This window comes from Phoxinus phoxinus (assembly GCF_949152265.1).
Source record: "Phoxinus phoxinus genome assembly, chromosome: 5".
NCBI classification, from domain to species: domain Eukaryota; kingdom Metazoa; phylum Chordata; class Actinopteri; order Cypriniformes; family Leuciscidae; genus Phoxinus; species Phoxinus phoxinus.
The window spans coordinates 16,415,269-16,519,351 of NC_136880.1; the positions used below are offsets into that span (position 1 = coordinate 16,415,269).

The window sequence follows — 104,083 nt, forward strand, 5'->3', positions numbered from 1 at the left end:
ACCTTTTGGACACAGGCCATCACACTTCTTACATTTCCGAACTCCACCCTCATCCACCTCATAGGTGCCAGGGCTGCATGTTATCACACATGCCCCATGGTCTGTCACGACATAGTTATCTGAGGAAAACATCAAACCATCAGTCACTCCCGAGTCATTAACCACAACCAACCAGCAACACGATCCTAATGCGTCAAATCATTCTGTCATGGACGGTGATCCTGCTTTCTGAGATGTTATTCAGAAACCAGAGTTTGAGTTGCAGGCTCACGATCCACGCCAGAGTGATTCTCTTTACCGGGAGTGTGTCGTTTATATTTTAACCCTGAACACCTAAAACATTAATCTCCAGAATGCAAGAATTCAAGACCTAACAGCTTTGAATTCGCATGAAAGATATCATTAGAATCTGGTCGTGTGTTCAAGTGAAGGAAAAAAAAAATGTGTGTGTCTCATTCGGACTTCAGCCTGGCCTAACGTGGGCATATCTTGATACACGTTGCCCCAAAGCTGTACTTCCCGTCGGGGTTGGGAGCGAGCTGGTTGGTGTTGGGGTCGTAGAGCATGAGCCGTGGACATGCGTCCTTACATGTCCCTTCATCCTGGAAGTCCTTACAGGCCTGCAGAACACAAACAGCATTTCCCATGAGGCAACTAGTCCCAAATCATCTTCACTGCCCTTGAGGTTACATTTACTGCAGCTGTGCACTTTTGCTTATAAATGTTTCACTGTAAAAAAAATGTACAGCCGCTAAATAACTTGTTTCTTGTATTTTTTTAAAGGCTTATATTTAGTACACTATAGTTCAAAAGTTTTTAACAAAACAAATGAATACTTTTAAATTAAGGATGCTTTAAATTTATCAAAAGTGACAGTAACACGATTTATAAAGTTACAAAAGATTTGGTTACACTATATTTTACAGTACGTGTACTATAGTCAGAGGTGGGGACAAGTCACACATGGTCAAGTCCAAGCAAGTCTCAAGTCTTAACCATCAAGTCTCGAGTCAAGTTGTGTCAAGTCACAGTTCAGATAAATCAAGCAAGTCAAGTCAAGTCAAGGGTTCACCCTAAGCAAGTCAAGTCAAGTCATAGTACTCAAATAAATAGAGATAATTTTTTTCGATACATATTTATTTTTGCACAGAAAAGATGAATGAAAAGATGAAAAGATGATGTCATGTTTGGCGCGGTTTGAATTGTGCAGCGTTAAGGCACAGACGCTGGTGCTGACGTCACAATAATTATTTATTTTTTATTTTATTTTTTTGCTGTTTGTTTATTATAAGTTCAAGTCATTGTCGAGTCTTCCACTTCAAGTCAAGTCAAGTCTCAAGTAACTTGTTCTCAAGTCAAAGTCAAGTCAAGTCATTTTCATGCTTTAATCAAGCAAGTCGCAAGTCCTGAAAATTGTGACTCGAGTCAGACTCGAGTCAAGTCATGTGACTCGAGTCCCTCACCTCTGACTATAGTGTACTTGCCCAAGAGAGTACTGGTAATATAAGGTAACTAGATGGGTTAAGGTTAGGTTTAGGGGTAGGTTCAAGGTTAGTACCTAGTTAAGCCCAGTTATAGTAATTGCTACAATAAGTACATAGTATGTACATGCGAAACAGGACTGTAGCCTACCAAATATTTCTATAGATTTCTGTTTTTTTTTTAAATGCTGCTCCTTTAAATATCTATAAATCAAAAGTATCACGGTTTCTACAAAAATATTAAGCAGCACAACTGTTTTCGACATTGATAATAACAAGAAATGTTTCTTGAGCAGCAAATCATCATATTTGAAAATATTTCTGAAGGATCATGTGACACTGAAGCTGATCATTCGACAAATAATGCCGAAAAGTCAGCTTTGATCACAGGAATAAAATGCATTTTAATATATATTCAAATAGAAAATGTTTTATTAACACATTCAAGTGCCTGTGAATTTCTCACATGTTGAGTCATATTGCTATTATTGTTCAGTTCATAATTACTCTGGATCGGCAGAAGTGACGTGAACAGTCTCTGGATCGGCAGAAGTGACGTGAAGCTCAGCAGTGGCCATGATAGGATCCTATAGTATCCAGCTGCAGACCCGCAGCACCACCAGTTTCAGAACCCCAGCGCCAGAACCGGAAGAAAGGGGGCGGAGCTTACGTTCTAACACCAGCGCCAGAACCGGAAGTGAGGGGCGGAGCTTACGTTCTAAACCGAGTAACGCGTTTTGGAGCGTAATTTGCTTAGACACGAAACGGTATACTTTTATTACACACGAAACGTCATACTTTATACGTATGTTATAATGATACATTAAGGTACAGAAACATTGGGCTTCACCATATTTTTAATATCGTGGTCCGTTGTATGCATTTATATTTACTATGGTTCTTTTTTTATAATAATTTTTACAATGTATTTACCTACATATTGTAAATACAGTTGTTATGATAACACATTTATTTCTATTTGTATATAGGACAGTTAAGCTGTCATTTGTAACTATACAAGAATATAGAAACTATTTAGCTATTTTAGTAAAATGTTCTTATTAAAGTGGTACAAGCAGGAGTATGTTGTTTGTGCACCACAAATTGACACTTACCAATCAGGTATTTCAAATAATTGTAAACTAGCATGAGAGAAAATGCCACAAACTATTGTAAAGTGACACATACCATTGTTAAAGTAATTATGAAAACTGTCACCAATCATTCAGAAGTGTGCTGGACCTTGACACTGGCTTTTCACAATGCAGAGTAGTGTACATCTGTAGATCCTATATTATAATGTGGATACAGCAAGTCAAATATTTGAACAAAACATTCGGGAATCTCCAGAAGGAATATATATTAAATTAATTTGTAGTTATTGTAGACTAATCCCCAATGTTTAGTCAATGGTAGCTTATACAATGTATACACCTTTTTCAGTAAGCAGAGACAGAAAAGAGACTCAACAAATATGTAAGTTAAAGTAATGAATATTTAGAATAAAAAAGGAAAAATGACATAAAAGCAGATCATCATTCATTCAGCGCTGTGTTGTGGTTGCGCTGTGTCACGTGACAAGCAGTGACGCGTCACCATGGAAACCATAAAGTGACAGATTCGAAATAACGGTCGCCTTGAAAAACTCACGCTGGGGGTCAATTAGAATATTTTAAACTTACGTGTGAAAGGGTAAACATTCTTCAAATTAGTGAAAATTCTGTCATCGTTTACATGCTTGTCTCATTGTAAAGTGAGGGGTAAATAACCCCTCACTTCCGGTTCTGGCGCTGGGGTTCTGGCGCTGGGGTTCTGAAACTGGTGGTGCTGCGGGTCTGCAGCTGGATATATCTCATAGGATGAGGCTCTGGCCTGAACGTGCTTGCGAGCGGTGTGAGCACTGGAGTTGCCAAAATTAGAGTGGGCAAAGATGGAAAACGCTGGCCAAGCTCCGGGGCCACTGGATCTTGGAGTGTGATGCCCCTCACCAAAAAACGTTTAGGGAACATGTCCTTCTTAACCTCGCCAACAGTGAAGGAAGATCCACCCAGCCGCAGAGCCAAATCTATATATTGGGCCAGGGTCCAGCCAGTGTAATCCTCCATTAACATTAGGGCGATGTTCTCATCCAGCCCGCTCCAAAAAAGGTCCATAAGCTGAGTGTCATCTAATGGTGCTAGATGACAGCAAGCCAAAAACTTCTCCACATACCTTTCGATGGGCTGGCCATCCTGAAAAATGGAGCAAAGCACTCTCACGAGATCCTGGTTACTTCCTGCTAGATCCATGTTTTGGTAGGGATGGCTGATGCGAAACAGTCGTTCCGAAGCTTTGCGAGATCCCGAAGCGCAGATGTTTCGAAACACTGATCCGAAGCATGATTCAAAACACCCATGTCACGTGACTATGGCCAAACGAAGCCTCGAAGTGTTTCACTAAGTGTTTCATCAGGTGTGATCCGCCGAATCAGCGTTTGATTGACACGGTCGGAAACAGACCACGATCGCACATCTGTATAAAAGTGAAATCAACGCATATTGACACTCGTGGGTTGTTGTGAGAGGAGAGGAGTTTGATTTTGAGATAGCGGATTTTTGGTGATATAGTGACATTTATAGTGCGATTTGTTTAGTTATATTTAGGCTTACATTTAAATTTACACAACACATTGACCTAGAGACACAGAGTATATGACACATTAATAGATACATATATATATATATATATATATATATATATATATATATATATATATATATATATATATATAGACAGCTAGAATAATAGATAGATAGATAGATAGATAGATAGATAGATAGATAGATAGGGATAGAAATGTCAACATCAGACCCATCAACACCAGTAGAAACACAGGACAGTTTATGGGAACTTTTTGATACTCGTCGTATCCATCAAACCCAGATGATACACAATGCTACAGCTGATGCCACAGTGGAAGTGAAAAAATACATCAACAATGCATATTTGCCCAGAACTCATGATCCACTAACTTACTGGAAAGAGAGAGCAGTAATCTTTCCTCATTTGTATGTCATGGCTAAAAAATATCTTTGCATTCCAGCAACAAGTGTCCCTTGAGAGAGGATTTTTTCAAAGGCTGGAGAAATTATCTGTAAAAAAAAGTAGGCTAAGTCCTTCCACAGCAGATAAATTAATATTTTTGAATAAAAATATCTAAAAAAGTGAGACATTATGGCATTGATTTATTTTATTAATATTCATTTTGCAGGACCAAAATAACATTATGCACAGTGAGGAGCCTATAGGTTACAAGATTCACATATTAGAAAAGTACAATAATAAAAAAACAAAAACAATTTGAATGGCTCGTCAAGGTTGTTTCAGATCAACACCTGCAAGTGACCACTAGGTGTCACCGTGGAGACGGGTGTCGGATTGATTCGAAGCCTCGAAACAATATGGACCATTTGGTTCAACTGTTTCATTGCTTCACGAAGCCTCGATCTGCCCATCACTACACATAAAACAGGGAACAAAGGAACAAAACCAGACCGATAAGAGACAACCATTACATGTACACCAACTGACAAGGTAACAAGTGAAACAAGGGCTATAAATACACAGCCAAACAAGATTAACAAGGGGGCGTGGCTAATAAGAAACACCTGGAAACAATGATCAGACAATTAACAAGACACATGGCAAACAGGGAATCACATGACAGACAACAAGGAACAAAACCCACACAGTGACACTTATAGTCATAGACATCATATAGATAGACGCCCTATCGACCGCTACTGCCCATTAGCGCGGTCGAGCCGTGGGGCCGCCATCTTAAACCGGTCACCCGCTCCACTCAGTGTAATCTGTATGGCAGGTGCAATGAGCTGTCAGTGCATTTAATTAATCATACCTCACTGAATACCCAACTGATTTTCACGCGGGGTTTTTTTCTGCAAATGTCATTCATGTAGCTATGATACAGGACACATGGTTCGGCATATTTTAATATTCATAGTAGGCTTAACAGTAATATAATATTCTGATATCAGATATAAAGTGACCAGACATCCAAAATCAAAATATGTGATGTAGGATATAAGGTATTTTATAAATCACACACTATAAATATGATAAAGAAGCAGAAACAGATAGTTTCAGTAAAGTAAGATATTTTAATAAGTTGAAGAAACAATAATGATGTGACACACACACACATATACATACACTTACTCTCTCTCTCACACTCACACACACTCGATTTGCGCATCGCCGTCATGTGTGTATTAAAGTTAACGTTACACAGGTAAGTTAAAGTTATTAACTTACATAGATTGCTTCCTGATATCACGTGCGCAAACACAAATAACCTATATATATGTTTATATTACAGGGCCGTTGAATGCGTGTATCTGATAACCGAGAAGCTCTTGCAATTATTACTTTACCCAACCTCTCCATGCCGAGTGATGCAGTAAACATAGCCTAGCTAACGTTAGCTGGCTACGAGTTCAGTACAGTAATATCAAAGATTCTTGCTCCTTCTCAATTATCTGGTAATATTCTATTCACAAAATACAACCAAAAGTACGGTAATGTTAAAAATGACTTGTGAAAAGTAATCCCGGACCCTATTTGCGCTGGTCCGCCGATTAGAACAGGAAAATACTCCACACTGCTCTGGAATCTGACTGCTGCTAAGCAACGAAACTAGGAGTACGACCGGTTTAAGATGGCGGCCGTATTTCTCGGTGCCCAGCGGCCAATAGGGCATCTAGTCTCTATATAATATCTATGCTTATAGTGACATTAAAATGCATTTTAGACTTAATATTAAGAAATGTGCATTGTGTAATGAAGTATACTCATAATAAAGTTTAAGTCTTAAGCGATATGTCAATAGATATGTTACTGGGTTTGTAATATACTTAGTATGAAATACATTTATTTTTAAGTACATTTTGGTAAAGGTTTTTTTCACTAGGGTGTGCTGTGTACATCATTATTTTTTTTCATTCATGTAATCTTGAATCAAAATAACTTCCCTTCCCTCTTGCGGCTCTTCTCTTCTCTGAAGATGTGTTAACTGGCGTGAGGGCGGGGCAACCTGTCACTCACATGAGATCGACCAATAGCAAACCACAAACATCCAATAATTCACCATGGACAAAATCAAGTCCCGCCCAACATGTTTTATCATTCGAGAAGCTGTTTCACGCGGATATACGGCATGATAGGAATTAAAATAATATCGCAACTTGCGTTTAATGCTGACATTAAGGTATTTGGCTTAAATTATCTATGTGCATTATTGACAGCAGTGAACTGATAACAAGACAAAGAGTCACGGTGAATAAATCATGAATAAGGACAGATATGACATAAACACCTCAATTCACACTCTAATATTCACGTCCAAGATCTCCTTGTTTGCTTTGGGAGACGTGGCTTCTCGTAACACCTTAATGGCGACGGGGATCTTCACACTCTCTCCCTCTGGAACCCACAAACCCTGAAAGCAACGGGTGCATATTTGTCTTAATATTTCATGAGTTACACCCAGTGTTTTGTAACCAAGTTTTCAAAGCTGAAATCATCCTGAGATAAAGTTATAATGTTTATGTCTACAAATCAACAACAAATAGACCTTATGCCGGTTTCACACTACATACTATGTTTGGCTGCTACGATAGTCACTATGTCAGGTTATGTGATTTTTCGCTCCTAAATTCTTGTCGTGGACGGAAAAGCTTCTGTGCTCCTATTGGTCAACATCACAGATGTGACGGACCCCGTGGATGAGGACCGGTAAAAACAATTAAACATGCAAGTATTTCACTCTGGACTTGATGCACCACACACACGATGTCGGTTGTAGTCCATTATGACACAAAACAAAAGATAAAACGATTGATTCTTGCATCCCGACCATAGACTGTATGTTTGAAGCCCAAAGTGGGCGGAGCCGGCCGTCGCCATCTTGGCAGCGCGTCACTCCCGGATAAACCAAAATTGCACTACGAGTTGCGCAATAATTGCACTATTGCCTCAATGACTGATTTCCCTCAGCTTTCGTACTAGACTGTTGACATTACAGCTCCAAACCGGCTTTATTGCATTGATCTCACACTCGTTCAGCTTGTCTGAAGTTACTACATCTGACTCTATTCCGAAGCTATAAATCATTCAGCTCTTTCCCGCAGACATCACACTCTGCCAACTCTCTTGTTTCTGTTGAGTGTTTGGATGTTTAACAGTAGATATTCAGAAGAATATTTATATCCTGGTTGTCTTGCGGTCTGACCTCTCTTTCTTGCAGGAGTCGTCGCAGGGTTCTCTTCCTTCTGATGTGGCGTCTGCGGAAAAGAACAGCCACTCCTAGAGCCAGGATTAAAATCGCCAGCAGACCTCCAACCACACCGGCGGCAATCATGGGCAAACCCGAACTACAGACCAAAGGAACATTGTTGAGTAACAAACCTTTTGCATGTAGTTGAAGATTACAGGTGAAGGTCCCCTCATACCATAAATACTAAATCGTAACACATTTATTGAGTGGTTGCGCTCTTATTAGAACATCAACATGTGTGAGATTTATTCCATTTGAACAGTTTGGTCATTGGATAATAATGATTTACTATGTCTATTTTAAATTCATAGAAATTAATTTAGTAAAAACTGTTTTTATTTGAAATAATGAATGATAAGTTAGACCCTTGCCGTAAAATCACCCCCCTCAGAATTGGGCAGGTTTTCATGGGCATGTTGTTGTTTTTATTGTTTAATTTAATAATTATTATTTCACAATTCCATGAATTATGTGTACGTTTCTGATTTGACGTTATCGCCATCAAGTGGTCGGGAGTGTGCAAACGCTTCAGATTCAAATATTGAGCGGAAGTGTCTGAAAAAATAGTTCCACTATAGCAAAATAAACGTATTGGAATCATATATTGCGACGATATATTGTTTATAATCATCAACGAACACCACTAACCACTCGGTGAGTTTAACAGTTTTGTAAACGAACATTATTGGCTGTTTTAATGACACTTTCGGACATGCCCATTGACTCCAATGTTAAATGGGTCCATGGCCAATTCTATTATAGTCAAAAACTCGAGAGAGGAATGTAGCAAAAATGGTTGGTACATTTACGAATTTAGTTTGAACACGAATTAAAACAACAGGCATTGCCCATGTGACCAGCCTCAAAGACATTCCGAACATTCCAACCCCCTTTTTCGCTTCCTCTCTGCAAGAGAGAAAGCCATGTGACAAACACACACACATGTGGCAAACACACACACACACACACACACACACACAAGTTCTCTAAATTCATCATATTAAATGGCCACACTGTTAATGTACATTAACCTAAGTGTGAAAGCTTCTAATATGCAAATCCTATGTAGTGTGTATTGTTCATTAATGCTTAAGACTTGATGTTCACTTGACACACTCATGTGTTGCATGCTTAGTCTTCGTAAACCCTAATCGTCATCGCCCACTGGTTAATTTACATTACATGATGTAACTAATGTTGTGTTATAAGAATTAGTATTGTATGTTATAAGAATCTTGAATTGTCTTTTCTGAAAAACCCTTCAAATTACTTATTCAAATTCTCTGTCCTGGACACAAAGAGTCATAAAATCTTCCTCCAAAAAGGAGCCCTTCCATTGGCTCACACACCCCCAGAGGGCCGGACAGCTGCACACTCAAATAGCAAGGAGCCTATTCCTCGCTCTCTTGCCCTTGCTCTGTTTCCAACATCTTGACGTGCTGAACGTCCCTTCCGAAGATGAGGCCGCGGGCCTACAAGCCTGCAAGGCCTCTCCATTCCCTGCCACCCAACGGCAGATGAAAACTGCAACGGCTCCATTATTGAATGGGCAACCATTCATTCTTCAACCTCCAGCAACACTCAACTTCAGACACCTTTTGAAAGGAGCGCGCCCAGCCCACGTGCTCCGGGAGACGCATCAAATTCAAGGAATGACATTTACACACGCATACAGAGAGAGCATGGTGCAAGTATTATTTCTTTCCAGATTTAATTGCTTAAAGACTGCTTATCCCTGTTTTAAATGAATTGATTTCCTTGGTGTTCTCAAAGGTTGACTGTATATGAGGTTTGCGATATTTGATATCATTTAGAGAATGATATCCAATCTTCTTTAGCTTTAATTCACTTCCATTTTCCCCTGCGCAACTCCATGTCGTTATCCGTTTGTCTTATGTGTTTATGTAACGTTACCCTGTGTAAATACCTGTATCACGTGTTTAGATGTAGAATTATGTATTCATTAGCTTCGTTTCATTAAAATACAAATATGATTTGATTAAACTGTCTCAAGCTCACATTACATCGTCCCTGAAAATGTCTGATCTTAAGCTACAATGCTTTATTAAATTTTATAAGGATAGGAGTCGTCATTCTTCTGGCCAGAGGATGATCTCTTCTGTGTTTATAAAATCGATGATCCTATTGAGAATTAATACAAACGCCCGTTCGCTGGACGAACGTAACTAACTTAATTCCAATCAGAATTATCTTATAATCGATCTGTAATTGGACTATTGATATATTAATGAAGAACCATAGTGCACTATGATCATTCATATATACAATTGATCCATTATCAGTTTCGATAATTTAACGTAACTGTAAATTATGCAAGATACCTTAATCATATTCCTGATTAAAATATAACTAATTCCCCACATAGTTAAATGACTTTATAGCCGTTTTGAATGCGGTTACAGGAACTATTGTCAAAAAAATGTTGTCCACCACTATTGTTCATCCAAAACAAACTACAATATAGACTCAAGGGGCCCTATCTTGCACCCAGCGCAATTGACTTTGAACACCGACGCATGTATCATTCCTATTTTGCACCCGCGCACAGCGGACTTTTCCCTCTACAGACGCACGTCGGTAAATTAGGGAATGAACTTGCGCTCGCGGGGGAGGTTCAGCGCAAAGAGAAGGCGTGTTCCGGCGCAAAACTTCCATGGTGCTATTTTCCAGTTTTAGAAAGCAATTGCGCCATTGATCAGGAAAAAAACAGTCTAAAGACAGTGGCGCGTTGCGCGTTAGTGATATGGTATTTTAAGGGCGCGTGCTTGGCCATAATGTTAACGCGCATCCACTTTGATTCTCTAATATAAACAGATGCAGCAGTTTTCATTTTTGCAAATCATACATTATTACAAGGAAAAATATTAACACACGAGGGAAATCATTGTTGTGTCCGTGAAGATGTGAAAAAGATCTATCTAGATAAAAAAAAAACAAATCTAGATTAGGCTACACATTTACCCAAATTATACGCCTGTTTAACCGAACCTAATTTGGGTGGGTTTCTCCCATCATCCCCAATGTCACTTCTCTGTGTTTTACAGCCCTGACGAGAACGTCGGTTTCCTCGGCTGTGAACTGCTCCTGGCGTGCGCCGGCAAATCCGCCGTTGTAATAGCAATCCGCCATGGAACAAGCGCGCCTGCTCTTAAAGGGAATGTGAGATGGCGCTCTGATTGGTTTATTTCACGTTACGCCCAAACCACACCTATGAATAATGAAGCTACTTCAGACCAACCCCTTTTACATTTGCGTCGGGCGCAAGAGTCATTTATCCCGCTGGGAAAATAGCAACAGCGCCGGGATCCGCCCACAAAGTTACTTGCGCTTTGCACTTTGACACTTGCGTTTCAGATCGTTAAAATAGGGCCCAAGGTGTTAAATACCGGAATTATCCTTTAAGTCAGTTGACATGTAGTTGCAAAGTTACATATAGTTAGTAGAATGTCTAAAGTGGACCATCGAAATAAAGTGTTACCGGATAAAATGCTGTTGTATACATCACATTTCTGGAATATCCCAAGAAGCACAAAGCATTGTAGCACAGATTTACATCTCACCTTTTGAAATCTTTGCAGTCTTTCAGATCAGGCCCGATACATCTGCGAAGCAAAACATAAAACCCAACATATCACAACTAGTACACGCTGCAGTCCCTGATGAACCTGGTTCAATTGCACAAATGACCGTTTCGTGTCATTACATTTAAATGAAAGCATCGTATATGAAGCCTCTCTCACCCCTGGGTGCAGTTCTCATGACAGGACTGGCACACGCGCATCGCGTCAGCATATTTCCAAATGAGAACGTCTTTCTCTCCCGGTACGCCTTGTGGGCAGCGTGGGACACAGTGCGGCCCATCTTTGTAGTTAGCACAGACTGTACATGTGTCGGGTCCCTGGACAAAAGTTGGAAATTAGATGGCAACAAGCAACTTTTCCACAGTCTTCTAGTGATGTGAATTTAATGATGTGTCTCCAGGACACTACTGGGACAAAAAACATTGGCTTGAGAGACTGGTGTGCTGCCATCAGCTATTTCAAATAGAAGAATAAACACTTGTTTACTGGCATCTAGCAGAACATGCGGTGCTGTAGGTTTGGTTTGATACTTACAGGGCCCGTGCAGGTCAGAGTTTCATTCATGTGCAGACATTCAGGGTCGCATTCAACACATGTTTTGTTGACCTCATATTCACGTGGCTCACTATGTAGACAAAAATGCGTTCAAAAAAATCTTTGAAATAACCAAATAATCACTTAACACCAAAAGTTCAAATACACTAAATAATTTTTCAGATATTCCCCCTCTTACTCTCCCAACATTTCCTGTCCTATTTCTACATTCCTCTCAATAAATATAATATCCTCTCAATAATAGAAAAAGAAAAAAAAGGAAAAAAAGAAAGCTGGCCACAATTGATCATCCATCCATCAATCAATCCTGATTTGAGTTGATACATTTATAGAGATTATTATATTATCTGTCCATCCACACAATTCACAATGCTTTTATGCTGCCTTTTATGAAAGTAAAGTAATGCCAAATGTTTTTTGAATAAAAAAAGCCTGTTGAATTGCACTACTTTAAAATCCTGCAGTTCCTGGATGTCAATGTTGAATTTACTGTCGAATTTGAACCACTGAATTTGTGAAAGCGAATTTGTAAAGCGAAATAAAATGGACCGAAAATTGCCTGTTGAATATTATAGGTTGTATTTTTAAACAGTTTGATTATTTTGGAAGTGAAATATGAAAGGTGAATATGGATTATTTAATTTGTATTAATGAAAATGTGTTGGAAAGGTTTTGAATTTAAATATTCACAGCTTAAATAAACAACCATGTTAAATTTCAGCCCATAAAAATGCAAGCCCTAAAAATACAATGCATTAAAATGCAAGCATGGTTAATGCAGTGCATATTTTTTTCAAGTAGTGCAATTCAACAGGCTTTTTAATTTCAAAAACATTTGCCATTATTTTACTTCCATAGCCATTATGTTTTTTTTGGACCTTCACATTTTCGGTCACTATTCACTTGCATTGTATGGACCACCAGAGTCTAAATATTTCTATTAAAATCTTTCTTTGTGTTCTGCAGAAGGAGGAAAGTAATCAGTAAGAAAGTAAGCATCACAATTTTCATTTTTATGTTTGCATTAAAGTCCCTCTGTGGTGAAAATCAAGCTGTTAATGTTGTTTATATTATATCTCTATGTGGTGTTGTTAATATTCTTTCAGACAAACCATGTGCAAATTCATAAGTCAACACCATTGCTGAGTATTTTCTCCTTAAAACTGCAGTGAACCAAAGAGTCTCAAAAACGCGGTTTGAAATCGCTGGTGTTTCTGACGTCACAAACTACCTTGTAACCAATCAGGTCAACGTGCGATCGTCAACGAGTGGATCTCTGCGCTGCTCTGAGTGAGTGGAGGCGGGGATAATTTAATAATATTCATAGAACCACATATACTAAATGAGGCAAGGGTGTAGATTTACATCCAAGCTATTTTAAGGCATGCAACAAAACATTTTTTGAGGAAAAAACATTTAAATATGTAATTTTGGTGATCAAAGATGAGTTTTAAGGGATAAAATGATTGACTACAGGGGGATTTTAAGAGAATTGGCCACTTGTAGAGTTGTGATTTGAACATGGATCAACTGAAAAGGCATAATAGTCTCACTCACCCAGCCAGTAGGTTACAGGAAGCAACACAGTGTTTTCTACGGCTGTAATGCTTACAGATGAAGCACATAGTGGGACCAGGACCCCAGCAGCCATCAGTCGTGCACATCTCATCGCACGTGCTGCTCTGATTCGCTGTAACACACACATTCAGATAAGTTATCAGGCCAAAGATATACAGAGCACATTGTTTTAAATCAACTCTTAAAGGTCTGAAAAAGCAACAATGTAAAACTCTCCATTATAAATGGATGCTTGAATCTGAAGGAATAGCTCTCACCCAAAAGAGAGAATTCTGGTATTATTTACTCTTTGACTCTCCTGAATGTAGGAGACACTTTGAAGAATCTTCACACAGCTATTTTCCATTCCACTACAAGTGCATATTTAATACAATGAAGGGCACTTCTTTTTCACAAGGGTTTGGCTAATATGAATACAACATTTTCTATTCAGCCATTTCCATGTCCTTTATTTATAGTTGGGCCTTTGAAATTCATGGCAATTTCAATCAATAGCATAATTAATTATTTGATTGTAAGCACATTTTTTGTTAATTCTGTATTATCAAAACAATTAAGTGCACTTGTTTTTCACAAGGGAAGACTTGCAATAAAGTGCAGAAGTCGATCTGACTACTTTTATGTTACGTGTGCTTTTTTGAGCTTGACCAGATGCTGTTGATCAGCATGAACAGCATTTGGGAAAAGGAGTGTGTGAAGATTCTTTAAAAATTCACATTTTGTGCTTCACTGAAAAAGACACTTGGAGTGACACACGGGTGAGTAAACTTTCAACAGAATTGTCATTTTTTGGGGTGAACTAAACTGTTCAAATTCTTTGACATGTGTTATTGTGATAATTAATTTACCGCAGATGGCAGCGTCCGCATTTCCTAACATTTTGTCAGTCTGGTGTGTAGATTTGAAGAGGCGTTTCCACTGGTCAGGGCTGGTGTAGCAGAGATTCTTATTCTTCTGGATAATCACGTCACCGTCACTGATCTCCCTCAGGGACCGCAGGCCGAAATGTGTGATTTTAGTTTGGGTGACAGCCAAGCTGAATGTACCTCTGTGGGAGCAGGAGAGAAAGATGGAGGTTCTGTATATGCAAAACAGACTCAACAAAGTGATTCATTTAGGAGCAGCTGGCTAATTTGTAATTTGTCATAATCCGTCAAAATTATCTGAGACTGCCAACGTATTTAAGGGCTTTCGCACCAGAGGAGCCTTTTAATAGTTCCTAGAACTAATGGCGCAAGTATCCGCTTTTTGCCGTGTTCGCACCACAGGAACTGGGAACGATTTTAGTTTTAGGAACGCCTTTTGGGGGAACTAAACTCCTACTTCAGAGTAGGGTCAAACCCAGCACATTAGGAACTAAGTGATGTTAGGTACACTGAGACGTTAGTGTACACTGATTGGCCGAAGGCAAGTGAATCACCAGCAACCGCCATTTTTTTTTAAAAGCCGTGTAAACAAACAGATTATAGCTTATATATTTACTCCACAAACTAACTCCACGAACATGGAAAACATGGACCTCTCAACCTTTACGCTAAGGAGAAAATCCAATGCAAGTGACCAAGTGAAACATGATTATGTATTTCTGCTCAGCTAGCGACATCAACCACATGGCAAGCGCTAATACCTTTTCATATACTGTCTACTTTCTTTGCGTAATAACGTATTAGACAGGACTGTTCGACAGATCGTAAACTAATGAAGACGGAGAACGTGAGCGCTGTATGCTCAGGCTCAAGCGTTCACAGCGCCGTCAACATAAAAGTCACAACAACGAGCGCAACGAGCGTCGCTTCAGAGTTTCTACCGGCGGTGCGAATGCAACCAGGAAAAAGGCCTTGGCAGAACTTTTACTTCTCAGGGAGGGAACCACATACACTGGTGGCTAGTTCCTACAACTAAGTTCCTAGAACTACCCGGTGCGAAATCCTCGTTTGAGACCGCAGTATTTTTTATTGACTTACTGCTTTTTTGTCCGTCCAAGGATGACCTCAAGGTTTTCAAAGGCGCTGAGGGATGACATGTTTTCCGGCCACTGCTGAATCACCAGGTAGCCTTCGAGTTGGGAGAAGAGGAAGTTTTATGAACACTAAAGGTCCCCTTCATGATACACCATTTCAACCATCATAAATGTCCAATATTAAACCACTGCATTCTCACCAGTGATTTCTTTTACAGTTCTGAACACGTTGAGCTTGACTGGGTCCAGTCCTATAGTATTAGTATGCGGGTCACTGCAATAAAAAATAAATACAAAAAATGAATGTCTTTCTGGTAATCAAAAACCAAATAACAGTCAAATCCTAAAGAGTTTGTTGAAAATTTGCCTCAATCACACAATGCTAAGCAAATGGCAAAAAAAAAATATGGTAACATTATTTCGATTTCCACTTTAGACATTCTACTAAATAAAACTTTGCAAATAAATGTCAACTAAATATCATTAGAATATTAGTAGACTTTACTGAGTATAAGTAGGGTTGGTATTGGGAACCGGTACCAAGTTTCCAAGAACCGGGGATTCAATAAGACACGCTTTTCGATTCCACTTATCGTGTCCTGTGTGCACCTTTTAATGTGATTTCAAACCATTCAAGCGCTAGAAGACGTGAAAGAAACTCATTAAAGGTAGGGTAGGTCAGAATTGTCTAAAAAAAACTTTTATTCAAATTTGTTTAAACTGTCTTTATATACCAATACATAATTAAAATGCAAGTACTCTGAAATAGAGAGTATGAAAAACTGAGTGACTCTAGTGTATTTAATCTTCAATCAACACAGCTCATTAATACCATTCACTCCCACCTAAAACGGGTGCGGGACTGCGCGCACGTGGGCAGAGCCAGTAATAGCGGCGGTAGTCATGGCGACGGAGAGTGACAGTTGCGCAAGCCAATCACTTGTTTCGTCCCGGTAGGAATTAATAAGCTGTGTTTTTTGAAGATTAAATACACTATAGTCACTCAATTTTTATACTCTCTTTTTCAAAGTACTTACATTTTAATTATGTATTGGTATATAAAGACAGTTTAAGCCAATTTGAAAAAAAGTTCTTTAGACAATTCTTACCTACGCAACCTTTAAAGCACTTGTGCGCTGTTACGCATCCAAAGCGCAAGTACCCGCCTCTCATACAGTGCGCGAATACCGAATTATATTTTCCATCTTCTTTCGCTTGAACAGAAAAATACACACAAAATTTATGTTAAAATATCCTCGTCGGTTTTGTCTTTTGTGAACATCAACGGTTGAGAAAGAAAACAGTATATTGTATCAGCAGAATGGATCCGTGCAGCTCTTAAAGTGACAGCAGCCTAATATTCCTGCTGCTGTCTGTGCCATTAATGTCAAAGAACAAAAGAAAATCACTCACTGATCTTGACTGAATAATTTTGTCATTTTACTCGAAATGAGAATCAATAAGAATCCGTAACCTCTCGTTAATATTCAAACGATACCCAACTCTGGCTATAAGTAACTTTGCAACTACCTGTCAAATACCAGTCATTAGAGTATTAGTATTTAGTTAGTATTAGTAGACTGTCTGCTTAATATCTGCTGAAGCTTTATTTTGATGCTCCCTTACTGAGATTCTACTGACTATAAGTAACTTTGCAACTACATGTCAACTTGTTCTACTAGCTCAATCCCCAAACTAACAGTCTAATACTCTAATGAGATTTAGTTTAACCACAAATGTTTGAAGGATGATTGTCTTTAAGCAAACATACACCGGCACTCAGCATTGTGCAGTCCATTCTTTGTTATCAGTGAGTGTAAAATATCATTCTCACCCCTGAAATGTTGTGATGAGGATTGCAACATCTCCGCTGATTTTTGTGCAGTTCTCAAAGGAGTCGATGTTGGTGGCATTGATCGACAGGACATTGGTCAAAGGCCCCATTCCAAGCCCATTGCAAACTGAGGGGTTGTTAGCACACACATTAAAAATTAACTACAACTCATTTCTTAGGTGAAGAACAAGCCCTGAAGGCAAAAATAAATGCAGTACTTATGCTACCAGTAAAAACTGGTAAAAAATATTTGGATATGAAGGACCTAAATTATGCTTACTGTGTGTATAATGTCTTTACAAAACTACGATTTGTGTCTCTCGACTATCCCTATCAAAAGTTTGAATGGTTGGGGTGACATTTTATTGAAAGAAATTAAATAATGAAATATGTTGAGCCAGAATAAAACTTGTATTTAGCAATGCCATATTAAATTGATTAACATTGACATTAATAATATTACAAAATATTTATATTTTAAATAAATGCTGTTCTCATAAACTTTCATGACATTTGTATTCATCAAAGAATCCTGAACAAAATGCACCGTTTCCACAAAAACATTAAGCTGTGCAACTGTATTAAAAAACTGATAATGATAATTATTATTATTTTTTTTTTTAAATAAATGCATAAGCATAAGATACTTCTTTCATTAAAAGAACCCCAAACCTCTGAACGATACTGTTTAAAAAAAAAATATATATATATATATATATATATATATATATATATATACATAAATATTGAAATACAACATATCATGGCTATATGTTGACTGTATTATTGGAAAAGCTTAGTTACAATAGTTGACGTGCAATACCATGGATGGACAGATCACTAAAAGACAGTCGTTTTTATGCCTTCCACATAGTTTTTATTATATCTTTTAAATGACATTAGAATACAGTTGTAAATGCAGTTATAACAAGACTAATGTGTTTGTCAAACTAGAAAAAAAAAAGCAGACAAACAATTTTTCCTCTTAAAAAAACCCCCCATCTTGTTCCCGATCCTGACCAGCAGTCTCAACTGTACCTTTTGGACACAGGCCATCACACTTCTTACATTTCCGAACTCCACCCTCATCCACCTCATAGGTGCCAGGGCTGCATGTTATCACACATGCCCCATGGTCTGTCACGACATAGTTATCTGAGGAAAACATCAAACCATCAGTCACTCCCGAGTCATTAACCACAACCAACCCAACACAATCCTAATGCGTCAAATCATTCTGTCATGGACGGTGATCCTGCTTTCTGAGATGTTATTCAGAAATCAGAGTTTGAGTTGCAGGCTCACGATCCACGCCAGAGTGATTCTCTTTACCGGGAGTGTGTCGTTTATATTTTAACCCTGAACACCTAAAACATTAATCTCCAGAATGCAAGAATTCAAGACCTAACAGCTTAGATATCATTAGAATCTGGTCGTGTGTTCAAGTGGAGGAAAAAAATAAAAAAATGTGTGTGTCTCATTCGGACTTCAGCCTGGCCTTACGTGGGCATATCTTGATACACGTTGCCCCAAAGCTGTACTTCCCGTCGGGGTTGGGAGCGAGCTGGTTGGTGTTGGGGTCGTAGAGCATGAGCCGTGGACATGTGTCCTTACATGTCCCTTCATCCTGGAAGTCCTTACAGGCCTGCAGAACACAAACAGCATTTCCCATGAGGCAACTAGTCCCAAATCATCTTCACTGCCCTTGAGGTCACATTTACTGCAGCTGTGCACTTTTGCTTATAAATGTTTCAATGTAACAAATGTTTACAGCCGCTAAATAACTTGTTTCTTGTATTTTTTCAAAGGCTTATATTTAGTACACTATAGTTCAAAAGTTTTTAACAAAAAAAAAGTATACTTTTAAAGCAAGGATGCTTTAAATGTATCAAAAGTGACAGTAACAATATTCATAATGTTACAAAATATTTGGTTACACTATATTTTACAGTACGTGTACTATAGTGTACTTGCAGTGTACTTGCCCAAGAAAGTACTGGTAATATAAGGTAACTAGATGGGTTAAGGTTAGGTTTAGGGGTAGGTTCAAGGTTAGTACCTAGTTAAACCCAGTTATAGTAATTGCTACAATAAGTACATAGTATGTTGTACATGCGAAACAAGACTGTACCAACTATTTCTATAGATTTCTTTTTTTTTTTAAATGCTGCTCCTTTAAATATCTATAAATAAAAAGTATCACGGTTTCTACAAAAATATTAAGCAGCACAACTTTTTTCAACATTGATAATAACAAGAAATGTTTCTTGTGCAGCAAATCATCATATTTGAAAATATTTCTGAAGAATTATGTGACACTGATCAGCTTTGATCACAGGAATAAAATGCATTTTAATATATATATTCAAATAGAAAACAGTCATTTTAGTTTTTATCAACACATTCAAGTGCCTGTGAATTTCTCACATGTTGAGTATTGCTATTATTGTTCAGTTCGTAATTACCTAACCTAATTGACTAACTGTATTTACGCTCGCATATAGCATTCTGTATACTAAATGATGAATGAGCAAACAAGTGAATGGTTGGGAAATGAATCTAACGCATCTGCACACGTGTGTTTCTCACCAGGCAGTCGGTTGGTTTGGGTCCAGTGCAGCCAGCAGCACAATGTTCATTGCAGCAGTCCATAGGCTGGAGTCCCTTACACCTGCCCGAGCACTGCTCCGCACAGATCACCTTAGTCACTAGATTCAGAGAGAGAAGAAACATCAGAGGTGCTAACAGACCTAGCAGTGTTCGCCACCGCTGAGCACAGCAACAACAATTCAACATTCGTCTGACGAGTTTTCAAAAACAGTCCTCCGGGGGTCAAGTAGTGTTCTTCGGCAGTCGTGAAATATACTGTAAGTCAAGGATCAACTAAACAACTAAATAACCCAGGTTTAAGATAACCAAGGGTTTTTATACTCCCTTTTTTCAGTTACTTGTCCACTCTCGTTTACGTACATGTTGAGGCTACGTGTTTGTGGATTTATCATTAAAGTCTGTTCCCTGTTCTAATCTCCTTTGTCGTATGTGTTCCTTGCAATAAGCCAGGGTGACAACAGTAAAAGGTCTGCAAAGTTTTAAAGAGCACAGTGCACGACAAATAAAGTTATTGTTTTCTAAAAAACAACAATCGATTCTGAACTGCTGAAATTAGTTGTCACTGTCAGCAATTCCTGTCTCCCCAGAAAGCAAAAATCATCTGACCCAGATCTGGCCCAGACACTTCGTAAGTTCTGGGCCAGATCTGCGCAACGGACCCGGGCCGGTGTCTTTTGGCACAACAGGCCAATACCGGCATGCAGGGGCGTCGGACAGGGGGTAATAGTGGAACAGAGTAACAGGGGCCCTCGGCGAAGGGGGGGGCCCACAAAGATATATTGATATATTATACTGTATTGAGGGGCCCGCCCCTTGGTTCTGTGACCGGGGCCCAACATTTGGTGCTACGCCCCTGTCGGCATGGATCCGTTTCTTCCTCATCTGGACCAGAACTGGGCCAGCTCCGGATTCCTTTATGGAGATTTGGCCCAAATCTGGGCCAGATCTGGTCTAGCTCTGTTTTGGATCTGGTCCAGAACCATGCCGGATCAGGGCCAGCTCATTTTGTAGACCGTACACACTAGAGATGCGCGGATGGGCTATTATTTCATCCGCAACCGCATCACAAAACTCATCATCCGTCCGCCATCCATCCGCACCAACGTTTTTGACCAATTTTCAAAACCGCACCCGCCCGCCATCCGCTGATTGGGCGATGCAAGGTGCTGCTGATGCACAAAAAAAATAGCCTAATGAAAAATCAATAATTATAATGCCGATATTATTCCCGCATATTGATAGCGGCTCACTGATGCCCGCGAATTTGTTAAAATCTCCGGAATCTAGAGCGAGTGCGCCCGCGAGACAGAGACTGTGTTCCAAACCGCGTAGCGCGTGCACGGCAGAGGGAGAGCCTCATGCTAAATTCGCACACACTCACTAGTAATATACATATCTAGAATTTCAAGAATCTTCTCATATACATGATCTAATATCTTATGGTCTCATCTCATGCCACTGATATTATTTATGTTAGGTTTTAACATGAAATGCTTATAAGTTTAAAGTACTGATTTAGATATAGACAATTACTTATTGAACACTTTTTTACACTAAAATACCACCTGATAAACTAGTGTTAGCACTAACTCACAGCCACTACTTCACAATAATCATGCATTAAAAAAAAATTGGACAGAATAAATTTGACATATTATTCAAGGGCTTTATCTTTTGATCCATCTTCTTTTATTTAGCATATTAAAACAAATACACAAAACAATGCAAAACAGTGCCACTATGCATATAATATTTTCACAAGTACTTAAAGTTTATATAAAACACTGAAGTATCTACTTGCCGTTAAAGGGTTGGTTTGCATAAAAATTTAAACTTTTCAATTACTCACCCTCATGTTGTTCCAAACCTGTAAGACTTTTGTTCATCTTTTGAACACAAATTAAAGGACAAGTTCGGTATTTTACACTTAAAGCCCTGTTTACAGATCGTATCTGATGAAATAGAACGGTTAAGATCAAAATTTGGACACATGCTCCTGTCCCGAGAATTTTAGGTTTATTTAGCTTTTGTGGACCTATTTTGCCAAACGCGTCACACCCAGATTCTTCCGTTGAAAGCTTGAATAATAGACACCAGTTGGTGGCGATAATGCACCTTTGCCGATTGCAAGCAAACCGCTGGCATTTCATTGAATACACAGAAGAAGCAGAAGAAGAAGCGGCGGAGGAATATCGTACCTCTCACAGCACATTCAATAGCCTACCAAGATCAAAAGATTCGGAAGATGAATGAAAGTATTACGGGTTTGGAATGACACGAGGGTGGGTCAATTATAGATAAACAGAATCTTCTTTTTTGGGTGAACTATCCCTCTCTACTCTATACTTGCATAATATGCACTAAGCAAAGGGATAATTTGCCCGAAAATGTAAATTTGCTGTTAATTTACAGGCATCTCTGTAATAAATTTATGAAGCTAAAATTTGGGCCACCCTAAACCCATCCAAGATGTAGGTGACTTTTTCGTCAGTTGAACAGTAAAGAAGATTTTTAGCTGAAATTGTGGTCTTTGATGATTCATATAATGCAAGTCAATGCCTACAGTCAGTTAGAGAGTAAACATTTTTTTTTTTACAAAAACTGTCACCTACATATTGACGAGTTGCACCTCCAAGATCCTGAGTCCTGATTGATAGTTATTTTATAATGTAGATCAGTTAAGGGATAAACGTAAATTATTGAAATATTAATTTAAATTAAGAAATTAAATTCCTGTTAAAATTAAGAATCCTTCAGAATCCTTACGAAATCCTTCAGAAATCATTCTAATATGTTGATTTGGTACTCAAGTAACATTTCTTATTATTATCATCATTGTTGAAAACGGTTGTGGTTGCTTAACATTTTTGTAGAAATGGTGATCATTTTTGTCATGATTGTTTGATAAATAGAAAGCTCAATGAACAGCATTTACTAAATATAAATCTTTTGTAACACTAGAAATGTCATTGACTGAAAATTTTGATCGGTTTAAATTTTGATGAATAAAAGTATTATTTTATCTCTTTTTTGATCTTACCACAAATGCTTGAATGGTATAACTTAGTTGTTTCCACAAAAATTTGAAGCAGCACAACTGTTTTCAGTAACAGTAACTACAGTAACTAATGTATTGTTCATTGTTAGTTCATGGTAATTCATATTAAATGTTAACAAATGAAACCTTAGTGTAAAGTGATGGACTGCAGGAGGCCTTATCTAGTTTAAGCTAACGCTAGACTTACCGCAACTAACATTGCCACAGTTAAAACTTACAACAGTAAAAATTAAAGCAGTTAAAATTCATCAATTACATATAATTACAATCGTCGGGATCTGGATCGTCTTTGTGTTAGCATGCCCTCTGATAACATAAAAGTTAAGAGTTAGCTAACATTACGATTCAATACCGATCTAAGGAGCAATAAAAACTTCAAACCTTAAGTTTAAAATTTAAGCTAACGAGTACACAATATAATCAATAAGAAATTAAATAATAAAACAGTTTGACCACACTGTGTCACTTACCTTGGTGAAGTGTTTGTAGTAGGATACCGAGTACCGACTGTGGCTGCCCCCTCTCAAAAACTCCAGAAAAAAAAATGTTTTGCGCGCTCGTTTCCACGGATACGGCCCGAATCTGTTTTGCGAGTGTTGTTCCCGCCCACTGAAACCGGTCCCAGGCTGGATCCGTTTTAGAGCAGTGAAACGGAGGTGACTGTGACGCGGATTTGCCGGTTTAAAGACGGATCCGGCTCGCAGTCACCTGCTGTCTGGGTCACTTCCTGTTACATAAGTACATAACAATGTAGCAAATTAGGTAGCAAACTATGGTCTTCATTGGTTGCCCGTGACCAATGTCTACTACTCCCTGTATTTCATGTTGTCGACATGTCAAAAAGTTTTCTGCTTTCTGCACTGCAAAAGCAAACCCAAAAAAGGATGATACGGAAAAACGTAGTCCATTGTTCCTGTTCATATGACTGTTTATCATACCGTATCTGACAAATGAGAGCAGAGTAGACCAATCACAACAGACTGAGCCATCTGATCAATCAGAGCAGAGCAGGCCAATCACAACAGACTGAGCCATCTGACCAATCAGAGCAGAGCAGGCCAATCATAACAGACTGGGCCATCTGACCAATCAGAGCAGAGCAGACCAATCACAACAGACTGGTCAATCTGACCAATAAGAGCAGAGTAGACCAATCACAACAGACTGAGCCATCTGACCAATCAGAGCAGAGTAGACCAATCACAACAGACCGGGCCATCTGACCAATCAGAGCAGAGTAGACCAATCAAAACAGACTGGGCCATATGACCAATCAGACCAGAGTAGACCAATCACAACAGACTGGGCCATATGGCCAAGTAGAGCAGAGTAGACCAATCCCAACAAACTGGGCCATCTGACTAATCAGAGCAGAGTAGACCAATCAAAACAGACTGAGCCATCTGACCAATCAGAGCAGAGTAGACCAATCACAACAGACTGGGCCATATGGCCAATAAGAGCAGAGTAGACCAATCCCAACAAACTGGGCCATCTGACCAATCAGAGCAGACTAGACCAATCCCAACAAACTGGGCCATCTGACCAATCAGAGCAGACTAGACCAATCAAAACAGAATGGGCCATCTGACCAATCAGAGCAGAGTAGACCAATCACAACAGACTGGGCCATATGACCAATCAGAGCAGAGTAGACCAATCATAACAGACTGAGCCATCTGACCAATTAGAGCAGAGTAGACCAATCACAACAGACTGGGCCATCTGATCAATCAGAGCAGAGTAGACCAATCACATCAGACTGGGTCATCTGACCAATCAAGAGCAGAGTAGACCAATCACAACAGACTGGGCCCTCTGACAAATCAGAGCAGAGTAGACCAATCACAACAGACTGGGCCATCTGACCAATCAGAGCAGAGTAGACCAATCACAACAGACTGGGCCATCTGACCAATCAGTGCAGAGTAGACCAATCATAACAGACTGGGTCATCTGACCAATCAGAGCAGAGTAGACCAATCACATCAGACTGGGTCATCTGACCAATCAGAGCAGAGTAGACCAATCACAACAGACTGGGCCATCTGACCAATCAGAGCAGAGTAGACCAATCACATCAGACTGGGTCATCTGACCAATCAGAGCAGAGTAGACCAATCACAACAGACCGGGTCATCTGACCAATCAGAGCAGAGTAGACCAATCACAACAGACTGGGCCATCTGACCAATCAGAGCAGAGTAGACCAATCACATCAGACTGGGTCATCTGACCAATCAAGAGCAGAGTAGACCAATCACAACAGACTGGGCCCTCTGACAAATCAGAGCAGAGTAGACCAATCACAACAGACTAGGCCATCTGACCAATCAGAGCAGAGTAGACCAATCACAACAGACTGGGCCATCTGACCAATCAGTGCAGAGTAGACCAATCATAACAGACTGGGCCATCTGACAAATCAGAGCAGAGTAGACCAATCACATCAGACTGGGTCATCTGACCAATCAGAGCAGAGTAGACCAATCACAACAGACAGGGCCATCTGACCAAACAGAGCAGAGTAGACCAATCACATCAGACTGGGTCATCTGACCAATCAGAGCAGAGTAGACCAATCACAACAGACTGGGCCATCTGACCAATCAGAGCAGAGTAGACCAATCACAACAGACTGGGCCATCTGACCAATCAGTGCAGAGTAGACCAATCACAACAGACTGGGTCATCTGACCAATCAGAGCAGAGTAGACCCATCACATCAGACTGGGTCATCTGACCAATCAAGAGCAGAGTAGACCAATCACATCAGACTGGGTCATCTGACCAATCAGAGCAGAGTAGACCAATCACAACAGACTGGGCCATCTGACCAATCAGAGCAGAGTAGACCAATCACATCAGACTGGGTCATCTGACCAATCAAGAGCAGAGTAGACCAATCACAACAGACTGGGCCCTCTGACAAATCAGAGCAGAGTAGACCAATCACAACAGACTAGGCCATCTGACCAATCAGAGCAGAGTAGACCAATCACAACAGACTGGGCCATCTGACCAATCAGTGCAGAGTAGACCAATCATAACAGACTGGGCCATCTGACAAATCAGAGCAGAGTAGACCAATCACATCAGACTGGGTCATCTGACCAATCAGAGCAGAGTAGACCAATCACAACAGACAGGGCCATCTGACCAAACAGAGCAGAGTAGACCAATCACATCAGACTGGGTCATCTGACCAATCAGAGCAGAGTAGACCAATCACAACAGACTGGGCCATCTGACCAATCAGAGCAGAGTAGACCAATCACAACAGACTGGGCCATCTGACCAATCAGTGCAGAGTAGACCAATCACAACAGACTGGGTCATCTGACCAATCAGAGCAGAGTAGACCCATCACATCAGACTGGGTCATCTGACCAATCAAGAGCAGAGTAGACCAATCACATCAGACTGGGTCATCTGACCAATCAGAGCAGAGTAGACCAATCACAACAGACTGGGCCATCTGACCAATCAGAGCAGAGCAGACCAATCACATCAGACTGGGTCATCTGACCAATCAGAGCAGAGTAGGCAATCATAAAGGTGTTTTTTAGAGCGACTGAATCTTCAAATAAACTGTTTTCAGAACCAAACTTTTGAATAGTAGTGTGAAGTGTCTGTGTTTCCAGTCGCTAGCTTTTAAAAGGTTTCTGTGTGTATTTTTTTAAACACTTCTACATAGTATGTTTTCACTAATTTACAAAAAAGCCTTGTAGCGACAATGGTTGGTAAATTTTTTAATTTAGATTGAACACGAATTAAAACAACACGCATTGGCCATGTGACCAGCCTCAAAGACATTCCGAACATTCCAACCCCCTTTTTCACTTCCTCTCTGCAAGAGAGAAAGCCATGTGACAAACACACACCCATGTGGCAAACACACACAAGTTCTCTAAATTCATCATATAAAATGGCCACAATGTTAATGTACATTTACCTAAGTGTGAAAGCTTCTAATATGCAAATCCTATGTAGTGTGTATTGTTCATTAAAGGGGTCATGACATGAGAAACCAAATTTGCCTTGATCTTTTGGTATATAAGAGGTCTTTGTACTATTAAAATGTCCTGCAAGTTTCATAGCTTAAGACGTCCTCCCCATTATAAACGAATCATTTATTTAATCAAGCTCTAAATACAGCTCGTTCTGGATTCATGGTAAGAAGTGACGTCACGGTACGAAGTGACGTACCAGCGTTTGCATATGACCGCCTCCGTCACAAGACAACTACGCTTTAAGTGCAAGACAACTACGCTCATTTCGTATCATTGTCGCGCCCGCGCGCCGCGCGCCTCACAAGTGTTCAGTCGACGGACAGCGAGTGGGTCTGTGTACAGGGAAATTACGACGCCGCAGATGTGCTGTTCCTGGCTGTGGACAAACAACATCTGTGAATACGCTGCAGAAAGATCCAGTCGTCAGGGGAAAATGGATGCACTTTATTTTTTGCGGACGTCTCAGTCACGGCAGTGTTAGTTTAAGCGTTTGTTCTATACATTTTAAGGATGACTGTTTTGAGCTTTGCCAGAAAACTGTTGCTCAAAGATAAGTCCGTGCCGACTATTCTGGGCTCAACATCGACGACGCAAACTGTAAGTAATGTATTTAAAACTTTAAACTACTTTTTAAATACGCTGAAAGATCCAGTCGTCAGGGAAAAATGGATGCACTTTATTTTTTGCGGACGTCCCAGTCACGGCAGTGTTCTATACATTTAAGGATGACTGTTTTGAGGAAAAAATCCCAATATGATGCTTGGCTTTGCCAGAAAACTGTTGCTCAAAGATAAGTCCGTGCCGACTATTCTGGGCTCAATAACGACGACGCAAACTTACTTTTTACCATGGCTTATATAAACACATTTGTATAAGAGAATCTTGAAAATATGTCGCCTTTCTAGTAGGCCTACATGTGATAGAAAATCAAAAATGTTGCCTTTATCAATGCTGCATCTTCAAAGATGGCCTGTGCATGCATTTTTGTCCGTGGCACACCCTATCATTTCATTGGAATTAGTTAAATAATGTTAAACTGTTAGCAAATTAAGCTATAGGATAATTATGCAACAATAATCCGTTTTCAAGTGTCTCGGGTTAATTTTTTTTTATTAATTCAAAATAGTTTCACTTTCCATGTGGACACGGGCTGATCCAGTCTTCGTTGTTGTGGTGATGCTTCATTTTGTGGTGATTCCTCATCTGATTCCGGCTCAAACATAATAAGGTTTTATCATTGCAAGAGCCATCGCTTCGCATGCATCACCCGCTATTAAACAGTTGCGCCGAATCCGCAAACCTTCTGGCTGGGGGCGTTAATAATTGATGCATAGGCACTGACGTTAGCCAATCATAACAGTGGGCGTTAACACTGAACTCTTAAAGGGGAAACACCCCCCAAAACAGACTGTTTGAATCAGATGATGAGAAACAGGGTGGGAAAAGGTCATAAATCACTACATTTTAAAAGTTTTTTGTAAAAAAAACTATAGTAATACTATAATTGCACCTAAGGGAACATAATAATAAAATAAAAAAAACCATGTCATGACCCCTTTAATGCTTAAGACTTGATGTTCACTTGACACACTCATGTGTTGCATGTTTAGTTTTTTTAAACCCCAATCTTCGTGGCCCACTGGTTAATTTACATCACATTTAACTAATGTTGTGTTATAAGAATTAGTATTGTATGTTATAAGAATCTTGAAGGGTCTTTTCTGAAAATCCCTTCAAATTACTTATTCAAATTCTCTGTCCTGGACACAAAGAGCCATAACATCTTCCTCCAAAAGGAGCACTTCTATTGGCTCACACCCCCCCAGAGGGCAGGACAGTTTCACACTTAAATAGCAAAGGAGCCCTACTGTTCCCTCTCTATTGCCCTTGCTCTGGTTCCAACATCTTGACGTGCCGAACGGGACGCCTTCTGAACATGAGGCCGCAGGCCTACAGCAAGGCATCTCCATTCCCTGCCACCCAACTGCAGATGAAAACTGCAGCAGCTCCATTATTGAATGGGCAACCATTAGTTCTTCAACCTCCAGCAACACCCAACTTCAGACACCTTTTGAAAGGAGCGCGCCCAGCCCACGTGCTCCGGGAGACGCATCAAATTCAAGGAATGACATTTACACACGCATACAGAGAGAGCATGGTGCAAGTATTATTTCTTTCCAGATTTAATTGCTTAAAGACTGCTTATCCCTGTTTTAAATGAATTGATTTCCTTGGTGTTCTCAAAGGTTGACTGTATATGAGGTTTGCGATATTTGATATCATTTAGAGAATGATATCCAATCTTCTTTAGCTTTAATTCACTTCCATTTTCCCCTGCGCAACTCCATGTCGTTATCCGTTTGTCTTATGTGTTTACGTAACGTTACCCTGTGTAAATACCTGTATCACGTGTTTAGATGTAGAATTATGTATTCATTAGCTTCGTCTCATTAAAATACAAATATGATTTGATTAAACTGTCTCAAGCTCACATTACATCGTCCCTGAAAATGTCTGATCTTAAGCTACAACGCTTTATAAATTTTATAAGGATAGGAGTCGTCATTCTTCTGGCCAGAGGATGATCTCTTCTGTGTTTATAAAATCGATGATCCTATTGAGAATTAATACAAACGCCCGTTCGCTGGACGAACGGATCTAACTTAATTCCAATCAGAATTATCTTATAATCGATCTGTAATTGGACTATTGATATATTAATGAAGAACCATAGTGCACTATGATCATTCATATATACAATTGATCCATTATCAGTTTCGATAGTTTAACGTAACTGTAATATGCAAGATATCTTAATCATATTCCTGATTAAAATATAACTAATTCCCCACATAGTTAAATGACTTTAGAGCCATTTTAAATGCGGTTACAGCCTGAAAGTAGGAAAAACATTCAGATTCAGTCACTCGAGTAGTTTAGGACCACTTACTTGTTTGGCAGTTTTGAGGGCCAGGGCCCCAGCAGGAGCCATTGTGACAGCTTGGGTCACACTTATTACCTGCGGGAGGTAGAGCAGAGCATTCTTAAAGGTAGGGTAGGTCAGAATTGTCTAAAAAAACTTTTATTCAAATTTGTTTAAACTGTCTTTATATACCAATGCATAATTAAAATGCAAGTACTCTGAAATAGAGAGTATAAAAAACTGAGTGACTCTAGTGTATTAAATCTTCAATAAACACAGCTCATTAATTCCATTCACTCCCACCTAAAAACGGGTGCGCGACTGCGCGCACGTGGGCAGAGCCAGTAATAGCGGCGGTAATCATGGCGACGGAGAGTGACAGTCGCGCAAGCCAATCACTTGTTTCGGCCCGGTAGGAATTAATGAGCTGTGTTTTTTTTGAAGATTAAATACACTATAGTCACTCAATTTGTATACTCTCTTTTTCAAAGTACTTACATTTTAATTATCTATTGGTATATAAAGACAGTTTAAGCCAATTTGAAAAAAAAGTTCTTCAGACAATTCTTACCTACCCAACCTTTAACCAATGTGCAAAATTAATTAGTACCATTTAATATGCGTGTATATATTTAAAAAATATTAATAATCTTGAGGGACTTACAGAATCTTGGCAAGTTTGGTTTCGGCTCTAGAATTTCAGGCTGGCTCTTCATGTTGAGAATATCAGTCCACTGGATGGTCTCCACGTTACATAAATGACTGTTACCGGTAAATTTGATTCCACCCTTCAGTATTTCTAAGAATGAAAATTAAAGTGTTTAAACAATGCGTTAATGCACTGTATGACAAACTTCACTAAAGAGTGAAGTTGAAATTTAGATCTGTTATTGTTTTCCAAATAAAACTTTCAGCACTAGGCATGGAGATTAATGAATGTTATTCCCTCCACAAAACACACGTGCGAAAGACACAGGTCAGTTAGAAAGCGTGTGTTATTCTCATTTGGAAGAAGAAAAAAAAACGAGGACAAAGAACACTTTTATATAACCACCACATACCAGTTAAGCTAGTCAGTGGTAACTGGTTCACGCCTTGTCCGATGCTGTTGTTGGAGTTTAGGAGGACGGCCAAGGCAAATCTGTCATCATAAAGGGAGTGGCCACGGATGATGCGCAGATTCTCAAGGGGGATGCTGGGAGCCGAGTTGATCCCAATAAGAACATACCCACCAACTTCTTGGATGCTCTTAAAATCATAAACAATAAACATAAAACTCACTAACATCCAACACTAGTACTATATAAAGAGTTGTTATACTGCATAATTTAAATATTGTTGAGGCATCTGTCATGAAATACAACATATAATAAAACATTGGTATATGGATGACTTACAACAACCACACAGTAAGATAGCAGTAACATAGCATTGGACGTAGCGTTTGTAAACAAACAACAGTTCTCAGCTCCACACATACATGAACCCAGTCCAACCCCTCCCACTCCCAAAAACCTTCTCTCCTCCTTCTCTCCACTAACCGAGGAAGAAGTTTCTAAACTTCTCCTCTCCTGTCATCCCACCACCTGCCCTCTAGATCCCATCCCCTCACACCTTCTACAAGCCATCTCTCCCACACTTCTACCAGCACTCACACACATCATCAACTCATCGCTCCACACAGGCACTTTTCCTACAGCATTCAAGCAGGCTCGGGTAACTCCACAGCTTAAGAAACCAACATTAAACACATCACTCTTAGAGAATTACAGACCTGTCTCTCTCCTACCATTCATCGCGAAAACACTTGAACGAGTTGCCTTCAACCAAGTATCATCTTTCCTCTCTCTGACCAACCAATTTGATGTAAACCAATCTGGCTTCAAGAAAGGGCATTCAACCGAAACTGCATTGCTGTCAGTCACAGAAGCCCTACGGATCGCAAAAGCTGCCTCCAAATCATCAGTTCTCATTCTCCTGGATCTGTCTGCTGCCTTCAACACTGAATCATCAGATTCTTCCTTCCACCCTCTCATCACTGGGCATCACAGGTACTCCTCTCCACTGGTTTGAGTCCTATCTCACAGGTAGGCAGGGCCGGATTAAGAGTTCAGAGGCCCCTGGGCACAATGACTTGTAACTATCCCTTTAAGGACAAGCGGCTGCAAGTTTACTATTAGGGCTACTGTCTCTTTAAAGTCCCTGTAAAGGTAATTCTAAAAAAAAATTCTAAACACATTATACATGTTAGAAATGTATTGCTAAAATATATTACAAAGACTGTGAACTGCGAAGTACTGAATTGTGGAGTTAGACCGTTAAACAGTTTTTCACCATTGCTATTTTCCGGATTTTTTGGGCGGGGCTAAAACGGGGGCTCGATGACGCACTGGAGCCCCTGAGCTCCTGGACACGCCCCTACTTGATGACGCACTGGAGCCCCTGATGCTGGCCGCGGCGCTCCCTAACAATATAAATATAGCACATTCGCATCAGTTTGCCGCTCAATCGCGAGTTACTGTCAGTCAGTACTATTATTAGTTACTACAGCCTACAGTTTGCTAGTTAGCTATCCCTTCGTCACAGAAATGCGTACTACCTGGATGCGATCATGTACGAAACAGATCGGTGTCCTTATTTAAATTTCCTATAAACGATCACATCAAGAAGAGGTGGATTAATTTTGTGAAGAGCCACCTTGATGGAGAGCTGAGGATCACCACCAAAACCAGCCTCTGTAGTGATCATTTTACACGGGATAGTTTTATAAACTTTCGTCGGAGACAACTGGGATGCTCTGATAATCCGCTGTTACTGGTGAATGTGGCCGAACCGACTATCTCCCGCCTCGGCCTTCATCCTCCCGTCGCGCAGACACCTGGTGCCATCCTCGGCAGTGCGTGCCCACCAATGAGGGTAAGCTGCCTTGTGTGCTTATGTTATAATTATAAACCTAATAAGCTGCTAGGAGCATCCATTCCGGCTGTAGCGGTGACAGTTGAGTGTGGCGACGGCAGCTTCCCCGCGAGTGGGCGTGGTTTCAGCGCAGCCAGCGGACACGCCCCCAGCGTTTGAGAGCAGAGACCACTGCTCATTTTTTCAAGATTTTGATAGCTTATTTTATGTTCTTGCCGGCTTTTTTATCATTCAAATTTGGCTGGGTGGCTAATAACACATTTTTCTGTGATATGACAAACTCAGAACACATACTTAATTTTGACTTTACAGGGACTTTAAGATCTGCCCGCGACGAGTCTAATATACACGCATTTGACAAGCAGATTTGTTTCTTATTTTTTTCTACTGATCTTTCACTTTAGACATAACCAACTTTGTTTATGTAAACCTTGTGTGTATTTGACAGTATTAGAGCAATAAGACTCGAAAGATAACTTAGTCCAGTAACAGGCGCTGTTATACAGGCTTTTAGTGCATGTGCGCGTCGGGGTGTAACGCTATTGCGCTCAGAAAAGCCTCCGTTAGAACAGCACATCAGCAGCGAATGACATGTTTAACCGGCAAGGCTTTAAAGCACATGCAAATAATACATTTTTATAAACTACAGTGTCCCGTTCCTCTGCATTTCATGTGAATATACGTCGCGCTGTACAGTAGCCTATGTTGAGACGGAGGCGCCAGAACTGCAAACTGATAGAATGCACGATCCTACGATATTTCTTCAAAAGCAGATCAACACTCAGCTCTACCTCTCATTTCAACCTGATGATCCCACAGTAGCTGCACGTATCTCAAGCTGCCTGGCGGACATCTCGGCATGGATGAAGGAACATCACCTGCAGCTCAACCTGGCAAAGACTGAGCTTCTCGTCCTCCCTGCCAATTCGTCTCTACAGCACGACTTCACTATCCAGCTAGATTCAACTTTAATCACCCCATCAAGGTCGGTCAGAAACCTTGGAGTAACATTTGATGAGCATCTGACCTTCACAGATCACATCACAAAGACAGCTCGATCATGCAGGTTTGCACTGCACAACATCAGGAAGATCAGGCCTTTCCTAACTGATCATGCAACACAACTTCTCACCCAGGCCTTGGTTATCTCTAGGCTTGATTACTGCAATGCTCTTCTGGCCGGTCTTCTGGCCGGTCTTCTTTGAGCACTTCTTGCGTTATTTTTGCCTCTTCACGGTGACTCGCTTGCTGTAGTCCTCAGTTGTAAGTCGCTTTGGATAAAAGCGTCTGCTAAATGACTAAATGTAAATGTAAATGTAATATATATCATACCCTGAGAAAAGACAAGTCATGGTTTTCTGTCATATATGAGATTTCCAGGTTTTCCAGAACCACGGTGCAGTTGCTGTACATTTTTACCAGGATCTCATAATGGACATCCACTGTTCCCAGGAGCGCCAGTTTGATGTTGGTTCCCTGACACACTTAAACACACACAGAGAGAGAAAGAACAATTAAATCCTTTGTGGGAAAAAGCATAATAAAACTCAAATTCCAATAAAAGCAAAAATGCTTTTGGTTTCTTTTTGCAATTTGTTTATCCATTAAACCTCCCAACCAAATTATTTGGAATCAGTTTTATTCATTCAATAATACAGTACGACATGGTGTCAGTAAGATATTCCGCTAAGATAAGACCGCTCTGAAGCAGAGGAGTCTCAAGAGAAGCCATACTGGTATATTTGTCTGTTTATATGAAAAATCAGGTACATTTAGCAATATAGCGGGTGAATTATGTATTCTTGAGCAGCAAATCGGCATATTAAAATTATTTCTGAAGGATGATCAACTTTGCCATCAAAGGAATTAAGTATACAGGTCCTTCTCAAAAAATTAGCATATTGTGATAAAGTTCATTAATGTCCATAATGTAATGATAAAAATTAAAATTTCATATATTTTAAATTCATTGCACACCAACTGAAATATTTCAGGTCTTTTATTGTTTTAATACTGATGATTTTGGCATACAGCTCATGAAAACCCAAAATTCCTATCTCCAAAAATTAGCATATAATGAAAAGGTTCTCTACACGAGCTATTAACCTAATCATCTGAATCAACTAATTAACTCTAAACACCTGCAAAAGATTCCTGAGGCTTTTAAAATCTCCCAGCCTGGTTCATTACTCAAAACCGCAATCATGGGTAAGACTGCCGACCTGACTGCTGTCCAGAAGGCCATCATTGACACCAAGCAAGAGGGTAAGACAGAAAGACAGAAAGACTGAACGAATAGGCTGTTCCCAGAGTGCTGTATCAAGGCACCTCAGTGGGAAGTCTGTGGGAAGGAAAAAGTGTGGCAAAAAACGCTGCACAACGAGAAGAGGTGACCGGACCCTGAGGAAGATTGTGGAGAAGGACCGATTCCAGACCTTGGGGGACCTGCGGAAGCAGTGGACTGAGTCTGGAGTAGAAACACCGTGCACAGGCGTGTGCAGGAAATGGGCTACAGGTGCTGCATTCCCCAGGTCAAGCCACTTTTGATCCAGAAACAGCGAAGAGAAACAGCACTGGACTGTTGCTCAGTGGTCCAAAGTACTTTTTTCGGATGAAAGCAAATTTTGCATGTCATTCGGAAATCAAGGTGCCCGAGTCTGGAGGAAGACTGGGGAGAAGGAAATGCCAAAATGCCTGAAGTCCAGTGTCAAGTACCCACAGTCAGTGATGGTCTGGGGTGCCATGTCAGCTGCTGCTGTTGGTCCACTGTATTTTATCAAGGGCAGGGTCAATGCAGCTAGCTATCAGGAGATTTTGGAGCACTTCATGCTTCCATCTGCTGAAAAGCTTTATGGAGATGAAGATTTCATTTTTCAGCACGACCTGGCACCTGCTCACAGTGCCAAAACCACTGGTAAATGGTTTACTGACCATGGTATTACTTTGCTCAATTGGCCTGCCAACTCTCCTGACCTGAACCCCATAGAGAATCTGTGGGATATTATGAAGAGAAAGTTGAGAGACGCAAGACCCAACACTCTGGATGAGCTTAAGGCCGCTATCGAAGCATCCTGGGCCTCCATAACACCTCAGCAGTGCCACAGGCTGATTGCCTCCATGCCACGCCGCATTGAAGCAGTCATTTCTGCAAAAGGATTCTCAGCCAAGTATTGAGTGCATAACTGAACATAATTATTTGAAGGTTGACTTTTTTTTGTATGAAAAACTCTTTTCTTTTTTTGGTCTGAAGAAATATGCTATTTTTTGGAGATAGGAATTTTGGGTTTTCATGAGCTGTATGTCAAAATCATCAGTATTAAAAGAATAAAAGACCTGAAATATTTCAGTTGGTGTGCAATGAATCTAAAATATATGAAAGTTTAATTTGTATCATTACATTATGGACAATAATGTACTTTATTACAATATGCTATTTTTTTTAGAAGGACCTGTAGCCTATTTATATATTTTAAAAACATTAAAATTTCAAAAACAGTTATTTTATTTGTAATAATATTTCACAATATTACTGTATTTCTTTTTTTTTTATCAAATCCATGCAGTCTTGGTGAGCATAGAAAGCTTTATACACTGCGCTTTAACAACAATCACAGTCTTGAGCCTTCTTGTTTATTTCACATTTGTGGAATTTTTGCGCATTTTGCAATGCAAATTTGTCCCAATTACACAAATTAGATGGAGTGTGTCCGTAGACTGCAATTTGCAGGTCAAACCACAGGTTTTCACTTGAATTCAGGTCTAGGCTCTGGCCAAGCCATTTCCAAAATCTTTATTAAATACAAAGAGCCAGAGCCAATCTGAGGCATGGCGTCTTTCGCAGCTATTGAACCAATCAGAATTCAGTGTAGGTGGGCTTGGTTTAAGTGCTCTGAGTGGCAATGGAAAGACTCTGCGGTGGGCCAAGATAAAGTGCTACGAGAAATTACTCTTTCTCACACACTCATCTGGGAAAAAATGACTGCTACATTTACACATTCTGGTCTATATTGCTGCAGAGACACCATTATGAGCTCTGATTCTGAAAAAGGCAGCAATCAAAACAGATAAAACTGTGAGGCGTCAATGATTAATGACCACATTTGTATCAACAACCCCTGTTTTGCACCACAAGATATCCCCAATGAGACCAACATCTCGGCAGTTTCCACTAATAGATGCATCAGACTGTAAAATTGTGAATAATTGCATTACCGCAGAAGTAATAATTAAGTTATTGTGCAACAGAAGACAGATCCAGTCATTTCAAAAGAGACTTCCTAAGACATCACTTGATTAGCTGGAAAGGGTGATGGGAATTCCCACTCATTTAAAAATAAATTAGCATTCAAAACATTAGATAAGACAAATATGACAGAAATAAATATATACAAAACAATGAATCAACAGTCATCCTTGAATCCTTTCTCTATCTCCTCCTTAATTCTTTCATTACTTCATCCTCGATATTTCTATCACTATACAATTAATTTGGTCATTTTCTTCAACTGTGGTGGTGGGGACTTAAAAATGGGTCGCTAGACTAGTTCACCAAAAAAAATTCTGTCATCATTTGGGAAATAAAAGAAGATCTATTGAGGGTGAGAAAATGACTAAGGCCCTGTTTACACGAGAACGCTCGCGGGTCAAAACGTAAAAATATTTTATCGGATGTGCCTTTCGTCTACACGGCGACGGCGTTTTTGGGGCTTAAAAACACAAGTGAAACCACCCTCCAGAGTGGAAATCTTAAAAACGCTTCACCATCTCGTTCCAGTCTAAAGGGTAAAAACGGTAAAAACGCAAAAGTCTGCTAGACAGTGAAGGCGTCGCGTACGCGTTTACGTCACAGGTATGCGCCAGTACAGGAAAATAACAAAACATTATCAAACTAATATAGCATTAATTTAATTGATAAAAAAAAGCGACACGCGAAGAGCACCGAGGGTTAAGGCAGCAGCTTTACCGTATTAAACATGAAAAACTGTCAGCGTCTCTTTCACTTTCAGTGCTTCACGTTGCCACCTAGCCGCCTGAAGCACACTACATCGAATTTCACACACTTTTGCGTCACCATATGCACGCAGATTTTCCCCCCATAACGCTCGTCTAAACGCAGAATAAAAAGTGATAACGCAACGCCACTTTTGTATTTTCTCTTCAGATCGTTTCCGTGTAAACATAGCCTAAGAATTTAAATTTCCTTTTTAAGGAAAATTAAAATGAAATTTTCTGTTTAAAAAAATTAATTCTGTAATACTCACCATCTGAACACAAAATAAAGTATTTTGAGAATGTCAGTAACCAGACAGTTGATGTACCCCATTGACTTCCATAGTATGCAAATAAAATACTATGGGGCCCATCAACTGTTTGGTTATTCTTCAAAATATCTTCTTTTATGAAGAAAGAAATTCATACTTGAGGGTGAGTAAATGACTTTCAGACTTTCAAAAAATGATTTACATTTTTGGGTGAACTATCTCTTTAAGGTAGCAAACTACAGGGTAAAACAATGTTAAACAATTGTGCAAAGCAAAGTAAAAGATCATGTTTCAAATCAAACTGTATGGTACTTTAGTGCAAACTCATCTGTTGTTTGGTAGAAGCTAAAGAAATTTGGCAGAATTGAAAAAAAAATATATATATATATATCTTAAAACCTGTGAACAAAAAGTGAAATAAAATACAGCTTAGACCATGGCTTCATGATTTGATGGGGGGGCTAATTAAAATTGTGATTCAAAATGTGATCAACATATATTATTATTCATAATTATTATATTTTAATACTTTTCAATGTGGATTTTAAAGACGCTGGGTGCTGTGCTGGGTCACCACATGATGTTCAAGGTCAACTCTGGGTCCTGAACCAAAACCAGTTGAGAACCACTGCACTAGTTAGGCACATATGGTGCAATGTCAGTGGTAGAAAGGCTTGTTGTGTGAGTGGCAATTCAGTTCTTTAATAAGCTTATATAACAGAGAGGCCAAACAACTCAACTAGCCTCAGGTCAAAGTTGTTTCTAGATTTAGGATAAGCTAGACTCCACTTTCAAGATAACGTGTGTTGAGACAGTTTGAGACAAGGAGACCAGGAGCTGAAGAATGGAGTCACTTTATAGTCACACAAGTGCAAAAAGCCTCTCCCTATAAACACTGAACGCATGAACTGCACAACACATTTACAGAAACCCCTCCTCCAAGTCTTCTTAGCAAAACTAGTATTGTATCGTGAGATGAGGTGTTGACATGTGGCAGATTTATCACGGAGGACACTCGCTATTGTTGGGTTGTTGGGTCGCATTCTTTAACGTGTCTGTTCTTGAAGGAAAAGCTAAAACCTGTAAACAACTGAACGACTGAAGTCTCAAATTTCATCTTGCTTAAAAAGGATTTAAAGTGAAAGTTCACCCAAGCATAAAAATTCTGTTGTAATTTACTCAACCTCATGTCATTCTTTCTTCTGCAGAACACAGACATTTTGAAGAAATGCTTTTAAACCATAAAATGAAAGTCAGTGGGGTCCGAAACAACATTGGAACCCTTTGACTTTCATGGTATGGACATATTTGTTTTCTAAGGGTGCTCCAAAGAGGATTTTTGGGGCCAATCACGATCACAGGATGCAGTATTGGCTGATTTTTTTATCATGTAGCGGTATTTATAGGGATGCTCCGATCAAGATTTTCACAGGCATTAATTCATTAAAGGGATGGTTAGGAGTAAAATCAACCTTGGGTCCTTTGCACCAGGACTTCGAGCCAAACACCCCCCCAGAAGCTTTTTTCCCTTGGTCGAACATTATAAGTTAGAGCTTATTCAGAGATATCAGCCGAATGGCTTAGTGCCGGCGCTAATGGATCCGAATGTTGTATCTTGTAAATTACCCCACTAATAACGGTACCAAACTTCTACAGTAGTACAAATTAGAGCTTAGATTCTCTCCCCGAGCCCGAGCCCGAACTTGACACGACCCGGCCCGATATTTCCCGCCACTATCCTCGGGCCGGGTCGGGCCGGGCCCTTGATAAAAGCACGTAACGTGTCATGCGCAGCGTCTCCTTCACTCGCACGCATCACACCGGGACTGCTGTGCTGTATTGTGTAGCTCAAGTGCAAGCTTGAAGATGTAAATAAAAACAGGAGAATTAACTTTGAGCAAGTTTGGTGGAAAGTCGTAGGTATGGAACCATTTAAACAATTCGTGGGCAGTGACAACATGTGTGTTGGCTTTGTCGAGTGCATTGTGTGTGCGCTGCTCGCCTATGACAGCAGCGCCGAACGAGAGAGAGCAGAGGACGCTCTGAAACCAGCAACTGTGGACGCAATTTTGCTTAAAAAATATTCTATATTCTAAAACCTTGTTGAATTATATTAGAGTAGTAGGTCCAAAGTTCATTCTTGTTCATTTTCTGTGTTCATTATTGTTCACGTTTTTTTTTTACGTTTCCACTTGCGATCCATTCCATAAAATAATGAATAAACAAACAACGCAGTTTACATGCGTCGTCCTTGTTGCATTATTCATTAAGATAATTCTAAACAGATTTCTGTAACGTTAGTTCAAATAACTCAGAATTTTAGTTGAGAACGTCAGTTATAACGGCACACGTATTAAACAAATGGTCGGGTTTAAATCGGGCTCGGGCTCATAATCACAGTTAATGTGTCGGGCTGGGCCGGGCTCGGACACAACGTGCACGGGCTCGGGTAGGGTCGGGCTTGATTTTTTGGGCCCGATCTAAGCTCTAGTACAAATAGGTTCTGTACTCATAAAACGAGGCATTGGAAAGTTTGTAAGTACATCAGGAGTTTATTTAAATAACACTTTCCTGATGGCTTATGCTAACGCTAACCCGGACGTCGAGGTCACTTCTGTGATTTGGGAAAAGCCTGTAAAAGTCCTGTCAGAAAGCGATGCATAAAGATGTAGTGTAACGACGGCCAGTTCCAGGAATGCACTAATATTTTGTTGGTAGTACCAGTTTGCAACAATTATTAGGTAACACCATGTTGTCAACACTTCGGAAAAAATAATAATTCGTCGTTACACTACATCCTTATGCATCGCTTTCTGCCAGGACTTTTATGTGCTTTTCCCAAATCACAGAAGTGACGTCGACGTCCATGTTAGCGGTAGCATGAGCCGTCAGGCAATTGTTATTTAAATAAACTCATGATGTACTTACAAACTTTACAATGCCTCGTTTTATGAGTACAGAACCTATTTTTACTACTGTAGAAGTTTGGTCCATCCCTTTAATACAAACAGCAAGGATGTTGACAGTAAAGACTTTTGTAATGTTACAAAAGAGCGAAAGGCCAGTAGTTCTGAAGAACAGAAGAGGGCTTCTGTTATAAGAAACAGCTCAGTAGGAAAAACTGAGTGAGACAACAGGTTCCCTGTGCTCTGCTATACACTCATCGCAATGAAACTCATCGTTTCATAGCGCAGAGTAAAGCCATCAACCCATCGCCTACACACCGGACAAGATAAATTCATAAACAGTGTCTTTAACAGTGTTATCTAGGATGGCCGATATGGAGTTACTCATTTCCTGCGTCAGGCCCAGGCAGAATGAAGGCCTTCTAGAGCCGATGGCTTTGGTTGGTTTCACTGATGTTGCATAAAACACATGACTCTATGGGACAGGATGTTTTCCATGAACATAGATGACACTGTATCATGTGATGAAGAAATGATGAGCATAGGTAACGTCACTTGTTTCGTTGTTAAAGATTGAGTTAGCTCACTTCCTTCTCGCAATCCTTCTGGCCTAGTGCCATAATAAGGTGAGGCTTTACCTAGGCTTGCTCAACTTCAGTCGGTCGATAGTGTTCCTCTCTGCATATGACGTAACTGTTTGAGTGTTACTTTTTGCCCCTGGCTGTAGGTGTGCTGGACATCCTTCATACTGTGTGTTAAGTGTTCCCATGCATCCGCACTACAGGGTTAACACCAAGAAGAACCTTAGTCATGCACAATTTGTTGCAATATACGGAAGAAAATGTAATTTACTGTATGCTCACACATTATAAATGATCTTTCTTGAAGAGGGTGTGAGCGTGTTTTGTTTCTTTTGCATGTGACTACAAAATTCTTCAGAAAAGGCTTTTGAAAATGTTTGGGTGGTTAGTATGACACAATTTCTGTTTAAAAATGGCAGCTGTCATCTGAGATTATATCCCCCTTCCTCAATGACTGAGCAAAAACATAGAGAAATCGCATAGGTACTATACGTTTGGTTAGTATGAATGAAATTCGAACGTATACTACTGCATATCCGCCATGTTGTTATTGTCATGTGACCTACTAATAGTGACCTAGAACAGTAAAGTGTCAATCAGATGTACACTTCAGAATCTCGCCGGAAGTAGGTGGCATGAAATAAAAGCTGCGATAGTCTTTTCTTTCCTGTTGTGAGGTATATCGGAGTAAAACGGCTTCTTTAACAAGAAAAAAGTTTTGGGCGGGACTTGATTTTGTTCATGGGAAATTGATTGGATGGTTGTGGTTTGCTATTGGTCGATCTTATGTGAGTGACAGGTTGCCCCGCCCTCATGCCAGTAAACACATCATCAGAGAAGAGAAGAGATGAGCCGCAAGAGGGAGGGGAAGTTATTTTGATTCAAGATTACATGAGAATTTTTGTTGTTGTTGTTTTTGTTGACGGGATAAATTATAAATAATTTATAATCAATACTGCAATATTCCATAAAAGACAAGAATTGACGATTGTGACTTTAAATTTGCACCAAACTACTGAATGCATCTTTAAGAGACAATAATAATTTGTACTAAAATCATTTCTAAATGGAACAGATAATTTTCCGTTTGTGTCATTACCTGGAATGGCATTAGCTGTTCAAGTCAAGTAATTGAGTTACATGAAAATAAATCCACTGTTATGAGGAAACAGTAATGTTCGATGATTTCTAATGTAATTATATAAGTCATTATTTATTCTTTGAATAAATCCAAAAGCGTCATAAGCTGCATAACACGGGTTCGCTCATTCAGTAGTATTCATGCGGCACAAGTGAAAGTGATGTCGAAGTGTCATTGAACATCATTGCAACGATCATTAATCGTCATTGATAATACAAGGTATAATGGTAATGTTTTTTTGGCTGGCCACTTGTGATCGAAAACGCATCATAATACCATATGATAACAGGGCGTCTCGCTCGTTTTCCGGGATACTGTATATAATTTGTGGGCGTCAGGGAGCCGCTATCAATACGCTGTAGACTCCCGACTCTTCCGGGAGAGCTCGAAGTCCTCAGCAACTTACACACACAGGCCTACTTTTTACACTACAATACATTTTAGCATTACAGGAAAGAAGGTTACGAGAGCTGAGAGAAAACGAGTGGGCAAAATGGGCAAAACTGTGGTCACTTTGCCATTTTCCCCTAGCCCTACTCTGCAATAAAAGAGTCTACAACACCATTTGCTGGATAACCCACACATTTCACACATCATTCCAGCCGGAAAGAGGCAGCTGCATTTCGGGAATCCCCCGTTGCCCTGAACCTTTTCCACAAACTACAGACCAGCACACAATGAATCTGAGAGGTGACAGCTAAACACCAACTACAGATGTATCTTTAGGACAAAAACTCTTATCGAGCATATTTATGAACATCAATATGTATGAATATGTTTATTCCGCTGCCCTAACAACCTAGATTTGTGTATGATTGTAACAGATGTTCAGGCACACAGAACAAGATGTGATGTTTTTGATTAGGAGCGTGAGTGTCCGAGGGGACGGAGCTCTGATTTAAAGAGTGAGAGTGCATTGGAGAGCACAGGGATGAGCTTCCTGTGTGCTGCTCCCAACCGTTACTCATCATTCACTCACTGTAGCACTGCATTTCACATTACGGCACACGTGGTTTTGTTCACTCAGATTGAGAATGACTCTCTACAAGAGACTGATGCAGAAGATGGGCTACTCACGCTAACCGGAAAGATTCCCGAGGTACACGCTGTGTTTCGCAATAGCAAAAAGTGTATTTTTGGCAAGCCTCTGAACTGTGACCAATCAGTTTTTTTTTCCACTCAGAAATCCAAAGGGGTTTGGATGACACATTAAGGAGTCATGTTTAAAATGCTGCCAACAATGGCAGTAAACCCTGTTTCAAAGTCGATGCTAAATCGTCGGATAAAGGATATTTTGTGTTACATGCACATGTCCCCCATGGAAACGTCAATGTACTCAGACGTGTTCCTGGCCTCAGTCGTGAGGGCAAATGTTTCTCTTTCCGTCTCCACTATCTGTCACTTCCTATATGTCTCATATTATGAATTTGCAGACGCCATAATTATGTGTTGAGGTTAAAGGGCAAGTCTTTGTATTAGTGTTCATTTAATTTAGTACATTTTGTGTTCGTCTTGGTACTGTCAAATGTCTTTTTTAGTTTTTATCAGCTTTACTTGACTGATCCTGGTTCTCTTACGCGAGATACTCTCGTACTGCGTAGTAAAACTACGCTTAGGGGAAAATCCTTTTCCACGAGAATACTGAAGCCAAAAATTATCCTTAATTTTGTATAAATGTAAAACGCGTTGCCGCAGCATACAGACACAGGCGAGGCAGCTCGGGCGCCGATTGGCTGCTGTGCGGGCAACTCCTATCGAGCGAGACCTAGAGTGAGGTCACACCCAATGAGGGTGCTTCGCGCCCTTCTGCGTCACGTCCCGCCAAAACGGGCGTGGCTTAGGGCTATAAATTGCGCTCGCATGCTCAACTCTCTGATTTTTAATCCTTCAGCGAAGACATCACATCGCTGGATCCGAGGAGAAGCCGCGCCGTCGAAGAAGCATCTCAGCGGGACGAGTCGAGAAGCTGCTGGCCGCGCCGCCTTCATCGCCTTCCTGCTGCGCTATCCAGCGCCTATATCCTTTTTGAATTACTCTAGTGTGTGCTCGCCGGCGCGACACACACTCCATCTAAAAGAGTCGCGTCTTTTAAAGATGCCTTCCTGCGGCTCGTGCAGAGCCACACTCAGCGACGGGGACCGCCAATTTACCTGCGTTTCCTGCCTGGGTGAGCAACACGCAGCTCTCGCGCTCGCTGACGGCGGCTGCCCTCACTGTGAGCTGTTGCCTTTAGCGACTCTGCGGACTCGCTTGGCATCATTTCAAGAGCCTGCGTTCACCGCTGTAGTGCCGCGCCGTAAAAAGCGCCGTGCTCAGCGAATCCCGGAACCTTCTCCCAGCCGCCAAAGCTCGCCGGTGCGCCCGCGAGCTACGTCACCGGCTTCATCATCGTCGATCCCCGAAAGACAGCGGCCGCAGTCTGCCGCCGCTTCTGTCGCTGACTCGGACGAAGTCGACGCGATGCTGCAAGATGTGGATTCCTGCTCTATCCTGGCGTCAGGCAGTGAGGATTGGGCGAGTTCTGAGGATCTCGCGCCTCCTGCCCGTGCTTCGACGGGAAAGAGAGCTAGTATCGAGGCGGAGCTAGTTCGTATACTCACTCAGGCCACGGCGTGCCTTGACTGGGTTTCGCCTGAGCAACCCGCCCACAACCGACTGGACGGCTACTTCCTGCCCGGGGAGCGCTCTTCACCTGCATCCAATCTTCACGAAGAAGTCGCTAGGGCTTGGAGCTCCCCGTTTTCGACCAGGACAAGGTCTTCTGTTTCTCTGGCGTTTGCCAAGACGACGACGCCAAGAACAGAGGATACCTCTCCCTGCCGCCGGTCGAAGAGCCTATTGCAGCGCACTTATGCCCGCCCTCCGCTGGACGGCGTGCTAAGATGGCGCTGCCCTCAAAGGCTTGCCGCATGACGTCATCCCTGCTCCACCACTCTTTTGCCGCTAACGGACAGGCTGCGTCAGCGCTGCACACCATGGCCACGCTCCAGATCTACCAGGCTGATCTCCTCCGCAAGCTGGACGAGAAAGGACCTGACGTGATCTGTGTGGCGGACGTGAGGAGCGCTACGGACCTCGCTCTCCGCGCTTCTAAGTCTGCAGCACAGGCCATAGGACGGAGCATGGCCGCGCTCACCGTGTCTAAGAGACATCTCTGGCTGACGCTCTCTGACATACCGGATGCGGAGCGCACCGCGTTTCTCGATGCGTCGCTTTCCCCTGCTGGCCTCTTCGGAACCTCGGTCAAAGATTTCACCGACAGGTACGCTGAGATGCAGAAAGCGACACAGGATATGAAGCACTTCCTCCCGAAGCGCTCCAACTCTGCAGCAGGCCGTGCGAAACCGTCTGCTCAGAGCTCACAGCCTAAGCCTCCGCCCAACGCCTCTTCTCAACGCCGCCAGACACAGAGCTCGAGACCGCGCTCTCGATCTTCCAGCCGCCGCCCCGCGCCGCGTGGCCCACAGCCGAAGATCGCGTTGAAGCCAGAGGCCCCGAAATCATCCTAGCACTCCTAGGAAAACGACGGGGTTCAAGTCACGCTGCGGCCGGACTTCAACCGAAGTTTGCCGCTCGTCCAGTCCCAAGAAAAGTGACTGGTCCAGTGTATATAGCAGCCAACAAGCCTGTTCCATTACCCGCTTGCCTGCACACAAAAGCCGTTTTCACGGCTACCCAGATAAATCCCTAAAAAAAAAGCGCGTATTTTCTGGTGTCTCGGCCACGGCCGATGGTGTTTCATGTGTAGTAAGACTGCCCACTATTCTGTGCCCATCCCTACACACAAACACAGCCCCACACACGGGGCTCGCGCACATGAAATCGACTCAGATCGATTGTGCATTAAATGTAGCAAACGTGCCCACGACCCAGTGCCCACTAATGCTACCTCCTGCACGCCTCATGTTTTCTGTAAAAACGAAACCAGCGTGCAGGCGCTCTGCTCAGGCAAGCAATGCTATAAAGGTGGTAAACGTGCCCGCCCATGTCCACACACAAGCATTACAGTTCCTACGGAACTGGTCCAGCCCTCCCCCTCCCGGATAACCACCGTAGAGGGGTCGAGCATGGACATGCTGCCCGCTGCGCGGCCCCTGCCTCAGATGTTACGAGCACGACATTTTCGTCACAGCTCACCGAAGCCGCTGTATCGCGAGCCGATCAAAGCGCGCTTCACACTCAGCCCCTAGCAACCCGTGCAGACGCGTGGGTGAAGCTTCCCGGGGTTTCAAAATGGGTGCTAAACATCATAAAAGAAGGCTATTCGCTGCAGTTTCGCCAACGCCCTGTCGAGACCACGGTAGAATCGAAAGTAGCACATCTACTTTGAGTCGAAATTCAGAAACTACTGAGCAAAGGGCCTATAGAACCTTTATCTCAAGCTCAAAGCGAAGGGGGGCTTTACAGCAGATACTTCCTGGTACCCAAGAAAGACGGGGGTCTAAGACCCATACTAGATCTGCGGCAACTGAACAAAGCGCTTATGAAGCGCCAGTTCAAGATGCTCACGACCAGAAAAATCCTCGCGCATGTTCGCCAAGGGGACTGGTTTGTGTCAATAGATCTAAAGGACGCATATTTTCAAATACAGATTGCGTCACGTCACAGGCGAGGGTCGGGCATATCAGTACACAGTCCTGCGGCTTGTCCCTGGCACCCCGTACATTTACGAAGTGCATGGACGCAGCGCTCGTACCCCTCAAACCCCGAAAAAGCGTTCGAGTGCTGAACTATTTGGACAACTGGCTCATTCTAGCCCAATCTCACTCAAAGATCATGGCGCACAGAGCTATGTTACTGGATCACCTCGAGAATCTCGGTCTCATATACCCCTTTTCCACCAAGGCAGAGCTGGTGCTGGTTCGGAGCCAGAGCCTAGTTTCAAATCGGTTCTTTGTTTTTCCACCGCCAAAGCACCAGCTCCGAACCAGTAAAACTGGTTCTTAAGTAGCACCAAATCATTGCAGGGTCTAGAACGGAGCCAAGTAAGAACCGCTTGCGTCAGGGGCTGGGGGCGGGGTTACCGTGACCAACAAGACGAATAGAAACTTGTGACCGCCATTTTTAAATAGCAGCTAGTCGAGCTAATAGCTGCTCGATTATAATATCCGTCTATGTAAGTTACGGCGAGCTGCACGAACGCGTTGGATTCCGATGTATTTTTGCAATCCCATGAGGATCCATAGTATTGCAACGTCCGTTATTGTTGATGGCTTGTTCGAGATGCATCGGAGCGGCGCGGACCGATCAGAGCTCCGGGAGTATTTAGAGAGCATACGACTCCTTGTGCTTTTGATCGCTTTCGCAGTGCTTTAATGTCACGCGGCGATCGGTCTGCGAGAAGCCGAACCATCTCGAACAAGCCTGGTGTGTTTTTGTTTGGCGCTGCCGCGCTAGCGTTGCTGGGCAACATGAGATGTATACACAGTGACGTAAGATCTGGCTCTGTTTTGGCTCTCTAGCCTGTGGAAAGGCAAACCAGTTCTTAGAAGAACCGTCAGTAGAACCAACTCCGAACCGGCTCTAGCTCTAGCTCTGAACCAGCACCTGGTTCTTGTTGGTGGAAAAGGGGTAACAGTGAACTGGGAAAAGAGTTCGCTATTCCCCAGACAGATTATTTCTTTTCTGGGAATAGAACTAAACTCGCTGTCGAAGAACAGCACAGCTGGGTGGACAGCACACTGAATATTCAGCGCACAGTCCGCTTTTTCCGCTGCGGCGCTGTAGTCCCTCTCAAGAGATTCCAAAAGATGCTAGGTCTGATGGCATCAGCATCATCAGTTCTCCAGCTGGGCCTGCTGCGCATGCGCCCGCTGCAGCTCTGGCTCAAAGGGAGAGGGCCTCACAGTGCGTGGGCCGCCGGTCGGCTTCGCCTCAGGGTCGATCAAGCGTGCGTTGCAGCTTTGAGCCCTTGGGGGTCGAAAGACTGGTACCATTCAGGTGCAAGCCTAGGGACTTCCTCGAGACTGAGGGTGGTGTCCACGGGCGCATCCAACGCAGGATGGGGAGAGCTGCTCGAGGGCAGACCGCTATTTGGCCTATGGTCAGAGCGGGAGAGGCTCCTTCATATAAATTGCCTCGAGATGTTAGCAGTGAGCAAAGCACTCACGCGCTTTCGGCCCCTGATAACGGGGTGCCACGTCCTGGTACGTTCAGACAACATATCAGTGGTATCCTACATAAATCGCCAGGGCGGCCTCAGGTCCCTGATTCTGTACAGGCTAACCAGACTTCTGATATGGGCACACAGCAACCTGCTCTCGCTGAAAGCAGTGCACATGCCGGGGCTCCTGAATGTTGGACCAGACAGACTGTCCAGAAACCACGTTCCGACAGGAGAATGGTCTTTGCACCCACAGACAGTTCGGCTGCTGTGGAAGAAATTCGGCAGAGCGGATGGAAACGTCTCAGGAAAACGCTCACTGTCCAGAATTTTTCTCGAAGAGCGAGGACGCTCTGGCCCACTCGTGGCCTCATCGTCCTCTCTATGCTTTTCCCCCTGTCTCCCTCCTAACCCAGGTGGTGGAACGGATCAGGGAGGAAGGATGCTCAGTGCTGCTGGTAGCGCCACTCTGGACGAGCCAGCCTTGGTTTCCAGTTGTGATGCAGTTAGCAAGCACCGCCCCGTGGCCAGTGCCTCTGAGGAAGGATCTCCTTTCTCAAGCCAATGGTTCGATTTGGCTTGAGAACGCTCCTTTCACGCCTTCCACGCTCAAAGTATATGTGGCGGCCATAGCAGCGTTCTCTGAAACAGCGCTTGGCCAGTCTATAGGAAGGAACGATTTAGTCATTCGGTTCCTTAGAGGAGCTAAGAGACTGAATCCCCCCAGACCTCCCACAGTCCCTATATGGGACCTTTCTACGGTGCTGGAAGCCATGAAAGGTCATCCTTTTGAGCCTTTAAAGGAGATTGATCTTAAACACCTGTCGTTCAAGACTGTGTTTCTTCTGGCTCTCGCTTCAGTGAAGCGCATTGGGGACTTACACGCGCTCTCAGTGAGTGCTACGTGCATGGAGTTTGGGCCTAATGACTCTAGGGTTATACTCAAACCTAAGCATGGTTATGTTCCAAAATCCCTAAATACACCGTTTAGGGCACAGGTCATTTCCCTGTCTGCCCTACCGGTCACTGGGGAAAATGAGGACGAAAGTTTTCTCTGCCCGGTGAGGGCATTAAGAGCTTATGTGTCTCGCTCGTCTGCCTTACAGCTTTCGTTTCGTTCAGCGGGCGTTCTAAGGGACTAGCCGTTTCAAAACAGAACCTATCCAGATGGATTGTGGACGCTATAGCTCAAGCTTATGTAACCCCTCCACCCGGGTCCTACTCACCCCGCTCCGTGCGGGTCTCGAACCCGGGTCTCCGGCATGAGAGTCAGGCACTCTAACAAGGAGGCTAAAGACTGCAGCCTCTAGCGTCTTGTCGCTAGAGCGCCTATTGAGATCAGAGGAGTGAGGTTTACTCACACAGCAACTACCAGCTGGCCTCCGTTACACTCACCCCCCTAAACCTCACTCCCATCCGGGTCACGGCACCAATGTAACCCCTCCACCCGGGTCCTACTCACCCCGCTCCGTGCGGGTCTCGAACCCGGGTCTCCGGCATGAGAGTCAGGCACTCTAACAAGGAGGCTAAAGACTGCAGCCTCTAGCGTCTTGTCGCTAGAGCGCCTATTGAGATCAGAGGAGTGAGGTTTACTCACACAGCAACTACCAGCTGGCCTCCGTTACACTTACACAACCAAGGGCATACAATGCCCTTTGGGTGTCAGAGCGCACTCCACGAGAAGCATGGCTTCTTCGTGGGCCTGGTCAAGTGGGATTGCCTTGCAAGATATCTGTATGGCGGCAGGCTGGGCCTCCCCGTCTACATTTATAAGGTTTTATAACCTAGAGGTTCCCACTCTACGAGCCAGGTTACTGTCGGTCTAGTATGGCCAAAAGTTGTTAGACTGAAAATGTTCAGTCTTGTGATATATGGCTATTGTAAATAGCAGGGCTGCTCTAAGCCGCCATTTTTGGAAGATAGTGGCTAAAACCCTCTTCTTTCAGGATTCCCTGTGAGTCCCCTGGGTGATAATGCACTGTATGAACCCCAGCTGATCGCTCTGGGTCTATGGTGTCGGATCCCAGCATGCACGGCGTTTTACATTAGGTTCCCCTAAGCGTAGTCTTACTACGCAGTACGAGAGTATCTCTCGTAAGAGAACGTACTCGGTTACTAACGTAACCTCGGTTCTCTCTAGAGAGAGGAAGTTTCTGTTTATTAAACCATTCTTCATTGTATTAACTAAAATTTTTAATTACAACAAACCAGAGATGGGGACTCGAGTTTGAGACTCGGACTCGAGTGCGACTTAAGTCGCACACACAGTGACTTCAGACTCGACTTGAGACTCGTCCTCGAAAGACTTCAGACTCGACTCGGACTCGAGCTGCGGGACTCGTGAACAATGTTTTTTTTTAGCAAACGTCGGATGCGCTCGCTGTTATTCCCCTCCCCCCGTTACCTATAACCTGCCCACGTGACGTAGCCTACATACTACGTATCTGCTGCGCGCGGCAACCATAGACAGTATATAAACGGGCGGCAACACATGAGAGGCGCGGATAAACATGTCGACTGCACAGCCATTCATCGTAAGCTTTGGGTTTAAAAACTTAAAAAATGACGGCCCAAACAAAAGAAGCGCTCAATGCAACATATGCGGTATGAGGATAAAAGATTCTGGCTCAACCACGTCTAATTTTATCAGGCATCTGAAAACGCATCCTGATAGGTCAGTAAACATGTTTTTAACTTTAGCTCAGCATTGACCATCTACCGTTAGCTTGTTTATTGCTTTAGCTACGACCTAACGTTACGGGAGGTTAAATCCGACTGTCTTTATATTAAATATAAATGAGTTTTTGCTTAACCCTTGTATGGTGTTCGGGGAGGACCCGTTTTTAAAAGTGTGGAAACTTTACGTCCTATGTGTAGCAGCTACCTTTACTCTGTCCTCCTGTCAGGGCCTACTGTTATTGTGTGTGTGTGTGTGTTCTTGTATAAGCAGGGCCGGCAATTGCTAGGCGAACTAGGCAGTTGCCTAGGGCGACAAATGTGTTGGGGGCGCGGGCGCGCTAGTGTCGCACTTTACCTACTTCCCATTAATTGAGAAATCACAGAATTAGAATGACAAGCGAAACAAAAACATGTTTATTAAACATGATCATCCTAAGGCGCCCCTTTGCCACACGTTTACTTGTCAGCCTGATTATTAGATTGAATTGATGATTATTGTCGATCATTTCTAAACGGGGGGAGTTGCGTTACGTTACGTCAGGGTAGTGCTCAGCTGCTGGCGCGTTGATCGAAAATGAAGCGGTCTAAACCCTCTGGTGCACAGCGCAGTGTTGGTCAAGTTACTTGGAAATAGTAATTAGTTACTGATTACTGATTACTTCTCCAAGAAAGTAACACTTGAAGACTTGAAGAAAAATGTTGAACATTTAACCAATTTCTGCAGTCCACCATATTTTAACGAAATACACAAAGTCCTTCTTCTGTTAACTTATATTTCTGCATATTCCAGCATATAAAATGCTAATATTTTTTTGTAAAATCCTCTATTCGATTAGATTCAAATAAAATACAGCAATAAACTAATTAAAATGAAAGTCTCTCATGACTGTATTCCAAATTATTAACAGTTACGTCTTTTAACATTAAAGAGCAGATTCGTTTTGTTTTTGTAAATCGTCAGATGTTTTTACCATTTCATGGAGTTTTCCTTTGTAGAAAGCCTTTCTTTAAAGTGAATTTCGTTTTGTATAAATTGTATCTTAATTTGAATAAATATTGCATCAACCAATTGCATGTATTTAATAAATAAAAAGCAAATATAGCAGACAATATAATAACTGTGACATTGAGGCGGTAGCACGCCGCGTTCACTTGCATTGCATTGTTAAAAGCCTTTCTTTAAAGTGAATTTCGTTTTGTATAAATTCAGTTATTTTTGTATCTTATTTTAATAAATGTTTCATCAACCATTTGCATGTATTTAACAAATACAAGGCAAATATAGCAGACAATAACCGTGACATGGAGGAGCCGGCGCGCCGCGTTCACTTTCACTTTCATTGTTAACTAGAGCGCGCACCTCATAAATGAATGAAACTCAGCGTAGGCCTATGTCTCATGATACATTAGCATTAAATATCTTACTGCATCCTTTCTAGAACAGACAAGGGCTTTCTCGCGGCTCGCATCAGCATTTACGGATGATGAGTTTTGTGATGCGGTTGCGGATTAAATAAATAATACCCCATTCGCGCAGCTCTATCGATAACAACATTGAACACTAGGCTACACAAATGGTATTTTTTATTTTTATTTAGGCGATTAATTTTCCATAGTGACATAGGAGGTGCCGGATCCAATAAAAAGGTTCCGTATCCAACGTCGGGCGTGTTCCGGCTCAAATTAAGCCACGACTCACGAGACAGTCTAACGAAACAACATCACAGTAACGCAGTAACGCTGCCTCCTTACGGGAAAGTAACAGTAATCTAATTACTGTTTTTGCAATTGTAATCCCTTACTTTACTCGTTACTTGAAAAAAGTAATCCTCATAAACCAAACGGCTTAAAAAAACATACTAAATTGTGTTTTTTGAAACTCAAAAAAGGCCAAAAGTTTTCTGTGATTGGTAGGGGTAGGGGGATAGATTATTTCATTTTTATTATTTCTAAACATTTTGTTTTTAAGTTACATGCCATAAGTTGGTCAGTTGCTCTAAGAGTTGCTTTTAGAGTGTCATTCACTCTAAAAATGTTGAGCGTTTGAATGTTGTGTTATCCAAATAAGTATTTCATAATCAGTGATGAAGCGAGCCTATTCTTAGACAGCTTGATTTCTTGCCGCTCTGTTTGTCGCTCTGTACGCTCCTTATTTTTTCGTTGCTGTCATTTTTCCTGTGTTGTTTTCTTTGTCACCTCGTTTTGATTATGATTATGATACTTTCCCTTTATACTCCCTTGTGCTCTGCCCATGTTGGCGTGTTTTGAGGATACCTAATGTGCTCTGCCCATGTTGGCGTGTTTTGAGGATACCTAATGTGCTCTGCCCATGTTGGTGTGTTTTGAGGATACCAAGAGTAATGAGGACAGGTAATATGTCACGTGACTTACACCAAAGCAACACCTAGGAAACTCAATGTTTAGATACATCAGGTAAGCAAGTGAATGCCACCTTTGTATGTTATGTTTTGATTAGTTAAAGTAGTGAGGGCGCTTCGCGCTAAAGAAGTATGTCTTTACTTTTCTTTTTGTTTATTAGTTAGATTAGAGGTTTGGAATTAGTTAGATTGAGTTTTGTTTTGTTCTTTTCTTTCATTTGGCTTCACTACGTCCTATACTCTCTGTGTATTTATTTATTTGTTATCTCTCGATACGAGGGATTGTTCTTCTTTCATTGTTTACATCCATCACAACAAGCATTATTATTATTACTCATCATTTTGTATTATACTTCCCTTATGTATAATAAATTACGTGTTGTCTCTTGCCACCTTAATTACGCCACCTTTTGATCACAACCTCAATGTTACTCTTTGTTGACTATGTCATGAGGGTTCGTAACAACAGACAAGGGAGCCCTTTTTCTTCAGAACCTCAATTTTTGGTCTGTACTGTACTGTGTGTTCATGCTACAAGGCAAAATACAGATATTGACTTAAAAGTAAAGCATTCTTGGTGTTTTTGTCATGTTTGCAATAGCCTGTTTACACTGATTATATACCAAAATCAAAGCTGATACTGTATGCTAATAGATAAAGGAGTCATAATAACATATTACATGCTTTGAATTTCTTATATAGCTATGCAGTGTTCTAAGCAGCCTGGATGGGTCGCTGTACGTCGTGATGCAACAATTATTATAAGCAGAGACTTATTATAATAAAGAGACTTGAGACTTGATTTGGACTCTAGCTCAGAGACTTGAGACTTGACTTGGATTCTAGCTCAGAGACTTGAGACTTGACTTGGACTCTAGCTCAGAGACTTGAGACTTGACTTGGACTCTAGCTCAGAGACTTGTGAGCATCTCTGCAACAAACTCAAAATTTGAAGGCAACAAGGTAACTTGCTTTTTTAAGTTAAACCAACTTTTTTTTGTACAGTGTAGTTACAAGTAGCTTAACACTAAACAAAACCCTAAACCTATAGTAAAGTCCAAATATTACACTGCAATGAAAACATAAATGTATAATAAAAAATAAAAATAAAAAAAAGTACTTTAAGGGTGTGTTCACACTTGTTGTCCGGTTTTCTTGGTTCTTTTGGTCAGGACCAAAAAAAAGAAAATTATACATTTAGTGCTTAGTTCGCCTAGAGTTCACACACTGTCATTTTTAAGACTGAATCTAAAGATGCAAAAAAAAAAAAAAAAAACTTTTATTACGCAAGTAGCCTATATTTTGTGACGGTGTATACGTCCTGTTTTTGGTTGGTTTACATGTCCTTAGTCTGTGTTGCATCTCAGCGGACATGCTAAGATTTCAATTGGCTTTTTTGAAAAACACAATCTTGATATTTTAGGATAAAAGACCGTTCCAGACTTTCCACTGTCAACCACGAATATGTTACAGGCTCAATAAACAGCGTGATTCTTGCATTAGTGTGTGTTTTAGCGTATGTGCGTCAGGAGCCGCTGGCCTAAAACTGTCATCCTGTTTCTCAATGTTTTTCTTTACCGTTTTTTTTTTTCCTTTAAGGTTTGCTAAATATACACTGTGGAATAATAAATGGAAACAGCACTTTTCAATTCAAAGGGTCTGAGAACAAGCAAAATCCTGTACAAGGTGTTCCCTCCAATATTACACCTCAATGATTTCCAATAGTTCTACCAGAAAGACTCAGTAGAGTAAATACGGTGACAATTATCCATTTATTAACAACCCAGCAAGCAATAAAGTTCTTTGGCGTATAGGCCCCATCCGTAGCTCGCAATCTGAGGGTCCGGACTCTGCATATCCTGCCTGAAGATCAGGGCAGGGGGGCAGCCGACCCCCTGTGAGGTATGGAAGGGACCATCCTGGTGTGGTAGGGAGGATGGAGGTGAATTGGAGCGTCAGCATCTGCGAACTCAGACATGAGTAAGTGACCGATCTTTTATACCCGAGTATTGGAATGTGATTGGATAGATAAAAGGTAAAGTGACGTAACAATTAAGTCTTCCCGGCACAACTTTATGCTAAAGCAGTCATTGAATGAAATATAACCGAAGTGTGACGCACCACACCATCAATCTCGTGATGCTGTAATTTTGACCACGCCGATTAATTTAACATGCAGAGGGATGAATACACCTTTTTTATTATAAGCAGGTTTTTAATTTTGATAAATTTGATATCAATTTTGATATTTCATTTTGATCCTTTTAGGGGCATACCGGTAAATACAAATGTCCTTATATCCAAAATGAAAATAAAAAAATAAACTCTTTAATTGGATATATTTGAAATTGAAAACCTCAAGTAGTATTTTTTTCCCTAATTTTGTTAAAATATTATTCATATTTAAAAAAATTGTTGCCAAATCCAAGTAGTCTCTTAAACTATTAGACAAGGTTACCTTTTGAGGATAGTTTTTTTTCATTCATTGATACATTTTTTTATCATTTGCTTTGGAATAAATAAAACCGTGTGTGTGTGTGTGTGTGTGTGCTCCATGACGTGCAGGTTCAATGCACCATTTCTACCAGAAAGACTCGGGAGATAAATTGATATAACAGCGTATATTTATTAACAGCCCAGCAAGCATGAATTTATAAAGTTCTTTGGCGTAGGCCCCGTCCTTAGAGAGCAATGCGAGGGTAGCGGAATCTGCATATCCTGCCTGAAGACGAAGGCAGGGGCGCAGCCGACCCCCCCTGGAGGTTAAGGAAGGGACCATCCTGGTGGTGGTGGGGAGGATGAAGGGGAAGGTGCCATCTGGGTGGTGGTTGGGGAGGACGGAGGTACTTGGCAGCGTCAGCATCTGCGAACTCAGACGAATGTAAGTACCGATCTTTTATACTGTGAGTGTAAGCACATGATTGGTTAGGAGAGAAGTAATACGTGGCACGCTGATTGAGTCTTCCTGGCAGAACCTACGCTAAAGCTGTCATTTCCGGGGGACATTCATGAGTTTCCAAATATAGACTTGAGCCGACAAACGTCACAGAATTAGCTTGAGAATTAGGATGTGTGATAACGTGCAGACCAGATAAGAGTCCATGTATGTGTGGGAAGAAAGAAAGAAAGAAAGAAAGAAAGAAAGAAAGAAAGAAAGAAAGAAAGAAAGAAAGAAAGAAAGAAAGAAAGAAAGAAAGAAAGACTGTCACAGGTAATCACAGCGTTTATCTCTAAATAGATTCTGGCCATTTCAAGCTCAGTCGCTGTCATCGCAATCAGCGTACGATCAAACTGTCAGAGCCGCCACACGACTGTGAACGACAATGGAACTCAAAAACATGACACTTCTGTCACACAGCTCTTTCCTTTATAGCAGTCGCATGGAGAAACATTCAAAAACTGCTTGAAGAAAACCCTCATTGTTCTCTGCCAGAGAGAGAGTCACTCCAGCAAACTGAGGAGCACTGACTTCTTCGCCAGTTTCAGGAAACTGCTCAACAGTTTTTCAAAGCAGGAGGTCTGCTTTTTTTCCTGACAAACGCTTTTGACTTTCTCCGCAGCTCTTGAAACTCCAACCGCTTCAGCAGATGTGATTCTAGGAAAAGCCAATCACCGGGGAGAGGCATCAATACCCAGAAACAACCAGCCTTCACATGCTGAAGGCCCCTTAGTAGCGGACAGTTTTTCTTTTTTTACAATCGCCCCTGGGAACTCAATCTGGAGCCATGAGTCAAGCCAAGTTTTATTCTGTACAGGAGGCATATAGCTTTTCACAAGACTATCTTTTAGAGTAGGAGCTTGTTTAAAGGTGATAGTAGGTACCTCCGGCAGTACATCTCTCAAAACGGTATCACTTTTTATTATGTCCCAATTCTTCTTGATTATTTGCTTTATCTTATTGGCTTGACTACTGTATTGTGTAACAAAATAAACTTGGTTTGGCTCTTGCTGTCGCCTCTGTTTTTGAACCAACAGCTGTTCTCTACTAATTTCTTTAACTCTATTATAGGCTGTATCTAGGGTCTTGTGTTTATAACCTCTTTTCTTAAACCTTTGAACCATGTCTTGAGCATTTTTATCAAAAACGTCTTCAGAATCACATATGCGTTTAATCCTTTGAAATTGGCCAAACGGGATATTCTCTATTAACCAAGGTGGGTGGTAGCTTTCTGCCCTCAGTATGGTATTACGGTCAGTGGGTTTTCTAAACACGGACGAATGCAATTCACCTTTGTCATCTTTTGATATCTTCAGATCTAGGAAATGGATATTAGTTAATGAGAACTCTAGACTCAGCTTCAAATTAGGATTTGTGTTATTAAGATATGCATGAAACTGTAGCAGCTCTTGCTGTGACCCAGACCATATAAGAAGAACGTCAATATACCTACCCCACCATACAATCTTAGTAACATATTCATTCAAACTCGAATAGACAAATATTTCTTCTAAACAAATTTGAATAATTTGGTGCAAAGCAAGCTCCCATTGCTGTACCTTTTATCTGCTTAAAGAATTTGTTTTGGAACAAGAAAACATTGTTAGTTAGTGTCCATTCTGTTAGTTTCAAGATAAACTCTGCTGGGGGCATCTGTTCTGATGGTCTCTTCTCCAAATAATGTGTCAATGCCTTTAAACCTTCTTTGTGATCAATGTTTGTAAATGTTTGACTCAACATCCATCGTCACTAGAAAGGCAGTACCAATATTTTTCATTTCTTTGATCTTATTTAACACAAATGTGCTGTCTTGGATAAAGGAGGGCAAGTCTATTACAAATTGCTTAATATGGAAATCAACAAACTTGGATGTCGGTTCAGTCACTGACCCATTGCCACTTATGATTGGCCTTCCTGGTGGGTTCTCCAAGTTCTTGTGTATTTTCGGAAGCATGTAAAAAGAAGCAATTCTTGGGCATTTACATTGTAGGAAATCATGTTCTTAATAGTGTGAGAAATTTTTAATGTCTGCTCTCTCAGAGTCATTTTGTGAACTTTTAGTATGTTTTACGCATGCGAAATAAGGTGATTTAATCATTTCAGATGTTTTAATGTGGATATGCAACTTTTGGAAAACGCTTGAAAATGCTAGTGTGGACAGGGAGCGTTTTGAAATGAAAACATGATAAGAAGACATATCGTCCCGGGTTACGTATGTAACCCTAGTTCCCCGAAGGAAACGGACGCTGCGTGGAATCGCAGTGGGAACGCCCTAGTGCTGGGTATCGATTCAAATTTCAAGAATCGATTCGATTCCGATTCTCAAGATCTTGAATCGATTATCATTATTCGATTCGATTCGATCCGATCTGATCCAATCTTATATTTTTAAAATCAAAAGTTTTTATTGTTCATGAACAATCAAGTTTTTGTATTAAATAACATTCACAAACATACATTAATGTTGTAAAAATGTATTGTTCACTCAATGTATTGATGTTAGATAAGGCATTAATGTTAATGAATGGTATCTTAATGTAGTGTTACCAACTAAACAGGAGATAAAACGTGTTTTATTTGACTTGACTGTCCTTTTATTTAATCCAAAACTGCGTTCATATTTAGAAGGCCTTTTAAACTAGATACAACCGCACACGATACCACTTTAGGGGCCGTTCACATATCGCGTTTTATGCGCGTGCAAATTCAGTGAGAAGCACTTCAATGCATCTCAACAGGTCATGTGACAAAAACCAGCGGCCTTTCCGTAACAACATGAAAAGCTCGGCCGGACAGCTGATGGCTGTACAGGGCGGCTTTTTATTTCTCATCTCAATGAATATATCTAGTAGTAAAGCTAATGCAAGGGATAGAAATCAATTAATTATTTGATGATACTTCCTCGTCATCATGGAGAGCGCAGTTTGCACCGCTTTCTCCTCTCCACAAGCGCGTGCTTTCCTTTTGCGTCTGTCGTTGCTATGCAACCATGAACAGAGGCGCGCTTAGAAAACGAATTTGCACGCGCAAAAAACGCGCTATGAACGGCTCTTTCCTCCTCTCTTGTCAACAAGTGGATTCAGAGAAACCGCATTAGCAGCGCCGCCGGTCGCCATGTCTCGGTGTGTTTATGGGGAAAATGTAGGCCTGTTATTAAATCGATCCTCTGAGTTACGGATCGATCTTTAGAAATTAATATGAAAATCGATTCAGAATTGGTGAATCGATTTTTTCAACACAGCACTAGAACGCCCCCCAGCGTAACGCGTCTGAAGCATGAATGAAATCAGTCAATGGAGAGATGGAGCATCACAGCGAGTGACGTCATCGACCAGGAAGCTATAAATATTCCCTGAATACACAAGCCGCCAGCTTAAAGTCACTGAAGCAAGCGATCCAGGGGATGCGGGAAGTATGGCAGGACACGCAGCGTCCGTTCCCTTCGGGGAACTAGGGTTACATATACGTAACCCGGGACGTTCCCCTTCAGGAACTACCGCTGCGTGGAATCGCAGTGGGAACGCAATACCCACGTCCCCATACGAACAAAACCCCGTAGTGTGTGCATTAGGGAGCACAAACTGACGAGAGAACCTGAGCCCCGGGAGTGGAGCCAAAGTCAAGACTATAAAACCTGACAAAAGTATGCGGTGAGGACCAACCTGCCGCATCACAGACGTCCTGAAGAGAAACTCCTGAAAGGAGAGCTTTAGAAGCAGCCATACTCCGGGTGGAGTGAGCCCGTACAGCCAAAGGTGAAGGCTGACCTGCCGACTCGTAAGCAAGTGAGATGGCCTCGACCACCCACTTGCTCATCCTTTGCTTAGATGCAGGGCACCCCTTGTTAGGTGGCCCAAAACAAACAAACAGCTGTTCAGACTTCCTCCACAGGGCAGCTCTGTGGACATACGCATCTAGGGCCCCAACAGGGCAGAGCAAATTAAGTTTCTCCTGGTCCGACGTCAGAAACGGAGGAGAACAAAAAGCCTCCTCGAGCTGGGCCCCCTCAGAGGCCAAGCCCACAGCCTCCACAGTTCTGGGCGAGGGTGGAATATGGACCCGCTCGCCTGAGATAGTAGGTCCCTCCTGACCGGTATCTCCAGGAAAGAGCCGTCGAGGAGGGACACAAGGTCCGAGAACTCAAAATCGTGCGGAGCGGATTTCCCCTCGGGGAGAATCCCCTGGTTCTGAGCCACCACTGCAACGGTCTCATGTGCAGCAGGCCAAAAGGAATAACGTTGGACGCTGCCCCGTGAGACCTAACAGTTTCTGGAACTGTTTTACAGTGAATAGCTGGCCTAGCTTGATCTGTCTGACTGCGGCGAGAATTGAAGCAACACGAGCAGGTGACAACCGTGCCTGCATCGTCATCGAATCCCACACCACACCGAGAAAAGTGGTTATCTGTGCTGGAGAAAGCACACTCTTCTTGGTGTTCAGTCTCAACCCCAATCTCTTGATGTGAGCGAGAACGACATCTCGATGCCGAACCGCTTGTTGTTCCGACTGAGCTAGGATTAACCAGTCATCTATATAGTTCAGAATGCCGATGCCCTGAAGTCTCAGCGGGGCTATCGCCGCATCCATACACTTGGTGAATGTTCGGGGTGACAGTGCTAGGCCGAACGGAAGGACCTGATATTTGTATGCTTGGCCCCCAAACGCAAACCTCAGGAATTTCCGATGTTGAGGAAGAATAGATACATGGAAGTAGGCGTCCTTTAGGTCTATCGTGACAAACCAGTCCTTGGACCTGATTTGTGACACGATCTGTTTGAGAGTAAGCATCTTGAACTTTAGTCTCCCTACAGTGCGATTTAAAATACGCAGATCTAGAATTGGACGCAACCCCCCGTCTTTCTTCGGAACAATGAAGTACCGGCTGTAATAGTCTGACTCCCTGCTGGGAGGAGGAACCCGCTCTATAGCTCCTTTTTGAAGGAGAGTCATAACCTCCTGTTCCATTACCAGAGCCTGCTCGGGGCCCACCACAGTGGGAAGGACCCCTCTGAACCGAGGCGGACGAGACCTGAATTGTATGGCGTAACCTCTTTCGATCGTGTGCAGGACCCAACGAGACACATTTGGAAGGTTTTTCCACTCTACCAGAAATTCTATTAAGGGTACCAGCCTCTCGGGGCTGGCCTCTGGTCAAGTCAAGTCAAGTCATCTTTATTTATATAGCGCTTTTTACAATACAGATTGTATCAAAGCAGCTTCACAGTGATAACATGAAAATACAAAAAAATAATTTCATCATCGTCCACCTTTAAGGCAGATCTATAATATTGTTGAATATTAAATGTCCCCAACTAAGCAAGCCAGAAGGTAAGGCAACAGCGGCAAGGAACCAAAACTCCAACAGGTGACAGAAGGGAGAAAAAAACCTTGGGAGAACCCAGGCTCAGTCGGGGGCCAGTTCTCCTCTGGCCAATGAGCGAACAGTGTATGAAGTTCAGAATGAATCAGAGTATTTGTCCAGTTCCGGTTGGTTGAAGTCGGAGTGGAGAGGAGGAGAGACTGGTTGACACTTCAGGTCAGCGGCGTCATCGTCGTGTCCTGGCGCTGGTCCTTCATCAGATCTGGATACGGCCTGGTTCCGGTGGACAGCAGTAAACCTCGGGATAGACAGAGAGACTAATATTAGCGTAGACGCCATCCTTCTTATGATGTACCAAGTACATCAGGATTACGGGAAGTGTTCCCGGTCCCGGCTGTTCTAAACTATGCAGCCTAAATAGAAGTCTATAATGCGTTATGTGTATGCTAGGCCGAAGAGATGTGTTTTTAGTCTAGATTTGAACTGACAGAGTGTGTCTGCTTCCCGGACAATGTTAGGAAGACTGTTCCAAAGTTTTGGTGCTAAGTAGGAAAAGGATCTACCGCCAGCAGTCGATTTTGATATTCTAGGTATTATTAACTGGCCGGAATTTTGAGATCGCAGTAGACGTGAAGGACAATAATGCGTTAAGAGCTCGCTCAAGTACTGCGGAGCTAAACCATTTAGTGCTTTGTAAGTGATCAGCAATATTTTAAAATTTATACGATGTTTAATAGGCAGCCAATGCAGTGTTGACAGAACAGGGCTAATATGGTCATACTTCCTGGTTCTAGTAAGAACTCGAGCTGCTGCGTTTTGAACTAGCTGTAGTTTGTTTGTTAAGCGTGCAGGGCAACCACCCAGTAGAGCATTACAATAATCTAGCCTTGAGGTCATAAACGCATGAACTAATTGTTCTGCATTATTCATTGAGAGCATATGACGTAATTTAGATATATTTTTAAGATGGAAGAAAGCGGTTTTACAGATACTAGACACATGACTTTCAAATGAAAGATTGGTATCAAAGAGCACACCCAGGTTCCTAACCGACGACGAAGACTTAACAGAGCAGCCATCAAGTGTTAGACAGTACTCTAGGTTATTACGTGTGGAAGTTTTTTGTCCAATAATTAGAATCTCTGTTTTTTCTGAATTTAGTAGTAGGAAATTACTAGTCATCCAATTTTTTATATCAGCTATGCATTCCGTTAATTTTGTGAATTGGTAGGTTTCGTTCCAGGTTTCCTAATGATATCTCCTAATGGTAACATATACAGAGTGAACAGCAGCGGTCCTAGTACTGAGCCTTGTGGTACGCCATACTGAACTTGTGATTGATAAGACATCTCTTCATTTACTGCTACAAACTGATAACGGTCAGATAAGTATGATTTAAACCATGCTAGTGCAATTCCACTAATGCCAACATAATGTTCGAGTCTATTTAAAAGGATGTTGTGGTCAATGGTGTCAAATGCAGCACTAAGATCCAGTAATACTAATAGAGAGATACAACCACGATCGGATGATAAGAGCAAATCATTTGTGACTCTAACGAGAGCTGTCTCGGTACTATGGTACGATCTAAATCCGGACTGAAAATCCTCGCAGATATCATTTCTTTCTAGAAAGGAACACAGTTGTGAGGATACTGCTTTTTCTAATATCTTTGACAGAAATGGCAGATTAGAGATCGGCCTGTAATTGACTAGTTTTGTAGGATCAAGTTGCTGTTTTTTAACAAGCGGTTTAATCATAGCTAGCTTAAAGGTTTTTGGTACGTAGCCTAGAGACAAAGATGAATTAATGATATTAAGAAGAGGATCTATGACATCTGGAAGCATCTCTTTCAGCAGCTTAGTCGGTATAGGGTCTAACATGCACGTTGTCGATTTAGATGATTTGACGAGTTTGCAAAATTCTTCCTCTCCTATAGCAATGAATGAATCAAATTTTCCCTCAGGGAGACTACAATGCACTTCCTGATGCGATACTGTATTAGACGGTTGCATAGTTATAATTTTGTCCCTGATATTATCGATCTTATAAGTGAAGAAGTTCATAAAGTCATTACTGCTGTGTTGCTTGGAAACTTCTGGGCTTGAAGCTTTCTTTTTCGTTAGTTTAGCCACTGTTTTAAATAAATACCTAGGATTATGTTTATTTTCTTCTAATAGGGTTGAAAAATAAGCAGATCTAGCAGCTTTTAAAGCCTCTCTGTAAGCAATCGAGCTCTCCTTCCATGAAATCCGAAACACCTCTAGTTCTTCTAAGCTATCCGGGATGCTGAGATGATGAAACTGATTAGGAAGATTATTGATAAAGCAATCTTTAGTGGCAGAAGTGATCGGTCTAACATATTTATAACACGGAGTTGGCTTTGCAGCCTTGGCTAAATGTAATTTACACGAGACTAGATAGTGATCTGAGATGTCATCGCTCTGCTGCAGTATTTCAACGGCATCAACATCTATTCCATGTGATAGTATTAGATCTAGAGTATGATTACGACAATGAGTCGGTCCTGACACGTGTTGTCTAACTCCAATTGAGTTTATAATGTCTTTAAATGCCAATCCCAATGCATCTTTTTCATTATCTATGTGTATATTAAAGTCACCAACAATTAGTACTTTATCTGCAGCCAATACTAATTCTGATAGAAAGTCCGCAAATTCTTTGATAAAGTCTGTATGGTGCCCTGGTGGCCTGTATACAGTAGCCAGCAGAATTTTCAAACGTGATTTATCGGTTACACTATATATTTTTACATTAAGCACCAACACTTCAAAATAATTATATTTACAACTAGATTTCTTAGTGGTTTTGAAAATATTACTATAAATTACAGCAACACCTCCTCCTTTGCGTTTCAGACGAGGTTCATGTTTATAACCGTAATCTTGTGGGGTTGACTCGTTTAAAGCAATGTAATCATTTGGTGTTAGCCAGGTTTCTGTCAAACACAGCACATCTAGGTTATAATCTGTAATCATATCATTAACTATTAGCGCTTTTGAAGTAAGAGATCGAATATTCAGCAACCCAAGCTTTATCATTTGCTCATTTGTATTATATCTGTTTTTTATTTGTTGAAGATCAATTAAATTTTTAACCTTAGATGGGTTTGAATGTATTTTGGATTTCCAAGTTCGGGGAACAGACACAGTCTCTATATGATGACATCTAGGTGAAAGAGGCTCTATGTGATGGGATTTATCTGACCTTGGTGACGTGAGGCCGCTAGCAGACGGTCGGTTAAGCCAGTCTGTCTGCTTCCTGACCTGAGGCCCAGATTGTCATGTTTTAGCTCTAAGACTATGAGCCAAATTACTAGAGAGAAGAGCAGCACCATCCCAGGAGGGATGAATACCATCTCTTTTCAACAGGTCAGGTTTGCCCCAAAAACTTTTTTCAATTGTCAATGAATTCTATATTATTCTGCGGACACCACCCAGACAGCCAGCCATTGAGTGAACACAATCTACTAACTATCTCATCACTCCTGCGAACAGGAAGGGGGCCAGAGCAAATTACAGTGCTTGACATCGTACTTGCAAGTTCACACACCTCTTTAATATTAATTTTGGTGATCTCCGACTGGCGGAGTCGAACATCATTAGTGCCGACGTGAATAATAATCTTAGAGAATTTACGTTTAGCATTAGCCAGCACTTTCAAATTTGCTTTGATGTCAGGCGCTCTGGCTCCCGGCAAACATGTGACTATGGTGGCTGGTGTCTCTATTTTCACGTTCCGTGTAATAGAATCGCCAATAACTAGGGCACAATCAGAATAATTCTCTGTGGGTGTTTCACTGAGCGGGGCAAATCGATTTGTTATCGGAACGGAAAAGTGGTTTTTTGATCCGCGACTAGAGCGATCTCTCACTGTCACCCATCTGCCCTGCTGCACAGGCTCTACTTCAGCCGGAACCGACTCATGTAAAGAATTAACTAGGCTAGGCGCATCCAAAATAGTATCTAAAGCTCTAGCACTCTTCTTACTATTCTCGATTAAAGTTTGGATGCGTGTCTCTAGTTCTGAAATCTTCTCTGTCAGCCTGACTGTCTCCTTGCATTTATCACATATAAATCCTATATTGCCGACAGAGAAGGCTATGGTAAACATGTGACATGAAGTGCAGGTGACAATAACAGGAGAAGACATTACTCACCGTGTTTGTTGACTGATTCTTACTCACCTGGGCTTTTATGAACTCAAAGGCGCGGGCGCGCGAGATAAAAATAAATAACTGAGCGCACGGGTGGTGCGTTAAAAGGCTAGCGAGTTAGCGTGTTGTGCTGACAATAACGGAAGCTAGCAGTGTCAGGTTAATCTGATGTTGAGTAAGCTGTATTTAGTAGTATAAACAACTAGAATTTATAATAAATGATGGTTCAAAACAGAAAGAAATACGAAGCTAATACGAGGCTTAGACGCAGCAAACAAACTCACAGCAGCAGCAGTCACAGCGAGGCAGACAGGAGCAATCGATCGCAGACAGGAGCAATCGATCTCAGACAGGAAGTAGATCTTGAGGCTGGTTGAACATTCTGAGTGACAGACACAGTAATGGCGCACCGGCAGGGAACGACTGGTCTGAACACACTAGAACCCTCCTTAGAGGCGGCGGACGTCCCTCGGGAAAGCACTCGCCGGACCCTTCTACGCCCTGTTTTGGCAGGGTTAGAAGAATGGGCCCCTGAGGGCGCCTGTAGAGACAGGGCACCCTTAAGGGAGGTGAACTCAAGTCTCTTTCGGCGGGGACCCCCCTCAGAGCCCTGGCGCTGAAACCGTCAGGACCTTTTCGACGCGGCCTTCTTAGCGACAATGACTGTCCTCAGATCAGCCCTGCCCTGAGAAGGCCGCGCCGGAGAGCGCCCCGCCTCGTCCCTCCAGTTTCTCTGCGGGGGGGCACGAGACGCAACGCTCTTTTTCTGCTGCTCTCTTTTTGATGTACTCGGCTGCTGGGACTGCCCTCGCTCAGCAGCCCCAGTGATACGGACTTTAAGAGGAATAAATTTATGAAAGGCTGCCGTCTGCTTTTTCTCTTCCTGGAACCTCTCGGTGACAGAGTGAAGAGCGTCACCGAAGAGACCCTCAGGCGAAACGGGAGCATTTAAAAGGAGAGTTTTGTCTTTCTCTTTCATTGAGGTCTGACTTAACCATAAATGTCTCTCTGTGGCCACCATGGCTGCCATAGACCGGCCGATAGAATTAGCAGTCTCCTTGGTGGCACGGAGAGTGAGATCAGCAGTCTGCCTGAGCTCATTAATCATTTCCTCAGAAATTTCACCCCCCTCACACGCATCTTTAAGCAGGTCGGCATGATACGCCTGCATAATGGCCATAGTATGCAAACCTGCAGCCGCCTGCCCCGCCGCCGAGGAAGCCTTCCCCACTAGCGCAGAAGTATTCTTTAGTGGTCTAGAGGGAAGGGCCGGTGCTTTAAGTGAAGAAGACGAAGCAGGAGAGAAGCCTCCGCCTTCGGCATCGTCACATACCCTGAAGATTTTGCCCCAAAAATGTTTCAATAAGCATTAGATTGGTTGGTATAAATCCTACCTGAAACTGGTCTAGCCCAGGTCTTTGACACCTCAGTGAGAAGATCTGGGAAGAAAGGTAAGCACCGGCGAGAAGGCTGAGGTCGTGCAGACAGAAATCTATCATCAAGTTTGCTTTTAATTCTAGACTCCTGCCTGTCAGTTGGCCACTCGATGCTGAGCTTTTCAACAGCACGAGATAATACATCCATCAGCCCTACTTCAGCAGTATGCTGGAGTGACGAGTCTCCAGTATCTTCTGATGTAAAACTTTCGATATCCAGCTCCTCAGAACTGGATAATCTAAGTTCTTGAACATCATGTGTAGGGATGGGAACCGAGAACCGATTCTTCTTCAGAACCGGTGCCCAGTGAATCGATTCCTTGGAACCGTTAGCATGCCTGCGTATCGATTCCGCGTATCGGTTCCGCTCGTTGCAAATGTGTCATGACGTCACACACGCGCTGCGTTGTTTTGATTCAGAACGCGGCAAACATGGCAGAGGCAGAAGTTCGACGCAGAAGAAGGCCTTTAACGGGACGCCACGTAGCTTTCCGACCAGCCATCGCGTGCCGTCTCACACACATTCACTCGCACACATACGCACTCACTGCACACATACGCACTCACTGCACACACACACACACTCGCGCTCACTCACTCACACTCACTCACACAAACGCACACATATTCACTCACTCACTAGCGCTCACACGCTATCTCGCGCTCACGCACACACTCTCGCTCACTTATAAGCGCGCACACACACTCTCTCGCGCTCACGCACACACTCTCTCGCGCTCACTCACTCACACACACAAACTATCTCGCGCTCACTCACTCACACACACAAGCGCGCGCACACACTCTCGCTCACTCACTAGCGCACACACTCTCGCTCACTCACTAGCGCACACACGTTTTGTTTCAGGTTGAATCCAAATGAGCACTGTTAATATTCCAAAAGGCACAAGCTCTTCCTTGACTGTTTTCAGTCTGTGTTTTTCGTTTTTATGGCACATAAATGGCAGTTTTATTTATTTTTTTGTCTGGAGCAATGAATGCGAAGGCACTAAGGCACTCTTCTTGATAATCTTTCAAGGCACACACTAGCGTGCCATGGCATACTGGTTGAGAAACACTGCGGCTATAGGTCCCTGGACTTTCCTTTGAGAAGTAGCTTACCTACTTTTAGGTTTGTTCTGAGGTTGCTACACATAATTTGTGTATATGTGCTCTGTGCTGTGTCTTCTGATCAGATATTAAAGCAAGTTAATACAAACAAACAAATTTGTTCTTATTCCCTCACCCAATGAGAATCGATAAGAGAATCGATAAGGAATCGGATCGATAAGCAATATCGATAATGGAATCGGAATCGTTAAATCCTTATCAATTCCCATCCCTAATCATGTGCCTCCACCCGGGCAGAAGTAACTGCCGCAGCGCGTGCTTCCAGAGCCGGGTGAGAGGCACTGGATACCGCCGGAGATAGCTGAGATAGGGCGGGGATATTTAAGATAGGGGATATTTATAGCTTCCTGGTCGATGACGTCACTCGCTGTGACACTCCATCTCTCCATTGACTGACGCGTTACGCTGGGGGGCGTTCCCACTGCGATTCCACGCAGCGGTAGTTCCTGAAGGGGAACTATATAACACGAATATTAGGTATCGCCATTTTTTAATAGTAGTCCAAATATGACTCAATGATCTGACTGCAGTGGTTGGAGGATAAGTATATTAGTGAATACTGACTTAAATTTTAGTCTGTTCCTTACAAAACTATCAAAATTGCTTAAGAAGACTAGGCATATAGAGCATATGGACTTATTTTCTGATATTTTTATGGCACTTTCACATCCTGTTGACTTCTATAAAAGAAAAAAAGTTACACAGGTTCGGAACGGCATGAGGATGAGTGAGATGATGATGATAGATGTGAACTATCCCTTTAATGGACACTTGAAGATCATGCTCTTATTCACCGATGCTCTGGAAAGTTCCTGAGCACGCCTTACACAACATGCCAGCGACTGGATAGGGAAGGGCACAGCACATGAGGACTGGTTTGTTTAGCGGTTTTGAAATATTTAGGAGATCTGTCGTTTGGCTCACAAACACAAGCAAGTTGCAAATGATTAGATGAGGCCTGACTCAACAAGAAGACTCTTCGATGAAGACACACAATCGGACCGTCTAGTACATATATAATCTGACACACTAAATGAGTCCAAGAATTCCCAAGATTAATCAAAACATAAATTACATGTTTTTGTGATCATATAAAACATTTACTTTTAAATTTTGAATGTTTTTACAAGGAACTTTTATATAACGCTTTACTCAAAGCACCTTCATATTTTTTCACATTTTCAAAGCTTCACGGCTTCATATTAATAAACAGGAACATTGTTAAAGTTGTTCACCATCAGACAATGGTGTCATTATTCTGCTTAATATACTGTAGTTCAGTGTGGTTTCAATACAGTTCAATAACTATCAATGTTGCAAAGTTCATCAATTATGAAATTAGTTCAATTCAGCTATAATAGTGTCATTATTCAGCTCAATGATTCAAATCGATTCAATAACGGTGTTGTTTAAAAATTCTGTCTAGGGTTACGTTCAGACTGCAGGCAAATCGGAATTTTTTTTCCAAATCAGATCTTTTCAGGCAGACTGTCCACACTATTATTTGCAAGTGATCAAATCAGATTTACGTGTCCAGATATAACCAATCTATCTGCATGGGTTGCTTTGGTAATGGCGTAGACATACACACGTATGTGGCGAGGCTTTCAAAAAGGATGCTGGAAAAAGGGAGATGCATCATCTTGCTCCTCAAATCCTGTTGAGTCGTGGTGCAGAACTAAGACTAAGACTGGAATATACTGTGATGTTCCTTGCTGTAGTCACGGCCAAAATCTTTGGACATAGCGTTTGAATGCTTCCGGCATTTCCTCACCAGTTTTAACGTTTTTGTTGTGTGTCACGTTAAGAGTGATGCAAAAACTATTTAAAATCCGATTTAAGCAGCCAGAGCATTCAGACTCAGACGCATCTGTAAAAATCGCATTGGAATCGCACTTCAAACCACCTAAAAAAAAGTTTTGTTTTTGTTTTTTTTGCTGTCCAGACCTTCAAAAACCAATCTGGATCTGGATTTTTGCTGGCAGTCTGAACATAGCCTAAGCAATTTTGAAGAATGTTTCAACTGTTTTTGTCCGAACAATGAAAACCATTGGGCTCCAATGTTGTTTTGGACCCCATTGACTTTCACTGTATGGAATAAAAAAAACATTCTTCACAATATCTTGATTTGTGTTCCATAGAAGAAATAAAATCATACAGGTTTGGAACAACATAATTAAAATGATTTAAGAAACTAAATTATGGTGGAAAAAAAGAGGGTGAAATACTAACGTAAATTAATGCTTTAGCATAAAGTTCTGCCGGGAAGACTTAATTGTTATGTCACTTTACCTTTATCTATCCAATCACATTCCAATACTCGTGGTATAAAAGATAGGTCACGTCGCAGATGCTGACGCTCCAATTCAACACCATCCTCCCCACCACCTCCAAGTCGAATCCTCCCCTCCACCTCCAAGTCGAATCCTCCCCTCCATCCTCCCCACCACCAGGATGGTCCCTTCCATACCTCACAGGGGGTCGGCTGCACCCCTGCCTTGATCTTCAGGCAGGATATGCAGAGTCCGGACCCTCAGATTGCGAGCTACGGACGGGGCCTACGCCAAATAACTTTATTGCTTGCTGGGTTGTTAATAAATGGATAATTGTCACCGTATTTACTCTCCTGAGTCTTTCTGGTAGAACTTGTTCCTTTGGACTGTTAAATAGAGAAGGATGAGCCGACCTCACGAGATATTTTATCTCAGCAGCATTTTACTAAAAAGCATAATCAGACTTTGACTTTCCCAGACATACTGTACAGTGCATAAACATGCAGACAAACCTCATTCCTACACCTTTACTACTAAACCAGTCAAAGCCCCAGACCCGGCAAACACAACTAAAGCTCATCTCACACGTATCTGTATGCTTTAGCTCTGAGTCACCTCTGAGCCGTCCGGATGAGAGTTACAAGTGTCTGAAGAAGACCTGTGAGAACAACTCCCTCACATGGACTAGATTACATCTCAGTGTCTGTAGACAAAACCAATTGAAACAATGATGGCAAGTTAGGGACTTTCTCATTTTGGAATAAATCGGGTCCAATGAAATCTCAAGAAACTTGAGTTTAAAGAATACGAGCTTATCCACACTTTGATATGACAAGCTTTGCTTTATAGGCCATCCCTTTTACAGAAGAAATTAGGAGTTTTGTCTGTACTATTGGGGATGTAGGCTAGGCTTTGCCCACATACGGCTCTTACTGCACTGGTGATTGAGCTGACCACCTGAGAGACATTGTTCTAGTTCACAATGAGGCTGGACGGTATCCAGAGGTCAAACTAAATGAAAGAGACACTTGAAAGTCTAGCATGTGGCTGGACTGATGACCAAATGTGGGACATTTCACTGAAAATTCTAATATAGCTCAACACGGTGCACCCTGGAATCTGGGCCAGTAAACGCATTTTTATCTGGTGTTCGGATGAAGACTAAACAGCTGTTTCGCTCTTAAATATAACAGATAGCCGCAGCATTTCTCTGACCTTGAGCGAGGCACAACAGGGAGCCCGGAGGAGACATTATAGGACGTCACGACTGTCCTCATTGACACTATAATGCCCGTCCTCTAAACCACTATGGGGTCTGGAAAACTGGCAATGAGTGCATTTCACAATGATAATGAGTGACCACTTGTTCAATATAAACATAACTTATATTAAAGAAAGGTGATTCTTCTCTTGGCACCGTGACTGTAAACCTGAACGAGTCCTAATGAGGAAGCAGACTGTAATAAAGTGATTTGTGTGTGTCCCATCTGTCAGTATTGGCAGAGCCATGTGTTTACACACAGGACACCCCTGAGACCGTCTAAATAATATGCAGGGTGATATAAACACACTTTAAACAAATCTAATAAATGTGACAAACTCTAACACTAACATCATAGATTAAATAAATGGCTTTAGTTAGCCTAATTGGATTCATATCAAAGAAAATGTGGTGCACATTTTAGATAACCTAATGAAGCTTCATGTAATATGAAGTCAAATATAATATTTAATATGACTGAATTTACCTACATTTTGTTAAACCGACAAAAGTCATTTTCAGGGTTGGATCAGGTAGAAATCCTTCAGGTAACAACTACACGCATTCAATATAGGCTATATATATTTTTAAGTCAACACACTCATTAAAATTAATTGAGACTAAATTAAAAAACTACATTTCAAACCAAAGTGATTCAAAATGCATAACCTGCTGTTCACTGGAATTTTTCAACCACTTAATTAAAAAAATCTAATTGGAACTTAAAAGATGGAAAACAAATTATGTGCTGAGATAAACAACTGTTAATAAATGCTGTAGAGGTACATTAGTCATGTTAACTAATGTTAACAAACGAAACCTTATTGTAAAGCGTTACTATTATGTAATAACCGTCATCTTTGTAGGTTTTTTCATACTTGCTAAGTAATATTTTGACTTGAATAAAACCTGTCAATTTGCCATAAGAAAGCACATTTGATATTAGCTGTTTTAGGCTATAGTGAAGAAGTAGTTCAATATCCTCTTCTCTTCGGCTCAACTATGCAATATAAATCACGCCAGTTCACTAATGAACGCAAAGAAATCACAACCTTATTAAAAGTATGGGGTGGGGTTATAGCCTAGCCCTAGAGCCTTAAAATTTGGGCTGGTAAGTCAAAAGTTGAAGGCTCAAAACACAAGGACTGATCCCTGTGTGAACTAGACTCTCCAGAATGAGTATTATCTGTAAATGTCACGTTCAATAAAAACGTAATTTAAAAGACTAAAGAGTCCAAGTGTATCAGAGTTCTCTGTGGGACAGTGAACACAAACTCCCACTGTTCCCACGCGGACTCGCTGAGGTTCCTCTAAGCGCACGCACATCTCTGAAGGTGTACGCGAGATCTACCGGAGATCGTTCAAAGATAAAGGTTTAATCTTACACAACAACAAGCCGTTTCATAATACTAAGTGTCTCCTACCTTTCTTTTCCGGCGTCGCACAGAAGCTCCCTGAGAGCAGAAAGGTAAAAATCAATCCGAGTTCAGTTGGTCCTGCCATTTCTTTATGTTTCAAACCTCTCAGGCTTCACTCCATAGTCTGAAGAGCTCTTCTTTTAGGGGTTTCTAAATGTACAGAGATCTTGCCTTCTCGACTTCTTGCGAAAACTCGCTCGACTTGGCTGTAAACGTTGACAGCTCCTCCTCCGCGCTCGCGAGCCTCGGCAGTGAAAGAGTCGCGCGCTGCTTTTTTTTTTTTTTTTTTTTTTTTTTATTGCTCAAATGTAAACAACAGTATACAAAGTATACAAAACACACAACTTAATATTACCCTTGCCCGGGGGATAGGCATCACATACATTCAAACAAATTGTAAGTTATACAAATATTTCTAGTTTTCATAGCCTTTTTGTTCAATGAACCAATTCATTTTATATACGATAACATATCACAATAAAAATGTTTAAAGGCCGGTTTTTGTTTTATATATTTGCATTTGTGGATATAGAATTTAGCTTGCACAATTAATAAATTTATAATAAAGAACATATCTTCTTTACTTTGTTTTCTAAAAAAACAAAACACAACATTTTCCCACTTCAAAGTAAAGTCCTTGTAAAGTTCTTTCATAATAAAGCTGCAGAAGTCCTTCCAGAAGGTTGTGGAGTGTGTGCAGATCCAAAAAAGGTGCTGGGTGGTCTCAGGGTGATTTCCGCAAAAAGAACAGTGCACATCAATGTCCCTTTTGAATTTCGTCATATAGTGGTTAGCAGGGTAGTACTTATGGATAATTTTGAAAGAAATTTCTTTGACCTTGTTTGTAACAAAAAACTTATTGGGAATTGTCCATACTTTTTTCCAGATAATATCATTTACAAAAGAATTCCAGTATGAAACAACATGTGGAACAGATATCACTTCTTTCTGAAACAAAGACCGTAAATATTTATTGTTATTTCTAGAAGAGGTCAGACAAATTTTACCTATATCTGAATCGATTGGATTGAAGAAAGGAATAGAAGATAAATTAAAATCAACACTTCTAAATAGTATTTTGACACCAGAAGGTATAGCATCATACTATTGCATATTCTTTCGGTGTGGCTGGAAACTTATAGGTGTTTAAAAATTCTGTATAAGACATAAATTGTCCATCACTAACAGTTGAAACACTAAAATAATCTGTTTCTCAATCCAGTTAGAAAAAAATAATGACTTATTCTTATACAAAATATCTCGGTTGTTCCATATAATATATTTATGGGGAGAAAAGTTGTGCTTATATATGAGGAACCATGCTAACAAAACTTGTTTGTGAAATAAAGAGAGCTTTTCCGGTAATTTGTCTACATTGTAATTGCAACCTAATATGAAACTCAAACCACCAAATCTAGAAAATATAAAGTTAGGAATAAAATTCCAAATGGAAACAGGATTTTTAAGAAAATGTTTGGCCCAGTTGATTTTAAAAGTATTGTTTAGAGTAGCAAAGTCTAACACATTTAGCCCACCATGTTCATAGTTATTCATTATGACATTTTTCCTGATGTAATGTGTTCTATTCTTCCAAAGAAAGTTAAATAGCATACAATCAATATCCTTACAAGTTTTGTTGTCTACATGAACAGAAAGAGCTGCATATGTTAGTCGAGACAAGCCTTCTGCTTTTGAGAGCAAGACTCTCCCTCTTACTGTTAGGTCTCTCTGCAACCATTGATTTAATTTGGTTTGTGTTTTTTTAATAAGCGGTGGAAAGTTTAATAGAATTCTTCTCTTTTCATCTTTACAAATGATTAAGCCTAAATAATTTGCTTCCTTTCGGTTGGGAATCTTACAAATATTCTGATCCTCACAATCTTTGACAGGTAATAATTGACATTTGCTTAAATTTAAGGTCAAGCCAGAAGCTGTGGAAAATTCTTCAATAATTTTTAAGGCAATAGGCACCTGACTGGCATTCTTAAGAAAAATTGTCGTATCATCAGCTAGTTGGCTGATGAGTATTTCTTTACCTGCTATGCTTATACCTTTCATGGTGCTATTAGAAATATGAGAGGCAAGAATTTGCATGCAAAGTAAAAACAAATAAGGGCTGATTGGGCATCCTTGTCGGATCCCGCGTTTAAGATTAAATCTTGACGTTGTGCCATTTTTCATTCTAACGGAGCTATTAGCATTTGAATACAGGGCCAAGACAGCATTACAGAACATATCACCAAAGCCAAATTTTTTTAGAGAGAGAAATATGAATTCATGCTCAATAGAATCAAAGGCTTTGTAGAAGTCTAAGAGGAGGATAAATGAGTCATCCTGTATCAGATCTGAGTAATCCAAAATGTCAAGAACAAGTCTGAGATTATTAGAGATATGCCTATTCTTCATAAATCCAGATTGAGTTTCGTCTATAATATCATCTAATACATCTTTTATTCTTCTGGCCAACACTAAAGCCATAATTTTATAGTCATTGTTTAAAAGACATATTGGTCTCCAATTTTCAATAAAAAGCGGATCCTTATTAGGCTTTGGGATTAGAGTTATGAGGCCTTGCGTGAGACTCGTTGGTAGAGTACTCCTTTCAATACTTTCGACAAATACTTGTAACATGAAAGGTGCTAGTAGATCAGAAAATGACTTATAGAATTCTGATACCAGTCCATCGTTGCCAGGTGATTTATTATTTTTAAGAAGAGCAATAGCTTTAATAACCTCTTCTTCCGTAAGTGGACTGTCACAATAATCCCTATCAGTGTGTTCTATCATTTTTACATTATTTATAGAGTTGATAAAATTAGTCGCTGTATCTGCATTGTATTTAGACTCATATAGCTTTGAGTAAAAGACATAACAAAATTGGGAGATGCTTTGGGCATCATCAGTGACAGTGCCGTTTATATTCAACTGATGAATAGTATTTGTCTTGGATCTGTGCTTTTCTAAGCGGAAGAAATAAGCGGAGTTTTGTTCACCTTCCTCTATCCATCTTTTTCTCGACCTAACAAAAGCTCCTTCAGCTTTTCCACGATATAAATCATCGAGTTGACATTGAAGTTTTCTTAGATGTAATTTATCCTCCTCTGATACTCCATCTGGTGGTAGTTGATATATTGAAGAGATTTGAACAATTAGTTTTTCTTCTGCTGCTGCCTTAAGTTTAGCCATTTTAGCTCCATATTGCCTTAAAAATTTGCCTGCTTCAAATTTAAAAAGTTCCCAATTAGCAGAATACAGGTTATTTTTCCTACCCTTATCCCAATATAGCTTTATTAACCGCTTAATTTCTAATTTTACTGCGCTATGTCCTAAGAGCGAGCTGTTCAAATTCCAATATGAGGATCTATTGTTATTATGAGCAGAGAGTTGGAACTTAATATAGATTGCCTGATGATCAGTAAGTGGTGTTGTAAGGATATTGACTGTTACACTGTCTTTCGGTATATTATTAGAAATTAAGTAAAAATCTATTCGAGATTTCCTTGAACCTGAACTGTTACTCCAAGTATAGGATATATTATTAGGAAACTTTTCTCGCCAAATGTCAACTACAACTTTTTAAATTATCTCTGGAATTTGGGACGTGGGGCCACCTATCAATTGAATTATTTAAAGTAATATTAAAATCACCTCCAATTAAGATAAATGAGCTAGGGTATTTGGAGAGCCAAAAGGTTAACCTTACATCTATAGAATCAATTAACTTATCATTTTCAGGCTTGGTGTTGTAACAAAATTTGAGCCGTTAATGTATGTTTTTTCGCCTTTTCCCCCCTGAAATATTTTGATAGCTAACGTTAGCCTTTAACCATGGACTTTTTGTAGACAAGCCATTGTAAAAAAAAATGTTTTAAATTAGTTGACATTAAAGTATACCAATTAAATACATTATATGTGTTAATATCAAAGAATGTCATCATTAATTATTTAATCAGATTTACCTTTTTTTAATTATCTGAACTTTTCTCCTAAAACTATTTACTTAATTAATGCCGGAGTAATTATTTTACTTTATATAATTTATGTAGACTAGCCTACTTAAATTAGTTCTTATAAAACGTAAAATGGATCAATATTAATTTTACTGTGATATGAAGTTGTTGCCAGCCATTTACAACTCAGGCTACAGTTGCCTAATAATCAAATTTGCTATGCCTTCACTATGTATTAACCAGTCTAAAAATAAAAATAAAAATTAACCAGTCTATGGTATTAACATGTGAGCTAGAATGTGTCATTTGGCCTTTTTTGAGGGTTCCTTGTTTTAATTTGTATTGACTGAAATTTGGGCTCTGTGGGGTGGTCTTAAATTTTGAATTTGAGTTTGACTCTCTCTTTTTTTTTTTTTTTGAAGATGGATATTAGTTTCAGTCAGATTAATTTCAAAGGCATTCATCTTTTATTTTAGTGAAGTTGAGGAATTTGACCGAGTGATTGCAAAAAGAATGAGAAAAGAAGCAACATTTGCCTACCAGAAAGTAATTATTTTACCTTATGCATTTACATTACATTTTACATTTATTCATTTAGCAGACGCTTTTATCCAAAGCAACTTATAAATGAGGAGGTTTTTTGAATGCAATTGAAGACAAAAATAAAGTCACTAACACAATTCTTTCTTCCTTTTTTCTTTGCTTTGTCCTGTTTACAGCAAGATGACAGTGATTAAGGTGATCATTAAATAAAGTACAGAATTGTTTATTATTGGTGTTTTGTCTATTATTTGAGTTTTGCTTCACACTCAAAATATCAAAAAACAGGTTTTGTAATGTTAGCATGGTATAATGTTAATTAGACCATTGTATGTTGAACTGAAAGAAAAAATGGAATTTGAAACATTGTACAAAAACAAACTAAAACATTGTAGCAATATAATATCACATAATATTTTTCAGATGATAGTTCAATCTGTATTTGTATCCGTTACATCAGTAATTTCCTTTCAATTACACCCACGCTCAAAAAATAAATACTGGGTAATTAGTTAGTTTGTAGAACACAATGATTATTATTATTTTTTTGGTACATGCATTAAGCAGGGAACGCAAATATTTATTTGGATAAATTTAAATAAAAAGAGACCGTAATCTTGCATTCCAATGTTTTCAATGGCATTTGGATACGGGTGTTTTACGATCTTCCGAACAGCAGGTGACGCTGTCTCGAAAAACGAGGGGTCTGAGAATGCGGGACTCTGGGTGCGGGACTGTAGATGCAGCAGGCTCCGAGTCTGCAGCTTCATAATGTTGGGTTTTTTAGGAGCTGGAGATTGTCTGGGTGACAGGGACAGAGGAGGAAATTCTTCCATAAGATCCTCCATTACAGGCAAAGTCACCGAGCCAGTCGTGTAGTCATGAATGTTATCAATTAGAGGGTTTCTTCCTGAGGCGGCGTGGCTAGCATCACCTGTTGGCATTGTCAACTTTGCTTTTGGATTTTTCAGCGGTCTTTTATTGTCGCGGGACGACATCTCGAAGTTTAGATCCTCTTCACAAAGTTCCTTTAGCGTTAAGCACTGTAAATGATTATAAGGTCCGAACAGAAAGGTTGTTTTAACCGTATTCAAAGTTTTCGGTTGCACAGCTCGACAGTGTAAGCGTCTACCTACTCGGCCATCTTGGTCCCGCCCCCCGAGTCGCGCGCTGCTGGACAGAGCCGCGCTCGCGCTCGTGACGTCAGCAGCGGGGAGGATCGTGCGCGTGCAGTTCAGACGGTGTGCTTCAGGTAGAGGCTACAGTACTTATTGATCTGGGAGTTTGTGACATAATCAGCATTCATATTCCGAATAAAAAAACTATGTAACCCGTGTTAATCAATCAGGAGGTCGCAAATGAACACGGGAGCAGAATCTGTTTTAAGCCTACCTGTGTGTGTGTGTGTGTGTGTGAGTGTGTGTGTGTGTGTGAGTGTGAGTGTGTGTGTGTGTGTGAGTGTGAGTGTGTGTGTGTGTGTGTGGTATCACTAAATTCCAAGTGCTATTGAGCTTACTGCACTGACAGTCCTGGTCGATTAATCGCATCCAAAATAAAAGTTTGTGTTTACATAATATGTGTGTGCCGTGTCTAATTATTTTGTAGATATAAATACATATTACATACGTTTGTAATCAAAAGTCATGGATTTAATAGGAACTCCAACATCTCTTGGCCATGCAGGACCAAATTATCTGAACTGTTCAATCCATATAATTGTATTGTTCTATTATATAGTCTTACGGTGTGTTAACACTTTCTAATTTATTTATATTCTAAAGGAATATTGTAGGAGACACAGTTGATTTGTAAATTTACAAAAAATAATAACTGAACATTTTCCTTATCGATGAAAAAGTATGGTATGTTTCTTTGTAAATAAGCACACTTTTAGAGGATTCATTCAAGACTATTTACACATAAGGATGACAGAAAACAGGTTGTAGGAGAGATGGTGTAATCTTCAAATTGTCCTTTGACATAATTCCTCAGGCCTCTTTATCTGTCCGGAAACCTCCCTTTTCTGTTCTGAATCGTCTATTGAATCCTTTGAGAAACGAGCGTATAGACATGGCTGCATTCATTTGGGTTGCCACAGTATCCAGACAGTGGTTGGAGCATCCAGGAAGTTTTCTAATTTTCTCAAGTCATTTTTGATGTAACTTTTGATGTAACATAAACAAGGTCAGACAAGGATCTGAGGTGAGGAGTGGAATGATGTGCAGGTGGGAACCGAGGAGAGTGCTGGGAAATGAAGTGAAGAGGATGGTGGCTAGGGTGATCTGTGACAGAGGTGGCTAATTCTTAAGACCTCAATCGTACGAATTCGTAAGATTTGTCTAAACCCCAGTGACAGGTTGGTTTAGGGGCAAGGTCAGGTCATTCGTATTTGCATACAAATCACACCAGCACCTCATCATCACCAGCACCAGCATAAATTAATTAATACGAATTGGGCAACTCGTAAAATACGTACAATTGAGCAAAAATCATACAAATTCATTCGAGTGAGTGTAACGAATGGATCGAGGGGACAATAGCAAGTAAAACAGATATTTATTAGAATGCATAGCACCAGTCTCAGAGTGAATAGGGAAGCAGACAAAGTTCTCAGTAGTGTTGGAGGATCGCAGATGCAGTTTACAAGAGAGGTGTGTAGATCACAAGATCCTTCTCAGTGCGACGGTAATCTCCGATGATGATGATGATGATGATGATGATGACAAGGCAGCGCAGGCTTGCGTGGACAACTCGATCCGATGGTCAGACGTGAAGTGATGAACCCAGTGTTGGTGAAGAGTGAAGACATAAACTGCAATGGCGAACTTCCAGACGAAGACAAGGCAGGAAACACAAGGAGCCGAAGAAACAGGAACACAACAGGCAACATCCACAAAACAACGATCTGACAAACACAAGACGCACGAGGTGAGTATAAATAGGCAGTGGTAATGCACAACACCTGTCGCTAATAACCCCGGAGGATAATCAGCGACCACGCCCACACACACACACATTTATTCACAAATACAAACACACAGCGCAAGGGAGCGTCAATGAATTCCTCGACCGTGACAGTACCCCTCCCTCTAGGAGCGCCTCCTGGAGCTCCCAGAGGAACCTACCTGTTGATAGTAATCATCAATAAGGGACTGATCCAGAATGTCCCTAGCAGGAACCCAACTTCTCTCCTCCGGACCATAACCCTCCCAGGCCACCAGATACTGAAATCCGCGTCCCCTCCGTCTCGAGTCCAGAATTAGATTTACCGAATAAGTGGGTTCCCCATCTACGAGTCGCGGCGGTGGGGGAACCGGGGCTGGTGGATTAATGGGTGAATAAAATACGGGTTTCAATTTGGAAATATGGAACACGGGATGAATGTAAGAACATTCCACTCCGCTCCACTTTCTAATAAGCTAGCTCCCAAATTCATTGGCCCATTTCCTGTCACCAAGATCATTAGTCCGGTGACAGTTCGCCTCAAACTCCATCCTGCGTACAGAAGAATTCATCCCGTGTTCCATGTTTCCAAATTGAAACCCGTATTTTATTCACCCATTAATCCACCAGCCCCGGTTCCCCCACCGCCGCGACTCGTAGATGGGGAACCCACTTATTCGGTAAATCGAATTCTGGACTCGAGACGGAGTTCTACTACTAAGAAGTAGATAGCCACACTTTGGAACCGACGACATACTCGGGAGGTCTTGACCGGTGGCGATCGGCCTTAACCTTGGTGCGCGCCCTTACTTCGAGCAGAGTCTCACGGGCTCTGGTCCATGTACGGTGACAACTCTGGACAAAAGTGTGAGCGGAGGGGACCGCGACTTCGGATTCTAGACTAGGAAAAATAGGTGGCTGGTACCCTAAGCTACCCTCAAAAAGAGATAGGCCCGTAGATGACACAGGTAACGAGTTGTGTGCGTACTCCACCATTGAGAGTTGTTGACACCAAGAGGAAGGATTCTTGGTGGCAACACATCGCAACATTCTCTCAAAATCTTGGTTGGCTCTCTCGGTCTGCCCGTTGCTCTGGGGGTGGTAACCCGAAGATAGACTGACAGTGGCTCCCAGTAATTTACAAAATTCTTGCCAAAATTTCCCTGAACCGCTCCACCATCTGGGTTAAGAGGGAGACAGGGGGAAAGCATAAGGAGGACGACGAGGCCACGAGTGGATCAGGGCGTCCTTGCTTTTTGAGAAAAATTCTGGACAATGAGCGTTCTCTTGAGACACAAACAGGTCTACTTCCGCTCTGCCGAATTTCCTCCACAGCAGTCGTACTGTCTGTGGGTGTAGAGACCATTCTCCTGTCGGAACGTGGTTCCTGGACAGTCTGTCTGGTCCTACATTCAGGCGTCCCAGCACGTGCGCTGCTTTCAGCGAGAGCAGGTTGCTGCGCGCCCATATCAGGAGGCGTCTGGTTAGCCTGTACAAAGTCAGGGACCTGAGGCCGCCCTGGCGATTTATGTAGGATACCACTGATATGTTGTCTGAATGTATCAGAACGTGGCACCCCGCTATCAGGGGACGAAAGCGCGTGAGCGCCTTGCTCACTGCTAACATTTCGAGGCAGTTTATGTGGAGGAGCTTCTCCCGCTCTGACCATAGGCCAAGAAGCGGTCTGCCCTCGAGCAGTGCTCCCCATCCTGCATTGGATGCGTCCGTAGACACCACCCTCAGTCTCGAAAAAGTCCCCAGGCTTACACCTGAATGGTACCAGTCTTTCGACCCCCAAGGGTTCAAAGCTGTGATGCACGCTTGATCGACCTTGAGGCGAAGATGACCGGTTGCCCACGCACTGTGAGGCACTCTCTCTTTGAGCCAGAACTGCAGTGGGCGCATGCGCAGCAGGCCCAGCTGGAGGACTGAAGATGCTGAGGCCATGAGACCCAGCATCTTTTGAAATCTCTTGAGAGGGGCTACAGCGCTACAGCGGAAAGAGCTGAACATGCGCTGAATATTCAGTGTATGCTGGGGTGACAGCCGTGCTGTCATCGACAGCGAGTTCAGTTCTATTCCCAGAAACAAAATAGTCTGACTGGGAAATAGCGAACTCTTTTCCCAGTTCACTGTTAAACCGAGACTGTCGAGGTGGTTCAGTAACATGGCTCTGTGCTCCACGATCTCTGTGTGAGATTGGGCAAGAATGAGCCAGTCGTCCAAATAATTCAACACTCGAACACCCCTGAGTTTGTGTGTGAGCGCTGCGTCCATGCACTTCGTAAATGTACGGGGTGCCCGGGACAAGCCGAACGGCAGGACTGTGTACTGATAAGCCTGACCCTCGAAGGCGAATCTCAAAAATTGCGTGTGACGTGACGCAATCTGTATTTGAAAATACGCGTCCTTTAGATCTATTGACACAAACCAGTCTCCCTGGCAAACATGCGCGAGGATTTTTCTGGTTGTGAGCATCTTGAACTGGCGCTTCATAAGCGCTTTGTTCAGTTGACGCAGATCTAGTATGGGTCTGAGACCCCCGTCTTTTTTGGGTACTAGGAAGTATCTGCTGTAAAACCCCCTTCACTTTGAGCTTGAGATAAGGGTTCTATTGCCCCCTTGCTCAACAGTTTCTGAATTTCGGCTCAAAGTAGATGTGCTACATTCGAATCTACCGTGGTCTCGACGCGCGCTGCATGGCGGCGAGGGCGTCGGCGAAACTGCAGCGAATAGCCTTCTTTTATGATGTTTAGCACCCATTTCGTAACTCCGGGGAGCTTCGCCCACGCAACTGCACGGGTTGATAGGGGCTGAAGCGCGCTCTGATCGGCTTGCGATACAGCGCCTTCGGTGAGCTGTGACGTAAGCGCCATGCTCGTAACATCGTTTTTACAGAAACCGTGAAACGTGCAGGAGGTAGCATAAGTGGGCACTGAGTCGTGGGCACGTTTGCTACATTTAGTGCGCAATCGACCTGAGTCGATTTTATATGCTGTGTGTGGGGCTGTGCTTGTGTGTAGGGATGGGCACATTACAGTGGGCAGTCTTACTACACATGAAACACCATTGGCCGTGGCCGGGACACCAGAAAATACGTTCTTTAAAGGATTTATCTGGGTAGCCGTGAAAAACGGCTGTTGTGTGCAGGCAAGCGGGCAATGAAACAGGCTTGTTGGCTGCTATATACACTGGACCAGTCACTTCTCTTGGGACTGGACGAGCGGGACTTGAACACCGTTGTTTTGGATGATTGAGTGCTAGGATGATTTCTGTACCTCTGGTTGGAAGATCGAGAGCGCGGTCTCGAACTCTGAGTCTGGCGACGTTGAAAGGAGGCGTTGGGCAGAGGCTTAGGCTGTGAGCTCTGAGCAGACGGTTCCGCACGGCCTGCTGCAGAGTTGGAGCGATTCGGGAGGAAGTGCTTCATAGCCTGCGTCGCTTTCTGTACCTCAGCATACCTGTCGGTGAAATCCTTGACCGAGGTTCCGAAGAGGCCAGCAGGGGAAAGCGGCGCGTCGAGGACGCGGTGCGCTCCGCGTCCGACATGTCTGAGAGCGTGAGCCAGAGGTGCCTCTCAGACATGGTGAGCGCCGCCATGCTCCGTCCGATGGCCTGTGCTGCAGACTTTGAAGCGCGGAGAGCGAGGTCCGTAGCGCTCCTTAAGTCCGCCACACAGATCGCGTCAGTTCCTTTCTCATCCAGCTTGCGAAGGAGATCGGCCTTGGAAGATCTGTAGCGTGGCCATCGTGTGCAGCGCTGAAGCAGCCTGTCCGTTAGCGGCGAAAGCGCTGTGGAGCAGGGATGACGTCATGCGGCAAGCCTTAGAGGGCAGCGCCATCTTAGCACGCCGTCCAGCGGAGGTGTCCTCTGTTTTTAGCGTCGTCGACAGCTGAGAACGCCAGGGAAACAGAGGGCCGTGTCCTTGTCGAGAACGGGGAGTTCGAAGCTCTAGCGACTTCTTCATGAAGCTCAGGAAGAAAAGGCGCCGGCTTGGAAGCAGGAGATGTGTGCTCCCCGGGCAGGAAGTAGCCGTCCAGTCGGTTGTGGGCGGGCTGTTCGGGCGACACCCACTCGAGGCCAAGGCTCAGAATCAGCTCCGCCTCGATGCTCGCTTTCTTTCCCGTAGACGAGCGGGCAGGAGGCGCGAGATCCACGGAGCTCGCCTAATCCTCACTGCCTGACGCCAAGAGAGAGCAGGAATCTCCTTCCCTCAGCATAGCGTCGACCTCATCCTCCTCGACGACAGAAACGGCGGCAGGTTGCGAGCAGAGTCCCCACAGAGTTAAGCCTGCAAGCGCAATTTATAGCCCCAAGCCATGCCTGTTTCGGCGGGACGTGACACATTGGGTGTGACGTCACTCATGGTCTTGCTCGATAGGCTTAAGCAGTTGCCAGCATAGCAGCCAATCTGCGCGCGAGCTGTCTCGCCTAGTTCTTTATGCTGCGGCAATGCGTTTTACATTTATACAAAATTAAGGATAATTTTTGGCTTCAGAATTCTCGTGGAAAAAGATTTTCCCCAAAGCGTAGTTCCTACGCAGTACGAGAGTATCTCTCGTAAGAGAACTGTAAACATCACGAGAAGATAGGATTAAGAATCAAGACAAGGACAGTCTGTCCTCATTGGATAGTCGCATGAGTGCTATCTAGTGTCTAGAGATTACAAAGTCTTATTCTAATGTGTAATATGTCAAGTTTAAAAAGACTGATGGGATTTGACTAGAAAAGGACAATCAAAACCACTCCAATACAAACGATGAAAATGTCCAGAGATGTGAAAACTGGAGTGGACAGGACCTAACTGTTATAATGCAGCAGTGCAGACAATAAAATAGATCATATACTCATCGTATACTGAACGAGATTGTATGGAGAAGAGCCGCTTTAAAGTCCCCCTGTGGTGACTCAAGTTTTAATGTTGTTTATATGTCTATATGGTGTTTTTAATATGATTTAAGACAAACCATGGGTAAATTCATAAATCAACACCATTGCTGAGTATTGTATCCTTAAAACTGCAGTGAACCAAAGACAGTATCAAAAACGCTGTTTGAAATTGCTAGTGTTTCTGACGTCACAAAATACCTTGTAACCAATCAGGTCAACGTGTGATCGTCAACGAGTGGATCTCTGAACTGGTGCGAGTGAGTGGAGGCGGGGCTAATTTGCATATTCATAGAACCACGTATACTAAATGAAGCAAGTGTGTAGAGTTACATTCAAGATATTTTAAGGCACACTATTTTTTGTCAAGGAAAAAAACATTTCAATATGTCATTTTTGTGATTAAAGATGAGTTTTAAGGGATGAAAGTATTGACTACGGTGAAATTTTAACATTTTGAGTACATATGGGTGCATAGATAATAAGACCTAATTTTTTGTTTAAAGCAAATGTTCTGCAGAAGGGGCAACTTGGTTGAATTGGAGATTTCTTACTAGAGCATTTAAAATCTTTGACATTCAGTAGTGCAACTTCAATGATGAAACATACAAATGAGTGACACGTGACGCTTCTGATTCTCATCCAAAATAGCGCATGAGATGAAATGAAAACAATCGTCACAAATCACAGTGTGATATAATGTCTACTGTATGATGCTGCCAATAACTGGACGAGCAACAGACTGAACTGTTGGAGAATTTGTTTTTGCCTAATAATTAATGCTCAAATAAAGTCAAATATTTATAGTTCTCTGTAATCACATCATCAGAGGACTGTTTTTCATTATAGAGAGTCAAACAGATATTGCAAGAGCAAATTTAATCAGAGACATATGCGCGTTCCTCTCGAATTGAAAAGATTAAAATAGTAAAAGCTTATTTTAATCCCTCATGTACAGAATGATTAACTCCAGAAGAGACCCTCCCCCATGATACACTACATGACCCTTGTATACACTCCAAAAAATATGCCTATAAATAGAAGATTTATGTATTTGAATTGCATTTACAATTTTCAAGAAATAGACAAAAACTATGCCTTAAAAACTCCAAAACTCCTTTTACAAAAAGTCTGCACACTCTATCAATGAAGAAGAACAAATATTTGCGAGATAAAGCCCCTGCTTTTATGGCAAACATTTCAGTCACATGTGACCTTTGTCAATGCCAAAATATAAAATTGAATCTAAAAGTCCTCGCCAGCAAATGCGACTCTTCTGCACAGGTTTTTTACAATCTTTACTGCCGAGTCTGCTTTACCATTGGCTTTTGGGTGTCTTGGCGATGAGGTGACAAGCTCAAAGGACCACTCTTGCAATGTCCTGAAAACTCCACATGCAAACTGACATCCACAGTCAGAAACGACCCGGTCTGGTATGCCATGGTGTGCAAATTGAGCCTTGCACCTCAGGACCGTAGTATCAGCTGAGAGGTCAGGAAGCAGATCGACCTCCCAGAAGTCAGAGTAATGGTCCACCACGAGCAGGAAATCCTTTCCTGGATGGTTGAACAGGTCCATGCTCACTATCTGCCAGGGACGTGTGGGTAGTGGGTGTGACATCATGGTCTCCTTCTGTTGTTCATGTGCATACTCATTGCACACAGAGCATTGTTGCACAAAGTCTTTGATTTCCCCCTGCATGTTGGGCCAGAATAGAGTTTCACGAGCTTGCCTATTGCAGGCCTCTCCCCCTATGTGGCTGTAGTGGATCCGTCTCAGCATTTCCGGTCGCAAAGTTTTAGGAATGATAACACGCTGGCTTCTGAAGAGTATGCCGTCTTGCACACTGATTTCGTCTCTGATGGCCCAGTATCCTCTAATCACTATGGGCGTCTCCTCTCTACAGTCTGGCCATCCTTCAAGCACGACAGTCTTGAGCATCTGAAGGCACTCATCCTTCTCTGTGTGTTGTCAGATTTGTGTGAAGCGTTGGCTCTGCTGAGCGTGTCACTGATGTACATTTCCGGGCCTGGGTTGTACACCACTTTGAGGCAGTAGTTCTGAAGCGTAAGGAGCATGCTCTGGAGACGCTTTGGTGCACTGAGGAGGGGCTTAATGAAGATGGACACCAACGGGCGGTGATCTGTCTCTGCTGTAGCATCACCTCTCCTATACAGGTAGTAGTGGAATCGCTGACAGGCAAACACAATGCTCAGGCATTCTTTTTCTATTTGAGCATAATTTTGCTCTGTTTGGGACAATGCACGTGCGGATGCAAATGCAACTGGCTGCCCTTCCTGCAGCAAGCAGCAGCCCAGGCCTGTCTGGCTGGAGTCACTGTGTATGGTGACCGGCCTGTTAATGTCATAATATCTCAAAACAGGTACAGCTGTAATCAGCGTCTTGATCTCCTTCATGGCCGTATCGTGTTTTGGCAGCCAGTGCCACTGTACATCTTTATCCAACAGCCTCCTCAGTGGTTCACAGACCTCTGATAACCGCGGTATGAACTTGGACATATAGTTCACAAACCCCACAAAACGCTGCACGCCTTTAGTGTCTGTGGGGTTGAGCATGTCCAGAACTGCTCTGACCTTGTCAGGGTCAGCCTTGAGGCCCTCGGCCGAGAGGACGTGGGTGTTAAAGCGGACTTCATTAACTCGAAATTGCAGTTTCTTCAGACTCAGCCTCAATTTTACTTCTCTGCATCTGTCCATCAGTGCGGTGAGGTTTGCATCATGGTCTCGAATGGCTTCCTCTTCTGTGTCGCCACAGCCCACAATTAATATGTCGTCAGCTATAGGCTCAATTCCTTTCAAGCCCGCCAGGAGCTCGTGCTGCTTCCTCTGATACAGCTCTGGCACAACCGACACGTCGAAAGGTTTCAGCCAGCGTTTCCTGCCCCACGGCGTCCAAAATGTAGTCATCAGGCTGCTCTCCTCATCCAGGCGGCACTGTAGAAACGCGTCCCGCGCGTCCACCAGCGTGAAGATACGTGCTTTTGGCAGTTTGTACAGCACAAAATCTAAGGTGGGCATAAGGTAATGGGACCCCTTGAGAGCTCGGTTCAGGGGTCTGGGGTCAATGCAGAGCCTACGTTTCTCTGGCTTCTTCACTATGACCAGATTACTTATCCAGTCAGTGGGTTGTGTGACTGTGACTAAGTGCCCATCCCTTTCATACTGGTCCAATTGCGCTTTAACGGCTGCTTTGAGGGCCACTGGTACGTTTCTGGGAGCGCACTGCACAGGGGCCACAGTGCTGTCCAGCTCAAAGTGGAGGTCGCCAGGCAGGGAGTCAATGGGGCCGTTGAAGACATCATGGTACGTGCTGATTAAGCCCTCTTTAGACAGCATGCTCAACTTAATGTGGTCTACACTATTCAGCTCCTCTGGAATAGTGAACCGTATCAGACCGAGATCCTCGCATGTGGAACCCGAAAGCAGTGGCCTATGGCCGTATTTCACGATTTCAAAGTCAAGTTTGTGTCTCTTGCCTCTATGACGCACTGAGTACTGAACAGGCCCATTGAGTTCTTCCAAGCACTGTTGTAAAGTTTCAGTCTGGTGAGACTAGGCTGAAGAGCCGTCGTGGGCGATAGTCTCATTTTGTCCTTAATGCTCATCACGTTGCAGGTTGCTCCAGAGTTGAGCTGGCACCTCTGGGGCCCATTCTGCAGTGGGAGGTTGATAAACCACTTCTTACTCTGTGTGTTCACTGCTCCTATAGTCATTGCTGTGTATCTGGCCCAGATTGCCGCCATCATCATCTTGGTCCTCTTCAGAGGGGGCGTCCATAGTGTACAACTGGCGTGTGTTTTGGCCTCTTTTCATGCACACTTTAGCGAAGTGATTGGGGGTGCCGCACGAGCGGCATGTTTTCCCAAAAGCGGGGCACTGGTCCCGCCCGCGTCTGTGTTGAGTTCCACAGTACCTGCACTCGCCTGTCCCTCTTATGCTCTGTGCAGGTTTGATGGTCTGCTCAAATGGCCTGCTGGTAGGCCGCCGTCGCTGTCCCTCTGCCACATTAAGGCTTTCCCCAGGCCTAGAGGTGTCCAGCGCCATAGTTTTCAACTTACTGTCCATAATCTCTGCAGTACGACAAATCTGAAGCGCCATTGCCAATGTGAGGTCTTTTTCTCTAAGCAGGCGGCGTCTCGCGCACTCATCAGTTATTCCAAGATCAAGCCTGTCTCTTATAAGCTAATCTCTTAAGGTTCCATATTCACATGTTGCCGCTTTTTCTCTCAGTCTCGTAACAAATGCATCAATAGTCTCACCCTCCTCTTGTCTAAGATTTCCAAAGACGTACCTCTCGAAGATGACATTTTTAATGGGTGTAAAGTAGCCTTCAAGTGCTTCCAATATGGCTTTTACGTCTGTCTGCTGGTCTTGTGTGAGACCCAGGTTGTGCTTGTGTAAGTGTCGTTACTCACTGCCCATTAGCCGTCTCAGTGTTGCCGCTTGCATGTCCGCATCTTTCTCACATAGTCCGGTCGCCAGTAAGTAATCATCAAACTCTTCTCGAAAACTTGCCCAATTGCTGCTCAGGTCACCAGACATCTTCATCGGCTCCGGTGGCGAAATGGACTATGCCATATTACAGTCACAATGTTATGGCTAATGCTAACTGGTTTGCCGTGAACGTAACTTTCCAGTAAGCAAACAAAACGCGTCGCGTTAGCGATGGGCTACATAGGCTCACTTTTGGGTCCTAATCTATCTGACACCATGTTGCAAGTAGCTGAATAAAGATGCTACACATGCAGCGGGTTAAGATACGTGTATGTATATGTAACCAGGTCAAAAGTTACTAAAGTCAATCACTGGACTAGATCAAAGCCCTGGGTTAAGTGAACTGCACATATAAAGTGTTTTAGTGCTTTTCTCATCCATGGATGGAATGTTACGCTGGCCCTTTAAGAAACGTCACTGTCTGGAAGTGTCGCGAGTGTGGTCTGTGAGCGGTGCGATTTCCCAACGTGGTTCGGATGATGTTCATGCAGACGCTGTGTCGAATCAAGGCCACAAAAGTCGATGATATAACCTCAATAGTGAGAAATATGCACTTTTAATAGTTGGTGAAGTCCTCCTCGGTGTTTGCTGGCCGGATGGCTGTGTATTGTGTTGATTGATGTTGATTGATAGTGATTTCTGTCGAGACACCTACCCATGTGAGGAAATCAGATCGACAATAGATCTTGAAGCGTAAGTGTTTAACTATCATCAATGCCAGTTTATCATTGAGATTATTTTGTTGTGCATGCGTTTTAAGCATTAAGTGATTGGTGGACATTTTGGTTGATTATAGAGGGGAGAAGAGAGCTCTGTAGGCCTTCTGTTTCCGCGAGTGTAAAACAACAGAGTGAGTGTTATTAACTAACCAATTCTAAAAATTGTTTATTACTCATGTACATGTGTGTTTTATTGTAACCAGTAGATTGTTCTGGTGTCATGTGTTCCAAATGTTAAGGAATAGTGCTGTATTGTTTCTATTACTGTTCACAGAAGGGAAATTGGGTTCATCATTCGCTGTGGAAGTGTGTACAATGCTATAGCGGGTGGTGATGAACAGTAAGTTTGAATTATTTGATTTTTGAAGTGTACAAGTGTTAATTCACTGTGATTTGAAATTAAGTGAATATTAGCCGGTGTAATGTGTTAATGTTACTGGGAAATGTGGCTTCTAATTTCATTTTTTATATGTGTTATGTTACATAAGCAGCCTTATTTGATCCTATGAGCATGCTGACAAATCTTGTAACAATCTGTGGATTTGTTTTTCAGAATAAGAGTCCACTATCGTTGTCTATGTTGGTTATATTCCTGTAAATGATGTGTTAATGTGGTGACGGAGAACAGAAAGACAAAGGAGACTCAGTTTGATGTAAAAGAAAGAACATCTTTATTGGTTTCAACCACTGTAACAAGCCTTCCTACTAAACATCCTTAAGATTTGCATAGTTAACGCTGCGCTGTTCTAAGTGCAGTCTGGAATAAACGATCCCCTTAAATAATTTTATTTCCTGTGTCCGGTGTCGTCCCTAACACTCTCACACCGGGCCACAGAGAATTTTGGTACCAGGAGTGGGGTTCCATTGCTAATTTTGGGGTGACAGTCAGGTAGATTAGGAGAAACATAGACAACGGTAGTGGTGAAGAGGGGTTCGAGTTACCGGTGCCAAGGAGGTTGACGACGTGAAGTGTGACGTGCCTGGAGAGCCTGCGGAGAAGCAAGGGACCAGCTTTCAGGAACGCAGGAGGGTGCTCACTTCGACGCTGAGATCGTTGGCAAAGGCGACCGCAGAAAATAGCCCTTCAGGTTAAACGGCAGTGACTGTGACTGTGTTTTGTGACTGTGTGCCATTCGAGGTAGAGACATCGTAAGAGCATGGACCAGGACGATGATGTGCCAGCGGCTCAGGCTGGAGCCAGCCGTGATATGGACAATGCTGAGGCTGTGGGTCATGATGATCTAGGTAATCCAGTGGCAGAATTGCAGTCACAAATTTTGGAGCTAGGTCGAAGACACGACCAGGTCATGTCAACCCTTGCTAATATGAGTAATGTTGCCACTAGATCTTATGTTTACATTCCAAGGGAACGTCAACTTATGCCATTCAGTGGTGATCATGGTAAAGATGGTCAGTCTGTTGATGAGTTCATTGATGAGGTTGAACGTGTAATTCGGGTAAGGGGTTTGAACGTTGATGACCAAGTTGATTTCATACTTTCACATTTAAGAGGTTCAGCCTTAGATGAGGTTAAGCTGTGTATGGGGGGAGAGACTAAACAACCCTGTGATCTGTTTTCATATTTGCGGGGGGCATTTAGAGAGAAACGTACTACACCACAGTTGTTACATGCTTTTTATGCACGCAGACAGTTAGAGGGAGAAGACTTCCGTGACTTTTCTCATGCTCTCTCTCAGCTTCTTAATTCTGCTCTCCAACAGTCCCATTATGCTGTGTCTGATCCCCAGCTGGCTTTACGAGATCAGTTCATCGAAGGCATAAGAGATGCGACCCTGCGTAGAGAGCTTCGCAAGCTGGTCAGAGAAAAGCCTCAGTCCACCCTATTTGATGTCCGTGAAGAGGCCATGATGTGGGTTGTGGAGGACAGACCCCGTGGTGCTAATGTGGCCAGGAGTCGAAATATCGTGAGTACATGTTCGGGGGATATGTCGGAACATTCAAATCCAGCCAGTGCTGCACAAAATGACATGGCTTCAGCTTTGCAAGAGGTAGTAAAAGTAATCACTCAGCAGGGTAAAGCTATTGGAGAACTCACTAATGCAGTTCGTGAACTCGCTGTACAAAAGGTTGGTTCCAGTGATAGCCAGAGTGGAAAGCCCAAGTTCAAGCCCAAGTACACCGATGATGGCCAGCCCGTCTGTCTGAGGTGTGAAGGAGTGGGACATATAGCCAGACAGTGTCCTGTACCTCGTAGTTTCAAAGGCCAGCCCACTGCCACCACCAGTTCTGCGGTACAGGGAAACGGGGTCCCTCCGTTGCAGTGAGCCGAGCAATGCGAGGAAAACCAGAAGGCTCTGGATGCAGTACATTAACAAAAGAGCGGTTCTTGGAGCGTGCAGTTGGCAAGTGCCCTGAAGTTGATATTCACATTGATGGTGTTTCAGTTAGATGTCTTCTGGACACGGGAAGTAATGTGAGTACCCTGACAGAAAGCTTCTTCAGAGAAAACCTTCACGGAGAAGACAAGGACCTTCACTGCACCTCTAAGTGGCTAAGAATAACTGCAGCAAACAAACTACCCCTGCCGTACCTGGGGTATGTTGAATTGGACATCCAAGTGATGGGGCTTACTATACCTGAGTGTGGGTTTCTGATAGTCCGTGATGGGGATTCTGCAGAGCCAGACCCGACTCCCCCTGGTATCATTGGCATGAATATCACCCAGAGATGCAGAGAGTTGGCACTGGCTGAGTTTGACACCACTTTAGGAGGAAAGCTGGAATCTGTGTGGAGGGAAGCCTTTACTCACGTACAGGAAGTTGAACTAGGAAAAAGGATGTCAACAGCCAGAGTTGGTGGTAAGGGCAAAGTCCATGTACCAGCATCCTCTGTCGCCACGGTTTATGCCAGAGTAAACAAGAAAGCCACTGACACCAATGCTTGGCTGTTGCTGGAGCCAGGAACCACCCCATTACCAGGCGGATTGATCCCTATGCCCACCTTAGTGTCGTCCAGAAGTCGAGTGTTTCCAGTTCAAGTGGTCAACTTCTCCCAAGAAGATGTTTGGCTGCCCCCTAAAGTTCGGCTTGGGATACTTACCCTCTGTCAGTGTGTTGAAAGTGACGCCTGCAAGGCGAGATTCCAGCGCATCTCTGCCGACCATGGAGAAGTGGAAGTTGAACAGAACGATAAACCAGAGTCTGATGCTGACCTGAGTAACCTGTTAAGTAGACTGCATATGGGAGGTAATCCAGAAGAGCAAGCAAGGCTCGGTGCACTACTTTTGAAGTATGCAGATGTGTTTGCGGTCCGTGATGAAGACTTAGGCTATACAGACCGAGTGAAACATGAAATCCACCTGACAGATGACACTCCTGTAGCTCAGCCATATCGCAGGATACCACCGACCCAGTTTGAAGAGGTCAAAGAGCATATCTCAGGTTTACTCCGGAAAGGTGTCATCCGGGAAAGTTCGAGTTCCTATGCTTCTCCCATCGTTCTGGTGCGCAAGGCTGATGGAAGTCTCAGGCTGTGCGTGGATTATAGGAAACTAAACTCCAAAACCAACCGTGATGCTTTTCCATTGCCGCGCATCGATGAGAGCTTGGATGCACTGGGCGGAGCACAAGTTTTCTCGACAATAGACCCTGCTAGCGGTTACCATCAAGTTGCAGTCCATGAAAAGGACAGACATAAGACAGCCTTCACTACACCGTTTGGCCTCTATGAATACCATCGGATGCCTTTCGGGCTATGCAATGCACCCGCCACGTTCCAGCGGCTCATGCAGGCCATAATGAGTGACTTTGTGTTCCAAATTGTGCTCATCTACTTGGATGACTTGTTGGTGTACTCGTCCACCTTTCACGAACATCTTGTGCGACTTGAAACTGTGTTTAGAAGGTTGAAGGAAACTGGGCTGAAGATTAAAATAGAGAAGTGTCATTTCCTGCAGCCGGAAGTGAGATTCCTTGGCCATCAAGTTTCATCCCAAGGCGTGAGTACAGACCCTGATAAGATAAGTGCAGTTCGGGAGTGGCCAGTCCCTGGCACTCTCAAGGAACTCAGATCGTTCTTGGGGTTTTGTAGCTATTACAGGAGATTCATCGAAAGTTTCTCCCAGATAGCTGGGCCTTTGCATGATGTAGTGAATGCGTGCCTTAGGGAGACAAGTCACGTCAAGGCAGCTCAGCTGTATAAGAGTTCTTGGACTTCTCAGTGTCAGACAGCATTCGAACGTCTCAAAGACAAGCTTACCAGTGCACCAACGTTGGGGTATGCTGATTTTACTCTTCCCTTTGTGATTGAGACTGATGCGAGCAACCTTGGGTTAGGAGCAGTCTTGTACCAGCATCAAACGGGTAAGAAGACAGTCATCGCTTATGCCAGTAGGAGGTTGAGAGGGGCTGAGAGAAATGATAAAAACTACAGCAGCATGAAGCTGGAACTGTTAGCGCTTAAGTGGGCTGTCACTGAAAAATTCCGAAGTTATCTGCTGGGGTCCAAATTCACCATCATAACGGACAACAACCCCCTCTGCCACCTCGGGACTGCCAAGTTGGGAGCCATTGAACAACGCTGGGCTGCTCAACTCGCTGTGTTTGATTTCGATGTCAAGTACCGCCCTGGACGATGCAACACTGCTGCTGACGCCCTTTCTCGGATACCAGGATCCGATGAACCAGACTTTGAAAGTGAAGATGCAGAGTATGATGGCTGTGTGGCGATCTGTAACTTGCTCAGGACAGGAACCGCTCTGGGACCAGACCTGGTAGCAGTAGGAGTTGAGGTTGGCAAAGTCAGTCAGTTACAGGCCTCCTTGGCAGGAGAAGAGGATGTTGGGTGTGAGAATACCCCCACTTTGCCAGGGTATTCAAAGTCAGAACTTTGTCAGTTTCAGGAGTCTGATCCAACACTCGGTGTGTTCAAGAAGTTCTGGAGCCGTCAAAGGAAACCTACCAAGCAAGAGAAGTTAGGTTTGTCCAGGTCTGTGCGTTCTTTGCTGAAACAATGGCCAAAGATCAGAGAGAAGGATGGTCTCTTATACCGTGTTATCGATGACGTCCACACTGGAGAATGTCACCAGATGTTGCTACCCACCTGTCTGACAGAACAAGTCCTGAAGAATGTTCACGATCAGATGGGCCATCAGGGTATAGAGAGGACATTAGCCCTGTTAAGACAGAGATGTTTCTGGGGAGGAATGTATGAGGAGGTGGAAAGGTGGGTGAAGCGATGTCAGCGTTGCGTGTTAGCAAAGATGCCGCAACCAAAGATCAAGGCGCCTTGGGCTTCATTCTTGGCCTCCTGGCCACTGGAGGTTGTAGCAGTCGACTTTACAATCCTCGAACCAGCCACGGATGGGCGAGAAAATGTTCTAGTAGTGACGGATGTGTTCACAAAGTTCAGTCAAGCATTTCCCACCCGTGATCAGAAGGCGGAGACCACTGCCAAGATCCTCCTCAGAGAATGGTTCCTGAAATATGGAGTGCCACAACGCTTGCATTCTGATCAGGGCAGAAATTTTGAAAGCGCTGTGATTGCGGAGCTCTGCAAGTTGTACGGAGTTAAGAAAACTCGGACGACACCACATCACCCCCAGGGCAATCCTCAATGTGAGAGGTTCAATAGAACCCTTCATGACCTCTTGAAGTCCCTTCCACCCGAGAGGAAGCGCAGGTGGCCTGAACACTTGTCAGAGCTGGTCTATGCATACAATGTGACACCACACTCATCCACAGGATACTCACCATACTATCTGTTGTTTGGAATCCAGCCGCATCTGCCAGTTGATGCTCTGTTGGGCCAGGAGCCTGTAACTGATGACAAACCTGACTGGTTAAAAGTACACCAGGAACGCCTCCGAGATGCCCATGTTAGAGCAAAGGAATATGCGGAAAGGAAGGCTGTGGAAAGAGCAGCGCGGCATGAGGAGAAGGTATTTTGCCCTGCTGTAGAGATTGGACAGCATGTGTACCTACGACACAGACCACTAGAAAGAAACAAGATTCAGGACGCATGGTCTTCAACAAGGTACCAGGTGTTAGAAGTTCAAGGGACGACCTACACCGTGGAGCCTGTCGAAGGAGGTACAGTGAAGAGGGTGCACAGATCCAACCTCAGACCCTGCAATAATCCAGCCCCAGTGCCCATGCCAAGGCGTCGGCAAACTTCTGTGGAGGAGGTAACTACCCCAGATTCTGAGTCAGAGATGACCTCATTGGAGGCTGAGTGTGTTCTAGTGGAGGGAGTTCCGTGTCTCAAGGAGGAACTAACAGTAGCACCAGCATCTGAGCGTCAAAAACCGCCAGTTTCTGGACGCAGAGACTGTTTCGAGGATCAGACAGAAGAAACTGATAGGAGGGGTTATTGCTCGGAACCGGAGTGCAACGAGACCCCTGATGATACCCTGGAAGTGACGCCAGTATTTCTGGAGCCAGAAACAGAAAGTGTCCACTTACCTGCTGGGAATCCAGCGATAAGACCGGTGCCCACACCTAGAAAGAGAAAGGAAGAGTGTGTTAAGCCAGAAGTGCCTTGTCCTGCTGTGCGTAGAACACAAAGGACAACTGCAGGAGTGCATAGTAACCCGAACCGATTGCCCAAGTCGACGTGTAATGCAGTGTCTTTTAGTCCTGATGTGCTCTCTCAGGTGCTAGCTGGAATGGTCCTCTATACCACAGGAAAGCTTCAAGGAGGGCAAGATGATTAGGGTTGGTAGTCACCGGGGACGTTGACTATCAGCAGGGGAGAGTGTAACCAGGTCAAAAGTTACTAAAGTCAATCACTGGACTAGATCAAAGCCCTGGGTTAAGTGAACTGCACATATAAAGTGTTTTAGTGCTTTTCTCATCCATGGATGGAATGTTACGCTGGCCCTTTAAGAAACGTCACTGTCTGGAAGTGTCGCGAGTGTGGTCTGTGAGCGGTGCGATTTCCCAACGTGGTTCGGATGATGTTCATGCAGACGCTGTGTCGAATCAAGGCCACAAAAGTCGATGATATAACCTCAATAGTGAGAAATATGCACTTTTAATAGTTGGTGAAGTCCTCCTCGGTGTTTGCTGGCCGGATGGCTGTGTATTGTGTTGATTGATGTTGATTGATAGTGATTTCTGTCGAGACACCTACCCATGTGAGGAAATCAGATCGACAATAGATCTTGAAGCGTAAGTGTTTAACTATCATCAATGCCAGTTTATCATTGAGATTATTTTGTTGTGCATGCGTTTTAAGCATTAAGTGATTGGTGGACATTTTGGTTGATTATAGAGGGGAGAAGAGAGCTCTGTAGGCCTTCTGTTTCCGCGAGTGTAAAACAACAGAGTGAGTGTTATTAACTAACCAATTCTAAAAATTGTTTATTACTCATGTACATGTGTGTTTTATTGTAACCAGTAGATTGTTCTGGTGTCATGTGTTCCAAATGTTAAGGAATAGTGCTGTATTGTTTCTATTACTGTTCACAGAAGGGAAATTGGGTTCATCATTCGCTGTGGAAGTGTGTACAATGCTATAGCGGGTGGTGATGAACAGTAAGTTTGAATTATTTGATTTTTGAAGTGTACAAGTGTTAATTCACTGTGATTTGAGATTAAGTGAATATTAGCCGGTGTAATGTGTTAATGTTACTGGGAAATGTGGCTTCTAATTTCATTTTTTATATGTGTTATGTTACATAAGCAGCCTTATTTGATCCTATGAGCATGCTGACAAATCTTGTAACAATCTGTGGATTTGTTTTTCAGAATAAGAGTCCACTATCGTTGTCTATGTTGGTTATATTCCTGTAAATGATGTGTTAATGTGGTGACGGAGAACAGAAAGACAAAGGAGACTCAGTTTGATGTAAAAGAAAGAACATCTTTATTGGTTTCAACCACTGTAACAAGCCTTCCTACTAAACATCCTTAAGATTTGCATAGTTAACGCTGCGCTGTTCTAAGTGCAGTCTGGAATAAACGATCCCCTTAAATAATTTTATTTCCTTTGTCCGGTGTCGTCCCTAACACTCTCACACCGGGCCACATATATCTTGCAGAACTCACATGCCCGCACAGCACAACAACTGCTGACTTCCTGTTACATGTTAACATACCCAAGTTCTCCACAAGGTAGAGCTGCTGCCTAAACAGTACAACAGGATACCCTGTAACGGGGACAAAACGTGCTACTTTATGTCAAGACTGAAGCATTTGAAATAAATTGTTGATTTAAAAAAGCAGTTTTAAATGAAAAAGAAGTGTTGTAAATCTGTTTTGAATTAAGTTATTTTTCCAAATAAAGGTTTCCGAGTCCATGATATTAGATTGTGTATGTATTTTTATTGTACTTACCCTGTAATTACATGAAACAAGAGGGTAACAAGCACAACTACTTGAAACAAGAGAATCTTTCCCCAAATATTTAAGCAAAAGTTGCAATAGTTTTAGTTTTTAGTGGACTTTAGTGTTAAAAAGATTACTGTATAAATACTCTACATAGATATGTACCCTGTAATCTTTAAAAAGCCTATACAGTTTGTGTTGGTACACCATTATTACAAAAGGTACACTGTGTATGTTCTCGCTAAATTGCTCCCAAAATGTAAGATTGTTGTGTCATAATAGTAGAATAAGTACCCCTTAGTCCTATAATACTTACAGTATAAATCGTTTTTTATGCTCCTGGTTGTTACCCCTTAATTCCCCAAACTTTACATATTGTTCCCTTATACTTACCTGCAAGTACTTTATAGGTACACTATAATTACAGAAAGTTACACTGTAAAATCGCTTTAATTACGTAGTAATTTCCGGGCTGTAATCTAAAGCGTCACCCATTATTGTTCAATAAATGTACTGCCATTAAAATATGTTATTGTCACAGTGTCTGGTTTTGTTTCCCTGGGTTGTCACTAGAGGTCCTTGTTCTCATGGTGTCTTTCACTTTTGACTTCAATTCCCAGCATTCTGTCTGTCACTCATCAGTTCATTGCACTCAGCTGTTTCCCATCTGTTAAACCATATTTGTATGTATACCTATACTGTATATATAGTTATACATTATTTATATTATATATAAATATTTCATAAATAAATAACAGTTTTTTTCTTAAATATATACATATGTGTGTATTCATATATACAAAGTAATTATACACAGTACACACACATATATTATGTAAACACAAACTTTTGGATGCGATTAATCGTTGACCCGCACTAAAAGATTTGAAATAAAGTACTACGAGTGCACTTCAGTTGTCACACACTCAAGACAGAAGGATGAAGATAGTTCGAACACAATATTTAATAAGAGTTCACAAAATAAACACAGAGAGTTGCTGCAAATGCATGTACAGTAACGTAATCGGCTGGACTCTGAACTGAGGAAAAGGAGGAACTTAAGTACATCCAAACAAGGCTAATGAATTAAACACAGAACGCATGATGAAAGTGACCATGGAAACAGAGGAGGAGTGAGAAAAGGAACAAAGGATGACAGAAAACTAATGAATACAAACTAAAAAGTCCATGAAGCGAAAACAAACCGAACATAACTGACATCAATACATCAATATGACATCAATGGCTTTCCTATTCTTTTGATAATGTTAATTAATATCAAAATAGCAAACTTGATACTTTCAGAATCAAACCGATTCCAGGTGGATCAAACATTAATGCTATACTGTGTAATGTGATATACTAGAGTATGTCACATTACAGTATACTACCAATATTATACATTAGGTAAAATGAGCCATGAAAGAAGTCTAAAAGAGAGAATAATGGAAATAACGGTAGAAAGGTCAGATTCATTTTGTCAAGTGTCTGCAAGTGGATTATGGTGATATCGCTCTTACAGTGACACATGTCAAGTTTACCACGGGGAAATGGTAAATGAAGTTAATGCTCATGTTTTACTCAACACAGGCATTCTCTCTTCAGTTTGCTCTCTGTTGAGGATAGTGTGTTGTGCAAGGGCACATCAGACCGTTGCCAAGGCACACTTGTCACAGCATGCATGTCACCATGGCTCCTCTCCTGGATAAACAATAAATATATAAACATATAAACTAAATAAGGGATACTTCAGGATTTAGCATTAAGCTCGGTATCAGTATAAAACCTGTAGTATTTTCAAATTACTGTGCTTCCCTCCCTCATGTCCCCCTGAGACGAGAGATTTTTTGTCTGTAAAATATTTTTTGTCCAGAGGCTAAAAACTACAGCCAGTAGAAGGCGCTTGATCCGCATGTTTTCAACCCGCCCATAGAGGGTGGGATCTCACTCACAGATTGTACAAATAGTGTCAGCCATCTTTTATTTGGAAGCTAAGCTAACAGGCTCTTATTCTGTGGAGAAAGCTGAGTAATAGGGGTTACCATCCTCTTTTTCTTTTTGCATTCTGGGAGTTGTTGTCTTTCATCAGTCTAGAAGGCTCCAAATTCAAAAATAATTTCACATTTCTACTACATAAATGACCCATTTTAAATACACATTTATCTTTACAGAGGTGAAGTATCCCTTTAAGTCACGTAACTGAGTAAAGCCTTTTAAATACATGATGGGTTGGCTTCACAAGGTCCCTTATGGTCTGTCCGTAGATTCAGATTAAAGCAATATAGTGCCATCAAATGTAATTTTTGACTTATTAACATCACAATAACCACTGTATAGTGTACATGCATTTTGAGTCAGGGCTTTTCGAAATATTGTCATCCAGCTCACAGCACATTTCAGTCCAGCAGCGAGAACTATCATGCATAATTGCTTTGTTTTTTGGATCAGCTGATCAAACTAAATTGCAGTGTGCATCACCGGCTCCTCCCCAGCACAACCTCTGTGTGAAAATTAAAACCTTGAGCTTATTTTTAATTGAGCGCTATTAATACCCAGGAAAGCAGAGGGCACTGCAGATACCTCTTTATCTTTATCTCTTTAATGTGTGAAGCAGATTAATTCATTTTCCCGTGACTGAGCTTTCAAACACCAACCTGCCGTGATTGGCCTGTGCTCTAGGCATAATTTGTCTCGCTGTGAGACTGTGTTAAATACACAACATTTCCAATTATGTCTTGATATCACCATGAAATCAAAATAGAAAATCCTTATTTTTTTATGGAATATTGCAGAGGTTATTATAAATGATTTATCTGTGTACATCATTATTTTTTGTCAATTCATGTGCCCTCATAATCTTTAATCAAAATACCTTACCCTCTCTCTTGCAGCTCATCTCATCTCCTTTGATGATGTGTTTACTGGCGTGAGGGCGGGACAACCTGTCAATCACATGACATCACAGCAGTAGCAAAGTCCTTTTCAAGGAAAGTCTCTTTCAGGCATTCAAGACCAATTGCCCTATTTTAACGATTTAAGTGCATAGTCTAAATCGCACGGCGCACTAAATCCTGTCGTTTAACGATGGGAAAAATTGTCGGCATGTGGTCTAAAAAGGTTGTCTCTATTCTCTTAATGAGGACTTGTTTTAGGCGTAACCAAGCGTGCCGTACAAGCCCTGAAAAGTTAAGCCAAAGCACGTCGATCGCCCCCCGGTGGCTGGTCCTAGTAGTCTTTGTCATAAACCCCGCCTCCACATGTTATTCAACCAACCATGTGAGACCAACTAAACAATTTAATTACACTTCCAATATCTTTTTTCCAAAGGTGGAAACCGATTACCCAGGAATCATTGCGGACGCCCAAGCAGATAAAGCACTTACCCCTTCACATCTGTCACAATTTTAATTTATGCTTTACTTTTGCCTTTCAAATAAACCATATATCCCACATATTTCAACAGGGCATCTTGGAAGTGCTTTGGAACGTGCAGCTTTGTTTGATGCGTTGACGTAATTTCCACTGAAACTGGAAGCTAAGGATATTGCGTATTGAATGGCTCCTCCCCCTTTTCAAATAGCCAATAGCGTTTAGTTTTCCTTATAGACTGCAAGTCGTACAGAAGATGTGATGAAGTTTTGAATGCTTCTATCTCCTTAATGCAAATGTTGTCATTGTTTTGAAACACACCAGAATATTCATAACCTTAAGGATAAAATATTCATACTAAAAGCTTAAATAATTACATTTTGATTTCAGGAGCCCTTTAATGTTTTTTTTCTTCTTTTTTCGTTTTTTTTTTCTAAATGCGAACTAAAACTGTTCCACACAGAAAACTGTTTGTTTTAAGTACATATTTATCAAAGTATCCTACTTATCTATATGTTTTTATTTATGCAAAAGGTATGACCACAAAATGTAATTTGTCTCTATTTTGAAAGGTTAGCTGTTTTTAATTTTTTGAAAAGTCTGTCTGCTTTATATATGGCACTCCAAGTTTCCAAGTTTTATGGGGACTTTCTATAGACTATTATAACCCTAAACCCATCAGTGAAAACGTTCTGCATTTTTACATTTTCAAAAAGCATCACTTAATAGCTTATGATTCATAAGCGGTTCTCCTCATGGGGACCCCCACACACACACACACACACACACACACACACACACACACACACACACACCACACACACACACACACACACACACACACACACACACACACACACACACACACACACACACACACACACACACACACACACACACACACAGCTATTCTTTTTAGTGTATTTTCTAAATCTGTAAATTTCTTAATAGTGAACCACCCCCATCTTGTGGTGGACATATATATCCAATGTTAAACAAACAGATA

At 42.1% G+C, this 104,083-nt stretch overlaps 1 protein-coding gene across 3 annotated transcripts; it reads right to left on the bottom strand.

The window, feature by feature from the left end:
* Positions 1-4,339: 4,339 nt before the first annotated feature.
* Positions 4,340-74,120, bottom strand: LOC306999550 (epidermal growth factor receptor-like). 3 transcript variants are annotated; one of them, XM_079614298.1, is made up of 19 exons: positions 73,874-74,120; positions 34,197-34,348; positions 31,010-31,196; positions 30,613-30,747; positions 29,976-30,044; positions 19,934-20,052; positions 18,848-18,989; positions 18,383-18,499; positions 17,345-17,471; positions 15,711-15,784; positions 15,515-15,605; positions 14,399-14,598; positions 13,530-13,662; positions 11,952-12,042; positions 11,577-11,734; positions 11,397-11,438; positions 7,771-7,912; positions 6,856-6,978; positions 4,697-4,977 (listed from the first exon to the last, which is right to left on the bottom strand). In XM_079614298.1, the coding sequence occupies exons 1-18, from the start codon at positions 73,950-73,952 to the stop codon at positions 6,862-6,864; spliced, it is 2,175 nt and encodes a 724-aa protein (XP_079470424.1). In that variant the 5' UTR covers positions 73,953-74,120; the 3' UTR covers positions 4,697-4,977; positions 6,856-6,861. The 3 variants fall into 3 exon arrangements, with proteins under 3 accessions (XP_079470425.1, XP_079470426.1, XP_079470424.1); XM_079614299.1 differs by lacking the exon at positions 6,856-6,978 and having other exon boundaries at positions 4,340-4,977; XM_079614300.1 differs by lacking the exons at positions 6,856-6,978; positions 7,771-7,912 and having other exon boundaries at positions 4,689-4,977.
* Between the last annotated feature and the right edge of the window lie 29,963 nt (positions 74,121-104,083).

What these genes read in the sequence shown, in the direction of transcription:
- LOC306999550 (XM_079614298.1), bottom strand. Translation starts at nt 73,952, where the DNA reads ATGGCAGGACCAACTGAACTCGGATTGATTTTTACCTTTCTGCTCTCA. An exon ending in CCAAACCAACCGACTGCCTG is followed by an intron (nt 18,990 to 19,933) that starts GTGAGAAACACA and finishes TGTGTTCTGCAG; the next exon opens with GCCTGTAAGGACTTCCAGGA. An exon ending in TGATGGCCTGTGTCCAAAAG is followed by an intron (nt 17,472 to 18,382) that starts GTACAGTTGAGA and finishes ACAACCCCTCAG; the next exon opens with TTTGCAATGGGCTTGGAATG.